This window comes from Littorina saxatilis, linkage group LG13 (assembly GCF_037325665.1).
Source record: "Littorina saxatilis isolate snail1 linkage group LG13, US_GU_Lsax_2.0, whole genome shotgun sequence".
Taxonomy (NCBI): Eukaryota; Metazoa; Mollusca; class Gastropoda; order Littorinimorpha; family Littorinidae; genus Littorina; species Littorina saxatilis.
The window spans coordinates 29,871,240-30,007,984 of record NC_090257.1 but is presented as its reverse complement, the minus strand read 5'-3'; the positions used below and the strand labels follow the sequence as shown (position 1 = coordinate 30,007,984).

At 40.7% G+C, this 136,745-nt stretch overlaps 4 protein-coding genes, 1 long non-coding RNA gene and 1 other non-coding gene across 8 annotated transcripts; 1 reads left to right on the top strand and 5 right to left on the bottom strand.

The window, feature by feature from the left end:
• Positions 1-7,824: 7,824 nt before the first annotated feature.
• Positions 7,825-7,898, bottom strand: Trnap-ggg (transfer RNA proline (anticodon GGG)). Its single transcript has one exon. It is a non-coding gene; the product is annotated as a tRNA-Pro (tRNA).
• Positions 7,899-10,714: 2,816 nt separating this feature from the next.
• LOC138945982 (fibrinogen C domain-containing protein 1-like) lies at positions 10,715-25,656 on the bottom strand. The gene is made up of 5 exons (XM_070317516.1): positions 24,793-25,656; positions 24,140-24,264; positions 21,597-21,693; positions 20,528-20,695; positions 10,715-12,024 (listed from the first exon to the last, which is right to left on the bottom strand). Exons 1-5 carry the CDS (start codon positions 25,643-25,645, stop codon positions 11,768-11,770), a joined length of 1,500 nt encoding a protein of 499 aa, XP_070173617.1. The 5' UTR covers positions 25,646-25,656; the 3' UTR covers positions 10,715-11,767.
• Positions 25,657-25,716: 60 nt separating this feature from the next.
• Positions 25,717-40,587, bottom strand: LOC138946133 (uncharacterized). The gene is made up of 7 exons (XM_070317639.1): positions 40,460-40,587; positions 38,083-38,234; positions 28,405-28,541; positions 27,585-27,801; positions 27,146-27,291; positions 25,809-26,749; positions 25,717-25,768 (listed from the first exon to the last, which is right to left on the bottom strand). Exons 1-7 carry the CDS (start codon positions 40,585-40,587, stop codon positions 25,717-25,719), a joined length of 1,773 nt encoding a protein of 590 aa, XP_070173740.1.
• Positions 40,588-47,454: 6,867 nt separating this feature from the next.
• Positions 47,455-49,868, top strand: LOC138946015 (uncharacterized). Its single transcript, XR_011449166.1, has 2 exons — positions 47,455-48,340; positions 48,724-49,868. It is a non-coding gene; the product is annotated as an uncharacterized lncRNA (long non-coding RNA).
• A 17,386-nt stretch (positions 49,869-67,254) lies between these two features.
• Positions 67,255-128,673, bottom strand: LOC138945973 (uncharacterized). 3 transcript variants are annotated; one of them, XM_070317506.1, is made up of 10 exons: positions 128,366-128,671; positions 118,579-118,715; positions 117,761-117,977; positions 117,305-117,456; positions 76,838-78,802; positions 75,859-76,438; positions 75,197-75,321; positions 72,534-72,630; positions 71,480-71,647; positions 67,255-68,551 (listed from the first exon to the last, which is right to left on the bottom strand). In XM_070317506.1, the coding sequence occupies exons 1-10, from the start codon at positions 128,421-128,423 to the stop codon at positions 68,295-68,297; spliced, it is 3,756 nt and encodes a 1,251-aa protein (XP_070173607.1). In that variant the 5' UTR covers positions 128,424-128,671; the 3' UTR covers positions 67,255-68,294. The 3 variants fall into 3 exon arrangements, with proteins under 3 accessions (XP_070173607.1, XP_070173605.1, XP_070173606.1); XM_070317504.1 differs by having other exon boundaries at positions 75,859-78,802; positions 128,366-128,673; XM_070317505.1 differs by lacking the exons at positions 117,305-117,456; positions 117,761-117,977; positions 118,579-118,715; positions 128,366-128,671 and adding exons at positions 79,219-79,364; positions 79,658-79,874; positions 80,376-80,512; positions 94,127-94,406 and having other exon boundaries at positions 75,859-78,802.
• LOC138945979 (fibrinogen C domain-containing protein 1-like) lies at positions 106,424-116,225 on the bottom strand. Its single transcript, XM_070317513.1, has 5 exons — positions 114,980-116,225; positions 114,330-114,454; positions 111,722-111,818; positions 110,633-110,800; positions 106,424-107,721 (listed from the first exon to the last, which is right to left on the bottom strand). The coding sequence occupies exons 1-5, from the start codon at positions 116,160-116,162 to the stop codon at positions 107,465-107,467; spliced, it is 1,830 nt and encodes a 609-aa protein (XP_070173614.1). The 5' UTR covers positions 116,163-116,225; the 3' UTR covers positions 106,424-107,464.
• Positions 128,674-136,745: the final 8,072 nt, after the last annotated feature.

The following is a 136,745-nucleotide window of genomic DNA, read 5'->3' as shown; positions in this document are numbered from 1 at the left end:
CTATATTATCTGTTGTGGCTTCTCAAATGCCAGAACATACAGACAGACAAAAGCCGCTAGACCCCATCACAAACAGAACTCTATAATCCACAGGTGTTGCTTACACACACACACAAACACACATACACACACACACACACACAGAGAAGCCGTATATTTATATATGTATATCTATAAATATATAGAGATAGGTGAGAGTGTATTTTTCGCGTGGCTATAAATTGATTCGACCTTTTCACTTTGACAGTAAGAACAACTTACGGGTGCAAGGGAAGCGTTCTGGACAGCGCAGTGACATTCTAAAAATAGTAACTTAGAAACGGGAATATGGATTGAAGCCACACGAAGGAAGGGAGATAAACGCAAAACACTGGAGAAGATAAGGAAGAGTTACTTGTAATGGTGAAATGAACACAAAAACCAAAATCGGTTCAGCGCTGCGCGCTGAGAGCACGTGTTGAAATATCTCATCGATGATATTGTGTCCGGGGTGTAGCTGAATACGGTGTCCAAATTTGAAAAAGATCCACCGAGAACTTTGGTGTTGTGATGTGGTCTAGCGGCTTTGGTGTGTCGGTATAGGGGCCCGGGTATCTGAGGTGGAACCAAAATCGGTTCAGCGCTGCGCGCTGAGAGCACTTGTTGAAATATCTCATCGATGAGGTTGTGTCCGGGGTCTCTCTGAATAAGCCCACCAAATTTGAAGCAGATCCATCGAGAACTTTGGCCGTGCATCGCGCACACACACACACACACACACACACACACACACACACACACACACACACACACACAGACAGACAGACAGACAGACAGACAGACAGACAGACAGACACAAGTCGTATATATATATAGATATAGATATACATATATATATACGGCTTCTCTGTTTGTGTGTGTGTGTGGGCAAAAACCTGTGTATTGTAGAGTTCTGTTTGTGATGTGGTCTAGCGGCTTTTGTCTGTCTGTATGTTCTGGCATTTGAGAAGCCACAACAGATAAAATAGTGCTAAGAAATAAGCTCTAAAATTCTCAATCCCGTTTGACAGGACTTCGCCTGCAAAGGTGATTGTGATGAACCGCCACGCTGTCTGTCTCTGTCTCGCGATTCACCCCGGCGAAGCCGGGTATTCCTCTAGCCGCGGTTATCTCCCTTCCTCCGTGTTGCAAAGCCGGGTCCCAGGCGCAGCCTGGTATTCGGCTCTACTTCTTCCCGTTGAAGCCGGTACCCGGCGAAGCGGGTAATCATTCAATACATTGACCCTGCAGCAGTGACGATCATCTCTAGAGTGCAATCGGCAACCCTCATTCCAGCGCTACCGTGTGCTGGGTCAGCGAGACACGAACGACAACTCAAATCGATAAGCATCCGAACACATCGGAACTTCCGTTTACGTTCGTAGCTACTCAGAAATAGCCTTCGGGATTGAAAGCCCGTAACTGGGCCCGTATGCTTATGGGGGAAGTTCGCGACAACTCCCGAAGTTTTGAGTGACATCGGAAGTACTTGCCTCACTTTCGTATGCATGGGCCGGAAAAAGGGTTTACCTCGAAGCAAAGCGAGGAAGTAACTCAGGGTATTTTGCGACTACTTCTAAAGTTTTGAGTGACATCGGAAGTACATCCTCACTTTCGCATGCATGGGACGAAAAAAGAGTTTACTTTGGAAGCTAACGAGGAAGTAAATGAGAGTAAATGTACTACAGCCAGACCCAGTAGTAAACACGCTACTTCCACAGTTTCTCAGTGCAAAAAGGCAGGGCTTTTCTTCAGTTTTTCATGTCAAACCGAGCTGACGCTCCCAAAGAGAGAAAATAGAGGGAAAAGTCGTATCTTCTGCATGCATTTCGTGCAAATTTCCCTGAATACAAACCTGAGTTGCCAGCTTTGACTTTTGTTTGTTCTGGGTCATTGGCCACCACTCTTTCATTCCCGCTTATACGAGGGGGTTACTGTGTTTCTATGAAAATGGGCGTCGTTGTGTGCATGTGTGAGTGTGTGTGTGTGTGTGTGTTTGTGTGCGTGCGTGCGTGTGTTTGTGTGCGTGTGTGTGTGTTCGAGTGTTGAAGTGTAAGTTTCTGCTATTTTTTTGGTCATTGCTTTATCTGTGTGTGTGTGTGTGTGTGTGTGTGTGTGTGTGTGTGTGTGTGTGAGTGTGTGTGTGTGTGTGTGTATGTATTTGTGCGAGTGCCTGTCTGCCTGTGTGTGCGTGCGTGCGGGTATAATTGTGCGTCTGTTCCTTCATACGTTTGTTTGCGTGTTCGCGCGTGCCGTGTGTGTGTGTGTGTGTGTTTGTGTGTGTGTGTGTGTGTGTTTGTGTGTGTGTGTGTGTGTGTGTGTGTTTGTGTGTGTGTTTGTGTGTGTGTGTGTGTGTGTGTGTGTGTGTTTTCGATGTTATGTGTGTGTTCGACGGTGTGTGTGTGTTCGACGGTGTGTGTGTGTGTGTGTGTGTGTGTGTGTGTGTGTGTGTGTGTGTTCGACGTTATGTGTGTGTTCGACGGTGTGTGTGTGTGTGTGTGTGTGTGTGTGTGTGTGTGTGTGTACCCACTCCCCACAATATGATGAGCTGACTATATTTGCGCCTTGATATTTTATTCATGTTCTTACGTTTTATGCTGTTTATTGTGATTCACCACACCCGAGTTTATCGTAATTGAGATAATAAAGTGTTCTATGTCTATGTATTATGTCTAATACACATGCACACACGCACGTAGGCTACAAAAATCCAATCTTGACTTTGAACTTTATATAAACATAGTTACATCCTCTTCACAATTAACGAGGACAAACGTAATTTACAAACAACTAAGTAGGCTACAACAATTTTTCTGTTTTAAAAATTCGGACACACATTTTCTCAAATAATATGAAATTCGCTGAACTTATCTTCTTTTCACTACACCTTATATCTTGATTCCCAAAAAATGGAGTTCTGCCTTTTTAAATTTACCAGTAACACAAACATTCGCTCTGACCAAACTATTTTTGTCCAGCAGTTTTACCGATACACAATCATTAAAAAAACACTACAAAAAGAGTTTTAAGTTAACCGACTTCGCTACCACATAAACAACCTTTTTTTATTGTCCCCAACATTCTGGTCAACGAAATCATTATTATAGACAGTCATTCTATTTAAGGACAATTATCACAGCTTTCGTTCAACCAGTTAAAAACAACAATTATAGTAAAAGCTACAGCGCGATCAACGTTTGCCCATTTACGAACTCGCGATGAGATTTGTTTCTTCTGGTCACCAAGCCTACCGTTTACAAACGCATGCGCACTAAGTGGGATTCCCCCAATTTTCTCGACCTTGACCTCAGAACTCTCGAAGCCACTACTTCGGCGTTCAATTTAGCTCGTGCATACCGAGTAGCTGGCAACTTTGCTTTCGAAGTTCCCACTTCCAATGTCAAGGGCCTCTCGCTTGACATAATTATACGACGATATCGCATCTCAAGGGTCCTTACCCATCCAAAAGAAACCTCCAGCGCATACTACAATTGCAGGACATTCCGTTTTTAAAGGCAGCTCATTGGGAAATTATCTCAGACACAATATCGAAGACGTGAAATGCGTCAATCGAGCAACTGTCGTAACTTGGCTACAATGAGACGGTCTCCTACCTTGCACCATAGACACGGACTGTGACATTCTTGTTTAATTTAGGTGAAATGCTTAAAACAGAGTGACTCAAAAGCGACAGTTCGATCAGTTACTGACCGAAAAAAACGTGCTCGAGTCATTCGGCGAAGGTGGCGAGCTTTCAAACCAGCACGACTGAATAACTCAGAATGCCTTTTTTCATCATGCCTCTATTCTACACGAGAAACATAGTGCAGTGGTAACGGTTCCGGGCTCTCGTTCATTTGCTCCGGGTTCAAGTTCCGCCGGGAGCTATATATTTTTATATTTAGTCAAGTTTTGACTAAATATTTTAACATAGAGGGGGAATCGAAACGAGGGTCGTGGTGTATGTGCGTGTGTGCGTGTGTGCGTGTGTGTGTGTGTCTGTGTGTGTGTGTAGAGCGATTCAGACTAAACTACTGGACCGATCTTTATGAAATTTGACATGAGAGTTCCTGGGTATGAAATCCCCGAACGTTTTTTTCATTTTTTTGATAAATGTCTTTGATGACGTCATATCCGGCTTTTCGTGAAAGTTGAGGCGGCACTGTCACGCCCTCATTTTTCAACCAAATTGGTTGAAATTTTGGTCAAGTAATCTTCGACGAAGCCCGGACTTCGGTATTGCATTTCAGCTTGGTGGCTTAAAAATTAATTAATGACTTTGGTCATTAAAAATCTGAAAATTGTAAAAAAAAAATAAAAATGTATAAAACGATCCAAATTTACGTTTATCTTATTCTCCATCATTTGCTGATTCCAAAAACATATAAATATGTTATATTCGGATTAAAAACAAGCTCTGAAAATTAAATATATAAAAATTATTATCAAAATTATTTTTTCGAAATCAATTTAAAAACACTTTCATCTTATTCCTTGTCGGTTCCTGATTCCAAAAACATATAGATATGATATGTTTGGATTAAAAACATGCTCAGAAAGTTAAAACAAAGAGAGGTACAGAAAAGCGTGCTATCCTTCTTAGCGCAACTACTACCCCGCTCTTCTTGTCAACTTCACTGCCTTTGCCATGAGCGGTGGACTGACGATGCTACGAGTATACGGTCTTGCTGAAAAATAGCATTGCGTTCAGTTTCATTCTGTGAGTTCGACAGCTACTTGACTAAATATTGTATTTTCGCCTTACGCGACTTGTTTATTAATCTTTTCCTTTTTAAGCCTCCGCAATTGCATTCCGGCTGCAAAAACCGGGTTTTGCCTCTGTGTTAATTTTATTCATTTGCAAAAGAAACCTTCCTATGCTTTGAAAAAATCATATCATGTCTTGACTTTCAACTGTACGCGCGTGTGTATATGTGTGTCACTACGGTGAGTATGTGTGTGTGTGTGTGTGTGTGTGTGTGTGTGTGTATGTGTGTGTGGGGGTGTGAGTGTGTGTGTGTGACGTGTCACTTGTGTCATCATAGTTTCAGTGTGTGTATGAGTGTAGATTGAGAGAGAATGAGAGAAAGTGAGAGAGAGTGAGTGTGTGGTTATTTGTTTGTGACTGTGTGCGTGCGTGTATGGGTGCGTGTGTGTGTGTATATGTGTGCGCGCGAGCGCGCGCGTGTGTGTGTGTGTGCAGTGTGTGGTGTGTGTGTGTGTTTATGTGTGCCGTCAGTGTCACTTGTGTCATAGTGTCAGTATGTGCATGAGTGTACGTTTGTCTGTGTGTGCGTGTGTCGTAAGAGAGAGAGAGAGAGAGAGAGAGAGAGAGAGAGAGAGAGAGAGAGAGAGAGAGAGAGAGAGAGAGAGAGAGAGAGAGAGAGCGACACTTCTTTGGCAATTTTGGACCAGACAGCGTCTTTATGTTTAACAGTTAGACTGTTCTGAAATTTGGACAGAATAACCGTTCTTTCGTAAAACACTTCTGTCAAGAGTACAGCAATTTCACCATCTGAAAAAGGCGCAGAACGCCCCTCTGTGTCTACTTTCTTTTTGAGCGGCACACGTGCCTTGCCATTTTCGTTGACTGCCATGTTGATAGAAACGTGCGCATGCGTATTAGTAGGGATTCCCCCAATTTCCCCGACCTTGACCTTAATACTCTCGCTGTCACTACTTTGGCGTTCAAGTCAGTTCATGCATTGTGAACAGTTAGAAAGTTGACTTCGGGAGTTCCCACTTCGAAAAGAGGCCTCTACTTCCAGTGTTTCTTACTTCTAGTTCATGCATACGGCCCTGACGTGTGAAAAAAAATTCGCAGGCGGGAGGGGGGGGGAGAGGTGACAGCAGTGCAAAAGCTGACTTTCACACCCACACTGTCACACACACACACCCTCTCTCTCTCACCTCTCTCTCTCTCTCTCTCTCTCTTTCACACACACACACACAAACACATGTATACACACATACACACCCACACCCACACACATACACACACACACACACACTCTCTCACACACACACACACACTTACACATATACACACACTCACTTACACACACTCTCTCTCTCACACACACACATACACACATACACACACACACACACACACACACACACACACACACACACACACACACACACACACACACACACACACACACACACACACACACACACACACACACACACACACATGAATTCACAACACATCCAACACCACGCAAGTGACACAATTTTCTTGATTTTCCGTCACTTTGACAACGCAGATTTCTAGTGAGCCGGTATGCAAGATGTTTTGACAGGATGTGTGTGTGTGTGTGTGTGTGTGTGTGTGTGTGTGTGTGTGTGTGTGTGTGTGTGTGTTCATTACTGGTCGTAATTTGCGGGTGAAAACGCTCGCACGTGTTTCGCTTACAAGTGCTCGTACCTAGTTTTCATTTTGCTCGTACAGTTTTAATTTTAATTAACAAAAAATAAATGAACAAACTGATGAAGTAATTTTCAAGTTTTCAAGTTGTAATGCTATCCAATACTCTGGTCCTAGTCAAACATTTCTTGACCAACATTGCAATCAATGTCATTGAATTCAAAATAAGGTCAGCTAAGTGCGCCCTCAACTTGTGTGAAAAAACTGGATAATTAGGACATCATAAAACACATTTATCTAAATAATGGGGAACAATATGTTTGGTAGTGTTTATGGAATGGTCAGAGCCATAAAGCCATTGTTCGTGGCTCTTATCACCTTGGCATACTGTCCAGCAGACGACACACGTTGGATTCAAGGAAATCGAATCCGGAATCCAGCAAATGCCGAAAATGTATTTATTTTGTTATAATAATATTGGAAGGCGAAGTTCTTTTGAGGTCGGACGTTAAGGTTTTTATGATTGTTTTGCAAATCGGTTTGCGATGACTATTGCTAATACATACGCGAAGTTGGCAACATTTATCAGCTAGCTGCAACACTCCCACTTGTAGACCAATAAATCATGTGTTGGGCGTGCAGTGTCGGTAGTTTTTTTGCTTTTTTTTCCCTTACACCTGTTCCTTGTCCCGGTGTGCTCTCACGCCGCCCCGTCCCTGCACTCGCTGCTCCATCCACATCTGAATTTCGTTCCGCTGCCAGACTTGTCGATTTTACAGACGCTCCAGGGAGGGATGTCGGGTCGTTGCGGTAGGCTACCCTCGGAAGATGACACTGCACTTCTGCTGAGTCACTTCGACGGTGTTCAGTAGTGGGTCTGTCCCGAGCTAACGGACGCAGCCCACTACTTACTATGCCCCCTACTCAATTGACTGCTAAGTCGCGGAGCCAGACTGAGTGAGGGTCCCCTCCAGAGAGCAGACCGCCACCACGTCCCTCCGTCGACCCCCCAGAACGTCACACGTTGAAGACTGACAGCAGAAGTACTATTCAGAGAAGGATGGAACAGGAACACTGAGACCAAGGTCACCATGAGAGCTCCGGGCATGAAGGGCCACAAGAGCAAAGACAATTTATATTTTGGATGATTAATGAGATGAGGATGATTATAATGATGATGCTTTGGATTTCCAATTTGGTTTGAGACTACGTGACAGGGCAGCACTCTACGCTTACTGTCATAATATATCCTGGTGTCAACCAGGCCCGAGAACTGCCGCACCTGCGGTGTTGGTCAGGTAAACAGAACCTGAGCACCCTCAAAGTCGCATTCGTTAAGTGAATGACACTCGGCTGTGTGATTCCAGCCTTCCCATAGGAACCATAGCACTTCTACTCTGGGTAGGAGCCGACCGTAGCCCGAAAAACCCACATGACCCTGATGGGATTCGAACCCACGACCTCCCGGCCCCCAGCCCGATGCGCTAACCACTGCGCTACAGGGGCCGGTAGTGTCGGTAGTTGACATCAACATCACACTTTGCTTTATGAATTTTGTCGCTTAGATCAGCTGTGTGCATGTGTGCATTTGATGCTGCACTATCGGCGTTAGGTTTGCAATATCTACTTCTGACTCAGTTCCGATCAGGAGCCGGGGTCTTGTCGATTTTGCTGATGAAAGAGGCTTCGCGCAGGGTTACGAACACGTAAAGACTACGTCTTTCATGGCTCCACAAATGCGTAACTCGGTTACCACGCCGCATACGTAGTCGTTTGCGGAGCAACGTATGACGTTTGGGTCCTGAACGGGAAACACCGTTTTCGATTTTCGTCGTGTTGCGGTCTTGCATGAACATTAGGGAGATTTAAAAAACGAAACGTCGGGACGTTTCGTTTTGAAGTTGTGGTAAACGTCATCATTTCGGGGGTCTCTCGCTGGAAAGGTGAAGGTCAACTGAAACGGAACGTGGAACGTCAAAACGCAGTCACGTTTTCCACCCCCAAAAAACGAACAATATTTCGTCAACTTTTGTGAGTATTTTTGCACACTAACAGTTTTATTTGTTGGCCATTTTATGCATTGCTAGATTCATCAACCCTTTCACAGTCTTTCAGCGCTGAGAATGTGTTCATTGGAGGTAGACAACTGTTGTGAACTGAAATATTTTGAAGGGTGCTGATCCTGGTACATTTATCCAACTTCATGGTGAGAAAGCAAATGGCGAAGCAGAAGTAGGTCATCGCATCGAATTTTTATTCTGGCTTCGTATGTGATTTTGTATAAACAAAGTCTGTGTGATTTATTTGGACTGAAAATAATCAAAGTATGCCCGATTCTGGACCACCTCCTAGGGTTTTTTTTTTCATTCTGATCGATGACAGACGTGATAATTTCACTTGAAGATTTATCGCCCTTCCTTCATTCCGAAACGAAACGTGAATACATCTAAATCTTGTCTGCGGCCTATGCCGTCTCGTTTCACGTTCCGTTTCGCGGGGTGACTCATTCACCAAACGAAACGAGCTGCAAAACGAAACGTGCTGTCTTTTAAATCTCCCTATTATCATGGGCAAAAGCGAAAACGCGTAGACGTTAAATGATAAAGGATAACTAAATTGAGATTCTCTTTTGATTGTATTTGGTAAAACCCTAAAATGTAAGCTCAGTTTTCTAAATCAACTCTCCCCGTGAGCAGGTGTGTGTGTGTGTGTGTGTGTGTGTGTGTGTGTGTGTGTGTAGATCAGATCCGAGAAAACTACTGGACCGATTTTAATGAAACTCTACATGAGAGTTCCTGGGTATGATGTACCCAGACAATTTTTTTTCCCGATAAATAGCTTCGATGACGTCATATTCGACATTTAGTGAAACTTGAGGCGGCACTGTCACGCCCTCAATTTTCAACCAAATTGGTTGAGATTGTTGTCAAGTATTCTTCGACGAAGCCCGGAGTTTGGTATTGCATTTCAGCTTGGAGCCTCAAAAATTAATTAATGAATTTGCTCACTAAAGTTGTCATTAAAATCAAATTTTTCGCAAACAGGTTTACAATTGCTTGTATCGTTTTCTTCATCAAACTCTGAATCTAAAGATATATACATATGTCATGTTTACTCTGAAAATGTTATCACAATTAACGAAAATAGGTTAATTAAGACTACGATTAAAATGTAAGAAATCAATCCAAAAATGGCTCCATCTTACTCTTTATTATTTCCTGATTCAACAAGAAGAGCAAACGCTCGATCGAGTCACTTTCGCAGTTCTGAATATTATATGAGGCATCAGATGGACAGGAAGAAATTGCTATTCACAACACAATACAGATGTAAATAATTTGATGTAAAGAATAATCCTATAAAGTTTGAATCAAATCCGATGAATAGTTTCAGAGATATGATATTTCAATTTTTTTCCTTCAAGACATACCTGTGACCTTGAAAAAGGTCAAAGGTCACCAAAGCAGACGTCAAAGTGTAGAGGTCACTGGGAGTCACGTTCACATAAAATTTGAGCCCGGTCACTTTTATAGTTTCCGAGAAAAGCCCAACGTTAAGTTGTGTGTTGCCGAACAGAAAAGGGTAGTTATCTCCCTTGTTTTTCTAATAACGTTCGTAAAAGGCTACAGATGTAAATACTTTGATGTAAAGAATAATCCTACAAAGTTTCAATCACATCCGATGAACTTTGTCAAAGATATAAAATGTCTAATTTTTCCTTTGACGCTGACCTGTGACCTTGAAAAAGGTCAAAGGTCAACGAAACCATCGTTAAAGTGTAGAGGTCATTGGAGGTCACGACTAAACAAAATATGAGCCCGATCGCTATGATAGTTTCCGAGAAAAGTCCAACGTTAAGGTGGTGTCTACGGACGGCCGGCCGGACAGACTAACACTGACCGATTACATAGAGTCACTTTTTCTCAAGTGACTCAAAAAGCATAAAGATATAATATGTTTTGTTCAAAACAAGCTCAGAAAGTTAAAAGAATACAGAAAAGAGAGCTTTCCTGCTTACCGCAGTACACTATTGCGCTATTCTGCCTTGTCAATTTCACTTCGTGATGCACGGGAAAAGTGCCGCGGGGATTGACGAAGCTGTATTGTCTCGGTGAAACACACACACACACACACACACACACACACACACACACACACACGCACACACACATACACACACTGACACACACATACACACACATACACACACACACACACACACACACACACACACACACACACACACACACACGTGCGCGCGCGCAAGCACGTTTCTTGAACAGCAACATTCTGACAAATACAGAGTTTTTAATATCATAGCCATTACTGCTTTTTCCAAACTAGGAAACGTTTATTGCTAAACATTAGAAACCAAACCAAACATTAAACTTGTTACATTTGCAAACCATAACAACCCGACATTGTACACGTGAACTGCTTAAACATAAGACAGCGACAACACAAAACGCTGTTGTAATTATGACAAAATTATGCATATTGCACCTGGTACGAGCGATATCTGAAAGAAACAGACGGCAGATCAAACATAATGATAAAGGAGTGTTAGTGTGAGTGGTATGGTTAATCTACAAGTACTGCAGTCCATGCGATATCTGAAAGAAACAGTCGGCAGATCAAACATAATGATAAAGTAGTGTTAGTGTGAGTGGAATGATTAATCTACAAGTAGTGCAGTCCATGAGACAAACTTCTTCTTCTTCTTCTTCTTCTTCTTCTTCTTCTTCTTCAGCGTTCCAGAATGTTCTGGTTACGTGTGAGCTCGTTTGCCCATTTGGGTTCCCCACACTATACTCTGAGAGCATAGTCAGCTCACTCCGCTTTTGTTGAGTAGGCATGCTGGGTATTTTCGTGTTTCCATAACCCACCGAACTCTGACATGGATTACAGGATCTTTTCCGTGCGTACTTGGTCTTGTGCGTGCACACACGAAGGGGATTAGGTCACTAACAGGTCTGCACATAAGTTGACCTGGGAGATCGGAAAAATCTCCACTCTTAACCCACCAGGCGGCAGCGACCGGGATTCGAATTCACGACCTCCCGATTAGGAGGCCGACGTCTTACCACCACGCCAATGCGCCCGTCCATGAGACAAACTGATTTTAGACAAAAAAGATTATATTTATTCTCTTTACGATTAGAAAATTGTGGAGTGTGGGGGTGGGTGAGTAGGCCCTCTATTAATCTGCATGTTATAAACAGGACAAAGGAGAGAAACAAGTGAGATAAAGATAAACAGAAGGCAAAAGGCACACACACACGTACACATCAATTATAAAAGAATGAAACAATAAAAACAACATGTTTCCATTAGTGACCAATTTTGCCGCAAAAGTAGATTGCTCCCAGTGTCGCTCTACATGATAGGCCTGATCTTCATCTCTGTGAACTTCATGGAGTAGGCGTTACTGCCTCCAAAGGTTATCCAGCTCACCCCGTCAAAGTTAGGAGCACTGCTGCTGGTCTTGTAGTCACCGTTCAGGTTGGAGCGGTGGCAGTACTGGTACCACCAGGCGCCGTGGTAACGTTGTGCACAGTTTGGCTTTAACCACGGGTCGTGGTCCCTGTCCTTGGTGCTGAACTGACGATCACGTTGATAGTACAGGCTGTCACCTGGGGATGGACAGTCATAGGGTGGTCAGTGTGTGCGTGTGTGCGTGTGGATGTGGGTGGAGGCGTGTGTGCGTGCGTGCGTGGGTGAGTGTGTGTGTGTTTTGTTTGTTTGGTTGGTTTGGTGTGTGTCTGTGTGTCTTTGTGTGTGTGTGTGTGTGGTTGTGGTTGTGTATGTGTATGTTTGTGTGTGTGTGTGTGTGTGTGTGTGTGTGTGTGTGTGTGTCTGTGTGTGTGTGTGTGTGTGTAAGTGTTAGGAAACGCTGCCGTTGCTGAACTTTGGTTCGGTTTTGTGTGTTGCATGTAGTTGACTTATTTGTACTTTGTGGGAAAGTACCGATATTATATTTTGTAAAACCGGCACGGTTGGCCTAGTGGTAAGGCGTCCGCCCCGTGATCGGGAGGTCGTGGGTTCGAACCCCGGCCGGGTCATACCTAAGACTTTAAAATTGGCAATCTAGTGGCTGCTCCGCCTGGCGTCTGGCATTATGGGGTAAGTGCTAGGACTGGTTGGTCCGGTGTCAGAATAATGTGACTGGGTGAGACACGAAGCCTGTGCTGCGACTTCTGTCTTGTGTGTGGCGCACGTTATATGTCAAAGCAGCACCGCCCTGATATGGCCCTTCGTGGTCGGCTGGGCGTTAAGCAAACAAACAAAAGAAAAAAACTAAAAATATTTTGTAAACACAATCTTTATGTTTGGACGAGAATGCAGGTGAACTTTCTAGTCCTGTCAAAACAAGTTGTTTACCACGTTGTTTTGAGTCGTGGGTTCGTGCGTTCGCTCGGATTAAGTGCGTCGGCGCTTTTGATGTACGTCACAGAGAACGTCACTATTCTAGTCCATGGGCAGTTCATCTAATTTTAGTTGTATCATGTTCGGTCTGGAATATTCTCGAGATTGAGTATTTACTATATAGGCCAGCGCGATTTGTATATAAAAATCTTCTACTTTGAATTCTGCTACGATGTGCAGTTGTATGTATGGAATGCTAAATAAATCCTCGAACTCAATTTGACGAGTTGTTTTCTGCTGCTGCGAAGACGGGCGACGTAGAATAAAAGAACACAACTATATGGCAATCCGAATGGTGCAAATGTCCCTTCTAGCTCTTGATGTCTAAATAACGCATTATTTAGCTAAATAACGCGTTATTTAGCTAAACAATGCTTTATTTAACTATATCATGCATTATTTAGCTAAATAATGCATTGTTTAACTTAAACAATGCATTATTTACAGATACAGAAAAAAGAGAGCACAAAGCACTAAACAATGCATTGTTTAGCATAAATAATAGATTGTGTCTGTAAATAACTCATTATTTATAAATAATTACGCGTTTTCTCTAAACAATATATTATATGTAAATAAAGTGTTATTTAGATAAATAAAATATTATTTAAATAAATAAAATATTATTTAGATAAATAAAATATTATTTGGATAAATAAAATATTGTATGTAAATAAAATATTATTTAGATAAATAAAATATTATTTAGATAAATAAAATATTATTTAGATAAATAATTTATTATTTACTGTTTTTGCCTTGAAATAGTATTATTACGCTAAATAATGCTTTATATAGCTATATAATAGGTTTCCGCTATATAATTCATGATTTGGTAAATAATACATTATATACCGTAAATAAAATATTATTTACCGTAAACAATATTCATTGTTTAGCGCAGTGCATCGAAGCCGATATTTCTCTTGTTGTTTTTTACCACGTGTTTCCGTGGATCCACGAGAGCTCTGTTGATTCTCAAACTGACCAATCAGACAACTAGCATCTGTCTCGGCGTACTAAAGCTACATCCGCTTCGCTTCCGACCATCTTCTTGTCAGGTGGCTAACTTCAACTGATGGTACAACAGCAGCTATTTAGTTCGCAGTCGTTCATTCTGCATGTCCAGATGTAAAAGATGTTCCCCCATAAAACTTTAAAATACGAACCCTTTGCAGTGCCAGTTCCTGGACAACCGCTGTAGTTAGAGTTCTGATCAATTCAGCGGGAACGTTCCCTTGTGCTTGTGTAGCCATCTTGATTACATTTGGATTGGATTGGATTGGATTGGATTGGATAAGATTTACAGTCCAGTGAGGTTACCCTCATGGAAATTCGGGCTGCTTTCTCCCCGGGGAAAGCGAGCTGCCATACACACGGCGCTACCCATATTTTTTTTTTCCTGCATGCGTGTATTCATGTTTCCTGAGACTTAATGCCGTGTGAGATGGATATTTTTTTTTTACTTTATTCCAAGTCCCACGGGTATTTGATGGACATTTTTATCTATGCCTATACAATTTTGCCAGGAAAGACCCTTTTGTCAATCGTGGGATCTTTAACGTGCACACCCCAATGTAGTGTACATGAAGGGACCTCGGTTTTTCGTCTCATCCGAAAGACTAGCACTTGAACCCACCATCTAGGTTAGGAAAGGGGGGAGAAAATTGCGGCCTGACCCAGGCCTGAACACGCAACCTCTCGCTTCCGAGCGCAAGTGCGTTACCACTCGGCCACCCAGTACCTTGGCGGAACCGGATGTGGAGTACCGGATACTGGGTTTGCCAAGACAGTGGAGAATCAACAGCGCTCTCTCGGATCCACGGAAACACGTGGAAAAAAACAACAAGAGAAAAAACGGCTTCGCGATGCGCTAAACAATGAATTGTTTACGGTATATAATATTTTATTTACGGTATATAATGTATTATTTACCAAATCATGAATTATATAGCGGAAACCTATTATATAACTATATAAAGCATTATTTAGTGTAATAATACTATTTCAAGGCAAAAACAGTAAATAATAAATTATTTATCTAAATAATAAATTATTTATCTAAATAATAAATTATTTATGTAAATAATATTTTATTTATCTAAATAATATTTTATTTAGATAAGTAATATTTTATTTACATATGATATTTTATTTATCTAAATAATATTTTATTTATCTAAATAATATTTTATTTATCTAAATAATATTTTATTTATCTAAATAACACTTTATTTACATATAATATATTGTTTAGAGAAAACGCGTAATTATTGATAAATAATGAGTTATTTACAAACACAATCTCTTATTTATGCTAAACAATGCATTATTTAGTGCTTTGAGCTCTCTTTTTTCTGTATCTGTAAATAATGCATTGTTTAATTTAAACAATGCATTATTTAGCTAAATAATGCATGATATAGCTAAATAATGCGTTATTTAGACATCAAGAGCTAGAAGGGACATTTGCACCATTCGGATTGCCATACAACTATACGACGTTTGAGAACTTGTGGCAATCTCAAGTGTCGTGTAACAGTAAATGCGTGTGTGATTGTGTGTAAGTGCGTGTGTGTTTGTGAATTCTGTGTGTTATGTGTGTGTGTGTGTGGGTGCGTGCGTGCGTGGGTGCGTGCATGAGTGTGTTTGTGTGTGTTTTGTTTGTTTGTTGTGTGTGTGTGTGTGTGTGTGTGTGTGTGTGTGTGTGTGTGTGTGTGTGTGTGTGTGTGTGTGTGTGTGTGTGCGTGTGTGTGTTGGTTGGTTGGTTAGTTGTGTGTGAGTGCGAGGGTGTGCGTGCGCTTAGGCCTAAACAAAAAAAAGGTGTGGTTACGGTAACCCGACCTACCCTATTTTTAGGGGCCGACCCTATAACTTTTTATTACATTTGTCACAAAAAAAAACAAAAGAAAACAGTGCATAAAACGCAATAAAAGCGACAGCGCTCGAGTCGCACACTTATTTCCCTGTCAAGTAGGTTTAATTTGTACACATTAGAAAACAAGTCGCGTAAGGCGAAAATACAATATTTAGTCAAGTAGCTGCCATTTTTCAGCAAGACCGTATACTCGTAGCATCGTCAGTCCACCGCTCATGGCAAAGGCAGTGAAATTGACAAGAAGAGCGGGGTAGTAGTTGCGCTAAGAAGGATAGCACGCTTTTCTGTACCTCTCTTTGTTTTAACTTTCTGAGCGTGTTTTTAATCCAAACATATCATATCTATATGTTTTTGGAATCAGGAACCGACAAGGAATAAGATGAAAGTGTTTTTAAATTGATTTGGACAATTTAATTTTGATAATAATTTTTATATATTTAATTTTCAGAGCTTGTTTTTAATCCGAATATAACATATTTATATGTTTTTGGAATCAGCAAATGATGGAGAATAAGATAAACGTAAATTTGGATCGTTTTATAAATTTTTATTTTTTTTTTACAATTTTCAGATTTTTAATGACCAAAGTCATTAATTAATTTTTAAGCCACCAAGCTGAAATGCAATACCGAACCCCGGGCTTTGTCGAAGATTACTTGACCAAAATTTCAACCAATTTGGTTGAAAAATGAGGGCGTGACAGTGCCGCCTCAACTTTCACGAAAAGCCGGATATGACGTCATCAAAGACATTTATCAAAAAAATGAAAAAAAACGTTCGGGGATTTCATACCCAGGAACTCTCATGTCAAATTTCATAAAGATCGGTCCAGTAGTTTAGTCTGAATCGCTCTACACACACACACACACGCACACACGCACGCACACACACACACACGCACATACACCACGACCCTCGTTTCGATTCCCCCTCGATGTTAAAATATTTAGTGAAAACTTGACTAAATATAAAAAAGTAAAACAAAAAAAAGTGATTGCCTACCTTTCTACCCTATTTTTTGGGGCTATGTTACCTTAACCACACCTTTTTTTTATATTTAGTCAAGTTTTGACTAAATATTTTAACATCGAGGGGGAATCGAAACGATGGTCGTGGTGTATATGGCCAAGAATCTGTCATGGCGTCGAAAGAAGGAAAGAGCCCGCTTGAATTATTTGGCAGGCTCCTGCTTCTAATAAACTTTTTTTGCAAAGAACATTTTTGTGTTGGATGAAAGAGGATGAATGGACGAACGTTTTGGTATAACATGGTGGCAAATTTATGCCGTAAGCAATGAATAACAGACTTGTGATTCCAACCTTACCTAGTCATTCTGGAGAAAAAAGCGTTACGCGATTTTGGGTGCTTTCAGTTTTGTAAGAACTGTACTCCGAACACGTGCGCGACCGGTAAATCCTTCATACAAACCAGACAGGAAATGAATGCAGTGTTTAATGAGACCAAAAATGGGCTCGACGGAGCTGCCAACTTCGTTCATTTCGCTTGGAAAAGTGATGCGAGATGTACGTTATTATCCTTGTGTAAATTCGGTATCGGTCAGTCAAACGGTCGTACAGTCCGCGGTAAATGTAAGATGGCCGCCAAAGATCGATGTCGAGGTTCACACAGTCTACTAAGTCTAAAATAATATTTAAAAAATTGCTTGCAATGCATGCTTTGTCTGTGATTCGTGAAAATCGACACGATTTGTTGATTTTGTGTAAAGAAACCAAAATAAAACGTTCTCGTTTTGCCGAGATGTTGTGACAAGCGTGACCTAACTAGTCTCCCTTGGTCATTTGCATATGATCTATCAATGACAACAGGACTTTCACACCTACGTGCGAGATGGACGAGCCCAGCCCTACGGGTAAGTGTGCATGGTCGTCATCCAAATAGTAACGTACATCACTTTTGAGAATGAAACTGCTATGAATCGAGTGATTTCTTACGAAACATGATAAAAACAATGTTTGAAAGGAAAAAGTATTCGTACCTGAATGATTCAGTCGAAAATCGAATGTTGTTGAAATTTGTTTTGGGGGGTGGTGGTTTTGTGTAGGTGTTAGTGGTGCTTGGTTACCCATAGGTCTGTGACATTCTTAGTTTATATGATCAAAGCTCATTGGCAATTGCAAATATTCTTAGGGAGGTAGGTTAGTCATGCTATCTAATTTTTAAATTTAGTCAAGTTTTGACTTAATGTTTTAACATAGAGGGGGAATCGAAAAGAGGGTCGTGGTGTATGTGTGTGTGTGTGTGTGTGTGTGTGTGTGTGTGTGTGTGTGTGTGTGTGTGTGTGTGTGCGTGTGCGTGCGTGCGTGTAGAGCGATTCAGACCAAACTACTGGACCGATCTTTATGACATTTTACATGAGAGTTCCTTGGATTGATATCCCCGAAGTTTTTTTTCGTTTTTTCGATAAATGTCTTTGATGACGTCATATCCGGCTTTTCGTGAAAGTTGAGGCGGCACTGTCACGCTCTCATTTTTCAACCAAATTGGTTGAAATTTTGGTCCAGTAGTCTTCGACAAAGCCCGGACTTCGATATTTCATTTCAGCGTGGTGGCTTAAAAATTAATTAATGACTTTGGTCATTACAAATCTGAAAATTGTAAAAAAAAATTTTTTTAAAAAGATCAAAATTTATGTTTATCTTATTCTCCATCATTTTCTGATTCCAAAAACATATTAATATGTTATATTTGGATTAAAAACAAGCTCTGAAAATTAAAAATATAAAAATTATTTTCAAAATTAAATTTTTGAAATCAATTTAAAAACACTTTCATCTTATTTCTTGTCGGTTCCTGATTCCAAAAACATATAGATAGGATATGTTTGGATTAAAAACACGCTCAGAAAGTTAAAACGAAGAGAGATACAGAAAAGCGTGCTATCCTTCTCAGCGCAACTACTACCCCGCTCTTCTTGTCAATTTCACTGCCTTTGCCGTGCGCGGTGGACTGACGATGATACGAGTATACGGTCTTGCTGCGTTGCATTGCGTTCAGTTTCATTCTGTGAGTTCGACAGCTACTTGACTAAATGTTGTATTTTCGCCTTACGCGACTTGTTATTCTTGTTGAAATTCACAACATTTCATAAAGATCGGTGAAAAATTAGAAAATAACGGTTTATAACTGACAAAAGCTTGTTTTTCTTCTGAAAAGTACGTATTGAAACTCAGTTATGGACAACGGACCTACTCACAAAATTTCATAAAGATTGGTGAAAAAACGGGATTTAACGGTTTTTTAACTGCCAAAAATCAACTTTTTATTATTGTTGAAATTCAGTTAGGGACAACCAACCTAACCACAACATTTCATAAAGATCGGTGAAAAATTAGAAAATAACGGTTTATAACGGGTTTTTAACTGCCCCAGGTGGCCCATACAAATAAAAACAGTTTTATTCTGCTAAAAACCACATCTCCTTTCTTACCCACAACAACATTAATAAGATAAAGCAAGTCTAAAAAATGGTGTTTGTGTAACACTTTTTGGACACACTGACAGATTCCTGGCCATGTGCGTGTGTGCGTGTGTGTGTGTGTCTGTGTGTGTGTAGAGCGATTCAGACTAAACTACTGGACCGATCTTTATGAAATTTGACATGAGAGTTCCTGGGTATGAAATCCCCGAACGTTTTTTTCATTTTTTTGATAAATGTCTTTGATGACGTCATATCCGGCTTTTCGTGAAAGTTGAGGCGGCACTGTCACGCCCTCATTTTTCAACCAAATTGGTTGAAATTTTGGTCAAGTAATCTTCGACGAAGCCCGGACTTCGGTATTGCATTTCAGCTTGGTGGCTTAAAAATTAATTAATGACTTTGGTCATTAAAAATCTGAAAATTGTAAAAAAAAATAAAAATTTATAAAACGATCCAAATTTACGTTTATCTTATTCTCCATCATTTGCTGATTCCAAAAACATATAAATATGTTATATTCGGATTAAAAACAAGCTCTGACAATTAAATATATAAAAATTATTATCAAAATTAAATTGTCCAAATCAATTTAAAAACACTTTCATCTTATTCCTTGTCGGTTCCTGATTCCAAAAACATATAGATATGATATGTTTGGATTAAAAACACGCTCAGAAAGTTAAAACAAAGAGAGGTACAGAAAAGCGTGCTATATCCTTCTTAGCGCAACTACTACCCCGCTCTTCTTGTCAATTTCACTGCCTTTGCCATGAGCGGTGGACTGACGATGCTACGAGTATACGGTCTTGCTGAAAAATGGCATTGCGTTCAGTTTCATTCTGTGAGTTCGACAGCTACTTGACTAAATATTGTATTTTCGCCTTACGCGACTTGTTTTACCTTATGTGTGGGTGTGTGTGTTTGTTTGTGTGTGTGTGTGTGTGTGTGTGTGTATGTGTGTGTGTGTGTGTGTGTGTGTGTGTGTGTGTGTGTGTGTGTGTGTGTGTTCGCGCTTTCGATAACACACAGAAAACCAAGAATAAAAGAAAGAGAGAGAGAAAGGTGAGAACAAAAGGATCAGAGAGATGGAGCAGAGAAAGATAGATAGTTAGACACACACACACACACACACACACTCATACATACATACACACACACATACACACACACACACACACAAACAAACACACACACACACACACTCATACATACATACACAGACACACACACACACACAAAATGACACAGGGAGACACCCAAAATGACAGACAAAGACAAACAGAGACATTAAAGAGACGGATAGAAAGAGATATGATTGAGGGTCACACACACTGTTTGCTTCTGAAATGCCCCGTGTTTTGTGTATTGAGTCGTCCCATTGTCAGGCACGTACCAGCGTTTCCTCCAGTGAAGTTGTCATAGCGCAGAGTAAAGTTGTGAGAAACGTCGTCCACGTGAAAGCCGCTGTATGTCGCATTCCCTTTGGTTCCGTCCCACTTGCGCAAGTCGACACGCAACTCGTACCTCTGTGAGGTGGTCAGCTTGTGCAGCTTGTCCAGTCCTGCACCGGGAAAACACACACACACACACACACACACACACACACACGCGCGCGCGCGCGCGCGCGTTACAATAGTTCATATAAAGACACATCATCACAACGAACGTTTACCAGGGATTAATACCTCTTTCAAAATAGGTCCTGTGATTGTAATTGATTGGACGGATACCACATTCAATTACCCAACCCTCGTTTATCTGATTCTTGGCATGTCATCATATTCAATATTTTGAATCATAAAGTCTGTCGGATTGATTGATCAAATTTGTCCCACTTGTTTCAACACACTCTGAAAATATCACAGGGAAAATAATATTATTAGCGAAATCTATTGTTTTGGTCATTCGGCGTCTGAATACGCAAAGTGAAAGAAAAAATACCCTGTGACAAGACTTGAATGACATCGAGTGCAATTCCCGCATAAATCGATTCAGGCGTTTCGGAGCCTTTTGTCATCATATCCCCCCCCACACACACACACACATACACACACACGTACACACCATACACACACACACACCATACACACACACCATACACCATACACACACACCATACACACACAGACACAGACACACACACACACACACCAGGGCCGGACTAGGCGAAGAGGAGGGGGGGGGGGTTGCCAGTGGTGGTCCAAGCTGATGGGTATGTCATATTCTGAGATAGGAAAATGGTCGCTCCTTGCATGAAACGGCATAAAATAAACAATGATAAAAAATGTTTTAAATAAGTGAGGTACATGTTTAGGCTAGGGGGGAGGGGGGGTGCGCAACCCCCATAACCCCCCGGTAGTCCGGCCCTGCACACCCACACACACACACACCATACACAAACACACACACACACACACACACACAAACATAAAAACCACTTTTATAGATAACAAATAACGAACCTAGCCAGAAGTTGCCCTCCAGGTCACCAAACCCATTGCGATATTGCGCCCAATCCCGGTAGAAGTCCACAGAGGCGTCCTGTCTTCTCTGGAAGACCTGCAAGCAAAGACCAGTATTAGTAGATTGACGCTTGCGTGCATGGGTGTGTGTGTATGGGTGTGTTGCATGGGTGTGCGTGCATGGGTGTGCGTGCATGGGAGTGCGTGCACGTATTTGCGAGTTCGTTAGGAGTATCCCATGAACTGTTTCTCTTTGACCCTCGTTCAACTCCTGTGTGCAAGTAAAATCGTTATTACGACAAATTTCTCACCCCAATTGAAGCATTAATTCCTGCGTCATTTCATTCACACTGTATATGCCATTTAAAGGATTTGACTTGACTATCTGGAAAACCCTTCAGATTAAACAGTTCTTTTACATGGATCACGTGACCGCCGCGCAAGTAAAGGTATCCCCAAAATCGACATGAAAATAACGGAAGCGGCCAAATAAAAATCGATGAAAAATCGTAGTAGACACTACATGTCAACTGTTACATGTATACGAAGGGGGAAGTCAAATCAATGATCTACCGAGAACACTATGTTTCGTTTAGCTGGCTTGCTTATTTTCTGTTATGAAATTCCTACTGCGCAGGTGTCAAACGTATGAGCGGACAAAACCCAGACTTTTTGTGTTAATGTTGAGGGGTACCATGACCAAAAGCGCTGAATATTACTTATGACTTGGTTGATTTCTTTGAAACCTTCAAGAATCGTTTGCCTTCATACCAGACGTACTTCAAATCATTTGTGGAAAAATACAGGTACTTGTTGAGATGGGACAGGGAAGAGCTGAGTCGGTAGAGGTGCTGGCTTCAAAACCAGTTGTCGCTATTGGTTTGGGTTCGATCCCCACGTTCGTCGAGGGCTTTATTTGTGCAGTCAAATTTGTGCAAACTCTCTTCGGTGTCGAAAAACTCCCGTGTGCACGCACGCACGCGATAAAAAACCAAGTTCACAACGAAAATCTTAGGACTTAGAAACGTGAATACACGCATGAAGGAAAAAGAAGAAAACAAAGAAACGGGTAGCGCCGTACTGTGGCAGCTCGCTGTCCCCAGTGAGAAAGCAGTCTGAATTGCAATGAGCGCAACATACAGGACTATAAGAAATCTTATATTTATACTGATGTAATGTTCCGAACAAAGTTTTAAAGCACGTCATTGGAGTATATACTTAGGGTAAGGGCTCCTAATATGGACCAGCTCCTAATATGGACCACCTTCTGTTCTGACAAACTAACGGCGCTAGAGCGCTCAAAAACGTTTTATTCGCTGTATTCACCCTCTCTGGATAACTTGCACATGTCAAAACAGTTGCGAAAACACAAATCTGAAAACCGTTAGGCTTTTTCTTTTTTTTCTCACTTTTGGCAGCGTTCACTCTAAATTTGCCACCTAAAACGGACTTGTTTCTGTCCACAGCCAAAGCTTTTATCACACAAAAATTGCTATGTATGACAGCTAAAACCGTATTTGTTACATTTTAGCAGTGTTGACCCTGAGTTTCTACTGCAAACAAAAAATAATAGCAAAATCTCAAAGTATGTGCGAGTCCCCTAATATGGACCACCTTCAACAAATCGAAGAAAATAAAATCTAAAGGCTATTTTCATTAATTCATTAAGAAGCCTGCTGGAAATAACCGATAACACTCTGCCTATAACTAGCCCTCGAGATTTAAAAAACATGCAACAAAAAGTCTTCTTTTCGTGGAACTGGAAGTTGATAATTTCACTTATTTTCACTCTGTTTTTGATAAGCTTCTTTAGTTTCCTGGTGTGCTTCAAATAATGCTCTCATCAACCTTAAACAGATAAATGTAGAGCATATTTTGATTAGGCTGACTTGTACACTAAGTTGTATCATGTTATTTTGAAGTATAGGGGGCTTTTTACAGTGATTCGTGAAGGCCGCTTTACTGGTCCATATTAGGCGCCCAGGCTCCTAATATGGACCCTTTGTGATTTTTTCTGTATTTAAGTTTTGCTGAATGTCTATCAAAGCTATTTCACTCTAATTAGGCCTAACGGTTAACCTAAGAGAGAAGGACTACCAAACACAAAATGAAACTTCTTCGCAAGAAAACAAGCTAGTTATCAGCGTGAAACAAAACGTGGTCCATATTAGGAACCCTTCCCCTACGTTAAATAAAATCACGTAATAGCTTTAAAACTGTTATGACGTGCTTTAAAACTTTTATGACGAGTACTTCGCATGTCTACAGACAAATTATTAAAACAAATACTGCCAACGTTTCCTTTGCATGTAACCACCGACTTGAATTTGCTATTCATGCATGCATACTCACTCACCACAAACGCAAGTACCAACGCAACCCAAACCCCCATCCCCAACCCCAACTGCCATTCACACAAACACACACACACACACACACACACACACACCAACACACACCAACACACACACACACATACACACACACACACACCAACACACACGAACACACACACACACACACACACACACACACATACATACAATCCATCCTCCGTGGTCCGTGGTCTGATCACAGTAGACAGTGATTGGATCTCCTGAGATGTAGACTGTGCGGATTGCGCTTTGTGGAGCGAGTTTCAACCAGTCCACACAGTTTGAATCATTTCCTGAAAATTACATTAGACAAAAAATACCCCTGTTCAGTGACGATAGTGTAACCATTCCACGAAACAAACGTACGCGGGATCTCCTGAACGTAGAAAAAAAATGTCACTGTTCAATGACAATAATATAACCATTCAACGAACCGAGGGGATCGCATCCCCCGACCGCACAAAAAGACAAGAAGAAGAAGAAGAAGAAGAAGAAGAAGAAGAAGTGCCCGATTCACCTTCTGTGATGGGAAACCACGCAGCCAGGTTCGCCGCCGACAAGCAGACAAACATACTAACCAATTAAATCGATGGTAATTTTGAAACTATTTCAATCCAAATCTTTGTATCTGCTTGAGCAACGAGACCGTGCCAAATAGCGTTGTGAAGAAAATGGACAAGGCCCTCTCATTTAATCTTTTAAACAAAACTCAGGAGGCAAAAGAAAGCCAAAAAGACAACAATTCTACTAGAACATCAAATCTTTTAAATCAATAATGGTATCTTACTTCGTGTTAAATCTCTTTCGTATTGTGCACTCACTTTCTGTCAATGGGACCTTGACAGTCTTAGTCAGTGTAGATAACTGTGTGGTCAGATTGAGAAGGCCAGCTTTCAGCTCTCCTATGATTCCCTTCTGGTGTTGAAGAAGATTCGCCTGGTCCTTGTTTGCTTGCATCACCTCAACATGTTCAGCTTTCATTTCTGAAATGGTTCCAATCTGTTTCGAGATGTGCATCGCCTGGTGTTGAACAAGATTCGCCTGGTCCTTGTTTGCTTGCATCACCTCAACAAGTTCAGCTTTCATTTCTGCCTTGGTTCCATTCTGTTTCGAGATGTGCATCGCCTGGTGTTGAAGAAGATTCGCCTGGTTCTTGTTCACTTGCACCATGTCTTGTATGGTTCCATTCTGTTGCGAGATCTGCATCGCCTGGTGTTGAAGAAGATTCGCCTGGTCCTTGTTCACTTGCACCATGTCTTGGATGGTTCCATTCTGTTGCGAGATCTGCATCGTCTGGTGTTGAAGAAGATTCGCCTGGTCCTTGTTCACTTGCACCATGTCTTGGATGGTTCCATTCTGTTGCGAGATCTGCATCGTCTGGTGTTGAAGAAGATTCGCCTGGTCCTCGTTCACTTGCACGATGTCTTGGATGGTTCCATTCTGTTTCGAGATGTGCACCGCCTGGTGTTGAAGAAGATTCGCCTGGTCTTTGTTCACTTGCACCATATCTTGTATGGTTCCATTCTGTTGCGAGATCTGCATCGTCTGGTGTTGAAGAAGATTCGCCTGGTCCTCGTTCACTTGCACCATGTCTTGGATGGTTCCATTCTGTTGCGAGATCTGCATCGTCTGGTGTTGAAGAAGATTCGCCTGGTCCTCGTTCACTTGCACCATGTCTTGGATGGTTCCATTCTGTTTCGAGATGTGCACCGCCTGGTGTTGAAGAAGATTCGCCTGGTCCTTGTTCACTTGCACCATATCTTGTATGGTTCCATTCTGTTGCGAGATCTGCATCGTCTGGTGTTGAAGAAGATTCGCCTGGTCCTCGTTCACTTGCACCATGTCTTGGATGGTTCCATTCTGTTTCGAGATCTGCATCGCCTGGTGTTGAAGAAGGTTCGCCTGGTCCTTGTTCACTTGCACCACATCTTGTATGGTTCCATTCTGTTGCGAGATCTGTATCGCCTGGTGTTTAAGAAGGTTCTCCTTGTGTTGAAGAAGATTCGACTGGTCCTTGTTTGCTTGCATCACTACAACAAGTTTAGCTTTCATTTCTGCCATGGTTCCATTCTGTTGCGAGATCTGCATCGCCTGGTGTTGAAGAAGGTTTTCCTTGTGTTGAAGAAGATTCGCCTGGTCCTTGTTCACTTGCATCATGTCTTGTATGGTTCCACTCTGTTGCGAGATCTGCATCGTCTGGTCCTTGTTCACTTGCATCATGTCTTCTATGGTTCCATTCTGTTGCGAGATCTGCATCGCCTGGTGTTCAAGAAGATTCGCCTGGTCCTTGTTTGCTTGCATCACCTCAACAAGTTCAGCTTTCATTTCTGCCATGGATCTATTCTGTTGCGAGATCTGCATCGTCTGGTGTTGAAGAAGGTTCGCCTGGTCCTTGTTTACTTGCACCATATCTTGTATGGTTCCATTCTGTTGCGAGATCTGCATCGTCTGGTCCTTGTTCACTTGCATCATGTCTTCTATGGTTCCATTCTGTTGCGAGATCTGCATCACCTGGTGTTCAAGAAGGTTCGCCTGGTCCTTTTTCTCCTGCTCTAGCTCCCTCTGGCGGGCCTCACAGAACAACAAAATGGCGTCCTTGTCGTCCACGTAGAGCTGGGCTGCAGCGTTCAGCGGGGAGGTAGCAGTCAGACAGCGGACAGCGGGGGCGGAGGGGGGCAGACGACAGGAATAGTTACCTCCCTGGACAGGGCTGGACACAGACAGGACGAACGTGTCATTGTCCCGGTAGCTGCTGTTCCTCACCTCACCTGATGGCGTCTGTCAGACAATCAATATTCAACATCTAGAGAACTGAGAGAAAATCAATGATAATATGAAGTAGACAACAAGTAAGCAACGACAATGCAGAAGCAAGTGGTGAAATAGAAAATTGAAAGCATGCACTGTCCTCACAGAGATAAAGTTGACGTTCTGTCCATTGAGGTCGTGCTGTACGTGTGTCCACTGTCAAAACTAAATGCTTCAGTTGTAATACAACTGAGTTTGTGATTGTGACAGACAAAAACATGATATAGTAATACAAACATACAGACAGACAGGTCACACACGCACATACACACACACACACACACACACACACACACACACACATACATACATACATACATACATACACACACACAAACGCACATACACACACACACACATACACACCTTCCAGGCGACATCAACAGGGGGTTGACCAAGGTCCACGAATTGACCACAATGTAGCTGCAGTGTCCAGTCCTGTGTGACGTCATCTCGAACTGCGTCACTCAGTGTGACGTAGAAGGAGCCATCTTGCGTAGTTGGGGGTAAGTCTGCAACGAACAGTGAATATGCTAAATGATATGGCCGCTTTCACAGTACATTATTACCTACGAACATTGTTTTGTACTTTTCCGGCCACAGTTGATCCCCGAGTGATACAGTGGTTCCTTGAAATGAAATAGTCCTAATTGTTTCTCCAATCATAAAATCTGTACATACATAAAATAATAATGCAAATTGACAATTGTAGCAATCATACTGCTTTACACTATTGTATCTTCATCAACGCTTGCAGGTAGTTGATGCTCATTATAGAAAGCCATCACACCAAAAAGCAAATTACCGGTAACAGACAGCGTCACCGTCTTCTCAGCTAAAACAAGCTCGGACGACTTTGCTTGCTGAAGCTGCACTTGCACAGAATAGTTGCCGGAATCCTGAGGTCTGGCGAAGCGTATAGACAGTCCCGCGTTGGCGAGAAAACCGAAACGAACGGTGTCCACCGCGTAGAAATGTGCGCTTTCGTAGGTTGCTATGATTGTCTTTTCCTTGTCCGGTGCCTGGAGAAAATATTGTCTGATAAATTTGTTGTAATACATTGAGAGAGAGAGAGAGAGAGAGAGAGAGAGAGAGAGAGAGAGAGAGAGAGAGAGAGAGAGAGAGAAAGTGAGAGAGAGAGAAAGTGAGAGATAGAGAGAGAGAGAGAGAGAAAGTGAGAGATAGAGAGAGAGAGAGAAAGTGAGAGATAGAGAGAGAGAGAGAAAGTGAGAGAGAGAGAGAGAAAGTGAGAGATAGAGAGAGAGTGAGAGATAGAGAGAGAGAGAGAGAGAGAGAGAGAGAAAGAGAGAGAGACTGACAGAATGTCTTGGAAAAATATATATATAAGTATTTCGAACCGTAAGTTAATGAAGCTGACGAAGCAGGTTAAAGCGGAACACGTTATACCCTTTCCCCGAACTCTATATGACATCAATGTAAACAGTCTTGTTTTCTTCTTTTCTTTTGAAAAACTGAATCAGCTTGTTTTAGGAAATATATCAAATCTTAATCGTGAAATAACTTCTGTACAATTGAGCCTGTAGTTAGTTACCTGTTTCCATCACTCACAAATGGTTTGTGTTGTATCAAAGTTTTGCTAAAATATTGAAGCTAATTCGGCGAACCTGAAAGCTCCACGCAGTGTTGACAATAGTCTCACTTCCCGTCAAGATAGACCAAGGGAAGGACGCTTTGCCTCCTAGACATGCCGTCATCTTCGCCTTGTCTTCAGGGCCTCCGTCCCACTGATACGCCTCCAGCGCTGTACAGTGATAAGGCGTCTCAGGTACTCCAAATAAACTTGGCCAAAAAATGATTGCAACAAATTTCAAACACAAATTAAAGCATTAATTCCCGTGTCATGTCATGTCAGTTATAGCCGTTCACTTAACCTTCAGGAACGCCTTTTGGAATACGCAAGGTAGCAAAACAAAACAATCTGTTCAGGGTAGATAATTGGTTTGACCTTCTTCTCGTATGTCAAAGTTGTAACGTTTTGCCTGTTGTGATTTTTTGTCGATTTTTCATTCGGCTCTTCCGTTTTTGTCTGGTCGATTTGAGGGTACCCTTACTTGAGCCGGCGGCGGTCCCGTGATCCCTGTACAAGAAATATTTAATCCAAAAGATGATCCTGAAGGTTCAGTAAACGGCCGTAATTGGCATGTAAAGTTTTAATGAAATGACACGGGGATAAATGCTTTAATTTGGGTTTGCTATACTTTTTTGGCCAAGTTTACAATGCATGTATTCACACCATGGTAACAATTTTGTCACGTCTGAAGGTTGACTAACTTACAGTGCTATAGAATGATGGTTTTGAGGAAGGAATGTAATGGGACTATGATACTGCTTTTGCGAGTTTATGAATCAGTTTTATCAATAACGTTTTAGTATGATGCGAGAGGATTGCGCAACCAAAAAATAAAATAACATCTTTATTTGAAGATAGAATTGAGATGCTTGCATGAATCATATATAAATGACAACGTGAAAGATAGGTTGGAGAGATGAAATAAAATAAAATCTTTATTTGAAGATGGAATTGAGATACGTGCATGAATCATATACAAATGACAACGTGAAAAATAGGTGGGAGAGAGATGAAAATTTCATTCGTCAGTTTCATGTCAAAACATTGGGAAAAAAATTATCCTCTTAAAAAGAGCTTTGGTGATGAAGTAGAATTAGTGTTTCAAACAGAAGGAATGATATATTTACAGTTGAACACGTTGATTTTCATTAATTTTGTGAAAATTTGTTTTACTATTTATTTTTCAAAAGTATAATTCTCTGCACAAGTGAATGAGTGTCTTGGAAATGTGCAAAGTTGAGAATATAATTCGTGGTAATTTTATTCGTGTTTTTAATAATTAGTTTTGTATTGTAAATTGTAAAAAAAGTTGAAAAGATTGATGCGAATGTTCAGCACATTTTGAATAAAAATGATTTGAATGATGTGTGTCTCATACCGATGAATGACGGGCGCAGTGGCCCAGTGGTAATACGCCGATTTTTTTAATTGACACCTGACGTTTTTGTCAGATCGAATTTTGGGGTATCCTTACCTCGGCGGCGGTCACGTGATACCAATAACGGTAATCTTTGATCCGAAGAGTGTCCCAGATTACCAAGTGAAGGGCCTTTAATGGCATATAAAGTTTCAATGAAATGAGACGGCAATGAATGTTTTAGTTGGGGTACAAAAATGGGTGCAATTTTGATTTGTTCAGTTTAGTATGTACCCAACAACTGCAGGTGTGAGGTTTATAATCAACTGATCACCCTTTAGAATTCTTTTTACATTTAGTCAAGTTTTGACTAAATGTTTTAACATAGAGGGGGAATCGAGACGAGGGTCGTGGTGTATGTATGTGTGTGTGTGTGTGTGTGTGTGTGTGTGTGTGTGTGTGTGTGTGTGTGTGTGTGTGTGTGTGTGTGTGTGTGTGTGTGTGTGTGTAGAGCGATTCAGAGTAAACTACTGGACCGATCTTTATGAAATTTTACATGAGAGTTCCTGGGTATGATATCCCCAGATGTTTTTCTTTTTGTTCAATAAATGTCTTTTATGACGTCATATCCGGCTTTTTGTAAAAGTTGAGGCGGCACTGTCACACCTTCATTTTTAAATCAAATTGATTGAAATTTTGGCCAAGCCATCTTCGACGAAGGCCGGACTTTGGTATTGCATTTCAGCATGAAGGCTTAAAAATTAATTAATGGCTTTGGTCATTAAAAATCGTAATTAAAATTATTTTTGTATAAAACGATCCAAAGTTACTTTTATTTTATTCTTTATCATGTTCTGATTCCAAAAACATATAAATATGTTATAATCGGATTAAAAACAAGCTCTGAAAATTAAAAATATAAAAATTATCATTAAAATTACATTTTCGAAATCGTTTTAAAAACAATTTCATCTTTTTCCTTGTCGGTTCCTGATTCCAAAAACATAGATATGATATGTTTGGATTAAAAACACGCTCAGAAAGTTAAAACGAAGAGACGTACAGTAAAGCGTGCTATGCAGCGCAGCGCAACCGCTACCGCGTCAAACAGGCTCGTCACTTTCACTGCCTTTTGCACTAGCGGCGGACTACGGTCATTGTGAAAAAATGCAGTGCGTTCAGTTTCATTCTGTGAGTTCCACAGCTTGACTAAATGTAGTAATTTCGCCTTACGCGACTTGTTTTGTTCTATTGCCACCAGGAGATGAATGGAGAGTAAAGCACAGATTTTGTTATTGTGACAGGGAGACTACCGTCGCCCTTCACAGCAGACTCTGCAGAGTTGTTCGCCTCAGAAGTTGCGAGCTATTTATAGCTCGCAAGGCAACACCTGTGGATTGTAGAGTTCTGTTTGTGATGGGGTCTGGCGGTTTTTGTCTCTTTGTATGTTCATGGATTCCTTTGCGAATGCATAACAGATATTATAGGGCTTAGAAATAAGCTCTAAAATTCTCAATCCTGTTTGATTGGACTTCGCCTTCAAAGGTGATTGGTGTTTCGGCACTCGGTTACATTATGAGAAATTTTATTTTAACAATTTAAATGAAAATTGTGTTTTGTTTGGTTATTTTAGGGAACATTTGAGTTATCAGACATATTTATAATAATAATAATAATAAATGAGCATTTATATAGCGCAACATCATAACTTTACAATTATGCTCTTTGCGCTTGACACATTTAAATTTAAAACACAGTTATACAAGCATTTACATCTACATTCATAGTCAGCAACGCTTAATTAAAAGCATACACCATCAAACATACATTACAAAAGATTCTTCCACTAACTAAGTAATAAAAACATGAATAAAATAGGTAGTGAAAACAAGAAAATACCACCTGAATACCCTTAATAAAACAGAACATGTTAACAATATTTCCTAAATTATTGTATTTCTTAACAAAAATTCCCATTGAAAAATTCAAATATGGAAAGGGTTATATTCTCCAGAGATGAGTACCAGGGGAAACCATGTTACAAAGGTGATATGTCTTTAATGAACTAAGAAAGTCTTCTCATCGGTTCTTTTTATCGCCCACCTAACGTAACCGTACCGTACTGGGACCTTAGAAAGCATTCAACTTGCGAACGATACCATGAAAAAAATCATTGTCCTTGGCGACTTTAACTACGACTTTTTCAACGTGCCGACACCGCACCTAGTAGACATTCTACATTTATTCCAACTGCATCAGATTGTGAACATGCCAACCAGAATTACGAACAACAGTAGCACCTGTCTGGACCTGATTTTAACTCAAACACTCCATTTAGTAAAGAGCGTCGACGTACTGGCACCCATATGCAGTCAGTGACCATAGCGTACCATGTGTTATTCATAATACAGCAAAGACCCAGCAGCCATTTAAAAGAACTATATATAATTATGACAGATTAAACGTAGAACATTTTTGTCTAGATTTATCAGATGTAAATTGGAATGAAATTATCGGAAACAACTCTATCGATGATTGCGCCGATATTTTTTCAGTTACTCTTATGAACATCGCCAAACAGCATATGCCTGTCCGAACGATAACAGTTAGCCCTAAAAACGCGCCGTGGGTAAACGCTGATACATTGTCACTCATAAATACACGAAAGCGGATTCATGCCAAAGCAAAGAGAACAAACTTACCAGAAGATTGGCAATTATTTCGCGAGGTACGAAATTACGTAACCGACAAGAAAAGAGAACGGATAACAGACTATTACAATGAAATGGATTCGAAAATATGTAACTCAGACAATATAAATAAAAAAGATTGGTGGAAAATTGTGAAAAGGTTTATGGACAAGAAAGGAATTGGTTCTGATGAAATACCACCTATTGAGCATAACGGTAACATTTATTATGATAATGAAGGAAAGGCAAACGTTTTCAACGACTTTTTTGTACAGCAAGCCACTCTGAATAATGTAACTGATGACCTGCCAATTGTTCCTTTCCTTGATTGTGAATTGAGCGAGTTAAATCTGTCCGTCGAAGAGGTGATTAACATTATAAAAAGTCTTGATATTAGTAAAGCATGCGGCCCAGATCACGTACATAATAGGCTACTTAAAGCAGCAATCAGTATTATTTCACCATCGCTTACAGCGCTGTTTAATCGTTGCCTGAACGAAGGACAACACCCTATATTACGGAAACATGCACATGTTGCTCCGATATTTAAAAAAGGATCCAAAATGAGTTGTTTGAATTGTAGACCTATATCATTGTTAAACTGTGTGGGGAAAGTGTTTGAAAAGTGTGTCCACAACCATATCTTTAATTTTGTGAAGTTGAATAACATAATAACGCCTGTGCAATCTGGTTTTATACCAGGTGACTCGACTGTAAACCAGTTACTCTGCACCTACAATGATCTATGTACAGCTGCTGATAAGGGACTCCCAACACAAGCCATTTTTTTGGATATGTCAAAAGCCTTTGACCGTGTGTGGCACAAAGGCCTATTGTACAAATTAGAGGCCATTGGCATAAGAGGACGCTTATTACGTTGGATTAGAAGTTATTTAAATGATCGATTACAGAGCGTTGTTGTAAAAGGACACATGTCGGCCCCACAGACTGTACCAGCTGGAGTTCCCCAGGGATCTGTGCTGGGGCCACTAATGTTTTTTTTTATGTATATAAACGATATTGTCTTAAATGTTCAATCCACTGTTAAATTGTTCGCAGATGACACAAGCATGTACCTATCAATGAACGATTCCCAATTGCGTAAAGACATTTTGAACTCGGATTTACAGGAATTAAGTAGATGGGCCAACGACTGGAAGGTAAAATTTGATAATGAAAAAACTGAGCTGCTAAACTTTAAACGACGTGATTGCTATTTTGATTGTTTGACATTTAATGACATTGATGTTCAGGACACTGCCAATGTCACGTTTCAATATCACAATAAGGTGATTATGAACGGTTAGTTACTTCTAACTAACTAACCACACCACGATCCACTCTCGCAGTCATACAAATAAATAGAATCAACAAAAGTATAAGTTTCAGACGCCTGTTTATGTAATATCACGCCACCTCCCTCGAGACTTCACTCCAAAAGATGTTCTTTTTACGTTCAAACGTAAACACAAGTGGTCACTGACAAAAATGCCAGTTAAAGTACAGAAAATAATAATAACACGATGATCCCGTGTATAGTTAGGAAATATAGCTGTCTGCCTTAAAGTGCTAGCTCATACAGGTGTCATACACCCCACGTCGTCACCACTCGAGTATAATCATAAATATTACAGATGACTCGGTGGTAAGAAGGGTGCAAAAGACATGGTGCAACTTAGCTTTTTGCCACTGAGTGGGCGGTCCGTAATTAGTCTGTAGTCTCCACAACACTGCTCCCGCGTTGCATGTAGTGCCGGCTAGCGTGGCAACGGAAGCAGGGAACAGTGGAGACATCAGGCGCCTCACTCAGTCGCTGAAGGTTTGTTTGTTTGTTTGCTTAACACCAAGCCGACCACGAAGGGCCATATCAGGGCGGTGCTGCTTTGACATATGTGACCCTCCACCACGGAATGAGTCGCATGTCACCTTTGCATGATTTTTATATTTTTACATTTTCCTAAAGAGTTTTTTATGCTCTATCCAGTGGTGAAAACCGTTTTAGAAAAGAGCGAAAACTGTTTGAGTTACAAGCCTGTGACTAAGGTGACCCTCACACTGTTACCAGACACTCCCCGGACTTATATTAAGCCTAGCGCAGAACCGCGCGAGGTGACATGCGACTCATTTCGTGGTGGAGGGTCACATATAACGTGCGCCACACACAAGACAGAAGTCGCAGCACAGGCTTCATGTCTCACCCAGTCACATTATTCTGACACCGGACCAACCAGTCCTAGCACTAACCCCATAATGCCAGACGCCAGGCGGAGCAGCCACTAGATTGTCAATTTTAAAGTCTTAGGTATGACCCGGCCGGGGTTCGAACCCACGACCTCCCGATCACGGGGCGGACGCCTTACCACCAGGCCAACCGTGCCGGTAGTCGCTGAAGGTCCTCCCCGTAGTCGACCAGAAATATGTAGAAGACGCGTAGATGGGCAGGACGACGACAGCGACAGCAACCACCAAGACACCAGTACACCAGGTTAGCAGGTTAATGTTGACAGTAGTACGTCGGCCGTGGTACCGTGGACAGGTTATGTAGACCGTCGTACCGTAGACAGTATTAATAAGCTGCAACAAAAAGCATTGGTGCACTAAACATGCCACGCAACCCTTCACACACCACCTTTAAACATGTCACCTTGACATACTTCATCGAGCACGTGGGCCTGCACAAACGAACTTTTACAAAAACAAATCAGCCATTTTCCTTCCTTCTCTCCATATCTGCAAAAACCATATACAAATTAGTATTTTAGCGTCCCAAAGAGCAAATTATGCGCTAACCTGGAGAGAACAACAGAGAGTATTTCATTCCACAAACACAGACTCGTCAACAGCGTTAAATATTGATTTATTACCTCAACAGCCTAATGTAGGTAGCTCTCTTTTAAGCGAATCCGCTTCCTTTTGAATGACCCCCGTTCGTCAACGGGAATACAGCCATCCTTCCTCTTGCGCTGAATCCTTATGCGGTGAAAAACCCTTCCCCGCACAGCGAAGAAACCTTGACGCCCCGACTGTCAGCCAGCATGTAAACAAAGAGAAAGTGGTCTTTAATGGAAATTCCTTGAAGCCCAACTGGCAAGCAGCACGGCACGTTGAAATACAGAGCAGTAGTCAACGCGTTGAAGACCATCAAACTTGTAGGAAAATAAGACACCGACTGTTCTCTCTAGCCGCTGAGTTTCGAGTGTGTAGTTAACATGTCTCACACAGACAACCATGACAAAATCACGTGACTCACCTTGTCACGTTCCAAGTTCAGCTATCGCCAGTTTTGCCCTGACAGCAGAAATCACCCACGTGAAATCCGTGCAACACGAAATACCCGTGTTCGCTATGCTCTGTCAGCTAAAACCCAGCCGTTGACAGAAAGCACAGGCGCTTTCTATCGCATTCGAGGAAGGCACCCCACAGAGTGACCCTTTCTCGATCCATGTCACTAAATCGTGACAGCCAACCACAAACACTTGGGCGGTTTTTTTACAAAATGATTGTAAGTGGAATGTTCATATTAACAGTATTGCAAGTAAAGTAATGTTATTGACTAATTGTTTGAGATTTTATTAGCACAGGTTTAGTAGAAAATCTTTAGAAACTATGTATAAATCCTACGTATCACCACACTTTGACTACGCCGATGTCGTCTGGGACAGTTGTACAGAAGTTTTATCTAACATTCTGGAACAGCTCCATCTCGAGGCCTTAAGGGTAATTGTCGGAGCAGTTAAAGGAACAAGCCACCAAAAATTATATGACGAATCAGGCTTCAGTAGTTTAAAACTAAGACGGGAAAAACATAAATTAATTTTGTTTCATAAAATGGTACATGGGAAATGTTCTCAGAACGTGGCTGATTGATTGCCTCCTCTTGGCTCGACTGTGAACCCCTATCATAGACGAAACCCACTTGAACGGGTCGTACCACCACACAGAACTGAATTGTATGATAAGTCATTTGTTCCCAGCAGTACCCGAACATGGAATTCTCTACCAGATAATATCAAATTAACAAAATCAATTAGCCAGTTTAAACAGTTTTAATGTCGTTCAGATAGTAAAGTTCCTCCTCAATATTATTATGGCAAGAGAAAAGACGGAATTTCACACTGCAGACTAAGATTAGAAATGAGCGATTTAAATGATGATATGGTGAAACGCCACTTAAGTGATAACCCGACTTGTCAGTGCGGATATCGAAATAAAAATGTTGAACATTATTTATTATTTTGTAGTAATTACGATGATGTCCGAAGACTAACTATCCACACTTTACCGAATTATCATCAAAATGTACAATGTTTATTGTTTGGTCTGCTAAACCTACGTTTTACCAAAAACATTGAAATATTCGAAAAGGTACATAGAGGTTAAGTGATAGATTTTGATTACCCTGTGGTCACCATTTCAAAGATCCAGTATTTGATTATTGGCAGGTCATGCTGTTTTACGTTTTTACTGAAGTTCAAGTTTTGAGTGAATCTTTTTTATTAAAGGTTTTTCTGTGTATTCACATGACTAACCTCAGCTTAATTAGTTTGTACGACAATGTAAATGAAATTTTTGCTGCTGCTGAAGCATTGATCTAGCAAGTCTACGAAAGTATCTCATCGTCTCTCTGACACCCCTCCCCCCCCCCTCCTCCCTCTGGATCTCCCCGATATTGCAGTCCTTCCCGTCCTCTGTCACATCCTCTAATTCCTTTGCTGCATTTTTTCCTCTTTTGTGTGTGTGTGTGTGTGTGTGTGTGTGTGTGTGTGTGTGTGTGTGTGTGTGTGTGTGTGTGTGTGTGTGTGTAAAAATTGTATCGTGTCTGTCTTGCGTTCTCATAAGGGTATAAGTGATTCTATGACCTTGACATAACGTCAAATAACAATTCCTATCTAGATGTACATATTTATAACCACACTTAATAAAAGCTTAGCTTGTTGTGTGGCCACAAATGTTTATATCGTATATACATGCCACCCTGTATTTGATTTTTCATTAATAAAATCTTGTTTAAAAAAAAGAACTAAGACATTTTAACAACGGCTTGATACAAATTGTGATTTCATTAATAAATACTGGTGCCATTTTTATTCTTGGCCTACAGAGAAAGAATACAAATATTCTTGTACATTTTGTTCGTCTACATTCAGTAAATGACAATGGTTTTAAAGTACATCACATTTGTCATATGGAAACCCAAAAGTTGTGACATGGATTTGAATACCAACAAAAAAATTTTTTAAGAACACAAAAATATGTTCTTTGTTTTTTTGTTGAAAGTTTGTATCATTATCTAACTGAAGTATTACCGAAAAAAGTGAAGAGAATACATTCTAGTTGTCATTTCATATACGTAATAATCATTTAAAGGACTAGAAATGCATGTCACAAAATTGTACAAAGCTCCGAAGAATAGCCCGAACAAAAAATAATTCGGGTACATGTATATTATTGGACTGAATATTACAAGGGAATTTATGAGACAGCAAAACAACGAAAGAAAGACAAGGCCAAACAAACATGCGTTGAAGCAGCCTGCATGCACATGAAGTCCCCAAAAATGTAAGAGGAATAAGAATAAATTCAATTAGACACGGATAGGGTGCTCAAATATATTCATTAACAAATGATCAACTCCGGTACAATTCATGCCCACTGTGATACTCACCGCTTAACGCCACCACAAACAGCACAACGCCGATCATCCGGAAACGAGCCGACGCCATGGTCAGAGGATCATCCGTGTAGAGAAGAATACTTTCTTCTTCTTCTTCTTCTTCTTCCCTCCACGGAGAGCCCGAATGCTGGCGTGTCTTCTTGCTAGATTATTATAGGTTCATGGAAAGCAGAATAACGGTTGCAAGAACTGGCAACAAAGTTGAGTTCAACAAGATCTGAGACATAGATAGCACACTTTCGGCACGACTGTTTCAAGCTCCTCTGATCGCAAGAAGACGCCAGGGGGTGCGAGGAGTGCGGGAGGGGGGAAGAGGTGACAGCAGTGCAAGAGCCCACTTTCAAACACACACAACACACACACACACACGCACACACACGCTGAACCTTGCAACTTTAATAAAATAAAGCAGGATTACTGATACTGAGATAAGTGCAGACATACTGTAGTTCACGCTCTAGGATGGTTCAGATCTCCCATAGCACGATATTTGTTGTCGTTACTTTATCTCACTCTACGCTTTTGCTGTGTTTGCAGTTCAGATCAGTTTGTTTCTATTGTATTATGTGTGTTCCATTTTTATTGGTAAAATCTAACGTTGCTGAGAGAGCCCGAATGGCAGCGTATCTTCTGGCTACATTTTTTATGGATCACAAGTTCATGGAAAACAGAATCACGGTTGTAGGTATCAACTGTTCCGACGTCTGTTGCAACAAGAACTGGCAACATAGTTATAAGTTCAACAAGATATTATGAGACATTGGCACACTTTCGACTTTTGTAGGTCAAATGGTCCGGCTTTTGTGCAATTTCAAGAAAAGTGTCTAAACCGATTCGGGGATCGACTCAACAGTACGAGTTTTGAACTAACCAAACTTAAGCCCTCCAGGTGGTTACCTTTTGGGGTTATTCGAATGATCTGTTATATCATAACCAACATTATACAATCACGTAATGTCAAACTGTGCAATCAGTTATCTTTTCCCTCTACTGGTGTGAACTTTACAACAAGCATATATATTTGGTAAAGAAAAGCAAACTTCCAAGACGTAACTTGAGTATCAAAATTTGTGTCCGTTTTTGATGTCTCGCCTTTTGGCGCCACGTCGTATCCCCGAATTTGGAATATGTTTGTATTCATTTCACAAAAGTCAGATAATATTATCTTTAAAATTGCCACTTTATGGAAGGGTCATGCATAAGCTTAAATTAATGTATCCCAAATATAAAGTAATTCGGCCAACAGATGCAGAAATAATTAGCATTTTTGTTGGCTGCATTTTTGGCTTCTGATACGTGTGGGTTCTGGTTCGTTGGTCAAATTCTGTTGTGGGGTGTTGCTGTTCTTGCAAGGTTCTGTGTGATTCATGATGTCGTTGGCTACATTCTGCCGTGTGATGTTCGTACCACAAGGTTCTGAGTTAGTTCTGCTGTTGTCACTGTTGACGGTGGTTGTGGTAGCGGTGTCGCCACCAAAGGTGACGTCGTATAATAAAAACTAATACCTCGCTCTTTCAACCATGCACACGTACTAGCCTCAGATTTCTGTTCACAACCTCAGTAAACTTACCTCTATTTCAAGACTCCTTCTTTCCCTTTCATTCCTCAATGTTCACAGATTTATGTCAGTCTGGGGTTACCATTCTACCAATTAAACTAACTGATAAACATTTTTGTATTTCTCTAATAAGGGAGTAAACTCATTGTCTGTGACAAAGGATAGCAGAATGAGAGGGAACAAGCAGGACAATTCCACAAGGGCTATTTAAACTTGAAAACACATCAACAAAAACACAGTAAACAAACAACAATAAAACTCATTGCCAGGATCACTCACTTAAACGTTTTTAAATTACTGTAATTAGTGGTCCCAGCGATGAAAGGACACCCTTGGGACCAGCCACAATTGTCCCTACATTGCAGATGGCCTAGCTAGTATCTTTGTTTGTTTGTTTGTTTGCTTAAAGCCCAGCCGACCACGAAGGGCCATATCAGGGCGGTGCTGCTTTGACATTTAACGTGCGCCACACACAAGACAGAAGTCGCAGCACAGGCTTCATGTCTCACCCAGTCACATTATTCTGACACCGGACCAACCAGTCCTAGCACTAACCCCATAATGCCAAACGCCAGGCGGAGCAGCCACTAGATTGCCAATTTTAAAGTCTTAGGTATGACCCGATCACGGGGCGGACGCCTTACCACTAGGCCATCGTGCCCTAGCTAGTGTCATGACAAGTACACTTTTGTAAAGCTAATAGACAAAGGGATGCCAGAAGGTGTCCTTTTAAGGGAGGTGTCCTCTCATCGGAGGGGCCACACATCGCAGGTACCATTGGAGTAAGTACACTCTGTCAGGAACACTTACTTGAACATGACTTTGGCCATCTGACTGCCTTGACCAAGACCCGCCGTCCCTTCCGCCTCGGGTCGGACTCTGGGCATAGGTTTGGGCGTGTCGGCCAATTTCTTTGCATAACGCATCAGGCAGTTCATTCGGTCTCCGCGACCCAACTCAGCGTTTTCAGAAGCCTCGACCTTGACCCTTGGGGCTGACTTGTTTTTACATTTAGTCAAGTTTTGACTAAATTTCTTAACGTAGAGGGGGGAATCGAGACGAGGGTCGTGGTGTATGTGCGTGTGTGTGTGTGTGTGTGTGTGTGTGTGTCTGTCTGTGTGTGTGTGTAGAGCGATTGAGAGTAAACTACTGGACCGATCTTTATGAAATTTGACATGAGAGTTCCTGGGTATGACATCCCCCGACATTTTTTTCATTTTTTCGATAAATGTCTTTGATGACGTCATATCCGGCTTTTTGTAAAAGTTGAGGCGGCACTGTCACACCCTCATTTTTCAATCAAATTGATTGAAATTTTGGCCAAGCAATCTTCGACGAAGGCCGGACTTCGGTATTGCATTTCAGCTTGGTGGCTTAAAAATTAATTAATGACTTTGGTCATTAAAAATCTGAAAATTGTAATTAAAATTATTTTTTTATAAAACGATCCAAATTTACGTTTATCTTATTTTTCATCATTTGCTGATCCCAAAAACATATAAATATGTTATATTCGGATTAAAAACAAGCTCTAAAAATTAAATATATAAAAATTATTATCAAAATTAAATTTTCCAAATCAATTTAAAAACACTTTCATCTTATCCCTTGTCGGTTCCTGATTCCAAAAACATATAGATATGATATCTTTGGATTAAAAACACGCTCAGAAAGTTAAAACGAAGCGAGGTACAGAAAAGCGTGCTATCCTTCCCAGCGCAACTACAGTACTACCCCGCTCTTCTTGTCAATTTCACTGCCTTTGCCGTGAGCGGTGGACTGACGCTGCTACGAGTACATACGGTCTTGCTGCGTTGCATTGCGTTCAGTTTCATTCTGTGAGTTCGACAGCTACTTGACTAAATGTTGTATTTTCGCCTTACGTGACTTGTTGTTTAATATATTAGGTATCCTGATATCTGCTCCCGACATCGTATAGTATGGTTAGAAGGCATACTGTGACAACTAAACAATTAACTCTTCCCTCGGCTTTACAGACAGAACAAGTCGCGTAAGGCGAAAATACAACATTTAGTCAAGCTGTCGAACTCACAGAATGAAACTGAACGCAATGCAATTTTTCAGCAAGACCGTATACTCGTAGCATCGTCAGTCCACCGCTCGTGACAAAGGCAGTGAAATTGACAAGAAGAGCGGGGTAGTAGTTGCGCTGAGAAGGATAGCACGCTTTTCTGTACCTCTCTTCGTTTTAACTTTCTGAGCGTGTTTTTAATCCAAACATATGATATCTATATGTTCTTGGAATCAGGAACCGACAAGGAATAAGATGAAAGTGTTTTTAAATCGATTTCGGAAATTTGATTTTGATAATAATTTTTATATTTTTAATTTTCAGAGCTTGTTTTTAATCCAAATATAACATATCTATATGTTTTTGGAATCAGAAAATGATGAAGAATAAGATGAACGTAAATTTGGATCGTTTTATAAAAAAATAATTTTAATTACAATTTTCAGATTTTTAATGACCAAAGTCATTAATTAATTTTTAAGCCACCAAGCTGAAATGCAATACCGAAGTCCGGCCTTCGTCGAAGATTGCTTGGCCAAATTTCAATCAATTTGATTGAAAAATGAGGGTGTGACAGTGCCGCCTCAACTTTTACAAAAAGCCGGATATGACGTCATCAAAGACATTTATCGAAAAAATGAAAAAAATGTCGGGGGATGTCATACCCAGGAACTCTCATGTCAAATTTCATAAAGATCGGTCCAGTAGTTTACTCTCAATCGCTCTACACACACACACGCACGCACACACACTCATACACCACACTCTCGTCTCGATTTCCCCCTCTACGTTAAAACATTTAGTCAAAACTTGACTAAATGTAAACAAGTCGCGTAAGGCGAAAATACAACATTTAGTCAAGTAGCTGTCGAACTCACAGAATGAAACTGAACGCAATGCAACGCAGCAAGACCGTATACTCGTAGCATCGTCAGTCCACCGCGCACGGCAAAGGCAGTGAAATTGACAAGAAGAGCGGGGTAGTACTTGCGCTGAGAAGGATAGCACACTTTTCTGTACCTCTCTTCGTTTTAACTTTCTGAGCGCGTTTTTAATCCAAACATATCTATCTATATGTTTTTGGAATCAGGAACCGACAAGGAATAAGATGAAGGTGTTTTTAAATTGATTTGGACAATTTAATTTTGATAATAATTTTTATATTTTTAATTTTCAGAGCTTGTTTTTAATCCAAATATAACATATTTATATATTTTTGGAATCAGAAAATGATAAAGAATAAGATGTACGTAAATTTGGATCGTTTTATAAAACAAATAAATTTTTTTACAATTTTCAGATTTTTAATGACCAAACTCACTCATTAGTTTTTAAGCCACCAAGCTGAAATGCAATACCAAACCCCGGCCTTCGTCGAAGATTACTTGACCAAAATTTCAACCAATTTGGTTGAAAAATGAGAGCGTGACTGCTGCCTCAACTTTTACGAAAAGCCGGATATGACGTCATCAAAGACATTTATAGAAAAAATGAAAAAAAACGTATGGGGATTTCATACCCAGGAACTCTCATGTCAAATTTTATAAAGATCGGTCCAGTAGTTTAGTCTGAATCGCTCTACACACACACACAGACAGACAGACAGACACACACACACACACACACACACACACACACACACACACACACACACACACACACACACACACACACACACACACACACACACAGGCATACACACACACATACACCACGACCCTCGTCTCGATATTTAGTCAAAACTTGACTAAATATAAACAAGTCGCGTAAGGCGAAAATACAACATTTAGTCAAGTAGCTGTCGAACTCACAGAATGAAACTGAACGCAATGCAACGCAGCAAGACCGTACACTCGTAGCATCGTCAGTCCACCGCGCACGGCAAAGGCAGTGAAATTGACAAGAAGAGCGGGGTAGTACTTGCGCTGAGAAGGATAGCACGCTTTTCTGTACCTCTCTTCGTTTTAACTTTCTGAGCGTGTTTTTAATCCAAACATATCATATCTATATGTTTTTGGAATCAGGAACCGACAAGGTATAAGATGAAGTTGTTTTGAAATTGATTTGGACAATTTAATTTTGATAATAATTTTTATATTTTTAATTTTCAGAGCTTGTTTTTAATCAAAATATAACATATTTATATATTTTTGGAATCAGAAAATAATAAAGAATAAGATGTACGTAAATTTGGATCGTTTTATAAAAAAAATTCTATTTTTACAATTTTCAGATTTTTAATGACCAAACTCACTCATTAGTTTTTAAGCCACCAAGCTGAAATGCAATACCAAACCCCGGCCTTCGTCGAAGATTACTTGACCAAATTTTCAACCAATTTGGTTGAAAAATGAGAGCGTGACAGTGCCGCCTCAACTTTCACGAACAGCCGGATATGACGTCATCAAAGACATTTATCAAAAAAATGAAAAAAAGGTTTGGGGATTTCATACCCAGGAACTCTCATGTCAAATGTCATAAAGATCGGTCCAGTAGTTTAGTCTGAATCGCTCTACACACACACACAGACAGACAGACACACACACACACACACACACACACACACACACACATACACCACGACCCTCGTCTCGATTCCCCCCTCTACGTTAAAATATTTAGTCAAAACTTGACTAAATATAAAAAGAAGACAAAATCACAGACAGAAATTTTTTTCAGGTTTTTTTTTTTGGGGGGGGAGGGGGGGGGGGGGACAGCCGGTGTCACGATTTTATCTTTCGCCTGTGTAAATGTAACCGAGTGCCAAATGTACTCTACCCTGATGGCGGGGTCAAATAATACAGAGTGCCCCTTTCTCACCAAGCTCAAACACTCAAAGCAACTGACACAAGTTAAATTACCAGGTTCTTTATTTCCATAAGATGATAATTACCGATCACGTTTTCATCCAATAAATTCAAAAGTCCGACCCCAAAATAGGTCAAGCAGTCCTAAATCTTCATTTACAGTGTACCCCAACGAATGAACATGGACGCTAGCTATTGTTTATCGTTGTATTGTACCATGTTTGATTTAATAAAACATTGTTTAAACCAATGAACTTGGACGCTAGCTATTGTTTATCGTTGTATTGTACCATGTTTGATTTAATAAAACATTGTTTAAACCAATGAACTTGGACGCTAGCTATTGTTTATCGTTGTATTGTACCATGTTTGATTTAATAAAACATTGTTTAAACCAATGAACTTGGACGCTAGCTATTGTTTATCGTTGTATTGTACCATGTTTGATTTAATAAAACATTGTTTAAACCAATGAACTTGGACGCTAGCTATTGTTTATCGTTGTATTGTACCATGTTTGATATAATAAAACATTGTTTAAACCAATGAACTTGGACGCTCTCGTTTAGACAGTCTTCATCTTGGTTTGTTATTCAATCTTTCACGCAACTCAGGCCGTTTTAATAAATACGAAATAGTACCTTCGTTTCTCTCAGACTTTGTTGTTATTCATGATTGAGATTACGTAGCTTCTCACCTAACTCAATCAGTCAATATGAAGCTTATATAGCGCGTATTCCGTGGGTACAGTTCTAAGCGCTTGTCGAAGAGTTGTCAACACAGGACTAACAACGAAACTAACATCTACAGACGGACACGAACCCTATCACACACTAACAAACCCTGATAAACATACAACAAACAACTTTTTAACAACAATGTACACATCAATAGCTAGGTCCAAACAGAATAATATTAAACACAAAGAAAACACCTCTCACAGAGCACAGCATAAGAATGTCTTTTGGGGCACAACACATCACGTCGAACATGAAAGTCGCAGCCAGCTACGGGAAGAACTGAGTCTTCAACCTACTCTTGAACGCGTCAAGAGAGGGGCTCTGGCGAAGCTCAAGCGGCAGGGAGTTCCAGACGGATGGGCCCGCGGAGGGAAATGCACGCTGACCAGCAGATGCGAGTTTCGAGCGAGGGATGTGAAGGCGGAGTGGGTCAGCAGCAGAACGAAGGGGACGGTCGGGGGGCTGGGTGTACAGGTCCAGGGAGGATTGAAGGTACTCGGGAGCAGAGTCGTTGAGACACTTGTAGACCAGAGTGGACAGTTTGTAGGAGATTCGGGTGTTGACAGGGAGCCAGTGCAAGGAGCGAAGTAGGGCGGGTGATGTGGTCTCGCTTCGTCTTCCTCAACGTCAGCCTGGCAGCAGCGCTCTGGACTCGTTGTAGACCATGAATGGATGAGGCAGGGAGGCCAGCCAGAAGGGAGTTGCAGTAGTCCAGACGACTGAAGATGAGGGAGACAACCAGCTTGCCACAGGCGTCTTGGGTGAGGTAGCGACGGATGGAGGCGATGCGTCGTAGGTGGAAAAAGCAGGTCTTGATGATGAAGGAGATGTCAGCTACTTAATTTTCCTAGTCAGTTTCATAACTCTACAAGCATGCAACATACAACTGAGAGAAGACAGTAGTTAACTCCTGGGACTAAAAGGGTCACTTCATGTACTTTTTGACGTGTGACATTTTGTGACGCGCTGTTGTTAAAGGCACAGTAAGCCTCCCGTAAACCATCACAGATACTGTTAGGCGTTTACACACAGTACAAACACCCTTTCATTTAAACATTCACCGCTTGAGAACATCCTAGGTGCCCTCCGCAAAGAGCGAGCAATTTTCAAAGAATTTATTTTTGCGTGGTTTATCTTACCCCTGAGCCATCGTGAACCCGTGTGATCCAGTTTCCCTTTTTCACAATGTTGTCGTCAGTTTGTAATTCGCTGTGAGCTTATCTGCAATAGCACGTTATTATGTACCTCTGACTATATGCACGAAACAAACGGCTGTGGTTCACAAGAACTCTAGGGATGGCTTTTGATCGTTCAGAGGAACTGGCGAAACCGTCGTCTGCTAAGAGAACCACGACCTTGTGTGACCCTGCTTCCGGGCTATCTTTTTTCAAACTTTCAAAACTTCGAATTGTACTGATCTTGTCTTGATGAAAAAAGAATTCTTTTGTGATTTAAGAATGTTTGTGTAACAAGCTGTCAATTTATTATTTAGATTTAGAGATGCTGGCGGCTCAAAACTGTATGGTTCAGCAGCTGAAGTTGCTTCTGTCATTGTCTCTGGATGTGACGTCATCGGAATTTGACCCAGATTTCACCTCTTCCGTAGTCTCGCGGACCGTTCGAGATACAATGGCCGCCAGATCGGAACACGAAAACGCTTCGCTTCAGCCACGAAATTCGTCGGATTATGGCCCAAAACGATTCCGAAATAAACTAAACACTGTGAGGGAAGGTGAGAAAACAATTTCCTACGGCATGCATATGTCTGGTTAACCTAAGTCACGCCAAAACGCAAATGAACGCGTTTTGACACCAAAAACAGCCTGTTATGTATGGCATTCCGTTTGTCAAATAATTATTTGGATACTTTTTCATGTTTTTTTCACCAGTTTTAGCTAAATAATCATTATTTAGAAGCTCATGTGCTAAATAAGTAATTGTTTATAAACAATGTAAAACAATTCTAAATAATTTTTTGTTTACGTAAACCATTCATTATTTACCTAAACAATTCATTGTTTACGTAAATAATTCATTGTTTACGTAAATAATGATTTATTTACGTAAACAATATATTATTTAGACTTATATTACATTGTTTATAAACAATCAGCAATGTTTCTAAATAAATCATTATTTACGTAAACAATGAATTATTTACGTAAACAATTCATTGTTTACGTAAATAATGATTTATTTACGTAAACAATATATTATTTAGACTTATAATACATTGTTTATAAACAATCAGCAATGTTTCTAAATAAATCATTATTTACGTAAACAATGAATTATTTACGTAAACAATTCATTGTTTACGTAAACAATGAATTGTTTAGCCAACACATTTTCCATTATTTAGGGGTTTCTAGGATTCGCTTCTGAACTAAGTTTTATGTCTTTCAGTGATTACTATAATTGAATACAAGGTCTCTCCACACACTCTTATCTTAAAATAGCTGTTGTTTGGATATTATTTTGTTTATTTTACAAGCCGAGTACGAAAATAACTGATCTCAAACACAGTCAAAGGTCAAGGTCAATTAAGGGTTTTCTCTGCCGGGAGTGTTTAGTGTTTGCATTTTCTTGCTTGAAGTTGTTGAAACACAGTATTTTCCCCTTGTGTTCTCTGTTCTGTTTATGTCCCAACAACATGCCTGTCTTTCCATTTCTCTTCCTTTCATCGTTTCATTTCAAAGAGAAAAGTAAAAACAGCTGTGAACCGTTGAAAAACGGGAAACTGCCTCCTGGAGTGACTTCCCTTGCCTTGAAAGCAAGATGGAGAAACAGCGACAGGGCAAGAAGCGAACATATTCTGAGCGATTGTTACCAGAGGAGAGGCGGCGATACCATCAGAAGATTTTGGAGAGTGACGGGAATGATCCGTATGACATTCCAACCAGGTGCTGGTCAGCAAATCCGGACGATCTGCCAGAGCTGAGTTACATCAACATCGTAAATTATTTTGTGCTTGGCAAGAAGAGTCATAGAGTGCATGTTGCTGAAAGCTTACAAACGTTTGGATTCCTACCGACTTTTTGTCTCTGGCTGGGTGAGGGATGTCAAGCGCTACAGCCCTGATGGCTGTCAGAACTCTGTAATTTCTGCAAAGGTAAGAATGTGCTTTCAGTTTATAAATATAATAATGAATGAACGTGAGTGTTCTCTGTCTTGTGTTGCAGATTTCACTTGTAAGTTGCAGTTCAGGATATTGTGTTGAGGCTTTGTCTTTGATATATTCTTCGCTTCAGTTTGTATTCTGGACTACGACAAAAGCTGTAGATAGTCTTGAATATATTTATAGTTTGAAATAGCTTGCAAAATATTATATTTAAATTATAATGAGCTTCATGTTCATATTCAGTTAAAAATCTGTTGTTTACTTTTCATTGTTAATGTTGTAAAGCACATTGACATTATGTGCGTCTTAGAGTTATATTCATTCGATTGACCTAGCTGAATGCTGATTTGTGCGATCTTCAATTTATGTTTCAGGTTCTTCATTCACAACGCCTTAATGAACCAGCACTTTCTCCTTGGACCATCGCCACTTCTGATGGCAACATACTGTCAGCACACTGTACCTTCATGGCCAGAGTTGGAGAAACCTGCATGGCCGGAGTTGGAGAAACCTGCACACACGTCCCTTCACCTTCAAAGAGTCAGCTGTTGAGTGTGCTGTGGCAGACCGCCATTTCTGTTTGGAATCTAACAGTGAGGGGATGCTTTGTCTGCGCAAAGACCACCAATACTTTAGTCGAGTACAGTGCCAGATTGTTATCACCAGTTCCTCCTACTGCGATTTCATGGTGTGGACTACTGTGGATAAAGTTATTGTCTGAGTATTGCCTGACTGTGATTTTTGGGCAATGTGTGTGGAGAAAGCTTTGAAAGTGTTCAGACTCGCAGTTTTTCCAGAGCTAGTTGGAAACTGGCTGGACAGAGAAGCTGAGCCTCTACAAGCAGTGGATGTGAACCAGGAGCAGCTGCAAACACAAGCCGTGAAACGCAGCAAGAAACAGTGACAATGCCAGACTCGCTTGCTCATGTGTGTGGGAAAACAAACATCATGTATGACTGTACACACATAAAGTGGCCAGTAGTAAAGTTGTAAAGAGGGAGAGAAAAGAGGGCATTTAATGTTTTAAATCACAGTTCACACTCACAGAGAAGTCATTAATTGTTCCATTCTTGTTTCATTTTATTCTTAAAGTAAAATCATGCACAGATGTAGGCATACATTTTGTTTAGGATCACCGACCACACTACAAAATCAAGTGCTACAAGATAAATTATGATGCATACAGGACATTATTTTGTGATTGTTTTACATCCACTGCTGTAAATAACAAAGAATCATGAGCAGTTTGATTATCAACTTATTCAGCCAGGTATATTGTTCATTCTCCTTGTTCAATGTTTCCAGTGACACGGATTGACTGCTTGATTTAGGGAACAAATAAAAGTGTGTGGTCCAGCGTAGTTCTGCATCAGTACAGTCAAGTAATACAGTGTTTAAATTGGCAGTGGAACTGAAAGTTAGTTTCTATTATCAACTAGTTCTGTTTTGATGACAACAAAATTGAACACACTTATTTCTGCAAAAAAACGCACAGGTCTATTTATCATAATGAATAGTTGATGACTCACATGCCCACAGTATGTTATTTCAATTTTGAACATTTAGTGAAAGTGTTCTTCCATTCACTTTGGCTTCATACCTGCAATACTGGTAGTGGTATGTTCAGTGTTGCTTGAAGTTGCATGTTATTGGTAGTTTAAATGTGTGCTCGCATTTCAAGTGTAGGCCATTTAATTTTGCAATGCTCCTCATCTTGTTTCCTGTGTAGAGCTATTTTGAGGTTAATCAGCATAATTCAACCTTTGTCAGTTGTGTCAATACATGTCACATTTATGCAAAATGATTTCAAAGTGTATGTTAATGGTGTGTGTGTGTGTGTGATAGAAAGAGTGAAATCTGCTCTTGAAATGGAAGGAAATAGCAGCAGGTCAGATCATATATACACATGATACATGTATGTGTATTCAAATTCAAGATTCCATCCAGTGAAAACATAACAGAAAAACTGTTGCTACTGCTCATGTGAGACACCTGCATCAGAATCAGATACAATACACCACAGTTCAATAAAACACATTCTTTAAACAATGCCTTTATCTTCAAATTCAAGATTCCGTCCAGTGAAAACATAATAACAGAAAGACTATTGCTACTGCTCATGGGAGACATCAGAATCAGATACAAGACACCACAGTAAGTTTAATTAACATATTCTTTAGTCTAAACAATGCCTTCAGTTTGAACACTAGGCTGTGCAAACATTGACAAGCCCAGATGATACAGTGACTATTTTGTCCAGTGTTACCACTTCTTCCTCTTCCCTTGCAAACAAAAGATCAGTCAGAATATCAGAGTTCAAAATTGTGTACTTTCCCCAAAGAATACCGATAACTCGCTCAACATAAATTCTCAGATTAGCTAGTTTGCGTGTTGACTATCTCATAAGCTGTAAGCTGACTCTTCCCTCTTGTAAAGGCAGGGATTTTCACTTGTGCACCTCTCATAGCCACTAGTTCATTAATGTCAAATCCCCTGTCGGCCAAAATGACATCATTTTGTACAATATTGTCTAGATACCCACTATTTGCAGTGATGTGCTTGTCACTTGAAAGCCCACCCCACCCTTTAGAAATAAAAGAAATATGGCCTTGAGGTGTAATTGATATTAGGTATTTAATTTATGGTGCACAAAATTGGTATTACTATCGTTAACAGTTATACAGGGTTTTAAAACTATCGTTAACTGTTATACTATAGAGTTTCGAAACTATCGTTATCTGTTATATAGAGTTTCAAAACTATCGTTAACTGTTAAATAGAGTTTTGAAACTATCGTTAACTGTTATATAGAGTTTTGAAACTATCGTTATCTGTTATATAGAGTTTCAAAACTATCGTTAACTGTTAAATAGAGTTTCGAAACTATCGTTAACTGTTATTTAGAGTTATAATATATCAATAGCGCGTTTGTGCGCGCTATTGCTAAAACTATGAATAACAGATAACGAGGGTTTCGCAAAACGGCGGCATGGTGCGCGCAAGTGATATTACTATCGTTAACTGTCATATAGAGTTTCTAAAAATAGCGATGGCGTGGTCGGATGTTTTGATGCCGGCAAAATGGCTGCTGAACGTTTCGTTCGAGCAGCTCTAGACATGTCTCTGGTTCGAGCGAATTTGCACTAAATTACTACAACATGATTTAGTAGATCAGGGATCGCGTTTACGCACGATTTTTGCGTATGGCGCATTTTAAAAGTCGTTGACGCGGTTTTTTTGCCGCGCCGCGTAAGCCATACGCAAAAATATTGTAACTTTTTCTTGTCTTCACGCAGCGCTTTTACTCTGACTTAATAATCACCCGATCCTGAAACTGACTATAGGGCTCGAGAAGTGACGACACACATGAAATCTGCGCGTCAAAACTAAAGTCCGTTTCTTTTTGCATCGAAGTATCGCAAACGAACGTAACGAGGGTAGTACCAGATAATGTCTTGTCGGATAATGAAACAGACATTAGCTGCTCTCCCATCTCGCGCTTCCAAAAGGCGGAAAGTGTGTCTAGTCGTATTAGAGCGGGAAACAAACTCGCAAGGCCCGAAGGTTGGAGCCAGCAGGGGTGTTATTCGACAGGCGTGCGCGGAGTTCGACAGGAAAACTCGCCGTATTTAGGTAAGGAATGTCTTTAAGTCTTTCGTGCGTGTTTTGTTTGTGTCTGTATGTGTTTTTGTAGTACGCAAAAATATTGGTCCGTGACGCGTTTTTTTTGTTTCGTTGCGTATGACTTACGCGTTTTTTAAAAAGCTAGCGCGATCCCTGGTAGATCATATTCAACTAACTGTCGTCTGATAAGTCCATCATTTCGCTGCTTCGTTTAATCAAGTAATCAAATCTTCGTTACAGCTAGGACGCTTCCTGTTTTCACAGAAATATTGGTCAGTGTCAGCTTGACCCGTTCTAGCTACCACGCTGTGTGCGGGTCAGTTTGTACACATACGGCTGGCATGCATGCAGTGGGCAACGGTACACGATGCGAAAGCATGCAGTGTTTTCCAAAACGCGCCTTGGGGGATGTCACTCGGGAAACACGTTGTTTTGTGTTTGTTTTGAAAAAAACCCACTGTTTTGTGTAGTGCGTCATGGTCTTTTCCGCGAATATTCAGTAGGCCTACCGTCTTCAAACCGCACACGTGGAAAACAGTACGGCCGAAAGTACAAATGATAAAGCTAATATTAAACAAACTCGACGGGCGCAGTGGCGTGGTGGTAAGACGTCGGCCTCCTAATCGGGAGGTCGTGAGTTCGAATCCAGGTCGCTGCCGCCTGGTGGGTTAAGAGTGGAGATTTTTCCGATCTCCCAGGTCAACTTATGTGCAGACCTGCTTGTGACTTAACCCCCTTCGTGTGTACACGCAAGCACGAGACCAAGTGCGCACGGAAAAGATCCTGTAATCCATGTCAGAGTTCGGTGGGTTATAGAAACACAAAAATACCCAGCATGCCTCCCCCGAAATCGGCGTATGGCTGCCTGAATGGCGGGGTAAAAAAACGGTCATACACGTAAAAATCCACTCGTGCTAAAAACATGAGTGAACGTGGGAGTCTAAGCCCATGAACGAAGAAGAAGAAGAAGAAGAAGAAACAAACTCAACAATGATTTGAGAAGACGACAACAGAAGAACGGTCACTAACTAAATAATGTTGTAGTTTTTTAAATTATGTTTCTAGTTAAAATGTACATTTCATAGCAAAAAGACAGTTTTGCAATGGCATTTCAGGGTTTTCCCATTTGGGAACGATACCAACGCGCTTTTGATAAAACTATCGTTAGCTGTTATATAGAGTTTCTGAAACTCTATATAACAGATAACGATAGTTTCGAAACTCTACATAACATTAACAGTTAACGATAGTAATATCAATTTGGCGCACCATATTAATTGTATTGTTGTGTTGTAGTTTGTGTGAGTGCACTAGCATCAACACTGGAGGGTCTCTCAATGAATATATTTCAAAACAGTCAATAATGGACACTACTCTGAAACTCTATATAACAGATAACGATAGTTTCGAAACTCTACTGTATAACAGTTAACGATAGTTTCAAAACCCTATATAACAGTTAACGATAGTAATATCAATTTGGCGCACCATATTACACTGGTGCAATTCTTTAACACATGTTCAGGCCTTGACATTAACTTTTCTGACAACTTGCCCTGTCGGGCAAGTACACATCAAAACTACTTGCCCCATTTTTTTTTTACTTGCCACAATAAACTAAATAGAGAATGAGATATAAAACAATAAAACGGAGTAACGCAAACAGTAACACACTGACTCCGTAAGCCAAGATGAGAGGAATTTCCGGTCACGACAGGCCTCGAATGCCTTCTGGGATTTTCATTTCGAACCATCGTCTGTGTCATCTACACCGCGCTTTGAAGTTGTTAAAAAGGAAAACATCGACGACTGTGAAGCCATTTTGAACTGTGCTTCTCAGTTTTCAGATAGCTCTTCATTGATTGGCTCTTAGCCGTGACCTAAACCAATGAGAAGCCGCGTTAGATTAAAGAAATGTCACCAAATCGGAAATTCCTGAATGGGGTGAATACATGAACGAAAGCATTTCCGGTTAGCAGAAGCGATCGATAACATTGGGAGAAACATTGGAAGAGTCTTGTTCTTCGGAACTTTGGTCCTTTGTACGCCAAGGTATTTGAATACATTTTAATTTTCACTGACATATTGTCACTTGCCCCGTCGGGCAGCTGGTCATAAGGTTTACTTGCCCGACAGGTTCAAACGCTTGCCCCGGGCTGTCGGGCATTCGTTATTGTCGAGCCCTGATGTTACATTGCCACTGGTGAATTAACAATAACAGAGAGAAAAATAACAAAAAACGGTCATATAGGTTTTCGCAGCCATGGGAGGTAATCGGAACCGACCAAACAGACTGAGCCAGTAGCGCGACATATGTTGTGACAACCAGGTGACATGACAACCAGGTGACAGTATACGTAAAGTAGCGCGACATATGTCGCGACAACCAGCCTAAGGGTTAATTGTATTGTTGTGCTTGTAGTTTGACCAGGTGAGTGCACTAGGCTACTACTACTAGCGCTATAGCATCAACACTGGAGGGTCTCTCAATGAATATATTTCAAAACAGTCAATAATGGACACTACTCTGTTCCATGGATAGGGAAGGAACTGTGGCGGTATACTTGTCTTTATACTTTGCCTGTCTGACCAGAAAACAAGTGGCTGCAGTCTGTGGTAGTGGTACATGATATGCACAGTCTCGTGAAAAACTTTGCTGGCAGATGTTCTTGACACAGAAAAGATGTATGCCAGGTGTTGCAGAGGTGTGTTAAGGCGTATATGCATGAATGAGAGCTTGAAACTGTGTCAGTGCTCTGCGCGAGTGTGTTGGCAAATGTGGTGCAAGAAAATCGGGGATATAGCTCAGTTGGTAGCGTGCTGGATTTGTATTCAGTTGGCCGTTGTCAGCGTGAGTTCGATCCCAGGTTCGGCGGAAATTTATTTCAGAGTCAACTTTGTGTGCAGACTCTCTTCGGTGTCCGAACCCCCCCCCCTCGAACCCCCCCCCCCCGTGTACACTACATTGGGTGTGCACGTTAAAGATCCCACGATTGACAAAAGGGTCTTTCCTGGCAAAATTGCTTAGGCACATTTAATAATTGTCTACCTATACCCGTGTGACTTGGAATAATAGGCCGTGAAAGGTAAATATGCGCCGAAATGGCTGCAATCTACTGGCCGTATAAAATTTCATCTCACACGGCATCACTGCAGAGCGCCTAGAACTGTACCCACGGAATATGCGCGATATAAGCCTCATTGATTGATTGATAATCAAATAATGTAACAAGTGTGAAGAAATTAGAAATCCCAGTAAAATATCGTACAGTATCGTCATTGTCCCTCAAAGATTCAAGTGTCATTTTTTTCTTGGCAAGTTCGTCTTTAAGTTCCCGAGTTTCTAGCACCAGCCTGTTAAGTTCATCCCGTAGCTGCTTTTCTTCATCTTTAGAAATCCAGGCAAAATTGTCATAGGTTTCAGTCTGGCAATAAGTACCGCCACAGTCACCTCTCTCGGGAAGAGGAGCAGCCAGTTCTGCTGTATCGGAAGTACCTTCACCGTCGCCATCACCAGCATCCTCTGCTAAATTAGGGTGAGAAGGAGTTGACTCACTCCCCACAAGCTTCTTCCTCTCCTTCAGTCCTTGAGTCTCTGGTACTGTCCTTGTTGGCTGTCAGGCTGTGTCCCTGCACCATACCCAAGTTTCAAAGTAGGTGTCCAGCTCGGACTGTTTACTTCCCACAGATGGTTGCCCTGCAGAAAAAATCAAAGGCAAATATATTGTAAATTATGGATTGGGAGTTATTTTAAAAATAAGTCCCCCAAACAAAATGAATGAGTAAATCTCGACACAGATCTACCCTTTAAAACTGAACTATGAAGTTGTATCAACAATGACCATTTAGTGTTCAAATAAATTCTGATTATCAAATCCAAGTATTTCACACATATATTTATGGCATTCTCACAAGTCATGGTTTTGGGCAACCATGATAAGTTGTTACACTGAGAGTAAACTTGTGTAAGACTGACTCACTCAGTCATAGACTGCACTCGGTGCAGGACTGACCGACTGTCCGCACACTACCATCACAACACAGTTTGCATAAAACACAGACTAACCAAGGCAGGTGAACAAAAGCATGAGTACTTACCATTGACAAAATGATCAGAGCACACGTAATAGATCTCCTAGCTGTTGAAATTCTTCAGCTGAAGCTGTGCCAACCATTCTCGCCGGCGTCGTGCAGTCAAATCCCTTGTCTCTTTGCCCTTTCCGTTGACAACCAATGGAACAGAAAAGAATCTTCTGTCCCTATCTCTATCTTGTCTGTTATGGCAATGTTTAACACTACAACTAGAGACCATGTCGATAAATGCGGGAGATTCAGAGTGCAGATTTCGCGTGTTGCCTTCTCGCGAGTTCCGCCGGAATGCATGGGGCAAGGCCGGACAACTCTGCACACGACTGTGTGACGTTCATCGCGTCAGAGCTCATACCAAGTTGTGGTGTGTTGTGTAACCTACAGATAACAAAAAGTTTAATCATGCAGTAAGAGAAATGGAAAGAGACAGTTTTTGTTGAGACAGAACAGAACACTTAGGACGGAAAACTTTTTTTCAACAACTTCCAGGGAGAGAATGCAAACACTAAACACTCCCGGTCATGACCTTCACCTTTTGTTTGTTTTCGCATTCAGTTCTTTTCGTACGGCAATTTCAGCTTGTAAAATAAACAAATTTACGAACATTTTCTGATAAATAATGTTTGGAGATACCTTGTATTGAATTATAGTATATACACAAAGAAAAAAAATGAAGCTTAGAAGTCAATTCTTGATTCCCCTAAATAATGAAAACTGCTTTCCCTAAACAATGAATTGTTTACGTAAATAATTCATTGTTTACGTAAATAATGATTTATTTAGAAACATTGCTCATTGTTTATAAACAATGTAATATAAGTCTAAATAATATATTGTTTACGTAAATAAATCATTATTTACGTAAACAATGAATTATTTACGTAAATAATTCATTGTTTACGTAAATAATGATTTATTTAGAAACATTGCTGATTGTTTATAAACAATGTAATATAAGTCTAAATAATATATTGTTTACGTAAATAAATCATTATTTACGTAAACAATGAATTATTTACGTAAACAATGAATTGTTTAGGTAAATAATGAATGGTTTACGTAAACAAAAAATTATTTAGAATTGTTTTACATTGTTTATAAACAATTACTTATTTAGCACATGAGCTTCTAAATAATGATTATTTAGCTAAAACTGGTGAAAAAAACATGAAAAAGTATTCAAATAATTATTTGACAAACGGAATGCCATAGTTATGGTCCTTTAAGACCAGAAATGTTGAAAAATGTTGACAACCATTTGCAGCGTTGCCTGTTTCGTAAACTGGTTTCATGCAAAGTCCAAAGTGTAATTAGGAAAATGGCATGGTTTATTGTCAAGGCATTTGAGTTGCGTGGACAATCTTGTGAAAGCTGTCGTTGAGAAAATAGATTCCTTAATCAATGTTTTGATGTATGCATAATCAAGTATTAATTGTAAGTTAAAATGTTTTATATGTGGAACATGATTGCTGTGAAGATGTAATGAGAAGCAATAGTGCGTGTGGGTATAGCTACAGTGAATGAGCGAGTGAGTTGAGGAGCGAGCCGTGTGTATTGTGTGTGTGTATGTGTGTATGTGTGTATGTGTGTATGTGTGTGTGTATATATATATGTGTATGTGTGTATGTGTGTATGTGTGTGTGTGTGTGTGTGTGTATGTGTGTGTGTGTGTATGTGTATATGTGTGTATGTGTGTATGTGTGTATGTGTGTATGTGTGTGTGTGTGTATGTGTGTATGTGTGTGTGTGTATGTGTGTATGTGTGTCTGTGTGTATTTGTGTGTGTATGTGTGTATGTGTGTACCAGAGACGGTGTGAGGAAGGTGTATTGAAAAAGAGAATGTGAGGGATAGAGTCGGGGGAGGGAGAGAGGGAGTGAGAGAGGGAAGAGAGAGAGAGAGAGAGAGAGAGAGAGAGAGAGAGAGAGTATTATTTTTGCTAATATGTGTAAGTTTGTTGACAGGAGTAATGTATTATCTCCTGCGAATTATGTTTTCGTTGTTCTTGCCATATTATTGTTGCCATGTTCTTTGTAATCCCCATGAAATGGGCCGACGGCCTTTGTTCATTAAATCGTCAAATCAAATCATCAAATCAAATCAAATCTCTCTCTCTCTCTCTCTCTCTCTCTCTCTCTCTCTCTCTCTCTCTCTCTCTCTCTCTCTCTCTCTCTCTCTCTCTCTCTCTCTCTCTCTCTCTTCGAAATGTTCTCGTTTTATCTGTCTCGATTGTCTCTATCTCTCTATGTCACTCTTTGTTTCTCAGTTTCTGTCTCTGTTTTTCTGTCTGTTTGTCTTTCTGTCTGTCTGTCTGTCTGTCTGTCTGTCTGTCTGTTTTACCTGTATGTCTGTGTTCCCTGTATGTCTGTCGATCTGTCTCTGTCTGTCTCTATCTGTCTGTCTGTCTGTCTGTCTGTCTGTCTGTCTGTCTGTCTGTCTGTCTCTGTCTCTCTGTGTCTGTCTGTCTGTCTGTCTATCTATCTCTCTGTCTGTCTGTCTGTCTGTCTCTCTCTCTCTCTCTCTCTCTCTCTCTCTCTCTCTCTCTCTCTTTCCGTTCCTATATCACTCTTAGTTGTGTATACGCCTCTCTGTCTGTTTCTGGCTCTGCCTCTCTTTGTCCCATACGTCTGTCTCTGTCTTCTGTGTGTCTGGTTCTCTGTCACCATCTGACTGTCCTTTCAACACACCGAATTTTGCCGAATTTTGACACATTTCCAAAAAATATCATTAAATATCTGATGCACTTACATTAAATTGGTTTGCTTTTGTGAAATATTTGATTCTTAAATGTTTCTAATTAACATAACATGTACGAGGGTAAATTTAACACATAATCCAAATATTTTCAAAGAAATTGGTATATTATTGGATTTCGGAAAAAGTTTTGCTCTTTGAGACACCAACACACTTTTGGGTGGGGTTGGAAACACACTTCCAGGTAGAAAACGGTTCATGGGAAACAACTCATCCTTTCTGGCCTATTTAGCAAACTGGCAGTGGAAACGATTGCCTCCCTTTACCGTCTCTGGTGTCTGTGAATTTTTATATTTAGTCAAGTTTTGACTAAATATTTTAACGTAGAGGGGGGAATCGAGACGAGGGTCGTGGTGTATGTGTGTGTGTGTGTGTGTGTGTGTGTGTGTGTGTGTGTGTCTGTCTGTCTGTCTGTCTGTGTGTGTGTGTAGAGCGATTCAGACTAAACTACTGGACCGATCTTTATGAAATTTGACATGAGAGTTCCTGGGTATGAAATCCCCATACGTTTTTTTCTTTTTTTTGATAAATGTCTTTGATGACGTCATATCCGGCTTTTCGTGAAAGTTGAGGCGGCACTGTCACGCTCTCATTTTTCAACCAAATTGGTTGAAAATTTGGTCAAGTAATCTTCGACGAAGGCCGGGGTTTGGTATTGCATTTCAGCTTGGTGGCTTAAAAACTAATGAGTGAGTTTGGTCATTAAAAATCTGAAAATTGTAAAAAAAAAAAAAAAAATTTATAAAACGATCCAAATGTACGTACATCTTATTCTTTATCATTTTCTGATTCCAAAAATATATAAATATGTTATATTTGGATTAAAAACAAGCTCTGAAAATTAAAAATATAAAAATTATTATCAAAATTAAATTGTCCAAATCAATTTAAAAACACCTTCATCTTATTCCTTGTCGGTTCCTGATTCCAAAAACATATAGATATGATATGTTTGGATTAAAAACACGCTCAGAAAGTTAAAACGAAGAGAGGTACAGAAAAGCGTGCTATCCTTCTCAGCGCAAGTACTACCCCGCTCTTCTTGTCAATTTCACTGCCTTTGCCGTGCGCGGTGGACTGACGATGCTACGAGTATACGGTCTTGCTGCGTTGCATTGCGTTCACTTTCATTCTGTGAGTTCGACAGCTACTTGACTAAATGTTGTATTTTCGCCTTACGCGACTTGTTTTTAATACATTTTTCTTCCTACCGCCAGTGAGTCGCTCTCTGTCTGTGTGTTTCTGGGGAAGAAAAAACAAGTCGCGTAAGGCGAAATTACTACATTTAGTCAAGCTGTGGAACTCACAGAATGAAACTGAACGTAGTCCGCCGCTAATGCAAAAGGCAGTGAAAGTAACGAGCCTGTTTGGCGCGGCAGCGGTTGCGCTGTGCTTCATAGCACGCTTTACTGTACCTCTCTTCGTTTTAACTTTCTGAGCGTGTTTTTAATCCAAACATATCATATCTATATGTTTTTGGAATCAGGAACCGACAAGAAATAAGATGAAATAGTTTTTGAAACGATTTCGGAAACTTAATTTTAATCATAATTTTTATATTTTTAATTTTCAGAGCTTGTTTTTAATCCAAATATAACATATTTATATGTTTTTGGAATCAGAAAATGATGAAGAATAAGGTGAACGTAAATTTGGATCGTTTTATAATTTATTTTATTTTTTTTACAATTTTCAGATTTTTAATGACCAAAGTCATTAATTATTTTTTAAGCCACCAAACTGAAATGCAATACCGAAATCCGGCCTTCGTCGAAGATTGCTTGGCCAAAATTTCAATCAATTTGATTGAAAAATGAGGGTGTGACAGTGCCGCCTCAACTTTTACAAAAAGCCGGATATGACGTCATCAAAGACATTTATAGAAAAAAATAAAAAAATGTCCGGGGATATCATTGCCAGGAACTCTCATGTCAAATTTCATAAAGATCGGTCCAGTAGTTTAGTCTGAATCGCTCTACACACACACACAGACAGACACACACACACACACACACACACACACACACACACACACACACACATACACCACGACCCTCGTCTCGATTCTCCCTCTATGTTAAAACATTTAGTCAAAACTTGACTAAATGTAAAAAGACAGACAGACAGACCGAAAGACAGAGAGACAGAAAGAAAGAAGAAGGAGGCGGAGAAGAGGAGAAGGAAATGTAGAATTGTTAAGAATCATCAAAGCTCGTGACGGACTTCCTTGCCGTCTGTCTTTTCGTCTGCCTATATCCATACAAATATGTTCAACATATATATGCAAATATGTAAAAAGCTTCGTTGTGAGACCCCCTCTGTTTCACGATCTTATATCCCAATACTTTCTCTTCTCAAAAGTATTTAAACTCGGGCCTTCTATTTGTTTACTCCCTCAATTATAGGAACTCTTGTTAAATGTTCAGAGGTCTGACAGCACAGGTTTCACTGTATTACTTTTTCTGTGTCAGTTCTAACTCCTCTTAGATTGCTTTTCAATCAATCAATCAATCAATGACGCTTATATCGCGCATATTCCGTGGGTACAGTTCTAGGCGCTCTGCAATGATGCCGTGTGAGAGGAAATTTTATACGGCCAGTAGATTGCAGCCATTTCGGCGCATATTTACCTTTCACGGCCTATTATTCCAAGTCACACGGGTATAGGTAGACAATTATCAACTGTGCCTAAGCAATTTTGCCAGGAAAGACCCTTTTGTCAATCGTGGGATCTTTAACGTGCACACCCAATGTAGTGTACACGGGGGGAGGGTTCGGACACCGAAGAGAGTCTGCACACAAAGTTGACTCTGAAATAAATTTCCGCCGAACCTGGGATCGAACTCACGCTGACAGCGGCCAACTGAATACAAATCCAGCGCGCTACCAACTGAGCTATATCCCCGCCTGTTTTAACCCTCACCGTGGCTTGCGGGTCGTGTATATGATCTAGCGTCTGGCAAACAGGGTGTCTTTCTCTGAACTTGTTTGTTTGTACAATAGATACGTTGTTCTGTCCGTCTTTTGGTCCGATTGATTTGTCTGTGTGTTAGCTAGTTTCTTTGTTTCTTGTTTGTTTGTTTGTCTGGTTTGTTTGTTTGTCTGTGTGTGTTTTGTTTGCTAGTTTGTTTTTGCTTATGTTTCTTTCTCTTGAATAGCCTGTCTGTCTGCTAGCCTGCCTGTCTGTCTGTTAGCCTGCTTGTCTGTGGGGTTGTTCTGTCGGTTTGTTAGTTTTGAGCTTTTATCATGTTTTTGGGTGTTTGTTGTTGCCTGGCGGCTTTGTTTGTTTATATTTGTTTCTGCTTGCATGTCGGTTTGTTTGTGTCTCTTTCGATAACAGTGTTGGTCTGTCTGTCTGTCTGTCTGTCTGTCTGTCTGTCTGTCTGTCTGTCTGTCTGTCTGTCTGTCTGCCTGCTTGCTTTTCTGTTGTTGTTTTTTTGTTTTTTTTTTTTTTTTTACCTCAGTTGCATGCAGGCTGCTTCAACCCTTCCTTGTTTTCTTCTCTCTTTTTTTTTTCTTTTTTTTTTCTTTTTTTTTCTTTTTTTTTTCTTTCTTTTTTTCTTGTAAATAGGCGGTGAGCATCCTTCTTCATTGGTCTTTTTTTAACTCCAACATAGAGGTATATTACACTCACGAGACATGGACATTTTCTCTTTACAATGGAAATATTCCTTATATTTACAAATCAAATTTTCTACTTAATATTTGAAACTCGAAAATTACGAACACTGATCCCTGACAAGTTGTCTTTCTAAAAATACTAATACACATTTTCCCAATTAATATTACGTGATTTACAAAATTTCTCATCTTTTTACAACAACTTGTGTCTTGATAGCCAAATATTATATCCTGCATCTTAAAATTAACCCTCAATCCAGCCTTTTCCTCTGTCCAGTTTTCTATCTTCGTCCAAAACAACTTTACCGGTATGCACTCATAAAAAAAATGTTCAACAAAATCAACTTCCGTCCAACAAATACAACATCTGTTATTCTCCCTGACTTGCATTTTACATAATAAAATATTTGTTGGATATATGTTATGTAAGATTTTCCATTGCAATTCTCTTAACCTCACTTCTTTGGAAACATGGGCAAGTGTCCAAATTTCCTTATCTACTTGTACACCAAACTTCCTCAACCAAAAATTATATACACAAGGTTTTTCTACAGCAGTATCTACACTTTTCTTTTCTATCATTTTTCGTATTTGGCTTATTTTTATCATATACAGGCTACCATCAAACAATTGCTTATCCATCTGGACAATAATATGTTTATTTTCAATCCAATTAATCCATACTTTGGGTAATGCGTTTATTAATGCCCAATAATCCAATAAAATATTTGCATTATTCTTTCCAATTTGTATATATACCTCTGCTGCTGACTTCAATCTCTTTTCTTCCACTATAAACAAATCACTTACTCGTTCAATCCCAGCATTTTTCCAATACAAATAAAACAACATTTTCCCTTTATACCGAATCAAATCATTACTCCACAAAATCTGTTTATAAAAATTGTTTACATCAATCTTATCATGTTCCATCCTACGCTTGTAACTCAAATGTGTCCACACTACCCTCTGCCAAAATGGGCTTCCAATCATTGTCAAATTCAATTCCTTACTCGGTTTAACATTCAAATCAAAACAACCATACCCTGAAACAACATGTCCCAGAAACCATAGTGGTATAAACGTCCAATTTGCTCCCTTCTTTTCATACAAACGTCCGACCCATTGTAAATAAAAAGACTCTTGCATCCTGTGCACATTTAGCATTTTCAACCCACCTTCACTTATTTCTTTCTCCATTACTTTTCTTTTCACTTTTTCAAATGCTTTTTTATTCGAACACTTTCTCTGCCAAATAAACTTATAAAACAATCTATTTAACTCTGTCAAAACCCGATCTGGCAATCCAATCGTCTACATCACAAATACTAGCTGTGAAATAAAAAAACCATTTGATTATTAAAATTTTACCGTGAATCCTTAAATCTCGTCGACTCCATATCTTAATCAACTTCTTAATCTTCTGAACTCTTAATACCCAATTCTGTTCAACATTTATTGCTCTATCATTATTTACGAAATATATACCTAAAATCTTAATCTTCTCTGTGCACTCAAAGGGCAACTTTTGCTGACCACAATGCTGTCCAATTTTCATTATTTTGGTTTTATTAACATTCAGGGTCAGTCCTGAAAACTTTGCAAACTGTATTATTATATCTTTAACTTTAAAGACATCACCACTGTTCTGTAAAAATATTGTTGTATCGTCTGCTAACTGTTTAATTTTTAGGGCACTCTCCTCGCCCACCTTTGAGGGTAATTCAACACCCGTTATATCACTTTTCCTAATTTTAATGGCAAGTATTTCCACCGCCAATATAAAGGCCAGGGGTGAAAATGGACAACCTTGTCTTATACCACACTTCAAGGGAAACGGTTCTGAAATCCACCCTCCGTGATTAATACTACTAAAAGTGTCTGTCATTAAAAGCTTAACCCATTTTTGAAAATCTTCACCAAAACCATATGATCTAAATGCTTCTATCATAAATTCCTTATAAATGGAATCAAACGCTTTACGGTAGTCAAGGGCCAATATAAACCCAGACTTATTCGTTCGATTTAAATACTCTATTACGTCATCTATTGTACGAATCACGGTTCCAATATTCCTTCCTTTTATGTAACCAACTTGATCTTCATTTACTAACTCACATTTAAAACCTTTGCCAAGATCTTATAATCTGTATTAAGTAGGGTAATTGGACGCCAATTATTAAGGTCTTCCCTGGGTAATTCTGTACTTTTTTGTAATAACTTAATTATTCCTTGTTTTTGCGTAAAAGACAAATTATTATTACGAAAGGCTTCATTAAACGAGTCTGTAATCATGCTCTTTAATCTATTCCAAAACATTTTAATAAACTCTGTAGTGAGTCCGTCACTTCCAGGTGATGAACCATTTTTCATCATTTTTAATGCTGCTGCCACCTCTGCTTCCGTCAACATCCCTTCACATACATTACTATCTTCGTCCGTTAATTTAACCAATTCTTCTTCATCACAAAATTCCTTTGCTTGTGCCCTGATGCGTTCCTGACTTTCTGGACTTTTACCATACAAACATTTATAATACTGCACTTGTTCATTCAACACAAGAAATTGATCATCAACAATATCACCATTACTTGCCCTCACATGTGTCATCACATTATTTTGGGCTTGTACTTTTTCCAAATTCAAAAAATATTTCGTATTTCTTTCTCCTTCTTCTACCCACTTAGCTCTTGATCGTACATGAGCTCCTCTTGCTTTATCCATGGTCATTATTTCCAATTTCGATTTGACATTAAACATTTCTGCCTGCAATTTCTCATTATTAGGTTGTTCTGCACAATGTTTTTCCAACTGTTGCAACTTTGCCTGTAAATCTACAAATTCATTCTTCTGGCTTCTTGACCTTGATTTACCAAATTCTATACAAAACGATTTAATGTTTGATTTACATGTTTCCCATTGATCCTGAGCATTAGCACCCCTAGGCACATTATTACACATCTCCTCTATTAACGCATTCATTTTTTCAACAAATGCTTGATCTTTCAAAATAATAGGAATTATTAAAGCGCCAGTAGCCTGGGCCCCGTACAAATTGGGAATCACACATTTCCACCAAAACCCCTCTGTGATCGGTATTTGCAACCGACACAATTTCACAACTTACACAGTTTGGGATAATGTCCTCTGTTACAAAACAATAATCCAGTCGCCGTGCGATAAAAGGGTTACGTCTGCACCATGTATACTCTTTTTCCTCGCCATGCAACATTCTCCAAACATCACTCATATTCAGTCTAAATATTATATCTGTCAACAACTCAACTTCATTTTGTTTATGATTTTCACCAGCAATAATATCCAACTCATTTGACATAACTAAATTAAAATCTCCCATTAACAACACTTTTTCTTCCGTATACTTTAGCAACACTGAGTTCAACTTATTATAAAATCTTACTTTTTCTTGGCTTACATTTGGAGCATACATATTAACTACAATATACTCTTTATCTTCTTTTATAACAGAAATTACTAATATTCTATCATAACTCTTCAATAAACTCACTTCCCCTACAAAATGCTTTGAAACAAGGATAAGTTCTCCCCTGCTATTATGCGTTCCTTCACTATAAAACATCTTTCCATCCCATTGTTTTTCCCAAATAGACACGTCTTGTTCTGTTATGTGTGTTTCCTGCAGGCAGGCTATATCAACCTTCTGCTGCTTTAAAAAGGTAAACATTGCGTTTCTTTTTAATTTATTTTTTAAACCTCTGGTATTTAACGAGATCACACGTAAACGATCCATCCCGACAAAAGAGATTTACCAACTCAGTCTTCGACCAAATTCACAAATCCAAACTCAAAGTCGTAGAAACAAAGCCAAGACCGAACACCTGGATCCCGAGCGTGCGGCTCCATCTGGTCTGAAGTTCAACCTCGACTGGCTCATTCCTCCACCTTTCGAGCGGCTCTGGGCTCTTTGAGGCTGGCGGCCTCTGCTTTCAGATCTGTTCCTGGGCTTCCTGGAATCTTCTCCCGATGCTTCTACTTGTTTGTTGTCTGTTCTGCTTGTTTCGTCCACTGTTTGCACCTCTGGTGTCAAGTTGCATGTGGGGTCTCCTGCTTTGTGTCCATCGCTGTAGCACTGATAGCTAGTTTCTTTGTTTCTTGTTTGTTTGTTTGTCTGGTTTGTTTGTTTGTCTGTGTGTGTTTTGTTTGCTAGTTTGTTCTTGCTTATGTTTCTTTCTCTTGAATAGCCTGTTAGCCTGCTTGTCTGTGGAGTTGTTCTGTCGGTTTGTTAGTTTTGAGCTTTTATCATATTTTTGGATGTTTGTTGTTGCCTGGCGGCTTTGTTTGTTTATATTTGTTTCTGCTTGCATGTCGGTTTGTTTGTGTCTCTTTCGATAACAGTGTTGGTCTGTCTGTCTGTCTGTCTGTCTGTCTGTCTGTCTGTCTGCCTGCTTGCTTTTCTGTTTGCTTAATTGACCTGTCAGTCTGTTTTGGGGAGTTGTTTTAGGATTTGTGCCTTTGCATGGCTGTTTTGTGTGTTTGTTTGTTTTTTAATGCAGTTTGTTTGTTTGTTTGCAAATGCAGCTTCAGATAATTTTCAAAAGTACTAAGAGCTTACAGCTTGCAGCATTCCAAGTCCATTATAAGACATCACTTCACAGACAGACAAACAAACAAACACTAACACACACACAAGCACACACACACACACAAACACACACACACACGCACACACAAACACACGTACACACACACACACACACACACACGTGTGCGCGCGCGCAAGCACGTTTCTTGAACAGCAACATTCTGACAAATACAGAGTTTTTCATATCATAGCCATTACTGCTTTTTCCAAACTAGGAAACATTTATTGCTAAACATTAGAAACCAAACCAAACATTAAACTTGTTACATTTGCAAACCATAACAACCCGACATTGTACACGTGAACTGCTTAAACATAAGACAGCGACAACACAAAACGCTGTTGTAATTATGACAAAATTATGCATATTGCACCTGGTACGAGCGATATCTGAAAGAAACAGACGGCAGATCAAACATAATGATAAAGGAGTGTTAGTGTGAGTGGTATGGTTAATCTACAAGTACTGCAGTCCATGCGTCCATGCGATATATGAAAGAAACAGTCGGCAGATCAAACATAATGATAAAGTAGTGTTAGTGTGAGTGGAATGATTAATCTACAAGTATTGCAGTCCATGAGACAAACTTCTTCTTCTTCTTCTTCAGCGTTCCAAAATTGTCTGGTTACGTGTGAGCTCGTTTGCCCATTTGGGTTCCCCACACTATACTCTGAGAGCATAGTCAGCTCACTCCGCTTTTGTTGAGTAGGCATGCTGGGTATTTTCGTGTTTCCATAACCCACCGAACTCTGACATGGATTACAGGATCTTTTCCGTGCGTACTTGGTCTTGTGCGTGCACACACGAAGGGGATTAGGTCACTAACAGGTCTGCACATAAGTTGACCTGGGAGATCGGAAAAATCTCCACTCTTAACCCACCAGGCGGCAGCGACCGGGATTCGAACTCACGACCTCCCGATTAGGAGGCCGACGTCTTACCACCACGCCAATGCGCCCGTCCATGAGACAAACTGATTTTAGACAAAAAAGATTATATTTATTCTCTTTACGATTAGAAAATTGTGGAGTGTGGGGGTGGGTGAGTAGGCCCCCTAGTAATCTGCATGTTATAAACAGGACAAAAGAGAGAAACAAGTGAGATAAAGATAAACAAAAGGCAAAAGGCACACACACACGTACACATCAATTATAAAAGAATGAAACAATAAAAACAACATCTTTCCATTAAAGACCAATTTTGCCGCAAAAGTAGATTGCTCCCAGTGTCGCTCTACATGATAGGCCTGATCTTCATCTCTGTGAACTTCATGGAGTAGGCGTTACTGCCTCCAAAGGTTATCCAGCTCACCCCGTCAAAGTTAGGAGCACTGCTGTTGGTCTTGTAGTCACCGTTCAGGTTGGAGCGGTGGCAGTACTGGTACCACCAGGCGCCGTGGTAACGTTGTGCACAGTTTGGCTTTAACCACGGGTCGTGGTCTCTGTCCTTGGTGCTGAACTCACGATCACGTTGATAGTACAGGCTGTCACCTGGGGATGGACAGTCAGGGTGGTCAGTGTGTGCGTGTGTGCGTGTGGGTGTGGGTGGAGGCGTGTGTGCGTGCGTGGGTGAGTGGGTGTGTGTTTTGTTTGTTTGGTTGGTTTGGTGTGTGTCTGTGTGTCTGTGTGTGTGTGTGGTTGTGTGTGTGTGTGTGTGTGTGGTTGTGTGGTTGTGTGTGTGTGTGTGTGTGTGTGTGTAAGTGTTAGGAAACGCTGCCGTTGCTGAACTTTGGTTCGGTTTTGTGTGTTGCATGTAGTTGACTTGTTTGTACTTTGTGGGAAAGTACCGATATTATATTTTGTAAACACAATATTTATGTTTGGACGAGAATGCAGGTGAACTTTCTAGTCCTGTCAAAACAAGTTGTTTACCACGTTGTTTTGAGTCGTGGGTTCGTGGCGTTCGCTCGGATTAAGTGCGTCGGCGCTTTTGATGTACGTCACTGAGAACGTCACTATTCTAGTCCATGGGCAGTTCATCTAATTTTATCATGTATCATGTTCGGTCTGGAATATTCTCGAGATTGAGTATTTACTATATAGGCCAGCGCGATTTGTATATTAAAAGCTTCTACTTTGAGTTCTGCTACGATGTGCAGTTGTATGTATGGAATGCTAAATAAATCCTCGAACTCAATTTGACGAGTTGTTTTCTGCTGCTGCGAAGACGGGCGACGTAGAATAAAAGAACACAACTATACGGCATTTGTGGCATTAGACAAGGATGTCCGTTCTCACCGATGGCATTTATTATTGGTCTGAAATTTCTGGCTATACGATTTAGGCAGAGCAATGAAGTAAAAGGCCCTAATGTAACTTGTGGAAATATTTTAAAAATTCTATTATACGCCGATGATATCACTTTGTTTTTGAGAGACGCGGATGACGTTACAATGGTTCTACAGATTATAGACGTATTTTGGGAGGTGTCAGGCTTGTGCTTGAATAAGCTAAAGTCTGAAGCAATGGGAATTGAATCAAGTAAAAATATCAATTTTAATTTTGAGGTAAAATGTGTTCGGCAGATTAAAATATTAGGAGTAAACTTTAACAGCGAGAAAAGCGCATCCGAAATTGAACTAAACTGGTCAAGTAAAATTGATAAAATTAAGCAAAGCATCTTTACTTGGGAAAAAAGGAACCTGGGCATTCCTGGAAAAATTTGCATTATCAAAACTTTTCTGCTCTCGCAGTTAGTTTATTTAATGCAATCTATTTGTATCCCTGACAAAGTGCTGCAGGAAATAAACACAATATTATATCGTTTTTTGTGGAGGAAAAAAGACTGTAATAAAAAAGCTTTTGAAAAAGTAAAAAGAGTTGTTTTAAATAGCAGTACCGAAAAGGGTGGTATTGATATGATAGACGTCAAAACGATGCAAAACTCCTTCTTATGTCAATGGTTAAGCAAACTCTCATCTGGCAACCTTTCATGCAAATGGACATGGATCCCAAACAAATATTTTGAAGGGTTCGGTTGTGGCTTTGCCTGCTTTACTACAGCTATTCGACCGTCTAAGTTTAAGGGAATTGGAAGAATAAAATCGATATTTTGGACAGCTGTTGCTCGAACATGGTTAGAACATAATACAATTTCTCAGAACGATTGCGTGCAAGACAACTGCTTATGGAACAATCCAAGTATAAGTTATCAAAATAACGTTCTGTATTATGAGAACAGGGCCCGGTCAGGCATTACGTATGTAGGAGACATGTTAGGTAATCACGGTATCAAGTCCTATCCCGCTATCCAAGCAAGTGTTTACGCTTCACCTGGCCTCTACTTGGAATATATTGTAGTTCGATCAGCAGTATCTGAATATATTAAGAAAAGCAATTATGATCCTAACCAACCTGTATTGAATAGACAAAACAATCTTCTTTTCAATAAAACGAGTATTAAAAGTGCCAGGCAATTCCGTGAATACATTGTTGAAGAAAAGTACATTACCCCGAGATCTATCAACTTCTGGCGTGATATGTTTGGCATTAATGTCGACCAGTCACATTGGAACCTGGCCAAAAATGTAACCCAAGAATCCAGATTAAGAGAGCTGCACTGGAAAATAGAGATGCCCTTTCTGTCCAACCGAAATAGATTACGTTGAACATTTTTTTGTTAATTGTAAGAAAATAAAAGTGCTATGGAGATACGTTGAACAAATTATTTATGAGAAATATAAAATAAGAATAGTCTTTGGAGTAGAACATATTTTGTGTGGTTATATTAATGGTGCTGACTCAATAAAATGCAAATATATAAATCACTTGATTTTGATAGGAAAGATGTGCATAAGCAAATATAGATACGGAACTCCCACTGATATTATAATAATGTTTGACAAAGAGAAACAAATACGAAACGTAGAATAGTGTATCATATGTACTTCTTTTCTGGCTTCCCTCACCGCCTCCTCTTTCTTTCGTTTCGCTAAAAGGAGAACGGCACCGGGGTAAAGGCGGAACTTACATTGTTACACTAAACACCACTTGTATGAAAAGAGAACTGTTACGAAGAAAACTTTAGCACGCTTACAATTTGCTTTTCCTCTTACTTATTGTGATTGTTACTATGTTAACTCCATTATGACACCGCCACAAACAACACTTAAGTCAACCCAAACACAGACATATGTAAGACAATAACCAACATTAAAGATGCAAGATTTTGTCCATTGTAGAAAACACACACACACAAACACACACACACACACACACACACACACACACTCATACATACATACACAGACATACACACACACAGAATGACACAGGGAGACACCCAAACAGACAGACAAAAACAAACAGAGACATTAAAGAGACGGATAGAAAGAGATATGATTGAGGGTCACACACACTGTTTGCTTCTCAAATGCCCCGTGTTTTGTGTATTGAGTCGTCCCATTGTCAGGCACGTACCAGCGTTTCCTCCAGTGAAGTTGTCATAGCGCAGAGTAAAGTTCTGAGAAACGTCGTCCACGTGAAAGCCGCTGTATGTCGCATTCCCTTTGGTTCCGTCCCACTTGCGCAAGTCGACACGCAACTCGTACCTCTGTGAGGTGGTCAGCTTGTGCAGCTTGTCCAGTCCTGCACCGGGAAAACACACACACACACACACACACACGCGCGCGCGCGCGCGCGTTACAATAGTTCATATAAAGACACATCATCACAACGAACGTTTACCAGGGATTAATACCTCTTTCAAAATAGGTCCTGTGATTGTAATTGATTGGACGGATACCACATTCAATTACCCAACCCTCGTTTATCTCATTCTTGGCATGTCATCATATTCAACATTTTGAATCATAAAGTCTGTCGGATTGATTGATCAAATTTGTCCCACTTGTTTCAACACACTCTGAAAATATCACAGGGAAAATAATATTATTAGCGAAATCTATTGTTTTGGTCATTCGGCGTCTGAATACGCAAAGTGAAAGAAAAAATACCCTGTGACAAGACTTGAATGACACCGAGTGCAATTCCCGCATAAATCGATTCAGGCGTTTCGGAGCCTTTTGTCATCATATCCCCCCCCACACACACACACACATACACACCATACACACACACACACACACACACACGTACACACCATACACACACACACCATACACACACCATACACACACACCATACACACACAGACACACACACCAGGGCCGGACTAGGCGAAGAGGAGGGGGGGGGGTTGCCAGTGGTGGTCCAAGCTGATGGGTAGGTCATATTCTGAGATAGGAAAATGGTCGCTCCTTGCATGAAACAGCATAAAATAAACAATAATAACAAAATATTTGAATAAGTGAGGTACATGTTTAGGCTAGGGGGGAGGGGGGGTGCGCAACCCCCATAACCCCTCCGGTAGTCCGGCCCTGCACACCCACACACACACACCATCCACAAACACACAAAACACACACACAAACATAAAAAACACTTTTATAGATAATTATAACAAATAACGAACCTAGCCAGAAGTTGCCCTCCAGGTCACCAAACCCATTGCGATATTGCGTCCAATCCCGGTAGAAGTCCACAGAGGCGTCCTGTCTTCTTTGGAAGACCTGCAAGCAAAAAGCGGTATTAGTGAGTTGACGCTTGCGTGCATGGGTGTGTGTGTATAGGTGTGTTGCATGGGTGTGTGTGTATGGGTGTGTTGCATGGGTGTGCGTGCATGGGTGTGTGTGTATGGGTGTGTTGCATGGGTGTGCGTGCATGGGTGTGCGTGCATGGGAGTGCGTGCACGTATTTGCGAGTTCGTTAGGAGTGTCCCATGAACTGTTTCTCTTTGACCCTCGTTCAACTCCTGTGTGCAAGTGAAATCGTTATTACGACACATTTCTCACCCCAATTAAAAGCATTAATTCCTGCGTCATTTCATTCACACTGTATATGCCATTTAAAGGATTTGACTTGACTATCTGAAAAACCCTTCAGATTAAACAGTGCTTTTGCATGAATCACGTGACCGCCGCGCTAGTAAAGGTACCCCCCAAAATCGACATGAAAATAACGGAAGCGACCAAATAAAAATCGATGAAAAATCGTAGTAGACACTACATGGCAACTGTTACATACGAAGGGGGAAGTCAAATCAATGATCTACCGAGAACACTATGTTTCGTTTAGCTGGCTTGCTTATTTTCTGTTATGAAAATCCTACTGCGCAGGTGTCAAACGTATGAGCGGACAAAACCCAGACTTTTTGTGTTAATGATGGGGGGTACCATGACCAAAAGCGCTGAATATTACTTATGACTTGTTGTGTTAATGATGGGGGGTACCATGACCAAAAGCGCTGTATATATATTACTTATGACTTGGTTGATTTCTTTGAAACCTTCAAGAATCGTTTGCCTTCATACCAGACGTACTTCAAATCATTTGTGGAAAAATACAGGTACTTGTTGAGATGGGACAGGGAAGAGCTGAGATGGGACAGGGAAGAGCTGAGTCGGTAGAGGTGCTGGCTTAAAAACCAGTTGTCGCTATTGGTTTGGGTTCGATCCCCACGTTCGTCGAGGGCTTTATTTGTGCAGTCAAATTTGTGCAAACTCTCTTCGGTGTCGAAAAACTCCCGTGTGCACGCACGCACGCGATAAAAAACCAAGTTCACAACGAAAATCTTAGGACTTAGAAACGTGAATACACGCATGAAGGAAAAAGAAGAAAACAAAGAAACGGGTAGCGCCGTACTGTGGCAGCTCGCTTTCCCCAGTGAGAAAGCAGTCTGAATTTCAATGAGCGCAACATACAGGACTACATGAAATCTTATATTTATACTGATGTAATGTTCCGAACAAAGTTTTAAAGCACGTCATAGGAGTATATACTTAGGGGAAGGGCTCCTAATATGGACCAGCTCCTAATATGGACCAGCTCCTAATATGGACCACCTCCTGTTCTGACAAACTAACGGCGCTAGAGCGCTCAAAAAAGTTTTATTCGCTGTATTCACCTTCTCTGGATAACTTGCACTTGTCAAAACAGTTGCAAAAACACAAATCTGAAAACCATTAGGCTTTTTCTTTTTTTTCTCACTTTTGGCAGCGTTCACTCTAAATTTGCCACCTAAAACGGACTTGTTTCTGTCCACAGCCAAAGCTTTTATCACACAAAAATTGCTATATATGACAGCTAAACCCGTATTTGTTACATTTTAGCAGTGTTGACCCCGACTTTCTACTGCAAACAACAAATAATAGCAAAATCTCAAAGTATGTGCGAGTCCCCTAATATGGACCACCTTCAACAAATCGAAGAAAATAAAATCTAAAGGCTATTTTCATTAATTCATTAAGAAGCCTGCTGGAAATAACCGATAACACTCTGCCTATAACAAGCCCTCGAGATTTAAAAAAAAATGCAACAAAAAGTCTTCTTTTCGTGGAACTGGAAGTTGATAATTTCACTTATTTTCACTCTGTTATTGATAAGCTCGATCTTTAGTTTCCTGGTGTGCTTCAAATAATGCTCTCATCAACCCGAAACAGATAAGTTGTATCATGTTATTTTGAAGTATAGGGGGCTTTTTACAGTGATTCGTGAAGGCCGCTTTACTGGTCCATATTAGGCGCCCAGGCTCCTAATATGGACCCTTTGTGATTTTTTTCTGTATTTAATTTTTGCTGAATGCCTATCAAAGCTATTTCACTCTAATTAGGCCTAACGGTTAACCTAAGAGAGAAGGACTACGAAACACAAAATGAAACTTCTTCGCAAGAAAACAAGCTAGTCATCAGCGTGAAACAAAACGTGGTCCATATTAGGAACCCTTCCCCTACGTTAAATAAAATCACGTAATAGCTTTAAAACTTTTATGACGTGCACTTCGCATGTCTACAGACAAATTATTAATACAAATACTGCCAACGTTTCCCTTGCATGTAACCACCGACTGGAATTTGCTATTCATGCATACATACTCACTCACCACAAACGCAAGTACCAACGCAACCCAAACCCCCATCCCCAACCCCAACTGCCATTCACACACACACACACACACACACACACACACATACACACACACACACACACACCAACACACACCAACACACCAACACACACATACACACACACACACACCAACACACACGAACACACACACACACACACACACACACATACAATCCATCCTCCGTTGTCCGTGGTCTGATCACAGTAGACAGTGATTGGATCTCCTGAGATGTAGACTGTGCGGATTGCGCTTTGTGGATCGAGTTTCAACCAGTCCAAACAGTTTGCAGCATTTCCTGAAAATTACATTAGACAAAAAATACCCCTGTTCAGTGACGATAGTGTAACCATTCCACGAAACAAACGTACGCGGGATCTCCTGAACGTAGAAAAAAAATGTCACTGTTCAATGACAATAATATAACCATTCAACGAACCGAGGGGATCGCATCCCCCGACCGCACAAAAAGACAAGAAGAAGAAGAAGAAGAAGAAGAAGAAGAAGAAGAAGAAGAAGTGCCCGATTCACCTTCTGTGATGGGAAACCGAGCAGCCAGATTCGCCGCCGACAAGCAGACAAACATACTAACCAATTAAATCGATGGTAATTTTGAAACTATTTCAATCCAAATCTTTGTATCTGCTTGAGCAACGAGACCGTGCCAAATAGCGTTGTGAAGAAAATGGACAAGGCCCTCTCATTTAATCTTTTAAACAAAACTCAGGAGGCAAAAGAAAGCCAAAAAGACAACAATTCTACTAGAACATCAAATCTTTTAAATCAATAATGGTATCTTACTTCGTGTTAAATCTCTTTCGTATTGTGCACTCACTTTCTGTCAATGGGACCTTGACAGTCTTAGTCAGTGTAGATAACTGTGTGGTCAGATTGGGAAGGCCAGCTTTCAGCTCTCCTATGATTCCCTTCTGGTGTTGAAGAAGATTCGCCTGGTCCTTGTTTGCTTGCATCACCTCAACAAGTTCAGCTTTCATTTCTGCCATGGTTCCATTCTGTTTCGAGATGTGCATCGCCTGGTGTTGAAGTAGATTCGCCTGGTCCCTGTTTGCTTGCATCACCTCAACAAGTTCAGCTTTCATTTCTGCCTTGGTTCCATTCTGTTTCGAGATGTGCATCGCCTGGTGTTGAAGAAGATTCGCCTGGTCCTTGTTCACTTGCACCATGTCTTGTATGGTTCCATTCTGTTTCGAGATGTGCATCGCCTGGTGTTTAAGAAGGTTCTCCTTGTGTTGAAGAAGATTCGCCTGGTCCTTGTTTGCTTGCATCACCTCAACAAGTTCAGCTTTCATTTCTGCCATGGTTCCATTCTGTTTCGAGATCTGCATCGCCTGGTGTTTAAGAAGGTTCTCCTTGTGTTGAAGAAGATTCGCCTGGTCCTTGTTTGCTTGCATCACCTCAACAAGTTCAGCTTTCATTTCTGCCATGGTTCCATTCTGTTTCGAGATGTGCATCGCCTGGTGTTGAAGAAGATTCGCCTGGTCCTTTTTTGCTTGCATCACCTCAACAAGTTCAGCTTTCAATTCTGCCATGGTTCCATTCTGTTTCGAGATGTGCATCGCCTGGTGTTGAAGTAGATTCGCCTGGTCCTTGTTCACTTGCACCATGTCTTGTATGGTTCCATTCTGTTTCGAGATGTGCATCGCCTGGTGTTGAAGAAGATTCGCCTGGTCCTTGTTTGCTTGCATCACCTCAACAAGTTCAGCTTTCATTTCTGCCATGGTTCCATTCTGTTTCGAGATGTGCATCGCCTGGTGTTGAAGTAGATTCGCCTGGTCCTTGTTTGCTTGCATCACCACAACAAGTTTAGCTTTCATGTCTGCCATGGTTCCATTCTGTTGCGAGATCTGCATCGCCTGGTGTTTAAGAAGGTTCTCCTTGTGTTGAAGAAGATTCGCCTGGTCCTTGTTTGCTTGCATCACCTCAACAAGTTCAGCTTTCATTTCTGCCATGGTTCCATTCTGTTGCGAGATCTGCATCGTCTGGTGTTTAAGAAGGTTCTCCTTGTGTTGAAGAAGATTCGCCTGGTCCTTGTTTGCTTGCATCACCTCAACAAGTTTAGCTTTCATTTCTGCCATGGTTCCATTTTGTTGCGAGATCTGCATCGCCTGGTGTTTAAGAAGGTTCTCCTTGTGTTGAAGAAGATTCGCCTGGTCCTTGTTTGCTTGCATCACCTCAACAAGTTCAGCTTTCATTTCTGCCATGGTTTCATTCTGTTGCGAGATCTGCATCGCCTGGTGTTTAAGAAGGTTCTCCTTGTGTTGAAGAAGATTCGCCTGGTCCTTGTTCGCTTGCATCACCTCAACAAGTTCAGCTTTCATTTCTGCCATGGTTCCATTATGTTTCGAGATCTGCATCGCCTGGTGTTGAAGAAGGTTCGCCTGGTCCTTGTTCACTTGCACCATATCTTGTATGGTTCCATTCTGTTGCGAGATCTGTATCGCCTGGTGTTTAAGAAGGTTCTCCTTGTGTTGAAGAAGATTCGCCTGGTCCTTGTTTGCTTGCATCACCTCAACAAGTTTAGCTTTCATTTCTGCCATGGTTCCATTATGTTTCGAGATCTGCATCGCCTGGTGTTGAAGAAGGTTCGCCTGGTCCTTGTTCACTTGCACCATATCTTGTATGGTTCCATTCTGTTGCGAGATCTGTATCGCCTGGTGTTTAAGAAGGTTCTCCTTGTGTTGAAGAAGATTCGACTGGTCCTTGTTTGCTTGCATCACCTCAACAAGTTTAGCTTTCATTTCTGCCATGGTTCCATTCTGTTGCGAGATCTGCATCGCCTGGTGTTGAAGAAGGTTCTCCTTGTGTTGAAGAAGATTCGCCTGGTCCTTGTTTGCTTGCATCACCTCAACAAGTTTAGCTTTCATTTCTGCCATGGTTCCATTCTGTTGCGAGATCTGCATCGCCTGGTGTTTAAGAAGGTTCGCCTGGTCCTTGTTTGCTTGCATCACCTCAACAAGTTCAGCTTTCATTTCTGCCATGGTTCCATTCTGTTGCGAGATCTGCATCGCCTGGTGTTGAAGAAGGTTCGCCTGGTCCTTGTTTGCTTGCATCACCTCAACAAGTTCAGCTTTCATTTCTGCCATGGTTCCATTCTGTTGCGAGATCTGCATCGCCTGGTGTTTAAGAAGGTTCGCCTGGTCCTTGTTTGCTTGCATCACCTCAACAAGTTCAGCTTTCATTTCTGCCATGGTTCCATTCTGTTGCGAGATCTGCATCGCCTGGTGTTTAAGAAGGTTCTCCTTGTGTTGAAGAAGATTCGCCTGGTCCTTGTTTGCGTGCATCACCTCAACAAGTTTAGCTTTCATTTCTGCCATGGTTCCATTCTGTTGCGAGATCTGCATCGCCTGGTGTTGAAGAAGGTTCGCCTGGTCCTTGTTCACTTGCACTATATCTTGTATGGTTCCACTCTGTTGCGAGATCTGCATCGTCTGGTCCTTGTTCACTTGCATCATGTCTTCTATGGTTCCATTCTGTTGCGAGATCTGCATCACCTGGTGTTCAAGAAGGTTCGCCTGGTCCTTTTTCTCCTGCTCTAGCTCCCTCTGGCGGGCCTCACAGAACAACAAAATGGCGTCCTTGTCGTCCACGTAGAGCTGGGCTGCAACGTTCAGCGGGGAGGTAGCAGTCAGACAGCGGACAGCGGGGGCGGAGGGGGGCAGACGACAGGAATAGTTACCTCCCTGGACAGGGCTGGGCACAGACAGGACGAACGTGTCATTGTCCCGGTAGCTGCTGTTCCTCACCTCACCTGATGGCGTCTGTTAGACAATCAATATTCAACATCTAGAGAACTGAGAGAAAATCAATGATAATATGAAGTAGACAACAAGTAAGCAACGACAATGCAGAAGCAAGTGGTGAAATAGAAAATTGAAAGCATGCACTGTCCTCACAGAGATAAAGTTGACGTTCTGTCGATTGAGGTCGTGCTGTACGTGTGTCCACTGTCAAAACTAAATGCTTCAGTTGTAATACAACTGAGTTTGTGATTGTGACAGACAAAAACATGATATAGTAATACAAACATACAGACAGACAGGTCACACACGCACATACACACACACACACACACAAACACACACACACACACACATACATACATACATACATACATACATACACACACAAACGCACATACACACAGACACACACACACACACACACACATACACACCTTCCAGGCGACATCAACAGGGGGTTGACCAAGGTCCACGAATTGACCACAATGTAGCTGCAGTGTCCAGTCCTGTGTGACGTCATCTCGAACTGCGTCACTCAGTGTGACGTAGAAGGCGCCATCTTGCGTAGCTGGAGGTAAGTCTGCAACGAACAGTGAATGTGCTAAATGATATGGCCGCTTTCACAGTACATTATTACCTACGAACATTTTTTTGTACTTTTCCGGCCACAGTTGATCCCCGAGTGATACAGTGGCTCCTTGAAATGAAATAGTCCTAATTGTTTCTCCAATCATAAAATCTGTACATACATAAAATAATAATGCAAATTGACAATTGTAGCAATCATACTGCTTTACACTATTGTATCTTCATCAACGCTTGCAGGTAGTTGATGCTCATTATAGAAAGCCATCACACCAAAAAGCAAATTACCGGTAACAGACAGCGTCACCGTCCTCTCAGCTAAAACAAGCTCGGACGACTTTGCTTGCTGAAGCTGCACTTGCACAGAATAGTTGCCGGAATCCTGAGGTCTGGCGAAGCGTATAGACAGTCCCGCGTTGGCGAGAAAACCGAAACGAACGGTGTCCGTCGCGTAGAAATGTGCGTTTTGGTAGGTTGCTATGATTGTCTTTCCCTTGTCCGGTGCCTGGAGAAAATATTGTCTGATCAATTTGTTGTAATACATTGAGAGAGAGAGAGAGAGAGAGAGAGAGAGAGAGAGAGAGAGAGAGAGAGAGAGAGAGAGAGAGAGAAAGTGAGAGATAGAGAGAGAGAGAGAGAGAGAGAGAGAGAGAGAGAGAGAGAGAGAGAGAGAGAGAGAGAGAGAGAGAGAGACTGACAGAATGTCTTGGAAAAACATAAATATAAGTATATCGAACCGTAAGTTCATGAAGCTGACGAAGCAGGTTAAAGCGGAACACGTTATATACCCTTTCCCCGAACTCTATATGACATTAATGTAAACAGTCTTATTTTCTTCTTTTCTTTTGAAAAACTGAATCAGCTTGTTTTAGGAAATATATCAAATCTTAATCGTGAAATAACTTCTGTACAATTGAGCCTGTAGTTAGTTACCTGTTTCCATCACTCACAAATGGTTTGTGTTGTATCAAAGTTTTGCTAAAATATTGAAGCTAATTCGGCGAACCTGAAAGCTCCACGCAGTGTTGACAATAGTCTCACTTCCCGTCAAGATAGACCAAGGGAAGGACGCTTTGCCTCCTAGACATGCCGTCATCTTCGCCTTGTCTTCAGGGCCTCCGTCCCACTGATACGCCTCCAGCGCTGTACAGTGATAAGGCGTCTCAGGTACTCCAAATAAACTTGGCCAAAAAATGATTGCAACAAATTTCAAACACAAATTAAAGCATTAATTCCCGTGTCATGTCATGTCAGTTATAGCCGTTCACTTAACCTTCAGGAACGCCTTTTGGATTAAATATTTCTTTTACAGCGATCACGTGACCGCCGCTCAAGTAAGGGTACCCTCAAAATCGACCAGACTAAAACGAAAGAGCCGAATGAAAAATCGACCAAAAAATCACAATAGGTAAAACTTTGCAACTTTGACATACGAGAAGAAAGGCAAATGAATTATCTACCCTGAACAGATTGTTTTGTTTTGCTACCTTGCGTATTTCGCGTGCTATGCTATTCCTACTGATGCAGGTGTCGATCACAAGAGCGGTTAAAAACGGAACGTTTTACGTCCATTTTTATGGGTATCATCACACAAAAGCGCTACGTTTTAGCAATGACTTGGTGGATTTCTTTGAAACTTTCAGAATATTTTACCAACATACTAGAGATACTTCATGCGAAAATTTGGATCGTTACGGTTGTTTATTTAGATTTTACGCAATGTTTCTGAAAATGTTGTTAAACTCGTCATAGGATCGTTCACTTGTGTCAAACAAATTCATGACTTTGCATATCTACAGATGAATAATTGATACAGATTTTGTCCAAGTTTCATTTGCTTGTAGCCGCTGGCGTTAATTTTCTAATCAAGCAAACACATGAGAAAAAAATGGAACGTTCACGCTGTTTCGCGATGACAGCTGTTATCGCTGCGTGCCTGTTAAAACATGCTACGGTCACGCTTGGCTGGGCATCGCTGTGGCACCAGAATCATCGCTTTAAATATCAAGCGTGTACACAGGCCTAGCAAATTTGCGTCAGTGCCAAGGAGTACTGTATCAAAGCTCCTTGGTCAGTGCCTATACGCACATAAAGTTTTCGCAGTGTGTGTATCAATCACAAAGTCATGAAGGTTTTGGACCCAAGTAAACAATCCTATGACATGCAATTTTTGGAAAGAAGTTTTTAATCTCAACATTTTAACAAATACCTGTAACAATTCATAATTGTTGACGAAGTATCGCTAGTACGTTGGTAAAATATTCTAAAAGTTTCAAAGCAATCCATCAAGTCATTGCTAAAGTGCAGCCTTTTGTGTGATGACACCCCTAACAAATGACGCAAAAAGGCCCATTTTTGACCGCTCTTGCGATCGGCACCTGCATCAGTAGGAATAGAATAGCACGCGAAATACGCAAGGTAGCAAAACAAAACAATCTGTTCAGGGTAGATAATTGGTTTGACCTTCTTCTCGTATGTCAAAGTTGTAACGTTTTGCCTATTGTGATTTTTTGTCGATTTTTCATTCGGCTCTTCCGTTTTTGTCTGGTCGATTTGAGGGTACCCTTACTTGAGCCGGCGGCGGTCCCGTGATCCCTGTACAAGAAATATTTAATCCAAAAGATGATCCTGAAGGTTCAGTAAACGGCCGTAATTGGCATGTAAATTTTTGATGAAATGACACGGGGATAAATGCTTTAATTTGGGTTTGCTATACTTTTTTGGCCAAGTTTACGATGCATGTATTCACACCATGGTTACAATTTTGTCACGTCTGAAGGTTGACTAACTTACAGTGCTATAGAATGATGGTTTTGAGGAAGGAATGTAATGGGACTATGATACTGCTTTTGCGAGTTTATGAATCAGTTTTATCAATAACGTTTTAGTATGATGCGAGAGGATTGCGCAACCAAAAAATAAAATAACATCTTTATTTGAAGATAGAATTGAGATGCTTGCATGAATCATATATAAATGACAACGTGAAAGATAGGTTGGAGAGATGAAATAAAATAAAATCTTTATTTGAAGATGGAATTGAGATACGTGCATGAATCATATACAAATGACAACGTGAAAAATAGGTGGGAGAGAGATGAAAATTTCATTCGTCAGTTTCATGTCAAAACATTGGGAAAAAAATTATCCTCTTAAAAATAGCTTTGGTGATGAAGTAGAATTAGTGTTTCAAACAGAAGGAATGATATATTTACAGTTGAACACGTTGATTTTCATTAATTTGGTGAAGACTTGTTTTACTATTTATTTTTCAAAAGTATAATTCTCTGCACAAGTGAATGAGTGTCTTGGAAATGTGCAAAGTTGAGAATATAATTCGTGGTAATTTTATTCGTGTTTTTAATAATTAGTTTTGTATTGTAAATTGTAAAAAAGTTGAAAAGATTGATGCGAATGTTCAGCACATTTTGAATAAAAATGATTTGAATGATGTGTGTCTCATACCGATGAATGACGGGCGCAGTGGCCCAGTGGTAATACGCCGATTTTTTTAATTGACACCTGACGTTTTTGTCAGATCGAATTTTGGGGTATCCTTACCTCGGCGGCGGTCACGTGATACCAATAACGGTAATCTTTGATCCCAAGAGTGTCCCAGATTACCAAGTGAAGGGCCTTTAATGGCATATAAAGTTTCAATGAAATGAGACGGCAATGAATGTTTTAGTTGGGGTACAAAAATGGGTGCAATTTTGATTTGTTCAGTTTAGTATGTACCCAACAACTGCAGGTGTGAGGTTTATAATCAACTGATCACCCTTTAGAATTCTTTTTACATTTAGTCAAGTTTTGACTAAATGTTTTAACATAGAGGGGGAATCGAGACGAGGGTCGTGGTGTATGTGTGTGTGTGTGTGTGTGTGTGTGTGTGTGTGTGTGTGTGTGTGTGTGTGTGTGTGTGTGTGTGTGTGTGTGTGTGTGTGTGTGTAGAGCGATTCAGAGTAAACTACTGGACCGATCTTTATGAAATTTTACATGAGAGTTCCTGGGTATGATATCCCCAGATGTTTTTCTTTTTTTCGATAAATGTCTTTTATGACGTCATATCCGGCTTTTTGTAAAAGTTGAGGCGGCACTGTCACACCTTCATTTTTCAATCAAACTGATTGAAATTTTGGCCAAGCCATCTTCGACGAAGGCCGGACTTTGGTATTGCATTTCAGCATGAAGGCTTAAAAATTAATTAATGACTTTGGTCATTAAAAATCGTAATTAAAATTATTTTTGTATAAAACGATCCAAAGTTACTTTTATTTTATTCTTTATCATGTTCTGATTCCAAAAACATATAAATATGTTATATTCGGATTAAAATCAAGCTCTGAAAATTAAAAATATAAAAATTATGATTAAAATTACATTTTCGAAATCGTTTTAAAAACAATTTCATCTTTTTCCTTGTCGGTTCCTGATTCCAAAAACATATAGATATGATATGTTTGGATTAAAAACACGCTCAGAAAGTTAAAACGAAGAGACGTACAGTAAAGCGTGCTATGCAGCGCAGCGCAACCGCTACCGCGTCAAACAGGCTCGTCACTTTCACTGCCTTTTGCACTAGCGGCGGACTACGGTCATTGTGAAAAAATGCAGTGCGTTCAGTTTCATTCTGTGAGTTCCACAGCTTGACTAAATGTAGTAATTTCGCCTTACGCGACTTGTTTTGTTCTATTGCCACCAGGAGATGAATGGAGAGTAAAGCACATATTTTGTTATTGTTAATTGTTGTTATTTTGTTATTGTGACAGGGAGACTACCGTCGCCCTTCACAGCAGACTCTGCAGAGTTGTTCGCCTTAGAAGTTGCGAGCTATTTATAGCTCGCAATGCAACACCTGTGGATTGTAGAGTTCTGTTTGTGATGGGGTCTGGCGGTTTTTGTCTCTCTGTATGTACATGGATTCCTTTGCGAATGCATAACAGATATTATAGGGCTTAGAAATAACCTCTAAAATTCTCAATCCTGTTTGATTGGACTTCGCCTTCAAAGGTGATTGGTGTTTCGGCACTCGGTTACATTATGAGAAATTTTATTTTAACAATTTAAATGAAAATTGTGTTTTGTTTGGTTATTTTAGGGAACATTTGAGTTATCAGACATATTTATAATAATAATAATAATAAATGAGCATTTATATAGCGCAACATCATAACTTTACAATTATGCTCTTTGCGCTTGACACATTTAAAATTAAAACACAGTTATACAAGCATTTACATCTACATTCATAGTCAGCAACGCTCAATTAAAAGCATACACCATCAAACATACATTACAAAAGATTCTTCCACTAACTAAGTAATAAAAACATGAATAAAATAGGTAGTGAAAACAAGAAAATACCAGCTGAATACCCTTAATCAAACAGAACATGTTATCAACAATATTTCCTAAATTATTGTATTTCTTAACAAAAATTACCATTGAAAAATTCAAATATGGAAAGGGTTATATTCTCCAGAGATGTGTACCAGGGGAAACCATGTTACAAAGGTGATATGTCTTTTATGAACTAAGAAAGTCTTCTCATCGGTTCTTTTTATCGCCCACCTAACGTAACCGTACCGTACTGCCATGGGACCTTATTAAAGAAAGCATCCAACTTGCGAACGATACCATGAAAAAAATCATTGTCCTTGGCGACTTTAACTACGACTTTTTCAACGTGCCGACACCGCACCTAGTAGACATTCTACATTTATTCCAACTGCATCAGATTGTGAACATGCCAACCAGAATTACGAACAACAGTAGCACCTGTCTGGACCTGATTTTAACTCAAACACTCCATTTAGTAAAAAGCGTCGACGTACTGGCACCCATATGCAGTCAGTGACCATAGCGTACCATGTGTTATTATTCATAATACAGCAAAGACCCAGCAGCCAATTAAAAGAACTATATATAATTATGACAGATTAAACGTAGAAAATTTTTGTGCAGATTTATCAGATGTAAATTGGAATGAAATTATCGGAAACAACTCTATCGATGATTGCGCCGATATTTTTTTCAGTTACTCTTATGAACATCGCCAAACAGCATATGCCTGTCCGAACGATAACAGTTAGCCCTAAAGACGCGCCGTGGATAAACGCTGATACATTGTCACTCATAACTACACGAAAGCGGATTCATGCCAAAGCAAAGAGAACAAACTTACCAGAAGATTGGCAAATATTTCGCGAGGTACGAAATTACGTAACCGACAAGAAAAGAGAACGGATAACAGACTATTACAATGAAATGGATTCGAAAATATGTAACTGACAATATAAATAAACAAGTCGCGTAAGGCGAAAATACAATATTTAGTCAAGTAGCTGTCGAACTCACAGAATGAAACTGAACGCAATGCCATTTTTCAGCAAGACTGTATACTCGTAGCATCGTCAGTCCACCGCTCATGGCGAAGGCAGTGAAATTGACAAGAAGAGCGGGGTAGTAGTTGCGCTAAGAAGGATAGCACGCGTTTCTGTACCTCTCTTTGTTTTAACTTTCTGAGCGTGTTTTTAATCCAAACATATCATATCTATATGTTTTTGGAATCAGGAACCGACAAGGAATAAGATGAAAGTGTTTTAAAATTGATTTGGACAATTTAATTTTGATAATAATTTTTATATATTTAATTTTCAGAGCTTGTTTTTAATCCGAATATAACATATTTATATGTTTTTGGAATCAGCAAATGATGGAGAATAGGATAAACGTAAATTTGGATCGTTTTATAAATTTTTATTTTTTTTTTACAATTTTCAGATATTTAATGACCAAAGTCATTAATTAATTTTTAAGCCACCAAGCTGAAATGCAATACCGAAGTCCGGGCTTCGTCGAAGATTACTTGACCAAAATTTCAACCAATTTGGTTGAAAAATGAGGGCGTGACAGTGCCGCCTCAACTTTCACGAAAAGCCGGATATGACGTCATCAAAGACATTTATCAAAAAAATGAAAAAAACGTTCGGGGGTTTCATACCCAGGAACTCTCATGTCAAATGTCATAAAGATCGGTCCAGTAGTTTAGTCTGAATCGCTCTACACACACACACACACACACACACACACACACACACACACACACGCACAGACAGACACACATACACCACGACCCTCGTTTCGATTCCCCCTCGATGTTAAAATATTTAGTCAAAACTTGACTAAATATAAAAAGATTGGTGGAAAATTGTGAAAAGGTTTATGGACAAGAAAGGAATTGGTTCTGATGAAATACCACCTATTGAGCATAACGGTAACATTTATTACGGATCGTTCTGTCCTACTTAAAGGCATGCACTGGTGCCTCACGTGACCCTCTCCAGTTCGCTTATCGGGCAAACAGATCGGTTGAGGACGCTGTAGCGCTAGGTCTGTTCCACATCCTGCGTCATCTGGAGAAGCCACGTTCATACGCTAGAATCTTATTTCTCGATTTTAGTAGTGCTTTTAATACAATTATCCCCCACATGCTGTTTGACAAGCTGTCAGCCCTGAACGTACATCCGTCCATCTGTCATTGGGTTTTAGACTTTCTCTTAGACCGTCCACAGGTAGTCAAGGTGAACGGTTCATACTCTTGCTCAGCCACGCTGAACACAGGGGCACCCCAGGGGTGTGTGCTTTCTCCACTTTTATTCACACTTTTCACGAACGACTGTGTATCATCAGATCCATCTGTGCTGGTTCTGAAGTTTTCAGATGACACGACAGTTGAGGGGCTGATTTCCAACGATGATGAAAGTGTGTATAGAGAGGAGGTGGAACAGTTGGTTGGCTGGTGCTCTGACAACAACTTAGAGCTCAATGTCTCTAAAACCAAAGAAATGATTGTAGATTTTAGAAAGAACAAACTCGCACTCACCCCTTTAGAGATCAACGGTGTAAGTGTTGAGCAGGTCGACTCCTTTAGATTTTTAGGCACAATCATCTCGAGCGACCTCACATGGGACAAAAACACAGAGCCCATCATCAAGAAGTGTCAGCAGAGGCTTCACTTCCTTAGACAGCTGAAGAAATTTAGACTGAACCAAGCCATCCAAAAGCAGTTCTATAGGGCCACTGTAGAAAGCATTCTGTGTTTTTCAGTCACCGTGTGGTTTAGCGGTGCCAGTGCTAGGAACAAGGAAGAGCTGGAGCGCATTGTCAGACAAGCGTCTCGTATTGTGGGTTGCGAACTTCCGTCAGTCGCCTCACTGTACAGCTCACGTTTAGCAAAGAGAGTTAGGGGTATAGTGGCAGACTCATCTCACCCAGCCGGCCATCTGTTCGAGTTCCTCCCGTCAGGCAAGCGCTTCCGCGCTCTGAAGAGCAGGACTTCTCGTTTCAGAAACAGTTTCTTTCCTGAGGCAGTCCTTGCGGCCTCAATGGTGGATCGTTCTTAGATCTGTTAGATCTGTGATATGTGTCAGTTAAAGTTTTGAAATGGATCGAGTATCCTTAAATGAAATATCTTAATAGATGTAAGGGTTGTGTCCTTTGAATAACTGTGTTAGCATGTACTCGGATTTATTATATTGATGACTATATTTTTAGATATGATTTTTAGGGAATTCATTTATCTTTATCCATGCAACCTGTGATTGCTCCTGTCAGATTGGTGCTAAAGGAACAAGCAGTCCGTGTTGAACTGTCTGGTTGGTGTGCACACGTAGTGGGCCCAGTGAGATTGAACACTTTGTCTCTACATAGTTGTTGTCATATATGCGTGTGGAAGGAGTGTGAAGTTTTATGCATACACCATAACAAAATCCTGTGCTTTGCATTTGGTAAATAAACTGTTTGACTTGACTTGACTTGACTTGAAGGAAAGGCAAACGTTTTTAACGACTTTTTTGTACAGCAAGCCACTCTGAATAATGTAACTGATGACCTGCCAATTGTTCCTTTCCTTGATTGTGAATTGAGCGAGATAAATCTGTCCGTCGAAGAGGTGATTAACATTATAAAAAGTCTTGATATTAGTAAAGCATGCGGCAAAGATCACGTACATAATATGCTACTTAAAGCAGCAATCAGTATTATTTCACCATCGCTTACAGCGCTGTTTAATCGTTGCCTGAACAAAGGACAACACCCTATATTACGGAAACATGCACATGTTACTCCGATATTTAAAAAAGGATCCAAAATGAGTTGTTTGAATTATAGACCTATATCATTGTTAAGCTGTGTGGGGAAAGTTTGAAAAGTGTGTCCACAACCATATCTTTAATTTTGTGAAGTTGAATAACATAATAACGTCTGTGCAATCTGGTTTTATACCAGGTGACTCGACTGTAAACCAGTTACTCTGCACCTACAATGATCTATGTACAGCTGCTGATAAGGGACTCTCAACACAAGCCATTTTTTTTGGATATGTCAAAAGCCTTTGACCGTGTGTGGCACAAAGGCCTATTGTACAAATTAGAGGCCATTGGCATAAGAGGACGCTTATTACGTTGGATTAGAAGTTATTTAAATGATCGATTACAGAGCGTTGTTGTAAAAGGACACATGTCGGCCCCACAGACTGTACCAGCTGGAGTTCCCCAGGGATCTGTGCTGGGGCCACTAATGTTTTTTATGTATATAAACGATATTGTCTTAAATGTTCAATCCACTGTTAAATTGTTCGCAGATGACACAAGCATGTACCTATCAATGAACGATTCCCAATTGCGTAAAGACATTTTGAACTCGGATTTACAGGAATTAAGTAGATGGGCCAACGACTGGAAGGTAAAATTTAATAATGAAAAAACTGAGCTGCTAAACTTTGAACGACGTGATTGCAATTTTGATTGTTTGACATTTAATGACATTGATGTTCAGGACACTGCCAATGTCACGTTTCAATATCACAATAAGGTGATTATGAACGGTTAGTTACTTCTAACTAACTAACCACACCACGATCCACTCTCGCAGTCATACAAATAAATAGAATCAACAAAAGTATAAGTTTCAGACGCCTGTTTATGTAATATCACGCCACCTCCCTCGAGACTTCACTCCAAAAGATGTTCTTTTTACGTTCAAACGTAAACACAAGTGGTCACTGACAAAAATGCCAGTTAAAGTACAGAAAATAATAATAACACGATGATCCCGTGTATAGTTAGGAAATATTGCTGTCTGCCTTAAAGTGCTAGCTCATACAGGTGTCATACACCCCACGTCGTCACCACTCGAGTATAATCATAAATATTACAGATGACTCGGTGGTAAGAAGGGTGCAAAAGACATGGTGCAACTTAGCTTTTTGCCACTGAGTGGGCGGCCCGTAATTAGTCTGTAGTCTCCACAACACTGCTCCCGCGTTGAATGTAGTGCCGGCTAGCGTGGCAACGAAGCAGGGAACAGTGGAGACATCAGGCGCCTCACTCAGTCGCTGAAGGTTTGTTTGTTTGTTTGCTTAACACCCAGCCGACCACGAAGGGCCATATCAGGGCGGTGCTGCTTTGACATATGTGACCCTCCACCACGGAATGAGTCGCATGTCACCTTTGCATGATTTTTATATTTTTACATTTTCCTAAAGAGTTTTTTATGCTCTATCCAGTGGTGAAAACCGTTTTAGAAAAGAGCTTGTTTGTTTATTTTTGTTTGTTTATTTGTTGTTTAACGTCCAGCCGACTACGCAGAGCCATATCAGGACGAGGAAGGGGGGGATGAAGGGGGCCACTTGTCAAGCGATTCCTGTTTACAAATGCACTAACCCATTACTTGTGTCCCAGCAGGCTTTAGTAAAACTAAATTAATACCTACTGGAAGATTACCAGTTTCCAGTATGTTAAAATAGGCTTAACCTATCTACTGCTGGACTTACATCAGAACACTAACAGATTAAACTATACATGAATCGCGAGACAAGCGGCAAGAGAAGAGATTTTTGGAAAAAATACAGGTGAATGAGCAAGAAGGCAGAAAAAGGAAAAGAATTCATGAAGAAAAAGAGAGCATGACAGGAAAGAGGAACCAAAAATCTACCTAACAGCAAACTAGAAAGCTCCTGCGATTCCAAAAACAGGAGGGGCCTTTAATTTCATAACCGCAGTGCCCCACTGCGGGATTAGAAAAGAGCAAAAACTGTTTGAGTTACAAGCCTGTGACTAAGGTGACCCTCACACTGTTACCAGACACTCCCCGGACTTATATTAAGCCTAGCGCAGAACCGCGCGAGGTGACATGCGACTCATTTCGTGGTGGAGGGTCACATATAACGTGCGCCACACACAAGACAGAAGTCGCAGCACAGGCTTCATGTCTCACCCAGTCACATTATTCTGACACCGGACCAACCAGTCCTTGCACTAACCCCATAATGCCAGACGCCAGGCGGAGCAGCCACTAGATTGTCAATTTTAAAGTCTTAGGTATGACCCGGCCGGGGTTCGAACCCACGACCTCCCGATCACGGGGCGGACGCCTTACCACCAGGCCAACCGTGCCGGTAGTCGCTGAAGGTCCTCCCCGTAGTCGACCAGAAATATGTAAAAGACGCGTAGATGGGCAGGATGACGACAGCGACAGCAACCACCAAGACACCAGTACACCAGGTTAGCAGGTTAATGTTGACAGTAGTACGTCGGCCGTGGTACCGTGGACAGATTATGTAGACCGTCGTACCGTAGACAGTATTAATAAGCTGCAACAAAAAGCATTGGTGCACTAAACATGCCACGCAACCCTTCACACACCACCTTTAAACATGTCACCCTGACATACTTCATCGAGCACGTGGGCCTGCACAAACGAACTTTTACAAAAACAAATCAGCCATTTTCCTTCCTTCTCTCCATATCTGCAAAAACCATATACAAATTAGTATTTTAGCGTCACAAAGAGCAAATTATGCGCTAACCTGGAGAGAACAACAGAGAGTATTTCATTCCACAAACACAGACTCGTCAACAGCGTTAAATATTGATTTATTACCTCAACAGCCTAATGTAGGTAGCTCTCTTTTAAGCGAATCCGCTTCCTTTTCAATGACCCCCTTTCGTCAACGGGAATACAGCCATCCTTCCTCTTGCGCTGAAGCCTTATGCGGTGAAAAACCCTTCCCCGCACAGCGAAGAAACCTTGACGCCCCGACTGTCAGCCAGCATGAAAACAAAGAGAAAGTGGTCTTTAATGGAAATTCCTTGAAGCCCAACTGGCAAGCAGCACGGCACGTTGAAATACAGAGCAGCAGTCAACGCGTTGAAGACCATCAAACTTGTAGGAAAAATAAGACACCGACTGTTTTCTCTAGCCGCTGAGTTTCGAGTGTGTAGTTAACATGTCTCACACAGACAACCTTGACAAAATCACGTGACTCACCTTGTCACGTTCCAAGTTCAGCTATCGCCAGTTTTGCCCTGACAGCAGATATCACCCACGTGAAATCCGTGCAACACGAAATACCCGTGTTCGCTATGCTCTGTCAGCTAAAACCCAGCCGTTGACAGAAAGCACAGGCGCTTTCTATCGCATTCGAGGAAGGCACCCCACATAGTGACCCTTTCTCGATCCATGTCACTAAATCGTGACAGCCAACCACAAACACTTGGGCGGTTTTTTTACAAAATGATTGTAAGTGGAATGTTCATATTAACAGTATTGCAAGTAAAGTAATGTTATTGACTAATTGTTTGACATTTTATTAGCACAGGTTTAGTAGAAAATCTTTAGAAACTATGTATAAATCCTACGTATTACCACACTTTGACTACGCCGATGTCGTCTGGGACAGTTGTACAGAAGTTTTATCTAACATTCTGGAACAGCTCCACCTCGAGGCCTTAAGGGTAATTGTCGGAGCAGTTAAAGGAACAAGCCACCAAAAATTATATGACGAATCAGGCTTCAGTAGTTTAAAACTAAGCGGGAAAAACATAAATTAATTTTGTATCATAAAATGGTACATGGGAAATGTTCTCAGAACGTGGCTGATTGATTGCCTCCTCTTGGCTCGACTGTGAACCCCTATCATAGACGAAACCCACTTGAACGGGTCGTACCACCACACAGAACTGAATTGTATGATAAGTCATTTGTTCCCAGCAGTACCCGAACATGGAATTCTCTACCAGATAATATCAAATTAACAAAATCAATTGCCAGTTTAAACAGTTTTAATGTCGTTCAGATAGTAAAGTTCCTCCTCAATATCATTATGGCAAGAGAAAAGACGGAATTACACACTGCAGACTAAGATTAGAAACGAACGATTTAAATGATGATATGGTGAAACGCCACTTAAGTGATAACCCGACTTGTCAGTGCGGATATCGAAATAAAAATGTTGAACATTATTTATTATTTTGTAGTAATTACGATGATGTCCGAAGACTAACTATCCACACTTTACCGAATTATCATCAAAATGTACAATGTTTATTGTTTGGTCTGCCAAACCTACGTTTTACCAAAAACATTGAAATATTCGAAAAGGTACATAGAGGTTAAGTGATAGATTTTGATTACCCTGTGGTCACCATGTCAATGATCCAGTATTTGATTATTGGCAGGTCATGCTGTTTTACGTTTTTACTGAAGTTCAAGTTTTGAGTGAATCTTTTTTATGAAAGGTTTTTCTGTGTATTCACATGACTAACCTCAGCTTAATTATAGTTTGTACGACAATGTAAATGAAATTTTTGCTGCTGCAGAAGCATTGATCTAGCAAGTCTACGAAAGTATCTCATCGTCTCTCTGACACCCCTACCCCCCCCCCCCCCTCCTCCCTCTGGATCTCCCCGATATTGCAGTCCTTCCCGTCCTCTGTCACATCCTCTAATTCTTTTGCTGCATTTGTTCCTCTTTTGTGTGTTTGTGTGTGTGTGTGTGTGTGTGTGTGTGTGTGTGTGTGTGTGTGTGTGTGTGTGTGTGTGTGTGTGTGTTTGTGTGTGTGTAAAAATTGTATCGTGTCTGTCTTGCGTTCTCATAAGGGTATAAGTGATTCTATGACCTTGACATAACGTCAAATAACAATTCCTATCTAGATGTACATATTTATAACCACACTTAATATAAGCTTAGCTTGTTGTGTGGCCACAAATGTTTATATCGTATATTCATGCCACCCTGTATTTCATTAATAAAATCTTGTTTAAAAAAAAAAAGAACTAAGACATTTTAAGAACGGCTTGATACAAATTGATTTCATTAATAAATACTGGTGCCATTTTTATTCTTGGCCTACAGAGAAAGAATACAAATATTCTTGTACATTTTGTTCGTCTACATTCAGTAAATGACAATGGTTTCAAAGTACATCCCATTTCTCAAATGGAAACCCAAAAGTTGTGACATGGATTTGAATACCAACATTTTTTTTTAAGAACACAAAAATATGTTCTTTGTTTTTTTGTTGAAAGTTTGTATCATTATCTAACTGAAGTATTACCGAAAAAATTGAAGAGAATACATTCTAGTTGTCATTTCATATACGTAATAGTCATTTAAAGGACTAGAAATGCATGTCACAAAATTGTACAAAGCTCCGAAGAATAGCCCGAACAAAAAATAATTCGGGTACATGTATATTATTGGACTGAATATTACAAGGGAATTTATGAGACAGCAAAACAACGAAAGAAAGACAAGGCCAAACAAACATGCGTTGAAGCAGCCTGCATGCACATGAAGTCCCCAAAAATGTAAGAGGAATAAGAATAAATTCAATTAGACACGGATAGGGTGCTCAAATATATTCATTAACAAATGATCAACTCCGGTACAATTCATGCCCACTGTGATACTCACCGCTTAACGCCACCACAAACAGCACAACACCGATCATCCGGAAACGAGCTGACGCCATGGTCAGAGGATCATCCGAGTAGAGGAGGATACCTTCTTCTTCTTCTTCTTCTCCGTTCCCTCACGGAGAGCCCGAATGCCGGCGTGTCTTCGTGCTAGATTATTTATAGGTTCATGGAAAGCAGAATAACGGTTGCAAGAACTGGCAACAAAGTTGAGTTCAATAAGATCTGAGACATAGCTAGCACACATTCGGCACGACTGTTTCAAGCTCCTCTGATCGCAAGAAGACGACAGGGGGTGCGAGGAGTGCGGGAGGGGGGGTGACAGCAGTGCAAGAGCCCACTTTCACACACACACACACGCACGCACACACACACACACACACACGCTGAACCTTGCAACTTAAATAAAATAAAGCAGGATTACTGATGCTGAGATAAGTGCAGACATACTGTAGTTCACGCTCTAGGATGGTTCAGATCTCCCATAGCACAATATTTGTTGTCGTTACTTTATCTCACTCTACGCTTTTGCTGTGTTTGCAGTTCAGATCAGTTTGTTTCTATTGTATGTGTTCCATTTTTATTGGTAAAATTAAACGTTGCTGAGAGAGCCCGAATGGCAGCGTATCTTCTGGCTACATTATTTATGGATCACAAGTTCATGGAAAACAGAATCACGGTTGTAGGTATCAACTGTTCTGACGTCTGTTGCAACAAGAACTGGCAACATAGTTAAGTTCAACAAGATATGAGACATTGGCACACTTTCGACTTTCGTAGGTCAAATGATCCGGCTTTTGTGCAATTTCAAGAAAAGTCTTCAAACTGATTCGGGGATCGACTCAACAGTACGAGTTTTGAACTAACCAAATTTAAGCCCTCCAGGTGGTTACCTTTTGGGGTTATTCGAATGATCTGTTATATCATAACTGACCAACATTATACAATCAAGTAATGTCAAACTGTGCAATGATCAGTTATCTTTTCCCTCTACTGGTGTGAAGTTTACAACAAGCATATATATTTGGTAAAGAAAAGCAAACTTCCAAGACGTAACTTGAGTATCAAAATTTGTGTCCGCTTTTGATGTCTCGCCTTTTGGCGCCACGTCGTATCCGCGAATTTGGAATATGTTTGTATTTATTTCACTAAAGTCAGATAATATTATCTTTAAAATTGCCACTTTGTTGAAGGGTCATGCATAAGCTTAAATTAATGTATCCCAAATATTAAGTAATTCGGCCAACAGATGCAGAAATAATTAGCATTTTTGTTGGCTGCATTTTTTGCTTCTGATGTGGGTTCTGGTTCGTTGGTCAAATTCTGCTGTGGGGTGTTGCTGTTCTTGCAAGGTTCTGTGTGATTCATGATGTCGTTGGCTACATTCTGCCGTGTGATGTTCGTGCCACAAGGTTCTGAGTTAGTTCTGCTGTTGTCGCTGTTGACGGTGGTTGTGGTAGCGGTGTCGCCACCAAAGGTGACGTCGGGCCGAGATTGTGTTGTGGTGAGCACTGGGTCTGACTCACTGTAGAAAGTCCAAAACCAGACTGGCAGTGCAAGGGGCATAAATCGTGCAGGCATCATGTCGCGTAAAACTTAGTATTGCCTCCCTTATCGTGATAAAGTCATCGCTCAGTCGTACTGCGACTGCGAGACTAAAAGGCAAAGTCACAGTGACAGGGTAATATGTCTACAAAGATGTTAAAATATATTACTTGGTAAACTATTCAAAAGGCACTTTAAGATGCTTTAAATGAGTTAAGTTTCCCACGTGACATTGTAGGCGAGTCAGTCACTAACGAGGGGTGTGACTGAAACATGGGGATAATTAAGGAACACATGAAGAAAGCTTGCCTCAGTAAAAGCAAGATTAGTCACTCTTACACAAATCTGGCAGTTATTTTCTGAATTCATCTTTTTTGTACAATACATTTTATTGTTAATAAAATTAGCCTTCCAGTTCCAAGCAGAGTTCAGCTAACATTGCAGAACTGGCCACGGGATGAAATGCAGTGTTCCGCCTCGGGTCGGACTCTGGGCAAAGGTTTGGGCGTGTCGGCCAATTTCTTTGCATAATGCATCAGGCAGTTTATTCGGTCTCCGCGACCCAACTCAGCGTTTTCAGAAGCCTCGACCTTGACCCTTGGCGCTGACTTGTTTTTATATTTAGTCAAGTTTTGACTAAATATTTTAACGTAGAGGGGGGAATCGAGACGAGGGTCGTGGTGTATGTGTGTGTGTGTGTGTGTGTCTGTCTGTCTGTCTGTCTGTGTGTGTAGAGCGATTCAGACTAAACTACTGGACCGATCTTTATGAAATTTGACATGAGAGTTCCTGGGATTGATATCCCCGAACGTTTTTTTCATTTTTTTGATAAATGTCTTTGATGACGTCATATCCGGCTTTTCGTGAAAGTTGAGGCGGCACTGTCACGCCCTCATTTTTCAACCAAATTGGTTGAAATTTTGGTCAAGTAATCTTCGACGAAGCCCGGACTTCGGTATTGCATTTCAGCTTGGTGGCTTAAAAATTAATTAATGACTTTGGTCATTAAAAATCGGAAAATTGTAAACAAAAATAAAAATTTGTAAAACGATCCAAATTTACGTTCATCTTATTCTCCATCATTTTCTGATTCCAAAAACATATAAATATGTTATATTTGGATTAAAACCAAGCTCTGAAAATTAAATATATAAAAATTATTATCAAAATTAAATTGTCGAAATCAATTTAAAAGCACATTCATCTTATTCCTTGTCGGTTCCTGATTCCAAAAACATATAGATATGATATGTTTGGATTAAAAACACGCTCAGAAAGTTAAAACAAAGAGAGGTACAGAAAAGCGTGCTATCCTTCTTAGCGCAACTACTACCCCGCTCTTCTTGTCAATTTCACTGCCTTTGCTATGAGCGGTCGACTGACGATGCTACGAGTATACGGTCTTGCTGAAAAATGGCATTGCGTTCAGTTTCATTCTGTGAGTTCGACAGCTACTTGACTAAATGTTGTATTTTCGCCTTACGCGACTTGTTGTTTAATATATTTGGTACCTTATATCTGCTCCCGACATCGTATAGTATGGTTAGAAGGCATACTGTGACAACTAAACAATTAACTCTTCCCCCGGCTTTACAGACAGAACAAGTCGCGGGCGAAAATACAACATTTAGTCAAGCTGTCGAACTCACAGAATGAAACTGAACGCAATGCAATTTTTCAGCAAGACCGTATACTCGTAGCATCGTCAGTCCACCGCTCGTGACAAAGGCAGTGAAATTGACAAGAAGAGCGGGGTAGTAGTTGCGCTGAGAAGGATAGCACGCTTTTCTGTACCTCTCTTCGTTTTAACTTTCTGAGCGTGTTTTTAATCCAAACATATTATATCTATATGTTTTTGGAATCAGGAACCGACAAGGAATAAGATGAAAGTGTTTTTAAATCGATTTCGGAAATTTGATTTTGATAATAATTTTTATATTTTTAATTTCCAGAGCTTGTTTTTAATCCGAATATAACAAATAATAAAATTTGGATCGTTTTATAAAAAAATAATTTTAATTACAATTTTCAGATTTTTAATGACCAAAGTAATTAATTAATTGTTAAGCCACTAAGCTGAAATGCAATACCGAAATCCGGCCTTCGTCGAAGATTGCTTGGCCAAAATTTCATTCCATTTGATTGAAAAATGAGGGTGTGACAGTGCCGACTCAACTTTTACAAAAAGCCGGATATGACGTCGCGTCATCAAAGACATTTATCGAAAAAATGAAAACAATTCGGGGGATGTCATACCCAGGAACTCTCATGTCAAATTTCATAAAGATCAGTCCAGTAGTTTACTCTCAATCGCTCTACACACACACACGCACACACACACACACACACATACACCACACCCTCGTCTCGATTTCCCCCTCTACGTTAAAACATTTAGTCAAAACTTGACTAAATGTAAAAAAAAAGAAGACAAAATCACAGACAGAATTTTTTTTCATTTTTTTTTTTTTTTGGGGGGGGGGGGGGGACAGCCGGTGTCACGATTTTATCTTTCGCCTGTGTAAATGTAACCGAGTGCCAAATGTACTCCACCCTGACCACGGGGTCAAATAATACAGAGTGCCCCTTTCTCACCAAGCTCAAACACTCAAAGCAACTGACACAAGTTAAATGACCAGGTTCTTTATTTCCATAAGATGATAATTACCGATCACGTTTCCATCCAATAAATTCAAAAGTCCGACCCCAAAATAGGTCAAGCAGTCCTAAATCTTAATTTACAGTCTACCCCAACGAATGAACATGGACGCTAGCTATTGTTTATCGTTGTATTGTACCATGTTTGATTTAATAAAACATTGTTTAAACCAATGAACTTGGACGCTCTCGTTTAGACAGTCTTCATCTTGGTTTGTTGTTCAATCTTTCACGCAACTCAGGCCGTTTTAATAAATACGAAATAGTACCTTCGTTTCTCTCAGACTTTGTTGTTATTCATGATTGAGATTATGTAGCTTCTCACCTAACTCAATCAGTCAATATGAAGCTTATATAGCGCGTATTCCGTGGGTACAGTTCTAAGCGCTTGTCGAAGAGTTGTCAACACAGGACTAACAACGAAACTAACATCTACACACGGACACGAACCCTATCACACACTAACAAACCCTGATAAACATACAACAAACAACTTTTTAACAACAATGTACACATCAATAGCTAGGTCCAAACAAAATAATATTAAACACAAAGAAAACACCTCTCACAGAGCACAGCACAAGAATGTCTTTTGGGGCACAACACAACACGTCGAACATGAAAGTCGCAGCCAGCTACGGGAAGAACTGAGTCTTCAACCTACTCTTGAACGCGTCAAGAGAGGGGCTCTGGCGAAGCTCAAGCGGCAGGGAGTTCCAGACGGAGGGGCCCGCGGAGGGAAATGCACGCTGACCAGCAGATGCGAGTTTCGAGCGAGGGATGTGAAGGCGGAGTGGGTCAGCAGCAGAACGAAGGGGACGGTCGGAGGGCTGGGTGTACAGGTCCAGGGAGGATTGAAGGTACTCGGGAGCAGAGTCGTTGAGACACTTGTAGACCAGAGTGGACAGTTTGTAGGAGATTCGGGTGTTGACAGGGAGCCAGTGCAAGGAGCGAAGTAGGGGGGTGATGTGGTCTCGCTTCGTCTTCCTCAACGTCAGCCTGGCAGCAGCGCTCTGGACTCGTTGTAGACCATGAATGGATGAGGCGGGGAGGCCAGCCAGAAGGGAGTTGCAGTAGTCCAGACAACTGAAGATGAGGGAGACAACCAGCTTGCCACAGGCGTCGTGGGTGAGGTAGCGACGGATGGAGGCGATGCGTCGTAGGTGAAAAAAGCAGGTCTTGATGATGAAGGAGATGTCAGCTACTTAATTATCCTGGTCAGTTTCATAACTCTACAAGCATGCAACATACAACTGAGAGAAGACAGTAGTTAACTCCTGGGACTAAAAGGGTCACTTCATGTACTTTTTGACGTGTGACATTTTGTGACGCGCTGTTGTTAAAGGCACAGTAAGCCTCCCGTAAACCATCACAAATACTGTTAGGCGTTTACACACAGTACAAACACCCTTTCATTTAAACACTCACCGTTTGAGAACATCCTAGGAGCCCTCCGCAAAGACTGAAAGAGCGAGCAATTTTCAAAGAATTTAATTTTGCGTGGTTTATCTTACCCCTGAGCCATCGTGAACCCGTGTGATCCAGTTTCCCTTTTTCACAATGTTGTCGTCAGTTTGTAATTCGCTGTGAGCTTATCTGCAATAGCACGTTATTATGTACCTCTGACTATATGCACGAAACAAACGGCTGTGGTTCACAAGAACTCTAGGGATGGCTTTTGATCGTTCAGAGGAACTGGCGAAACCGTCGTCTGCTAAGAGAACCACGACCTTGTGTGACCCTGCTTCCGGGCTATCTTTTTTCAAACTTTCAAAACTTCGAATTGTACTGATCTTGTCTTGATGAAAAAAGAATTCTTTTATGATTTAAGAATGTTTGTGTAACAAGCTGTCAATTTATTATTTAGATTTAGAGATGCTGGCGGCTCAAAACTGTATGGTTCAGCAGCTGAAGTTGCTTAGAACTGTCATTGTCTCTGTATGTGACGTCATCGGAATTTGACCCAGATTTCACCTCTTCCGTAGTCTCGCGGACCGTTCGAGATACAATGGCCGCCAGATCGGAACACGAAAACGCTTCGCTTCAGCCACGAAATTCGTCGGATTATGGCCCAAAACGATTCCGAAATAAACTAAGGCCTAAAAAAAAAATAGGTGTGGTTACGGTAACCCGACCTACCCTATTTTTAGGGGCCGATCCTATAACTTTTTATTACATTTGTCAAAAAAAAACAAAAAAAAAGTGCAAAAAACGCAATGAAAGCGAAAGCGCCCGTGTCGCACACTTATTTTCCTGTCAAGTACCGTACTTTCCGGGTCATAAGGCGCGACTTTTTTCCTCGAGTTCGACCCCTGCGTCTTGTATAACAAAGCGGAAATACGAAAAAAATCAAAGAGACCGTTTGAGTACCAGTCAAACAACTTGTGATAATGCATGTTTCAGCTACTAGGTACTGCCCTGCCTTTGATCTGGCCGCACACACAGATTTCCACTCTGTTAAATTCGGTCACTGACCGGTCACTGACCCCGATGCAGGAAGTGTTTCCTCTCTCAGATATGACAGGGGAACCACCTCTCATGGCAAAAACTGGGTCATTGACCCCTGGGAAGAAGGTCGTGTCTTTTAACAAGGCCACCCAGCTATCACAATGCCTTTGGTCACTGACCGGTCACTGACCCCGAAGCAGGAAGTGTTTCCTCTCTCAGATATGACAGGGGAACCACCTCTCATGGCAAAAACTGGGTCATTTTGGTGCGCCCTATTGGCCCCCTGCGTCCAATGGGTGACTGGATTACAATGGTTTTTTTTAAAGAAGGGGGTGCCTCTTAGATAACAAAGCGCCTTGTCACCCGGAAAGTACGGTAGGTTTAATTTGTACACATTAGAAAAAAAAAGTTTAAAAAAAAAAAAAGTGATTGCCTACCTACCTACCCTATTTTTTTGGCTATGTTACCGTAACCACACCTATTTTTTTTTTGGCCTAAACACTGTGAGGGAAGGTGAGAAAACAATTTCCTACGGCATGCATATGTCTGGTTAACCTAAGTCACGCCAAAACGCAAATGAACGCGTTTTGACACCAAAAACAGCCTGTTATGGTCCTTTAAGACCAGAAATGTTGAAAAATGTTGACAACCATTTGCAGCGTTGCCTGTTTCGTAAACTGGTTTCATGCAAAGTCCAAAGTGTAATTAGGAAAATGGCATGGTTTATTTTCAAGGCATTTGAGTTGCGTGGACAATCTTGTGAAAGCTGTCGTTGAGAAAATAGATTCCTTAATCAATGTTTTGATGTATGCATAATCAAGTATTGTAAGTTAAAATGTTTTATATGTGGAACATGATTGCTGTGAAGATGTAATGAGAAGCAATAGTGCGTGTGGGTCATAGCTACAGTGAATGAGCGAGTGAGTTGAGGAGCGAGCCGTGTGTATTGTGTGTGTATGTGTGTATGTGTGTGTGTGTGTGTATATGTGTATGTGTGTATGTGTGTATGTGTGTGTATGTGTGTGTGTGTATGTGTGTATGTGTGTATGTGTGTGTGTATATGTGTGTATGTGTGTATGTGTGTATGTGTGTATGTGTGTATGTGTGTGTGTGTATGTGTGTATGTGTGTATGTGTGTGTATGTGTGTATGTGTGTATGTGTGTGTGTGTGTATGTGTGTATGTGTGTACCAGAGACGGTGTGAGGAAGGTGTATTGAAAAAGAGAATGTGAGGGATAGAGTCGGGGAGGGAGAGGGAGAGGGAGAGAAAGAGAGAGAGGGAGAGAGAGAGAGAGAGAGAGAGAGATAGAGAGAGAGAGAGAGAGAGAGGGAAGAGAGAGAGAGAGAGATATATATTATTATATTTGCTAACATGTGTAAGTTTGTTGACAGGAGTAATGTATTATCTCCTGCGAATTATGTTTTCGTTGTTCTTGCCATTATTGTTGCCATGTTCTTTGTAATCCCCATGAAATGGGCCGACGGCCTTTGTTCATTAAATCGTCAAATCAAATCAAATCTCTCTCTCTCTCTCTCCCTCTCTCTCTCTCTCTCTCTCTCTCTCTCTCTCTCTCTCTCTCTCTCTCTCTCTCTTCGAAATGTTCTCTTTTTATCTGTCTCGATTGTCTCTATCTCTCTATGACTGTCAATCTTTGTTTCTCAGTTTCTGTCTCTGTTTTTCTGTCTGTTTGTCTTTCTGTCTGTCTGTCTGTCTGTCTGTCTGTCTGTCTGTTTTCCCTGTATGTCTGTGTTCCCTGTATGTCTGTCGATCTGTCTCTGTCTGTCTCTATCTGTCTGTCTGTCTGTCTGTCTCTGTCTCTCTGTGTCTGTCTGTCTGTCTGTCTATCTCTCTGTCTCTGTCTGTCTGTCTGTCTCTCTCTCTGTCTCTCTCTCTCTCTCTCTCTCTCTCTCTCTCTCTTTCCGTTCCTATCTCACTCTTAGTTGTGTATACGCCTCTCTGTCTGTTTCTGCCTCTGCCTCTCTTTGTCCCATACGTCTGTCTCTGTCTTCTGTGTGTCTGGTTCTCTGTCACCATCTGACTGTCTGTCATTAACTCTTTGTCGCTCTCTGTCTGTGTGTTTCTGGGGAAGAAAAAACAAGTCGCGTAAGGCGAAATTACTACATTTAGTCAAGCTGTGGAACTCACAGAATGAAACTGAACGTAGTCCGCCGCTAGTGCAAAAGGCAGTGAAAGTGACGAGCCTGTTTGGCGCGGCAGCGGTTGCGCTGTGCTTCATAGCACGCTTTACTGTACCTTTCTTCGTTTTAACTTTCTGAGCGTGTTTTTAATCCAAACATATCATATCTATATGTTTTTGGAATCAGGAACCGACAAGGAATAAGATGAAATAGTTTTTGAAACGATTTCGGAAACTTAATTTTAATCATAATTTTTATATTTTTAATTTTCAGAGCTTGTTTTTAATCCAAATATAACATATTTATATGTTTTTGGAATCAGAAAATGATGAAGAATAAGATGAACGTAAATTTGGATCGTTTTATAATTTTCATTTTTTTTACAATTTTCAGATTTTTAATGACCAAACTCACTCATTAGTTTTTAAGCCACCAAACTGAAATGCAATACCGAAATCCGGCCTTCGTCGAAGATTGCTTGGCCAAAATTTCAATCAATTTGATTAAAAAATGAGGGTGTGACAGTGCCGCCTCAACTTTTACAAAAAGCCGGATATGACGTCATCAAAGACATTTATCGAAAAAAAGAAAAAAACGTCCGGGGATATCATTCCCAGGAACTCTCATGTCAAATTTCATAAAGATCGGTCCAGTAGTTTAGTCTGAATCGCTCTACACACACACACAGACAGACACACACAGACACAGACACACACACACACACACACACACACACACACACACACACACACACACACACACATACACCACGACCCTCGTCTCGATTCCCCCTCTATGTTAAAAAGATTTAGTCAAAACTTGACTAAATGTAAAAAGACAGACAGACAGACCGAAAGACAGAGAGACAGAAAGAAAGAAGAAGGAGGCGGAGAAGAGGAGAAGGAAATGTAGAATTGTTAAGAATCATCAAAGCTCGTGACGGACTTCCTTGCCGTCTGTCTTTTCGTCTGCCTATATCCATACAAATATGTTCAACATTATATGCAAATATGTAAAAAGCTTCGTTGTGAGACCCCCTCTGTTTCACGATCTTATTTCCCAATACTTTCTCTTCACAAAAATATTTAAACTCGGGCCTTCTATTTGTTTACTCACTCAATTATAGGAACTCTTGTTGTTAAATGTTCAGAGGTCTGACAGCACAGGTTTCACTGTATTACTTTTTCTGTGTCAGTTCTAACACCTCTTAGATTGCTTTTACCTGTTTTAACTCTCACCGTGGCTTGCGGGTCGTGTATATGATCTAGCGTCTGGCAAACAGGGTGTCTTTCTCTGAAATTGTTTGTTTGTACAATAGATACGTTGTTCTGTCCGTCTTTTGGTCCGATTGATTTGTCTGTGTGTTAGCTAGTTTCTTTGTTTCTTGTTGCTGGTTTGTTTGTTTGTCTGTGTGTGTTTTGTTTGTTAGATTGTTCTTGCTTATGTTTCTTTCTCTTGAACAGCGTGTCTGTCTGCAAGCCTGCCTGTCTGTCTGTCTGCTAGCCTGCCTGTCTGTCTGCTAGCCTGCGTGTCTGTCTGCTAGCCTGCCTGTCTGTCTGCTAGTCTGCCTGTCTGTCTGCTAGTCTGCCTGTCTGTCTGCTAGCCTGCCTGTCTGTCTGCTAGCCTGCCTGTCTGTCTGCTAGCCTGCCTGCTTGTCTGCTAGCCTGCCTGTCTGTCTGTCTGCTAGCCTGCCTGTCTGTCAGCTAGCCTGCCTGTCTGTCTGCTAGCTGCTTGTCTGTCTGCTAGCCTGCCTGTCTGTCTGCTAGCCTGCTTGTCTGTCTGCTAGCCTGCCTGTCTGTCTGCTAGCCTGCCTGTCTGTCTGTCTGCTAGCCTGCCTGTCTGTCTGCTAGCCTGCCTGTCTGTCTGCTAGCCTGCCTGTCTGTCTGCTAGCCTGCCTGTCTGTCTGTCTGCTAGCCTGCCTGTCTGTCTGCTAGCCTGCGTGTCTGTCTGCTAGCCTGCTTGTCTGTCTGCTAGCCTGCCTGTCTGTCTGCTAGCTGCTTGTCTGACTGCTAGCCTGCCTGTCTGTCTGATAGCCTGCCTGTCTGTCTGTCTGCTAGCCTGCCTGTCTGTCTGCTAGCCTGCCTGTCTGTCTGCTAGCCTGCCTGTCTGTCTGCTAGCCTGCCTGTCTGTCTGTCTGCTAGCCTGCCTGTCTGTCTGCTAGCCTGCCTGTCTGTCTGCTAGCCTGCTTGTCTGTCTGCTAGCCTGCCTGTCTGTCTGCTAGCCTGCCTGTCTGTCTGCTAGCTGCTTGTCTGTCTGCTAGCCTGCCTGTCTGTCTGCTAGCCTGCTTGTCTGTCTGCTAGCCTGCCTGTCTGTCTGCTAGCTGCTTGTCTGTCTGCTAGCCTGCCTGTCTGTCTGCTAGCCTGCCTGTCTGTCTGCTAGCCTGCTTGTCTGTGGGGTTGTTCTGGTTTTGAGCTTTTATCATATTTTTGGGTGTTTGTTGTTGCCTGGCGGCTTTGTTTGTTAGTTTTGAGCTTTTATCATATTTTTGGGTGTTTGTTGTTGCCTGGCGGCTTTGTTTGTTAGTTTTGAACTTTTATCATATTTTTGGGTGTTTGTTGTTGCCTGGCGGCTTTGTTTGTTAGTTTTGAGCTTTTATCATATTTTTGGGTGTTTGTTGTTGTTGCCTGGCGGCTTTGTTTGTTAGTTTTGAGCTTTTATCATATTTTTGGGTGTTTGTTGTTGTTGCCTGGCGGCTTTGTTTGTTAGTTTTGAGCTTTTATCATATTTTTGGGTGTTTGTTGTTGTTGCCTGGCGGCTTTGTTTGTTAGTTTTGAGATTTTATCATATTTTGGGGTGTTTGTTGTTGCCTGGTGGCTTTGTTTGTTAGTTTTGAGCTTTTATCATATTTTTGGGTGTTTGTTGTTGCCTGGCGGCTTTGTTTGTTAGTTTTGAGCTTTTATCATATTTTTGGGTGTTTGTTGTTGCCTGGCGGCTTTGTTTGTTAGTTTTGAGCTTTTATCATATTTTTGGGTGTTTGTTGTTGCCTGGCGGCTTTGTTTGTTTATATTTGTTTCTGCATGCATGTCGGTTTGTTTGTGTCTCTTTCGATAAAAGTATTGGTCTGTCTGTCTGCCTGTCTCTGTCTGTCTGCGTGCCTGCTTTTCTGTTTGTTAAATTGACCTGTCTGTCTGTCTATTTTGGGGGGTTGTTTTAGGATTTGTGCCTTTGCATGGCTGTTTTGTGTGTGGTGTTTTTTTTAATGCAGTTTGTTTGTTTGTTTGCAAATGCAGCTTCAGATAATTTTCAAAAGTACTAAGAGCTTACAGCTTGCAGCATTCCAAGTCCATTATAAGACATCACTTCACAGACAGACAAACAAACAAACACACACACACACAAGCACACACACACACACAAACACACACACACGCACACACACATACACACACACACACACACGTACACACACACACACACACACACACACACACACGTGTGTGTGCGCGCGCAAGCACGTTTCTTGAACAGCAAAATTCTTACAAATACACAGTTTTTCATATAGCCATTACTGCTTTTTCCAAACTAGGAAATTTTTAATTGCCAAACATTAGAAACCAAACCAAACATTAAACTTGTTACATTTGCAAACCATAACAACCCGACATTGTACACGTGAACTGCTTAAACATAAGACAGCGACAACACAAAGCGCTGTTGTAATTATGACAAAATTATGCATATTGCACCTGGTACGAGCGATATCTGAAAGAAACAGACGGCAGATCTAACATAATGATAAAGGAGTGTTAGTGTGAGTGGTATGGTTAATCTACAAGTACTGCAGTCCATGCGTCCATGCGATATATGAAAGAAACAGTCGGCAGATCAAACATAATGATAAAGTAGTGTTAGTGTGAGTGGAATGATTAATCTACAAGTATTGCAGTCCATGAGACAAACTACTTCTTCTTCTTCTTCAGCGTTCCAAAATTGTCTGGTTACGTGTGAGCTCGTTTGCCCATTTGGGTTCCCCACACTATACTCTGAGAGCATAGTCAGCTCACTCCGCTTTTGTTGAGTAGGCATGCTGGGTATTTTCGTGTTTCCATAACCCACCGAACTCTGACATGGATTACAGGATCTTTTCCGTGCGTACTTGGTCTTGTGCGTGCACACACGAAGGGGATTAGGTCACTAACAGGTCTGCACATAAGTTGACCTGGGAGATCGGAAAAATCTCCACTCTTAACCCACCAGGCGGCAGCGACCGGGATTCGAACTCACGACCTCCCGATTAGGAGGCCGACGTCTTACCACCACGCCAATGCGCCCGTCCATGAGACAAACTGATTTTAGACAAAAAAGATTATATTTATTCTCTTTACGATTAGAAAATTGTGGAGTGTGGGGGTGGGTGAGTAGACCCCCTATTAATCTGCATGTTATAAACAGGACAAAAGAGAGAAACAAGTGAGATAAAGATAAACAAAAGGCAAAAGGCACACACACACGTACACATCAATTATAAAAGAATGAAACAATAAAAACAACATGTTTCCATTAGTGACCAATTTTGCCGCAAAAGTAGATTGCTCCCAGTGTCGCTCTACATGATAGGCCTGATCTTCATCTCTGTGAACTTCATGGAGTAGGCGTTACTGCCTCCAAAGGTTATCCAGCTCACCCCGTCAAAGTTAGGAGCACTGCTGTTGGTCTTGTAGTCACCGTTCAGGTTGGAGCGGTGGCAGTACTGGTACCACCAGGCGCCGTGGTAACGTTGTGCACAGTTTGGCTTTAACCACGGGTCGTGGTCTCTGTCCTTGGTGCTGAACTCACGATCACGTTGATAGTACAGGCTGTCACCTGGGGATGGACAGTCAGGGTGGTCAGTGTGTGCGTGTGTGCGTGTGGGTGTGGGTGGAGGCGTGTGTGCGTGCGTGGGTGAGTGGGTGTGTGTTTTGTTTGTTTGGTTGGTTTGGTGTGTGTCTGTGTGTCTTTGTGTGTGTGTGTGGTTGTGGTTGTGTGTGTGTGTCTGTGTGTGTGTGTGTGTGTGTAAGTGTTAGGAAACGCTGCCGTTGCTGAACTTTGGTTCGGTTTTGTGTGTTGCATGTAGTTGACTTGTTTGTACTTTGTGGGAAAGTACCGATATTATATTTTGTAAACACAATATTTATGTTTGGACGAGAATGCAGGTGAACTTTCTAGTCCTGTCAAAACAAGTTGTTTACCACGTTGTTTTGAGTCGTGGGTTCGTGGCGTTCGCTCGGATTAAGTGCGTCGGCGCTTTTGATGTACGTCACTGAGAACGTCACTATTCTAGTCCATGGGCAGTTCATCTAATTTTATCATGTATCATGTTCGGTCTGGAATATTCTCGAGATTGAGTATTTACTATATAGGCCAGCGCGATTTGTATATTAAAAGCTTCTACTTTGAGTTCTGCTACGATGTGCAGTTGTATGTATGGAATGCTAAATAAATCCTCGAACTCAATTTGACGAGTTGTTTTCTGCTGCTGCGAAGACGGGCGACGTAGAATAAAAGAACACAACTATACGGCATTTGTGGCATTAGACAAGGATGTCCGTTCTCACCGATGGCATTTATTATTGGTCTGAAATTTCTGGCTATACGATTTAGGCAGAGCAATGAAGTAAAAGGCCCTAATGTAACTTGTGGAAATATTTTAAAAATTCTATTATACGCCGATGATATCACTTTGTTTTTGAGAGACGCGGATGACGTTACAATGGTTCTACAGATTATAGACGTATTTTGGGAGGTGTCAGGCTTGTGCTTGAATAAGCTAAAGTCTGAAGCAATGGGAATTGAATCAAGTAAAAATATCAATTTTAATTTTGAGGTAAAATGTGTTCGGCAGATTAAAATATTAGGAGTAAACTTTAACAGCGAGAAAAGCGCATCCGAAATTGAACTAAACTGGTCAAGTAAAATTGATAAAATTAAGCAAAGCATCTTTACTTGGGAAAAAAGGAACCTGGGCATTCCTGGAAAAATTTGCATTATCAAAACTTTTCTGCTCTCGCAGTTAGTTTATTTAATGCAATCTATTTGTATCCCTGACAAAGTGCTGCAGGAAATAAACACAATATTATATCGTTTTTTGTGGAGGAAAAAAGACTGTAATAAAAAAGCTTTTGAAAAAGTAAAAAGAGTTGTTTTAAATAGCAGTACCGAAAAGGGTGGTATTGATATGATAGACGTCAAAACGATGCAAAACTCCTTCTTATGTCAATGGTTAAGCAAACTCTCATCTGGCAACCTTTCATGCAAATGGACATGGATCCCAAACAAATATTTTGAAGGGTTCGGTTGTGGCTTTGCCTGCTTTACTACAGCTATTCGACCGTCTAAGTTTAAGGGAATTGGAAGAATAAAATCGATATTTTGGACAGCTGTTGCTCGAACATGGTTAGAACATAATACAATTTCTCAGAACGATTGCGTGCAAGACAACTGCTTATGGAACAATCCATATAAGTTATCAAAATAACGTTCTGTATTATGAGAACAGGGCCCGGTCAGGCATTACGTATGTAGGAGACATGTTAGGTAATCACGGTATCAAGTCCTATCCCGCTATCCAAGCAAGTGTTTACGCTTCACCTGGCCTCTACTTGGAATATATTGTAGTTCGATCAGCAGTATCTGAATATATTAAGAAAAGCAATTATGATCCTAACCAACCTGTATTGAATAGACAAAACAATCTTCTTTTCAATAAAAACGAGTATTAAAAGTGCCAGGCAATTCCGTGAATACATTGTTGAAGAAAAGTACATTACCCCGAGATCTATCAACTTCTGGCGTGATATGTTTGGCATTAATGTCGACCAGTCACATTGGAACCTGGCCAAAAATGTAACCCAAGAATCCAGATTAAGAGAGCTGCACTGGAAAATAGAGATGCCCTTTCTGTCCAACCGAAATAGATTACGTTGAACATTTTTTTGTTAATTGTAAGAAAATAAAAGTGCTATGGAGATACGTTGAACAAATTATTTATGAGAAATATAAAATAAGAATAGTCTTTGGAGTAGAACATATTTTGTGTGGTTATATTAATGGTGCTGACTCAATAAAATGCAAATATATAAATCACTTGATTTTGATAGGAAAGATGTGCATAAGCAAATATAGATACGGAACTCCCACTGATATTATAATAATGTTTGACAAAGAGAAACAAATACGAAACGTAGAATAGTGTATCATATGTACTTCTTTTCTGGCTTCCCTCACCGCCTCCTCTTTCTTTCGTTTCGCTAAAAGGAGAACGGCACCGGGGTAAAGGGGGAACTTACATTGTTACACTAAACACCACTTGTATGAAAAGAGAACTGTTACGAAGAAAACTTTAGCACGCTTACAATTTGCTTTTCCTCTTACTTATTGTGATTGTTACTATGTTAACTCCATTATGACACCGCCACAAACAACACTTAAGTCAACCCAAACACAGACATATGTAAGACAATAACCAACATTAAAGATGCAAGATTTTGTCCATTGTAGAAAACACACACACACAAACACACACACACACACACACACACACACACACTCATACATACATACACAGACATACACACACACAGAATGACACAGGGAGACACCCAAACAGACAGACAAAGACAAACAGAGACATTAAAGAGACGGATAGAAAGAGATATGATTGAGGGTCACACACACTGTTTGCTTCTCAAATGCCCCGTGTTTTGTGTATTGAGTCGTCCCATTGTCAGGCACGTACCAGCGTTTCCTCCAGTGAAGTTGTCATAGCGCAGAGTAAAGTTGTGAGAAACGTCGTCCACGTGAAAGCCGCTGTATGTCGCATTCCCTTTGGTTCCGTCCCACTTGCGCAAGTCGACACGCAACTCGTACCTCTGTGAGGTGGTCAGCTTGTGCAGCTTGTCCAGTCCTGCACCGGGAAAACACACACACACACACACACACACACACACACACACACACGCGCGCGCGCGCGCGCGCGTTACAATAGTTCATATAAAGACACATCATCACAACGAACGTTTACCAGGGATTAATACCTCTTTCAAAATAGGTCCTGTGATTGTAATTGATTGGACGGATACCACATTCAATTACCCAACCCTCGTTTATCTGATTGTTGGCATGTCATCATATTCAACATTTTGAATCATAAAGTCTGTCGGATTGATTCATCAAATTTGTCCCACTTGTTTCAACACACTCTCAAAATATCACAGGGAAAAAAAATAGTATTAGCCAAATCTATTGTTTTGATCATTCGGCGTCCGAATACACAAAGTGAAAGAAACAATACCCTGTGAAACGACTTGAGTGACACCGAGTGCAATTCCCGCATAAATCGATGCAGGCGTTTCAGTGCCTTTTGTCATCATATCCCCCCCCCCCCCCACACACACACACACACATATACACACACACATACACACCATACACACCTCACACACACACACCATACACATACACACCATACACACACAGACACACAGACACACACACCAGGGCCGGACTAGGCGAAGAGGAGGGGGGGGGGGTTGCCAGTGGTGGTCCAAGCTGATGGGTAGGTCATATTCTGAGATAGGAAAATGGTCGCTCCTTGCATGAAACGGCATAAAATAAACAATGATAAAAAATGTTTTAAATAAGTGAGGTACATGTTTAGGCTAGGGGGGGGGGGTTGCGCAACCCCCATAACCCCCCGGTAGTCCGGCCCTGCACACCCACACACACACACACCATACACAAACACACACACACACACACACACACACACACACACACACACACACACACACATAAAAACCACTTTTAAAGATAACAAATAACGAACCTAGCCAGAAGTTGCCCTCCGGGTCACCAAACCCATAGCGATATTCCGTCCAATCCCGGTAGAAGTCCACAGAGGTGTCTTGTCTTCTCTGGAAGACCTGCAAACAAAGAGCGGTATTAGTGAGTTGACGCTTGCGTGCATGGGTGTGTGTGTATAGGTGTGTTGCATGGGTGTGCGTGCATGGGTGTGCGTGCATGGGAGTGCGTGCACGTATTTGCGAGTTCGTTAGGAGTATCCCATGAACTGTTTCTCTTTGACCCTCGTTCAACTCCTGTGTGCAAGTAAAATCGTTATTACGACAAATTTCTCACCCCAATTGAAGCATTAATTCCTGCGTCATTTCATTCACACTGTATATGCCATTTAAAGGATTTGACTTGACTATCTGGAAAACCCTTCAGATTAAACAGTTCTTTTACATGGATCACGTGACCGCCGCGCAAGTAAAGGTATCCCCAAAATCGACATGAAAATAACGGAAGCGGCCAAATAAAAATCGATGAAAAATCGTAGTAGACACTACATGGCAACTGTTACATACGAAGGGGGAAGTCAAATCAATGATCTACCGAGAACACTATGTTTCGTTTAGCTAGCTTGCGTATTTTCCGTGTTATGAAATTCCTACTGCTGCAGGTGTCAAACGTATGAGCGGACAAAACCCAGACTTTTTGTGTTAATGATGAGGGGTACCATGACCAAAAGCGCTGAATATTACTTATGACTTGGTTGATTTCTTTAAAACCTTCAAGAATCGTTTGCCTTCATACCAGACGTACTTCAAATCATTTGTGGAAAAATACAGGTACTTGTTGAGATGGGACAGGGAAGAGCTGAGTCGGTAGAGGTGCTGGCTTCAAAACCAGTTGTCGCTATTGGTTTGGGTTCGATCCCCACGTTCGTCGAGGGCTTTATTTGTGCAGTCAAATTTGTGCAAACTCTCTTCGGTGTCGAAAAACTCCCGTGTGCACGCACGCACGCGATAAAAAACCAAGTTCACAACGAAAATCTTAGGACTTAGAAACGTGAATACACGCATGAAGGAAAAAGAAGAAAACAAAGAAACGGGTAGCGCCGTACTGTGGCAGCTCGCTGTCCCCAGTGAGAAAGCAGTCTGAATTGCAATGAGCGCAACATACAGGACTATAAGAAATCTTATATTTATACTGATGTAATGTTCCGAACAAAGTTTTAAAGCACGTCATTGGAGTATATACTTAGGGTAAGGGCTCCTAATATGGACCAGCTCCTAATATGGACCACCTTCTGTTCTGACAAACTAACGGCGCTAGAGCGCTCAAAAACGTTTTATTCGCTGTATTCACCCTCTCTGGATAACTTGCACATGTCAAAACAGTTGCGAAAACACAAATCTGAAAACCGTTAGGCTTTTTCTTTTTTTTCTCACTTTTGGCAGCGTTCACTCTAAATTTGCCACCTAAAACGGACTTGTTTCTGTCCACAGCCAAAGCTTTTATCACACAAAAATTGCTATGTATGACAGCTAAAACCGTATTTGTTACATTTTAGCAGTGTTGACCCTGAGTTTCTACTGCAAACAAAAAATAATAGCAAAATCTCAAAGTATGTGCGAGTCCCCTAATATGGACCACCTTCAACAAATCGAAGAAAATAAAATCTAAAGGCTATTTTCATTAATTCATTAAGAAGCCTGCTGGAAATAACCGATAACACTCTGCCTATAACTAGCCCTCGAGATTTAAAAAACATGCAACAAAAAGTCTTCTTTTCGTGGAACTGGAAGTTGATAATTTCACTTATTTTCACTCTGTTTTTGATAAGCTTCTTTAGTTTCCTGGTGTGCTTCAAATAATGCTCTCATCAACCTTAAACAGATAAATGTAGAGCATATTTTGATTAGGCTGACTTGTACACTAAGTTGTATCATGTTATTTTGAAGTATAGGGGACTTTTTACAGTGATTCGTGAAGGCCGCTTTACTGGTCCATATTAGGCGCCCAGGCTCCTAATATGGACCCTTTGTGATTTTTTCTGTATTTAATTTTTGCTGAATGTCTATCAAAGCTATTTCACTCTAATTAGGCCTAACGGTTAACCTAAGAGAGAAGGACTACCAAACACAAAATGAAACTTCTTCGCAAGAAAACAAGCTAGTTATCAGCGTGAAACAAAACGTGGTCCATATTAGGAACCCTTCCCCTACGTTAAATAAAATCACGTAATAGCTTTAAAACTGTTATGACGTGCTTTAAAACTTTTATGACGAGTACTTCGCATGTCTACAGACAAATTATTAATACAAATACTGCCAACGTTTCCTTTGCATGTAACCACCGATTTGAATTTGCTATTCATGCATGCATACTCACTCACCACAAACGCAAGTACCAACGCAACCCAAACCCCCATCCCCAACCCCAACTGCCATTCACACACACACACCCACACACACACACACACACACACACACATACACACACACACACCAACACACACATACACACACACACACCAACACACACGAACACACACCCACACACACACACACACACACACACACACACATACACACACACACACCAACACACACGAACACACACACACACACACACACACACACACATACAATCCATCCTCCGTTGTCCGTGGTCTGATCACAGTAGACAGTGATTGGATCTCCTGAGATGTAGACTGTGCGGATTGCGCTTTGTGGATCGAGTTTCAACCAGTCCAAACAGTTTGAATCATTTCCTGAAAATTACATTAGACAAAAAATACCCCTGTTCAGTGACGATAGTGTAACCATTCCACGAAACAAACGTACGCGGGATCTCCTGAACGTAGAAAAAAAATGTCACTGTTCAATGACAATAATATAACCATTCAACGAACCGAGGGGATCGCATCCCCCGACCGCACAAAAAGACAAGAAGAAGAAGAAGAAGAAGAAGAAGAAGAAGTGCCCGATTCACCTTCTGTGATGGGAAACCACGCAGCCAGGTTCGCCGCCGACAAGCAGACAAACATACTAACCAATTAAATCGATGGTAATTTTGAAACTATTTCAATCCAAATCTTTGTATCTGCTTGAGCAACGAGACCGTGCCAAATAGCGTTGTGAAGAAAATGGACAAGGCCCTCTCATTTAATCTTTTAAACAAAACTCAGGAGGCAAAAGAAAGCCAAAAAGACAACAATTCTACTAGAACATCAAATCTTTTAAATCAATAATGGTATCTTACTTCGTGTTAAATCTCTTTCGTATTGTGCACTCACTTTCTGTCAATGGGACCTTGACAGTCTTAGTCAGTGTAGATAACTGTGTGGTCAGATTGAGAAGGCCAGCTTTCAGCTCTCCTATGATTCCCTTCTGGTGTTGAAGAAGATTCGCCTGGTCCTTGTTTGCTTGCATCACCTCAACATGTTCAGCTTTCATTTCTGAAATGGTTCCAATCTGTTTCGAGATGTGCATCGCCTGGTGTTGAACAAGATTCGCCTGGTCCTTGTTTGCTTGCATCACCTCAACAAGTTCAGCTTTCATTTCTGCCTTGGTTCCATTCTGTTTCGAGATGTGCATCGCCTGGTGTTGAAGAAGATTCGCCTGGTTCTTGTTCACTTGCACCATGTCTTGTATGGTTCCATTCTGTTGCGAGATCTGCATCGCCTGGTGTTGAAGAAGATTCGCCTGGTCCTTGTTCACTTGCACCATGTCTTGGATGGTTCCATTCTGTTGCGAGATCTGCATCGTCTGGTGTCGAAGAAGATTCGCCTGGTCCTTGTTCACTTGCACCATGTCTTGGATGGTTCCATTCTGTTGCGAGATCTGCATCGTCTGGTGTTGAAGAAGATTCGCCTGGTCCTTGTTTGCTTGCATCACCTCAACAAGTTCAGCTTTCATTTCTGCCATGGTTCCATTCTGTTTCGAGATGTGCATCGCCTGGTGTTGAAGAAGATTCGCCTGGTCCTTGTTCACTTGCACCATATCTTCTATGGTTCCATTCTGTTTCGAGATGTGCATCGCCTGGTGTTGAAGAAGATTCGCCTGGTCCTTGTTTGCTTGCATCACCTCAACAAGTTCAGCTTTCATTTCTGCCATGGTTCCATTCTGTTTCGAGATCTGCATCGCCTGGTGTTTAAGAAGGTTCTCCTTGTGTTGAAGAAGATTCGCCTGGTCCTTGTTCACTTGCACCATGTCTTGGATGGTTCCATTCTGTTTCGAGATCTGCATCGCCTGGTGTTTAAGAAGGTTCTCCTTGTGTTGAAGAAGATTCGCCTGGTCCTTGTTCACTTGCACCATATCTTCTATGGTTCCATTCTGTTTCGAGATCTGCATCGCCTGGTGTTTAAGAAGGTTCTCCTTGTGTTGAAGAAGATTCGCCTGGTCCTTGTTTGCTTGCATCACCACAACAAGTTTAGCTTTCATGTCTGCCATGGTTCCATTCTGTTTCGAGATCTGCATCGCCTGGTGTTTAAGAAGGTTCTCCTTGTGTTGAAGAAGATTCGCCTGGTCCTTGTTTGCTTGCACCACATCTTGTATGGTTCCATTCTGTTTCGAGATCTGCATCGTCTGGTGTTTAAGAAGGTTCTCCTTGTGTTGAAGAAGATTCGCCTGGTCCTTGTTTGCTTGCATCACCTCAACAAGTTTAGCTTTCATTTCTGCCATGGTTCCATTCTGTTGCGAGATCTGCATCGCCTGGTGTTTAAGAAGGTTCTCCTTGTGTTGAAGAAGATTCGCCTGGTCCTTGTTCACTTGCATCATGTCTTGTATGGTTCCATTCTGTTGCGAGATCTGCATCGTCTGGTCCTTGTTCACTTGCATCATGTCTTCTATGGTTCCATTCTGTTGCGAGATCTGCATCGACTGGTCTTTGTTCACTAGCATCACGTCTTCTATGGTTTCATTCTGTTGCGAGATCTGCATCACCTGGTGTTCAAGAAGGTTCGCCTGGTCCTTTTTCTCCTGCTCTAGCTCCCTCTGGCGGGCCTCACAGAACAACAAAATGGCGTCCTTGTCGTCCACGTAGAGCTGGGCTGCAGCGTTCAGCGGGGAGGTAGCAGTCAGACAGCGGACAGCGGGGGCGGAGGGGGGCAGACGACAGGAATAGTTACCTCCCTGGACAGGGCTGGGCACAGACAGGACGAACGTGCCATTGTCCTGGTAGCTGCTGTTTCTCACCTCACCTGATGGCGTCTGTTAGACAATCAATATTCAACATCTAGAGAATTGAGAGAAAATTAATGATAATATGAAGTAGACAACAAGTAAGGAACGACAATGCAGAAGCAAGTGGTGAAATAGAAAATTGAAAGCATGCACTGTCCTCACAGAGATAAAGTTGACGTTCTGTCGATTGAGGTCGTGCTGTACGTGTGTCCACTGTCAAAACTAAATGCTTCAGTTGTAATACAACTGAGTTTGTGATTGTGACAGACAAAAACATGATATAGTAATACAAACATACAGACAGACAGGTCACACACGCACATACACACACACACACACATACATACATACATACATACATACATACATACATACATACATACACACACAAACGCACATACACACACACACACACACACACACACACACACACATACCTTCCAGGCGACATCTTGAACAGGGGGTTGACCAAGGTCCACGAATTGACCACAATGTAGCTGCAGTGTCCAGTCCTGTGTGACGTCATCTCGAACTGCGTCACTCAGTGTGACGTAGAAGGAGCCATCTTGCGCAGCTGCCAGGGGTAAGTCTGCAACGAACAGTGAATGTGCTAAATGATATGGCCGCGTTCACAGTACATTATTACCTACGAACATTTGTTTGTACTTTTCCGGCCACAGTTGATCCCCGAGTGATACAGTGGCTCCTTGAAATGAAATAGTCCTAATTGTTTTTCCAATCATAAAATCTGTACATACATAAAATAATAATGCAAATTGACAATTGTAGCAATCATACTGCTTTACGCTATTGTATCTTCATCAACGCTTGTAGGTAGTTGATGCTCATTATAGAAAGCCATCAGTGACTGATCACACCAAAAAGCAAATTACCGGTAACAGACAGCGTCACCGTCCTCTCAGCAAAAACAAGCTCGGACGACTTTGCTTGCTGAAGCAGCACTCGCACAGAATAGTTGCCGGAATCCTGAGGTCTGGCGAAGCGTACAGACAGTCCCGCGTTGGCGAGAAAACCTAAACGAACGGTGTCCACCGCGTAGAAATGTGTGCTTTGGTAGGTTGCTATGATTGTCTTTTCCTTGTCCGGTGCCTGGAGAAAATATTGCCTGATCAATTTATTGTAATACATTGACAGTGAGAGAGAGAGAGAGAGAGAGAGAGAGAGAGAGAGAGAGAGAGAGAGAGAGAGAGAGTGAGAGAGAAAGAGAAAGTGAGAGTGAGATAGAGAGAGTGAGAGAGTGAGAGAGAGGAGGAGATAGAGAGAGAGAGAGAAAGTGAGAGATAGAGAGAGAGAGAGAGAAAGTGAGAGAGAGAGAGAAAGTGAGAGATAGAGAGAGAGTGAGAGATAGAGAGAGAGAGAGAGAGAGAAAGAGAGAGAGACTGACAGAATGTCTTGGAAAAATATATATATAAGTATTTCGAACCGTAAGTTAATGAAGCTGACGAAGCAGGTTAAAGCGGAACACGTTATACCCTTTCCCCGAACTCTATATGACATCAATGTAAACAGTCTTGTTTTCTTCTTTTCTTTTGAAAAACTGAATCAGCTTGTTTTAGGAAATATATCAAATTTTAATCGTGAAATAACTTCTGTACAATTGAGCCTGTAGTTAGTTACCTGTTTCCATCACTCACAAATGGTTTGTGTTGTATCAAAGTTTTGCTAAAATATTGAAGCTAATTCGGCGAACCTGAAAGCTCCACGCAGTGTTGACAATAGTCTCACTTCCCGTCAAGATAGACCAAGGGAAGGACGCTTTGCCTCCTAGACATGCCGTCATCTTCGCCTTGTCTTCAGAGCCTCCGTCCCACTGATACGCCTCCAGCGCTGTACAGTGATAAGGCGTCTCAGGTACTCCAAATAAACTTGGCCAAAAAATGATTGCAACAAATTTCAAACACAAATTAAAGCATTAATTCCCGTGTCATGTCATGTCAGTTATAGCCGTTCACTTAACCTTCAGGAACGCCTTTTGGAATACGCAAGGTAGCAAAACAAAACAATCTGTTCAGGGTAGATAATTGGTTTGACCTTCTTCTCGTATGTCAAAGTTGTAACGTTTTGCCTGTTGTGATTTTTTGTCGATTTTTCATTCGGCTCTTCCGTTTTTGTCTGGTCGATTTGAGGGTACCCTTACTTGAGCCGGCGGCGGTCCCGTGATCCCTGTACAAGAAATATTTAATCCAAAAGATAATCCTGAAGGTTCAGTAAACGGCCGTAATTGGCATGTAAAGTTTTAATGAAATGACACGGGGATAAATGCTTTAATTTGGGTTTGCTATACTTTTTTGGCCAAGTTTACAATGCATGTATTCACACCATGGTAACAATTTTGTCACGTCTGAAGGTTGACTAACTTACAGTGCTATAGAATGATGGTTTTGAGGAAGGAATGTAATGGGACTATGATACTGCTTTTGCGAGTTTATGAATCAGTTTTATCAATAACGTTTTAGTATGATGCGAGAGGATTGCGCAACCAAAAAATAAAATAAAATCTTTATTTGAAGATAGAATTGAGATGCTTGCATGAATCATATATAAATGACAACGTGAAAGATAGGTTGGAGAGATGAAATAAAATAAAATCTTTATTTGAAGATGGAATTGAGATACGTGCATGAATCATATACAAATGACAACGTGAAAAATAGGTGGGAGAGAGATGAAAATTTCATTCGTCAGTTTCATGTCAAAACATTGGGAAAAAAATTATCCTCTTAAAAAGAGCTTTGGTGATGAAGTAGAATTAGTGTTTCAAACAGAAGGAATGATATATTTACAGTTGAACACGTTGATTTTCATTAATTTGGTGAAAATTTGTTTTACTATTTATTTTTCAAAAGTATAATTCTCTGCACAAGTGAATGAGTGTCTTGGAAATGTGCAAAGTTGAGAATATAATTCGTGGTAATTTTATTCGTGTTTTTAATAATTAGTTTTGTATTGTAAATTGTAAAAAAAGTTGAAAAGATTGATGCGAATGTTCAGCACATTTTGAATAAAAATGATTTGAATGATGTGTGTCTCATACCGATGAATGACGGGCGCAGTGGCCCAGTGGTAATACGCCGATTTTTTTAATTGACACCTGACGTTTTTGTCAGATCGAATTTTGGGGTATCCTTACCTCGGCGGCGGTCACGTGATACCAATAACGGTAATCTTTGATCCGAAGAGTGTCCCAGATTACCAAGTGAAGGGCCTTTAATGGCATATAAAGTTTCAATGAAATGAGACGGCAATGAATGTTTTAGTTGGGGTACAAAAATGGGTGCAATTTTGATTTGTTCAGTTTAGTATGTACCCAACAACTGCAGGTGTGAGGTTTATAATCAACTGATCACCCTTTAGAATTCTTTTTACATTTAGTCAAGTTTTGACTAAATGTTTTAACATAGAGGGGGAATCGAGACGAGGGTCGTGGTGTATGTGTGTGTGTGTGTCAGTGTGTGTGTGTGTGTGTGTGTGTGTGTGTGTGTGTGTGTGTGTGTGTGTGTGTGTGTGTGTGTGTGTGTGTGTGTGTGTGTGTGTGTGTGTGTGTGTAGAGCGATTCAGAGTAAACTACTGGACCGATCTTTATGAAATTTTACATGAGAGTTCCTGGGTATGATATCCCCAGATGTTTTTCTTTTTGTTCAATAAATGTCTTTTATGACGTCATATCCGGCTTTTTGTAAAAGTTGAGGCGGCACTGTCACACCTTCATTTTTAAATCAAATTGATTGAAATTTTGGCCAAGCCATCTTCGACGAAGGCCGGACTTTGGTATTGCATTTCAGCATGAAGGCTTAAAAATTAATTAATGGCTTTGGTCATTAAAAATCGTAATTAAAATTATTTTTGTATAAAACGATCCAAAGTTACTTTTATTTTATTCTTTATCATGTTCTGATTCCAAAAACATATAAATATGTTATAATCGGATTAAAAACAAGCTCTGAAAATTAAAAATATAAAAATTATCATTAAAATTACATTTTCGAAATCGTTTTAAAAACAATTTCATCTTTTTCCTTGTCGGTTCCTGATTCCAAAAACATAGATATGATATGTTTGGATTAAAAACACGCTCAGAAAGTTAAAACGAAGAGACGTACAGTAAAGCGTGCTATGCAGCGCAGCGCAACCGCTACCGCGTCAAACAGGCTCGTCACTTTCACTGCCTTTTGCACTAGCGGCGGACTACGGTCATTGTGAAAAAATGCAGTGCGTTCAGTTTCATTCTGTGAGTTCCACAGCTTGACTAAATGTAGTAATTTCGCCTTACGCGACTTGTTTTGTTCTATTGCCACCAGGAGATGAATGGAGAGTAAAGCACAGATTTTGTTATTGTGACAGGGAGACTACCGTCGCCCTTCACAGCAGACTCTGCAGAGTTGTTCGCCTCAGAAGTTGCGAGCTATTTATAGCTCGCAAGGCAACACCTGTGGATTGTAGAGTTCTGTTTGTGATGGGGTCTGGCGGTTTTTGTCTCTTTGTATGTTCATGGATTCCTTTGCGAATGCATAACAGATATTATAGGGCTTAGAAATAAGCTCTAAAATTCTCAATCCTGTTTGATTGGACTTCGCCTTCAAAGGTGATTGGTGTTTCGGCACTCGGTTACATTATGAGAAATTTTATTTTAACAATTTAAATGAAAATTGTGTTTTGTTTGGTTATTTTAGGGAACATTTGAGTTATCAGACATATTTATAATAATAATAATAATAAATGAGCATTTATATAGCGCAACATCATAACTTTACAATTATGCTCTTTGCGCTTGACACATTTAAATTTAAAACACAGTTATACAAGCATTTACATCTACATTCATAGTCAGCAACGCTTAATTAAAAGCATACACCATCAAACATACATTACAAAAGATTCTTCCACTAACTAAGTAATACAAACATGAATAAAATAGGTAGTGAAAACAAGAAAATACCACCTGAATACCCTTAATAAAACAGAACATGTTAACAATATTTCCTAAATTATTGTATTTCTTAACAAAAATTCCCATTGAAAAATTCAAATATGGAAAGGGTTATATTCTCCAGAGATGAGTACCAGGGGAAACCATGTTACAAAGGTGATATGTCTTTAATGAACTAAGAAAGTCTTCTCATCGGTTCTTTTTATCGCCCACCTAACGTAACCGTACCGTACTGGGACCTTATTAAAGAAAGCATTCAACTTGCGAACGATACCATGAAAAAAATCATTGTCCTTGGCGACTTTAACTACGACTTTTTCAACGTGCCGACACCGCACCTAGTAGACATTCTACATTTATTCCAACTGCATCAGATTGTGAACATGCCAACCAGAATTACGAACAACAGTAGCACCTGTCTGGACCTGATTTTAACTCAAACACTCCATTTAGTAAAGAGCGTCGACGTACTGGCACCCATATGCAGTCAGTGACCATAGCGTACCATGTGTTATTCATAATACAGCAAAGACCCAGCAGCCATTTAAAAGAACTATATATAATTATGACAGATTAAACGTAGAACATTTTTGTCTAGATTTATCAGATGTAAATTGGAATGAAATTATCGGAAACAACTCTATCGATGATTGCGCCGATATTTTTTCAGTTACTCTTATGAACATCGCCAAACAGCATATGCCTGTCCGAACGATAACAGTTAGCCCTAAAGACGCGCCGTGGATAAACGCTGATACATTGTCACTCATAACTACACGAAAGTGGATTCATGCCAAAGCAAAGAGAACAAACTTACCAGAAGATTGGCAAATATTTCGCGAGGTACGAAATTACGTAACCGACAAGAAAAGAGAACGGATAACAGACTATTACAATGAAATGGATTCGAAAATATGTAACTGACAATATAAATAAAAAAGATTGGTGGAAAATTGTAAAAAGGTTTATGGACAAGAAAGGAATTGGTTCTGATGAAATACCACCTATTGAGCATAACGGTAACATTTATTATGATAATGAAAGAAAGGCAAACGTTTTTAACGACTTTTTTGTACAGCAAGCCACTCTGAATAATGTAACTGATGACCTGCCAATTGTTCCTTTCCTTGATTGTGAATTGAGCGAGATAAATCTGTCCGTCGAAGAGGTGATTAACATTATAAAAAGTCTTGATATTAGTCTTCTTCTTCTTCTTCTGCGTTCGATGTTAAAATATATTAATATATATATTGATATTAGTAAAGCATGCGGCCCAGATCACGTACATAATATGCTACTTAAAGCAGCAATCAGTATTATTTCACCATCGCTTACAGCGCTGTTTAATCGTTGCCTGAAAGAAGGACAACACCCTATATTACGGAAACATGCACATGTTACTCCTATATTTAAAAAAGGATCCAAAATGAGTTGTTTGAATTATAGACCTATATCTCTGTTAAGCTGTGTGGGGAAAGTTTGAAAAGTGTGTCCACAACCATATCTTTAATTTTGTGAAGTTGAATAACATAATAACGCCTGTGCAATCTGGTTTTATACCAGGTGACTCGACTGTAAACCAGTTACTCTGCACCTACAATGATCTATGTACAGCTGCTGATAAGGGACTCTCAACACAAGCCATTTTTTTGGATATGTCAAAAGCCTTTGACCGTGTGTGGCACAAAGGCCTATTGTACAAATTAGAGGCCATTGGCATAAGAGGACGCTTATTACGTTGGATTAGAAGTTATTTAAATGATCGATTACAGAGCGTTGTTGTAAAAGGACACATGTCGGCCCCACAGACTGTACCAGCTGGAGTTCCCCAGGGATCTGTGCTGGGGCCACTAATGTTTTTTTATGTATATAAACGATATTGTCTTAAATGTTCAATCCACTGTTAAATTGTTCGCAGATGACACAAGCATGTACCTATCAATGAACGATTCCCAATTGCGTAAAGACATTTTGAACTCGGATTTACAGGAATTAAGTAGATGGGCCAACGACTGGAAGGTAAAATTTGATAATGAAAAAACTGAGCTGCTAAACTTTAAACGACGTGATTGCTATTTTGATTGTTTGACATTTAATGACATTGATGTTCAGGACACTGCCAATGTCACGTTTCAATATCACAATAAGGTGATTATGAACGGTTAGTTACTTCTAACTAACTAACCACACCACGATCCACTCTCGCAGTCATACAAATAAATAGAATCAACAAAAGTATAAGTTTCAGACGCCTGTTTATGTAATATCACGCCACCTCCCTCGAGACTTCACTCCAAAAGATGTTCTTTTTACGTTCAAACGTAAACACAAGTGGTCACTGACAAAAATGCCAGTTAAAGTACAGAAAATAATAATAACACGATGATCCCGTGTATAGTTAGGAAATATAGCTGTCTGCCTTAAAGTGCTAGCTCATACAGGTGTCATACACCCCACGTCGTCACCACTCGAGTATAATCATAAATATTACAGATGACTCGGTGGTAAGAAGGGTGCAAAAGACATGGTGCAACTTAGCTTTTTGCCACTGAGTGGGCGGTCCGTAATTAGTCTGTAGTCTCCACAACACTGCTCCCGCGTTGCATGTAGTGCCGGCTAGCGTGGCAACGGAAGCAGGGAACAGTGGAGACATCAGGCGCCTCACTCAGTCGCTGAAGGTTTGTTTGTTTGTTTGCTTAACACCAAGCCGACCACGAAGGGCCATATCAGGGCGGTGCTGCTTTGACATATGTGACCCTCCACCACGGAATGAGTCGCATGTCACCTTTGCATGATTTTTATATTTTTACATTTTCCTAAAGAGTTTTTTATGCTCTATCCAGTGGTGAAAACCGTTTTAGATAAGAGCGAAAACTGTTTGAGTTACAAGCCTGTGACTAAGGTGACCCTCACACTGTTACCAGACACTCCCCGGACTTATATTAAGCCTAGCGCAGAACCGCGCGAGGTGACATGCGACTCATTTCGTGGTGGAGGGTCACATATAACGTGCGCCACACACAAGACAGAAGTCGCAGCACAGGCTTCATGTCTCACCCAGTCACATTATTCTGACACCGGACCAACCAGTCCTAGCACTAACCCCATAATGCCAGACGCCAGGCGGAGCAGCCACTAGATTGTCAATTTTAAAGTCTTAGGTATGACCCGGCCGGGGTTCGAACCCACGACCTCCCGATCACGGGGCGGACGCCTTACCACCAGGCCAACCGTGCCGGTAGTCGCTGAAGGTCCTCCCCGTAGTCGACCAGAAATATGTAGAAGACGCGTAGATGGGCAGGACGACGACAGCGACAGCAACCACCAAGACACCAGTACACCAGGTTAGCAGGTTAATGTTGACAGTAGTACGTCGGCCGTGGTACCGTGGACAGGTTATGTAGACCGTCGTACCGTAGACAGTATTAATAAGCTGCAACAAAAAGCATTGGTGCACTAAACATGCCACGCAACCCTTCACACACCACCTTTAAACATGTCACCTTGACATACTTCATCGAGCACGTGGGCCTGCACAAACGAACTTTTACAACAACAAATCAGCCATTTTCCTTCCTTCTCTCCATATCTGCAAAAAACCATATACAGGTTAGTATTTTAGCGTCCCAAAGAGCAAATTATGCGCTAACCTGGAGAGAACAACAGAGAGTATTTCATTCCACAAACACAGACTCGTCAACAGCGTTAAATAATGATTTATTACCTCAACAGCCTAATGTAGGTAGCTCTCTTTTAAGCGAATCCGCTTCCTTTTGAATGACCCCCGTTCGTCAACGGGAATACAGCCATTCTTCCTCTTGCGCTGAATCCTTATGCGGTGAAAATCCCTTCCCCGCACAGCGAAGAAACCTTGACGCCCCGACAGTCAGCCAGCATGTAAACAAAGAGAAAGTGGTCTTTAATGGAAATTCCTTGAAGCCCAACTGGCAAGCAGCACGGCACGTTGAAATACAGAGCAGCAGTCAACGCGTTGAAGACCATCAAACTTGTAGGAAAAATAAGACACCGACTGTTCTCTCTAGCCGCTGAGTTTCGAGTGTGTAGTTAACATGTCTCACACAGACAACCTTGACAAAATCACGTGACTCACCTTGTCACGTTCCAAGTTCAGCTATCGCCAGTTTTGCCCTGACAGCAGATATCACCCACGTGAAATCCGTGCAACACGAAATACCCGTGTTCGCTATGCTCTGTCAGCTAAAACCCAGCCGTTGACAGAAAGCACAGGCGCTTTCTATCGCATTCGAGGAAGGCACCCCACAGAGTGACCCTTTCTCGATCCATGTCACTAAATCGTGACAGCCAACCACAAACACTTGGGCGGTTTTTTTACAAAATGATTGTAAGTGGAATGTTCATATTAACAGTATTGCAAGTAAAGTAATGTTATTGACTAATTGTTTGAGATTTTATTAGCACAGGTTTAGTAGAAAATCTTTAGAAACTATGTATAAATCCTACGTATCACCACACTTTGACTACGCCGATGTCGTCTGGGACAGTTGTACAGAAGTTTTATCTAACATTCTGGAACAGCTCCATCTCGAGGCCTTAAGGGTAATTGTCGGAGCAGTTAAAGGAACAAGCCACCAAAAATTATATGACGAATCAGGCTTCAGTAGTTTAAAACTAAGACGGGAAAAACATAAATTAATTTTGTTTCATAAAATGGTACATGGGAAATGTTCTCAGAACGTGGCTGATTGATTGCCTCCTCTTGGCTCGACTGTGAACCCCTATCATAGACGAAACCCACTTGAACGGGTCGTACCACCACACAGAACTGAATTGTATGATAAGTCATTTGTTCCCAGCAGTACCCGAACATGGAATTCTCTACCAGATAATATCAAATTAACAAAATCAATTAGCCAGTTTAAACAGTTTTAATGTCGTTCAGATAGTAAAGTTCCTCCTCAATATTATTATGGCAAGAGAAAAGACGGAATTTCACACTGCAGACTAAGATTAGAAATGAGCGATTTAAATGATGATATGGTGAAACGCCACTTAAGTGATAACCCGACTTGTCAGTGCGGATATCGAAATAAAAATGTTGAACATTATTTATTATTTTGTAGTAATTACGATGATGTCCGAAGACTAACTATCCACACTTTACCGAATTATCATCAAAATGTACAATGTTTATTGTTTGGTCTGCTAAACCTACGTTTTACCAAAAACATTGAAATATTCGAAAAGGTACATAGAGGTTAAGTGATAGATTTTGATTACCCTGTGGTCACCATTTCAAAGATCCAGTATTTGATTATTGGCAGGTCATGCTGTTTTACGTTTTTACTGAAGTTCAAGTTTTGAGTGAATCTTTTTTATTAAAGGTTTTTCTGTGTATTCACATGACTAACCTCAGCTTAATTAGTTTGTACGACAATGTAAATGAAATTTTTGCTGCTGCTGAAGCATTGATCTAGCAAGTCTACGAAAGTATCTCATCGTCTCTCTGACACCCCTCCCCCCCCCTCCTCCCTCTGGATCTCCCCGATATTGCAGTCCTTCCCGTCCTCTGTCACATCCTCTAATTCTTTTGCTGCATTTGTTCCTCTTTTGTGTGTGTGTGTGTGTGTGTGTGTGTGTGTGTGTGTGTGTGTGTGTGTGTGTGTGTGTGTGTGTGTGTGTGTGTGTGTGTGTGTGTGTGTGTGTGTGTGTGTGTAAAAATTGTATCGTGTCTGTCTTGCGTTCTCATAAGGGTATAAGTGATTCTATGACCTTGACATAACGTCAAATAACAATTCCTATCTAGATGTACATATTTATAACCACACTTAATATAAGCTTAGCTTGTTGTGTGGCCACAAATGTTTATATCGTAAATACATGCCACCCTGTATTTCATTAATAAAATCTTGTTTAAAAAAAAAATGAACTAAGACATTTTAACAACGGCTTGATACAAATTGATTTCATTAATAAATACTGGTGCCATTTTTATTCTTGGCCTACAGAGAAAGAATACAAATATTCTTGTACATTTTGTTCGTCTACATTCAGTAAATGACAATGGTTTCAAAGTACATCCCATTTCTCAAATGGAAACCCAAAAGTTGTGACATGGATTTGAATACCAACAAAAAAAATTTTAAGAACACAAAAATATGTTCTTTGTTTTTTTGTTGAAAGTTTGTATCATTATCTAACTGAAGTATTACCGAAAAAAGTGAAGAGAATACATTCCAGTTGTCATTTTATATACGTAATAATCATTTAAAGGACTAGAAATGCATGTCACAAAATTGTACAAAGCTCCGAAGAATAGCCCGAACAAAAAATAATTCGGGTACATGTATATTATTGGACTGAATATTACAAGGGAATTTATGAGACAGCAAAACAACGAAAGAAAGACAAGGCCAAACAAACATGCGTTGAAGCAGCCTGCATGCACATGAAGTCCCCAAAAATGTAAGAGGAATAAGAATAAATTCAATTAGACACGGATAGGGTGCTCAAATATATTCATTAACAAATGATCAACTCCGGTACAATTCATGCCCACTGTGATACTCACCGCTTAACGCCACCACAAACAGCACAACACCGATCATCCGGAAACGAGCTGACGCCATGGTCAGAGGATCATCCGAGTAGAGGAGGATACCTTCTTCTTCTTCTTCTTCTTCTCCGTTCCCTCACGGAGAGCCCGAATGCCGGCGTGTCTTCGTGCTAGATTATTTATAGGTTCATGGAAAGCAGAATAACGGTTGCAAGAACTGGCAACAAAGTTGAGTTCAACAAGATCTGAGACATAGATAGCACACTTTCGGCACGACTGTTTCAAGCTCCTCTGATCGCAAGAAGACGCCAGGGGGTGCGAGGAGTGCGGGAGGGGGGGTGACAGCAGTGCAAGAGCCCACTTTCAAACACACACACACACACACGCACACACACACACGCACACACACGCTGAATTACCTTGCAACTTAAATAAAATAAAGCAGGATTACTGATACTGAGATAAGTGCAGACATACTGTAGTTCACGCTCTAGGATGGTTCAGATCTCCCATAGCACAATATTTGTTGTCGTTACTTTATCTCACTCTACTCTTTTGCTCTGTTTGCAGTTCAGATCAGTTTGTTTCTATTGTATTATATGTGTTCCATTTTTATTGGTAAAATTTAACGTTGCTGAGAGAGCCCGAATGGCAGCGTATCTTCTGGCTACATTATTTATGGATCACAAGTTCATGAAAAACAGAATCACGGTTGTAGGTATCAACTGTTCCGACGTCTGTTGCAACAAGAACTGGCAACATAGTTAAGTTCAACAAGATATGAGACATTGGCACACTTTTGACTTTCGTAGGTCAAATGGTTCGGCTTTTGTGCAATTTCAAGAAAAGTGTCCAAACCGATTCGGGGATCGACTCAACAGTACGAGTTTTGAACTAACCAAATTTAAGCCCTCCAGGTGGTTACCTTTTGGGGTTATTCGAATGATCTGTTATATCATAACTGACCAACATTATACAATCAAGTAATGTCAAACTGTGCAATGATCAGTTATCTTTTCCCTCTACTGGTATGAAGTTTACAAAAAGCATATATATTTGGTAAAGAAAAGCAAACTTCCAAGACGTAACTTGAGTATCAAAATTTGTGTCCGTTTTTGATGTCTCGCCTTTTGGCGCAACGTCGTATCCCCGAATTTGGAATATGTTTGTATTGATTTCACAAAAGTCAGATAATATTATCTTTAAAATTGCCACTTTGTTGAAGGGTCATGCATAAGCTTCAATTAATGTATCCCAAATATTAAGTAATTCGGCCAACAGATGCAGAAATAATTAGCATTTTTGTTGGCTGCATTTTTTGCTTCTGATACGTGTGGGTTCTGGTTCGTTGGTCAAATTCTGTTGTGGGGTGTTGCTGTTCTTGCAAGGTTCTGTGTGATTCATGATGTCGTTGGCTACATTCTGCCGTGTGATGTTCGTGCCACAAGGTTCTGAGTTAGTTCTGCTGTTGTCACTGTTGACGGTGGTTGTGGTAGCGGTGTCGCCACCAAAGGTGACGTCGTATAATAAAAACTAATACCTCGCTCTTTCAACCATGCACACGTACTAGCCTCAGATTTCTGTTCACAACCTCAGTAAACTTACCTCTATTTCAAGACTCCTTCTTTCCCTTTCATTCCTCAATGTTCACAGATTTATGTCAGTCTGGGGTTACCATTCTACCAATTAAACTAACTGATAAACATTTTTGTATTTCTCTAATAAGGGAGTAAACTCATTGTCTGTGACAAAGGATAGCAGAATGAGAGGGAACAAGCAGGACAATTCCACAAGGGCTATTTAAACTTGAAAACACATCAACAAAAACACAGTAAACAAACAACAATAAAACTCATTGCCAGGATCACTCACTTAAACGTTTTTAAATTACTGTAATTAGTGGTCCCAGCGATGAAAGGACACCCTTGGGACCAGCCACAATTGTCCCTACATTGCAGATGGCCTAGCTAGTATCTTTGTTTGTTTGTTTGTTTGCTTAAAGCCCAGCCGACCACGAAGGGCCATATCAGGGCGGTGCTGCTTTGACATTTAACGTGCGCCACACACAAGACAGAAGTCGCAGCACAGGCTTCATGTCTCACCCAGTCACATTATTCTGACACCGGACCAACCAGTCCTAGCACTAACCCCATAATGCCAAACGCCAGGCGGAGCAGCCACTAGATTGCCAATTTTAAAGTCTTAGGTATGACCCGATCACGGGGCGGACGCCTTACCACTAGGCCATCGTGCCCTAGCTAGTGTCATGACAAGTACACTTTTGTAAAGCTAATAGACAAAGGGATGCCAGAAGGTGTCCTTTTAAGGGAGGTGTCCTCTCATCGGAGGGGCCACACATCGCAGGTACCATTGGAGTAAGTACACTCTGTCAGGAACACTTACTTGAACATGACTTTGGCCATCTGACTGCCTTGACCAAGACCCGCCGTCCCTTCCGCCTCGGGTCGGACTCTGGGCATAGGTTTGGGCGTGTCGGCCAATTTCTTTGCATAACGCATCAGGCAGTTCATTCGGTCTCCGCGACCCAACTCAGCGTTTTCAGAAGCCTCGACCTTGACCCTTGGGGCTGACTTGTTTTTACATTTAGTCAAGTTTTGACTAAATTTCTTAACGTAGAGGGGGGAATTGAGACGAGGGTTGTGGTGTATGTGTGTCTGTGTGTGTGTGTGTCTGTCTGTGTGTGTGTGTAGAGCGATTGAGAGTAAACTACTGGACCGATCTTTATGAAATTTGACATGAGAGTTCCTGGGTATGACATCCCCCGACATTTTTTTCATTTTTTCGATAAATGTCTTTGATGACGTCATATCCGGCTTTTTGTAAAAGTTGAGGCGGCACTGTCACACCCTCATTTTTCAATCAAATTGATTGAAATTTTGGCCAAGCAATCTTCGACGAAGGCCGGACTTCGGTATTGCATTTCAGCTTGGTGGCTTAAAAATTAATTAATGACTTTGGTCATTAAAAATCTGAAAATTGTAATTAAAATTATTTTTTTATAAAACGATCCAAATTTACGTTTATCTTATTTTTCATCATTTGCTGATCCCAAAAACATATAAATATGTTATATTCGGATTAAAAACAAGCTCTAAAAATTAAATATATAAAAATTATTATCAAAATTAAATTTTCCAAATCAATTTAAAAACAGCTTTCATCTTATCCCTTGTCGGTTCCTGATTCCAAAAACATATAGATATGATATGTTTGGATTAAAAACACGCTCAGAAAGTTAAAACGAAGCGAGGTACAGAAAAGCGTGCTATCCTTCCCAGCGCAACTACAGTACTACCCCGCTCTTCTTGTCAATTTCACTGCCTTTGCCGTGAGCGGTGGACTGACGCTGCTACGAGTACATACGGTCTTGCTGCGTTGCATTGCGTTCAGTTTTATTCTGTGAGTTCGACAGCTACTTGACTAAATGTTGTATTTTCACCTTACGTGACTTGTTGTTTAATATATTAGGTATCCTGATATCTGCTCCCGACATCGTATAGTATGGTTAGAAGGCATACTGTGACAACTAAACAATTAACTCTTCCCTCGGCTTTACAGACAGAACAAGTCGCGTAAGGCGAAAATACAACATTTAGTCAAGCTGTCGAACTCACAGAATGAAACTGAACGCAATGCAATTTTTCAGCAAGACCGTATACTCGTAGCATCGTCAGTCCACCGCTCGTGACAAAGGCAGTGAAATTGACAAGAAGAGCGGGGTAGTAGTTGCGCTGAGAAGGATAGCACGCTTTTCTGTACCTCTCTTCGTTTTAACTTTCTGAGCGTGTTTTTAATCCAAACATATGATATCTATATGTTCTTGGAATCAGGAACCGACAAGGAATAAGATGAAAGTGTTTTTAAATCGATTTCGGAAATTTGATTTTGATAATAATTTTTATATTTTTAATTTTCAGAGCTTGTTTTTAATCCAAATATAACATATCTATATGTTTTTGGAATCAGAAAATGATGAAGAATAAGATGAACGTAAATTTGGATCGTTTTATAAAAAAAATAATTTTAATTACAATTTTCAGATTTTTAATGACCAAAGTCATTAATTAATTTTTAAGCCACCAAGCTGAAATGCAATACCGAAGTCCGGCCTTCGTCGAAGATTGCTTGGCCAAATTTCAATCAATTTGATTGAAAAATGAGGGTGTGACAGTGCCGCCTCAACTTTTACAAAAAGCCGGATATGACGTCATCAAAGACATTTATCGAAAAAAATGAAAAAGAATGTCCGGGGATGTCATACCCAGGAACTCTCATGTCAAATTTCATAAAGATCGGTCCAGTAGTTTACTCTCAATCGCTCTACACACACACACGCACGCACACACACTCATACACCACACTCTCGTCTCGATTTCCCCCTCTACGTTAAAACATTTAGTCAAAACTTGACTAAATGTAAACAAGTCGCGTAAGGCGAAAATACAACATTTAGTCAAGTAGCTGTCGAACTCACAGAATGAAACTGAACGCAATGCAACGCAGCAAGACCGTATACTCGTAGCATCGTCAGTCCACCGCGCACGGCAAAGGCAGTGAAATTGACAAGAAGAGCGGGGTAGTACTTGCGCTGAGAAGGATAGCACACTTTTCTGTACCTCTCTTCGTTTTAACTTTCTGAGCGCGTTTTTAATCCAAACATATCTATCTATATGTTTTTGGAATCAGGAACCGACAAGGAATAAGATGAAGGTGTTTTTAAATTGATTTGGACAATTTAATTTTGATAATAATTTTTATATTTTTAATTTTCAGAGCTTGTTTTTAATCCAAATATAACATATTTATATATTTTTGGAATCAGAAAATGATAAAGAATAAGATGTACGTAAATTTGGATCGTTTTATAAAACAAATAATTTTTTTACAATTTTCAGATTTTTAATGACCAAACTCACTCATTAGTTTTTAAGCCACCAAGCTGAAATGCAATACCAAACCCCGGCCTTCGTCGAAGATTACTTGACCAAAATTTCAACCAATTTGGTTGAAAAATGAGAGCGTGACTGCTGCCTCAACTTTTACGAAAAGCCGGATATAACGTCATCAAAGACATTTATAGAAAAAATGAAAAAAAACGTATGGGGATTTCATACCCAGGAACTCTCATGTCAAATTTTATAAAGATCGGTCCAGTAGTTTAGTCTGAATCGCTCTACACACACACACAGACAGACAGACAGACACACACACACACACACACACACACACACACACACACACACACACACACACACACACACACACACACACACACACACACACACACACACACACATACACCACGACCCTCGTCTCGATATTTAGTCAAAACTTGACTAAATATAAACAAGTCGCGTAAGGCGAAAATACAACATTTAGTCAAGTAGCTGTCGAACTCACAGAATGAAACTGAACGCAATGCAACGCAGCAAGACCGTACACTCGTAGCATCGTCAGTCCACCGCGCACGGCAAAGGCAGTGAAATTGACAAGAAGAGCGGGGTAGTACTTGCGCTGAGAAGGATAGCACGCTTTTCTGTACCTCTCTTCGTTTTAACTTTCTGAGCGTGTTTTTAATCCAAACATATCATATCTATATGTTTTTGGAATCAGGAACCGACAAGGTATAAGATGAAGTTGTTTTGAAATTGATTTGGACAATTTAATTTTGATAATAATTTTTATATTTTTAATTTTCAGAGCTTGTTTTTAATCAAAATATAACATATTTATATATTTTTGGAATCAGAAAATAATAAAGAATAAGATGTACGTAAATTTGGATCGTTTTATAAAAAAAATTCTATTTTTACAATTTTCAGATTTTTAATGACCAAACTCACTCATTAGTTTTTAAGCCACCAAGCTGAAATGCAATACCAAACCCCGGCCTTCGTCGAAGATTACTTGACCAAATTTTCAACCAATTTGGTTGAAAAATGAGAGCGTGACAGTGCCGCCTCAACTTTCACGAACAGCCGGATATGACGTCATCAAAGACATTTATCAAAAAAATGAAAAAAAGGTTTGGGGATTTCATACCCAGGAACTCTAATGTCAAATGTCATAAAGATCGGTCCAGTAGTTTAGTCTGAATCGCTCTACACACACACACAGACAGACAGACACACACACACACACACACACACACACACACACACATACACCACGACCCTCGTCTCGATTCTCCCTCTACGTTAAAATATTTAGTCAAAACTTGACTAAATATAAAAAGAAGACAAAATCACAGACAGAAATTTTTTTCAGGTTTTTTTTTTGGGGGGGGAGGGGGGGGGGGGGACAGCCGGTGTCACGATTTTATCTTTCGCCTGTGTAAATGTAACCGAGTGCCAAATGTACTCTACCCTGATGGCGGGGTCAAATAATACAGAGTGCCCCTTTCTCACCAAGCTCAAACACTCAAAGCAACTGACACAAGTTAAATTACCAGGTTCTTTATTTCCATAAGATGATAATTACCGATCACGTTTCCATCCAATAAATTCAAAAGTCCGACCCCAAAATAGGTCAAGCAGTCCTAAATCTTAATTTACAGTCTACCCCAACGAATGAACATGGACGCTAGCTATTGTTTATCGTTGTATTGTACCATGTTTGATTTAATAAAACATTGTTTAAACCAATGAACTTGGACGCTAGCTATTGTTTATCGTTGTATTGTACCATGTTTGATTTAATAAAAACATTGTTAAACCAATGAACTTGGACGCTAGCTATTGTTTATCGTTGTATTGTACCATGTTTGATTTAATAAAACATTGTTTAAACCAATGAACTTGGACGCTAGCTATTGTTTATCGTTGTATTGTACCATGTTTGATATAATAAAACATTGTTTAAACCAATGAACTTGGACGCTAGCTATTGTTTATCGTTGTATTGTACCATGTTTGATATAATAAAACATTGTTTAAACCAATGAACTGGACGCTCTCGTTTAGACAGTCTTATCTTGGTTGTTATTCAATCTTTCACGCAACTCAGGCCGTTTTAATAAATACGAAATAGTACACTTCGTTTCTCTCAGACTTTGTTGTTAATCATGATGATTGAGACGTACGTAGCTTCTCACCTAACTCAATCAGTCAATATATGAAGCTTATATAGCGCGTATTCCGTGGGTACAGTTCTAAGCGCTTGTCGAAGAGTTGTCAACACAGGACTAACAACACGAAACTAACATCTACAGGACGGACACGAACCCTATCACACACTAACAACAACCTGATAAACATACAACAAACAACTTTTTAACAAACAATGTACACATCAATAGCTAGGTCAAAACAGAATAATATTAAAACACGAAGAAAACACCTCTCACAGAGCACAGCATAAGAATGTCTTTTGGGGCACAACACATCACGTCGAACATGAAAGTCGCAGCCAGCTACGGGAAGAACTGAGTCTTCAACCTACTCTTGAACGCGTCAAGAGAGGGGCTCTGGCGAAGCTCAAGCGGCAAGGAGTTCCAGACGGAGGGGCCCGCGGAGGGAAATGCACGCTGACCAGCAGATGCGAGTTTCGAGCGAGGGATGTGAAGGCGGAGTGGGTCAGCAGCAGAACGAAGGGGACGGTCGGGGGCTGGGTGTACGGTCCAGGGAGGATTGAAGGTACTCGGAGCAGAGTCGTTGAGACACTTGTAGACCAGAGTGGACCGTTTGTAGGAGATTCTGGTGTTGACAGGGAGCCAGTGCAAGGAGCGAAGTAGGGGGGGTGATGTGGTCTCGCTTCGTCTTCCTCAGCGTCAGCCTGGCAGCAGCGCTCTGGACTCGTTGTAGACCATGAATGGGTGAGGCAGGGAGGCCAGCCAGAAGGGAGTTGCAGTAGTCCAGACGACTGAAGATGAGGGAGACAACCAGCTTGCCACAGGCGTCTTGGGTGAGGTAGCGACGGATGGAGGCGATGCGTCGTAGGTGGAAAAAGCAGGTCTTGATGATGAAGGAGATGTCAGCTACTTAATTTTCCTAGTCAGTTTCATAACTCTACAAGCATGCAACATACAACTGAGAGAGACAGTAGTTAACTCCTGGGACTAAAAGGGTCACTTCATGTACTTTTTGACGTGTGACATTTTGTGACGCGCTGTTGTTAAAGGCACAGTAAGCCTCCCCGTAAACCATCACAGATACTGTTAGGCGTTTACACACAGTACAAACACCCTTTCATTTAAACATTCACCGCTTGAGAACATCCTAGGTGCCCTCCGCAAAGAGCGAGCAATTTTCAAAGAATTTATTTTTGCGTGGTTTATCTTACCCCTTGAGCCATCGTGAACCCGTGTGATCCAGTTTCCCTTTTTCACAATGTTTGTCGTCAGTTTGTAATTCGCTGTGAGCTTATCTGCAATAGC

Coding starts and splice junctions, on each gene's coding strand:
- LOC138945979 (XM_070317513.1), bottom strand. CDS start 116,162: ATGCAGATCTCGAAACAGAATGGAACCATGGCAGACATGAAAGCTAAA. Junction 111,819..114,329: donor CGGACAACGGAGGATGGATT/GTATGTGTGTGT, acceptor CTTTGTTTGCAG/GTCTTCCAGAGAAGACAAGA. Junction 107,722..110,632: donor CTTCACTGGAGGAAACGCTG/GTACGTGCCTGA, acceptor GTCCATCCCCAG/GTGACAGCCTGTACTATCAA.
- LOC138945982 (XM_070317516.1), bottom strand. CDS start 25,645: ATGGTGCAAGTGAACGAGGACCAGGCGAATCTTCTTCAACACCAGACG. Junction 24,265..24,792: donor CAAGGTCCCATTGACAGAAA/GTGAGTGCACAA, acceptor TGTAATTTTCAG/GAAATGATTCAAACTGTGTG. Junction 20,696..21,596: donor GGAGGGCAACTTCTGGCTAG/GTTCGTTATTTG, acceptor TTCCCGGTGCAG/GACTGGACAAGCTGCACAAG.
- LOC138946133 (XM_070317639.1), bottom strand. CDS start 40,587: ATGAACTGCCTGATGCGTTATGCAAAGAAATTGGCCGACACGCCCAAA. Junction 27,802..28,404: donor ACACTGCGTGGAGCTTTCAG/GTTCGCCGAATT, acceptor TATTTTCTCCAG/GCACCGGACAAGGAAAAGAC. Junction 27,292..27,584: donor GGTGACGCTGTCTGTTACCG/GTAATTTGCTTT, acceptor TGTTCGTTGCAG/ACTTACCCCCAACTACGCAA.
- LOC138945973 (XM_070317504.1), bottom strand. CDS start 128,423: ATGGCGTCAGCTCGTTTCCGGATGATCGGTGTTGTGCTGTTTGTGGTG. Junction 75,322..75,858: donor CAAGGTCCCATTGACAGAAA/GTGAGTGCACAA, acceptor TGTAATTTTCAG/GAAATGCTGCAAACTGTTTG. Junction 68,552..71,479: donor CTTCACTGGAGGAAACGCTG/GTACGTGCCTGA, acceptor GTCCATCCCCAG/GTGACAGCCTGTACTATCAA.